Source organism: Coturnix japonica, chromosome 1, assembly GCF_001577835.2.
Source record: "Coturnix japonica isolate 7356 chromosome 1, Coturnix japonica 2.1, whole genome shotgun sequence".
NCBI lineage: Eukaryota > Metazoa > Chordata > Aves > Galliformes > Phasianidae > Coturnix > Coturnix japonica.
Window position 1 is genome coordinate 49,181,200 of NC_029516.1, and position 104,968 is coordinate 49,286,167.

Consider the following 104,968-nt stretch of genomic DNA (forward strand, 5'->3'; position numbering starts at 1 on the left):
AAAACAAGATGGAGAATAAATTCTCCCCCTTTCAGATTTTGTTTGTAACCTTAGACCCAAAACTGTTAGTTTACATATTTTGTTAGCAGCTTAGGAAGGACGTCTATTCAAGCTGGTACTCATTTGTGCATCCTATGCAGCTAAGGGAACAGCAGCAACATGACTGGTGTAGTTGTCTCAGGATCAGCATCCACAGTTCAGCTGTGTGAAGAGGCAGAGGGCACCTCAGGACTTTTGCAGTCAATGTTCTGCATTCTGACTCATGTAGTGTGGTGTATTTCTCTCAGGCACCTGAACATGCACATACTTTCTCCTGACTTCAGTTAAAAAGGTAAATGTGCTTTCCTAAGAAAGGACTCAGGATAGTTTATAGTTCTAAGTGAACTCTTGGTTCATCTGCTGCTTTAGGTCTCTTTAGACCTTGCATCTTATTAAAAAAAATCACCTAAAAATCTGTTCTAAAAATGACTATTTCAAATCCTCTAGGAGGTGTTCTTTCATATCTCCAAGACTGACTAATGAATGCTTTAATAACGTGCTTTAGGGATAGCAAAATGTTTCAGACATTACGAGAAGGCTGCACCATCCTTACATAACACAGCACCACAAATTCAGGCACTATTATTTAAAATATTTATTAGCCTTTCATATTCCACCAGTCTGTAAAACATGTTTTTAACCTCTCTGAATAGGATGTGCCCTGAGGGCAGCTCACGCCCTTGTCCAGCAGAACATTCTTCCTAACAAAGTAAGGGGTTGCTACATCCCTGAAAGGGATGTATGTGCTTCGCTGGATCATGGCTTCATTCCACCACTCCCACATGCCTTGTTCACTATGACTAATAAATGCTTTCAGAACTACTCCTAGCGGATGTTACTGATGAAGTGTTTTCTGCCAAATTAAAACAGGTAGAATACACACAAAAGACTTCCTACAACTGGTTTGCACCTCCTTCTGCCCACTTAGGTTTTAGAGTTACTCCTGTTCACCAAAAAATCTTCCAGATAATAGGCTGGATTTCAATTTATATGAAGTACTTTTTCTCTTCTTTTTCTTGTTCATTCATTGTACTTAGCTAGTTTTAGCCTAGGTATGATATTCATCGACTGCAGTTCTTGGAATAAGAGTTTACAGGCATAAGGTATCCGCAGAGAAGACACGTGACACGATGATTTGCAGTAATGGCACCTATGGAAACAAGTAAAAAGAAAGCCAGAGTTTATGCACAAGCAAAACTTTGCAGAAAAGAGCAGTTGCCACCATCCACCATTTTCACCTGCATCTAAACACTGCCTTTCTTTCCTAGAAGGAGCTGAGTGCTTGAGACGCATTAGCACTTAAGGCAGTCACAACTTCAGGCTCTTAAATCAAACTGAATGAAGTCAGCAAGAGCTCCCTGTTAAACCCGCACTTTTCTTGGACTAGAATCACAGTGCTTAGCAGCTATCAGGACCGACTTCTACTTCTTCATCACTTGCATAACTGCCAACAAATATTCAGCATTACATAATAACAAAAGGTGAACAGAACAAAGTATTTCTGAAACATGACTCATGATTTAGTTTCCATCTTGTAGGTAGCCACAAAAAAGAGGCAGAAAGAATGAATGCTCACATTTAGTTGAGATTTCCCCCCCCCCCCTTATTCACAATGTCACCCTATGCTGCTTCAAACCAATCCACATTCCTATAGATCAGAAAAGGAGCATCTCTCCCCTTAGGTCCCTCTGTAGAAACAGCAAAATCTTCTGCAGAGATGGAGGTCTGGTAAAACTGCTTTAATGCATAGTTTTTGCACTCTTTACTCAATCTGGGAGACAGGTTTTCCTTTTTATTCTGTTTCTTATCTCTGTATTTCCTGATTTTCTTGTATTCTCCATCTTCTGGCTTTAGAGAGTTGATGAAGCCAGGCCTTTGGGAACACAGAGGTCCCAGCACTTCCCTAATGGTCTATCAAAGCTCTCTTTCTGCTTTTATGTTCCATATTTATATTCTCGGCATTATGTCATGACAGTTCCAAGCAGCAAAGTTGCTACACGCTTCTGTGGTACAGAATGAGTCTAAGAACAATCATCTGCAATAAAGCCAGTGCTTTACTCACTTGTTTCTGATATCAGTGACCTTGACCTAGAGCCTGAGGGTGTCACTGCAGCCAGATATAATAAGGCTGGTTCATGTTAAGCAAGATTCTTGGTTATGAAACTCACCATTGTAACTCACCATTAGTCCTTCCACAGTTACTCTTCCCTAACTATGCTGCTTCTCTTTAATGGACATACTTCCCCAAGAGTTTTTTTCTTAAAAACTGACCTCCTTATGCTCTAGAATTGGGGTATTTATTTATTTTTCTCCTCTTGAAACTCATCTAAGCTTTGACAACTAATTGTATAGAAGGTTTAATTACATTTCTCTAGTTTATGATGAGGAATGAGGCTCCAAGTAACTGGTTTGACTTCACCTAGATCTGACTACAGAGAGGTTAGTAGGCTGAGCTAGTTGCTCTCTAGAACACGCTTCTCCGCTGCACCGTTCCACAGGAGAAGCATTAAAATCATAGAATCACAAGGCTGGAAAGGACCTACATCATCTAGTCCAACCGTCCACTACCACAAGCCACTAAACCATATCTCATAGCTCCTCATCCAGATACCTCCTGAACACTGCCTGGGATGGCGACTCCTCCACCTCCCTGGAAGCTCAATGAGTCATGACTTTTCTGTTTAGCAGCTGTCTAGTGTTTGATTACAGCAGCTAGGGGCTGAGGAACCCAGACTACTCACTGCACCATACCTTGAAGCTAGACCCTTCTGGGCCTGTTTTGTATGTGCACAGAGATCATCCAGAAAGGTTACAAGACACAGTGTGCACAAATTGTAAGTTACCATTAAACAGAGGTCATAGAAACTGAAGTATCCAAGAGACCCATTTGATCCTAAGATTGCTGCTACACTGTACGGGAAAAGGCAATAGTGCCAGAACTGGTCTTAAGATTTTAAAATGCCCAGACAAAAAGAGTAACTTCTCATCATCAAAATAGGACCAAATTTCATTCAAGGAATTCAGTGCATAACTGTAACACAGCAAAGCTGAAGGATTTGCACGCAGCTGGTTTTAAGCTTCTACATGTACCTTTTACAGGGACAAATTCTGTCACTGCCACAACAGTGCCCTTCTCTATGAAAAGTACCAGTTCAGGCCCAAACACTGATGCACTGTTACTGTGCTGCAGACAGACATACCCAACTGCTAGTCCTTGTCTGGGAACAGAGCACATCTTCCTGCAGACAATTGTCCTTAATGGCATCCACCAAACAATATGTTTCTACAGGGTTTCTCACAGCAATGTCTGATTAATGCTGGAATCACTGACAAGGACAGTTTGGAAGACGTGAGTTTCTCTTAATGACCGTCTCTTCTGTGATGCTCATTATAGGGCCACTTGCTTTGGCTACTGGTAGGTACAGCATATTACATAGCAGAATCTACCTCTTTTTGATTACTCCTGCACTTCAGACAGCTTTTCACAGAACTCAACTGCAAGAATGTCTTGCTCTGTCTGGGTTTCTTTCAGTTATTTTAAAAATTTATTAAACTTTGTTATGTAATGAATTTCAAAATAGAAATAGAATAGGGTAGCTGTCACTTCTATGTCTATAAACCGAAAACATGCCTCACTTTCTTACATATCACAGAAAAATTACTCCCCAAGAACCAAAGTATAACCCAACATCCTGCCTCTCCCAACTGACACTGATATCCAAGATGCTGCAAGCTTCCAATGCTACTAGGAAACATTTGGAAATGAATCTCTCCTCCTGCCCATGACTCCTCATCTTCCCCAACACATAAGCACTGAAGTAACTTGCAAGTTGAACACACACAGTTGGTATTTTCTTCCCTTAGTCATTGGACTCCTGGCCAAGGGCAAAGTTCTTTCTCACAGAGACACATTTACTTTCTCTGTAACACGTTGATTTATGTACCTTAGAGTTGAGGGCTACCTTGAAAGTAGGAACACATACGAAAGATGCCACTTGCACAGAGTGAGGAAGGGACACCATGACCTACATAAGGCACTGCAGTTAAGACAACTTACCAGCCAGAGTATCCCAGCAAGCCACACTGCCCACAAACATCCACTTCAAAGGCATCACTTGAAATCATCAGTCTTTCCAGTAACAGCATGCTGGCTCCATAACCTATCAGACAATCCCGTTCCATCTCTCCAAGTCGTAAACCACCATCACGGGATCGACCTTCAGTGGGTTGCCTTGGAAATAAATATTAGAAAAATGCAGTAAGTATTTCAGAACACAGGTTCCACCACTTTAGGAATACCTGCTTCCAAACTGCAGGAATGGTATAGTATCATCAGACAACAACATTCTACAAACCGGTGCTGCTCATCTCACAAATGTTATTTACATTGAAGCTTTTCATCTTTGCTCCCGCATTGGCAATGTGATGCAGTTCTGTGAGCAACAACTGAAGTGTCAGGCCATGACTTTACCTCATGGAATGTAGCTGAGCAAGCAAAAACAAAACAGTATCCAAGAAGAAAACTTTAACAACCACATACCTGGATAGCGTTGGTACTGTTGTTTTGCTGAAATCCTGGGGAAAAGGATTTCTAAAAGACTTTAACATCTAATAATTATTTACAAGAAGATAAAAATAAATAAATAAACATATAGGTAATTACCAGACCAAACTGACCTTCCGAAGATGCAAGCTGTGTTTGTTTTTTAGGGGAAGTAGCTCCCTTTACTCTGACCACAGTGGAACTTTAAAACTAATCTGCTTGTAATTCAAATTGCCCTTTTCATTCACGTAACCTTCTATTTTTCCCTGCTGTTGGGAGAATGGATAGAAGCTGTTTACATCCTGATTAAACTCCCGAGCCCCACCCCCCCACTCGGACGATGGCACCATCACTGTTCAGATGCAGCTTTAAAGGCCTAACCCTGTGGGAATGCAGTTTTGTCAAGTGCTTAGAGGCAGATTTAAAAGCAGCTGAGGCCTCCAAAGGCACGGACATTTGCTGCAGCACTGGAAGTGCCTGAGTTTTCTTCTACCAACTGACTTGTACAATAATAGTTAAACTTGGAGGCTGGCTTTCAAGAATTTCACAAGGTGTTGGTCCACAGGATAAAACACCAACAGAGCTTTACGAATGTGTCCCCTCCACCCCCAAATAAAGTCAGAATCCAATTAAGGGAGGATAAAACCACTTGAAGAAATGATGGGGTCTTGATTGCAGCCCTTGAAGACATGCAGGACAAAGATTTTGATGGCAGCTGAAATCCCATTAAAAAAAAAAACCCCACACACATACAAAAATTCAAACTTTAATCTTAAAGTGTTTCACTCCTGTTGAATGTCAAAATTATCTCACTAAAAACAACATAAAAAAATAAAACCCTCCCTTTCGGACAAGTAAGTCTTCTACAGGACTGTAAACTTCAATATTGAGATTGGGCCTCTGAGAAGAGTGTGTCTTTGGCTCCTTAATGCTTATGCCCAGCAGGAGGATGGAGCATCGTGCTCTCCAGAGTGGAACTAACACCAGTTTATCTATTAGAGATTTAGCAAGACTGGGCATCTGCACAACACCACCTATAGAATTAAGTTTTAAATTCTTAGCCACTCATGGGAAAAAGATAATAATAAAGTCTTGCATTTCGTTTAGCAAATACCAACTCAGAAGGTAACATCCTGGTGCTTTTTGATCGTGTTGTCAGAGTGCTGCTTTGCAATTTCACTAAGTCCTGTTTAAATCCAAGCAGTGCTTAGCTTTAGTGAGGTTCGAGGCACTCAAGTCTTCTGCCTCACTTCAGATGGAAATGTAACTCCGTCAGTTAAGGTAAGCTTGATATATAATAAAATGTATTTCAAGATAATGACTGCTAAATTCCATGTTGTTACAAGATTACTTTAAAAGGAAAAAAAACCCCAAATAAACAACCCAAAAATGTTAGAGGCAAACTAATAGGAAGTGCAAAGGATGAAAAATCAATAGTGAATATGAAAGCTGGCAAAGCAGGCTCTCTCAGCAGAGGCAATGGTAATAAGAGCAGTTTAATTAGTTGAGGAGAGAAAAGAAAATTCCTAAAGGACTAGTCAAGAGGCAGCATAAATTGAACATCCACTAGCTTTCCTCAAAGTCAAATAAAGAGCCCTAGCTGCATAGTATGATGTTACCGACTGGAACAAAGGATTCAAAGCAAGGGGTGGGGGAAATCACAGCACATTCATCTTTACATACAAGTATTACCTTGACTTGGGATTTAGGTTTCATTTAAATTCAGTATCTCTAAAAAGCTGAGAAAGCTGGGGGAAACAATATGAAAGCTGATGAAGGGATTTGGGTAAGCTAGGAGCTCTAGTAAAACAACTGTGTGCACCTCTAGCTGAGACAGTAGGTTTTCATTTTTGTATGAAGGGACAACAGTGTGACAGAAAATGGGGCAGACAGCCCAATAATTGGGAATATCATTCCCACTATGCAAATCATTATCCAAATCATCATCCAAATATCTATCCAAAGCATACTGGCAAGGAGCTGCAACACGAAAATTAGGAAGAACAAGTACAGCACAACTATTAATGTGGTTGGTGGAAATGTTGAGAAGTTTTTTGTTTTCTCTCTCACAGTTCAACCTCTATGAAATGTGTGAGCTTCAATTTGTCCCAGAGAAAGCACTAGGTCAGAGAACCAAAACACCTGGGAAGCATGCAGCAAAAAGCAAGAGAGAAAATACTTCTTTACTAAGCAGAGCAGAGACCTACACCTCTGCTCTGTAACAGTGTTTGAAGAGGTGAAAGCGGCACCTGTTAAGAGGACGGAATGGTTAACATGGTGTGTGGGCAGACAGGGCAAGCTGTCTGGCAAGATTTAGCTGATAATCCTCTGTGATGGACAGAGTTAGACTAAAGGATTCCCTAGAAGCCTCCTCAAAACAAAGGCTGTGCCACTAAGACACCTTCTGTGAGATGAGAATGTCAGCAATACAGCACACGAGTGCAAGCGGCCTTAGAGCTGGAACCAAAAAGCTCATCTGCCTCCAGGGAGAAAAGGTGAGTAGCACCAATGAAAGCAGAATGCTGCCTGCTCCACAAAGTTGCAGAGAGTGTAAGCCCACCTCCAGGTGTTTTTATTACATATACTCCAGTGTATATATTCAAAATTTACCCAAGAGGACATCAATACAGTAATCAACCTTTTTGTTGGAAGGAAAACCAAGTTGATTGCTCAGAGCAATCAACACAGCTCCACAGAAACTGAAAACATATTGAAACTGGACAAATAAAAATGGAGATTTATTGTTGTTGTCTTTGTAAACTTTGCAATTTATTAGTGTGAAAGCATGGTTCTCCTGCACAGCATTGTACAAAAGCTGTGGATCACCATGTAAAACTGTAAATTAAGTTTTAGAATTGAATGGAAGTTTTGCAAGGCCAAGTGCAGTGTTGCATGTTATGCTAATGCTGGTTTGTGCTACAGTTGGGCCAGGTCAGTATTAACCTGTTCAGTATCACAGACTGCTGAAATATCTGAATTAATTTCCTCTTTCTAGTCACATCTTATTTTGTAAAAGTACAGTTGTTAAAGGAGAAAAACAGTCCTTCTAAAATGCCTGTGATAGGAACAGTCTGGCATGGAAGGGCCAATCTGTGCCCTGATAATCAGAGGATGGTGCTTTTTAACTAACTCCTAACAGAAGTCTGAGAAGTACTCAGTTTTTATACGGCACAGAGCATACCTGGGTATTCAGAACAACCTCCTACCACAGCACACTGTAGAGCTCTACTCTGTAGAAGTCTCTCAATAGGTAATTACATTTTTTGTCAAGCATCAAGAGGTGAATAAACTGCTTTATACCCATCAGTGAGATGAGCATGTTTCTGAGTGCAGGCCAGGAATTCTGCACCCAGCCTTTAACAGTACCTGGTAAGCACTGCTCTGGGTCCTCGAGCTCTCGCATGCATTTTATCCAACACCATGTGCTTCAGTTTCTGGTAATACACAGGGCCAAAATAGATGTACGCTTCCAAAGGCTCCCTGGGTGAATTAAGAAAAAACACAACATTCACAGTTAGCACATATTTACCTTAAGAGAGACAAGTGTGCCATGGACAAGAAGAATTTAAAACAATCTGGGAATCATGAGTCCTTGAAAAATGTGTTTGGGCTTTCACGCCTCAAAATCCTCCAGAGAACCCCTCTGAACAGAAGAGCAGTACACTGCCAGCACCACGTACTGCTGCATCAAGGGACAAGCAAAGAACAAGCTCCTCAGCTCCTGCCACATGCTGCTCTACCTGTAGCAGGTGGGGGCCTGCTCAGCAGCCATGCCCCCAGCACGACACTCTCCACCCAGACAGACACTGGGTGGATAATAGCAGGAAGGTGGGATGAAGATACATTTTGGAAGGCAGGCATGTGGAGCCACATGGCCTTTTCGTGTTCCTGAACTATCTTGAGTTCTTTGAGCTGTGTGTCTCAGAAGCCAGTCCCATTGGCACAGCATGAAGGTTGCAGATTAGAGTGCAGTGCCAGACTGAATCACTGTGTAAGTGAAAGGAAAAATAAAAGAAAGCAAAATATTCCCAAGAAACAGACACCTGCTTCCAAATCTATATTTTACAGTACTATTAGAATCAATATGAAAATGCTCATCTGATTCTAAGTACATACAAGAACTGCTGCTACAAGAAATCTGAAATTACTTCCGCTCTCTCACAGAAGGAAAACCTTGATTTTAACATTTTTGCCATACAGAAGAACTCAGAAGATGTTCACATCTCCTACAATGGCTGGTCACATTACAGCATTTCCCCCACTCCCCCCAAACAGTGAAACTACACAGCAAATTCTTACCCAGTGATACCAGATGTTACATAGTCCTTCCCTAAGTAGTTATAACCATGGCGAATGAGATCTTCACACACATCCTTCACTTTACTGCCTCCAAAGGCCGTTCCATAGTGAAATCTGCCATCTAGGACCCCAGCCTTCCCAGCCAGGAGTTCAATCAACTTTCCCACCTGCACAAGGAAAAGCAAAGTTAACAGCCTGCTCACCAGTGCATGCTAGAACATACCTGGATCAATCACAGTGTAAGTAAGGCAGACATCTAGTGGGAGGTGCTTATAAGCAGAGGGGGATGGAACTAGAACCTTCACAACACAAACCATTCTATGATGGGCCTGAGATGGCAACCTGTGTTACTGTGTGCAATGGAAACAGTGGGAGAAACCCAAGGAAAACAAGGAGGTATTCCTGTAGTAAGGGGTGAAAAGCAGACAGGGTCTGGGATCCCCTTAAGTACCAGAGTCAGACATTCCCATTTTTTTTTCATCTTGTCCGAAAAGTGAGCACAATCCAGTGTGACCTTCTGCTCTGGGAGACTGCTGCAGAGTTTGACACTCCACAGTGCAGCAGTGGGAACAGGAGGAAGGCAGTTAACAAAGGAAAAACCATCAGAGGTATACAAAGTAATCAGCAGAGGTTCCATATCAAGGTCAGGTTGTGATGTATGTGGTACAGCCCCACAACAAGGCTTGCATGAATTCCATGGAGGTGTGTGCGATATAAGGCCTAGGACTGCTCTTCCTCTCACTGTATGCCCAGCTGGCTTACTGGGTACAGTCACTTGGGAGGGAAAGGCTTCAAATGAAGTACCTGGTTGCTCTGCTAATAGTCTGATGCAGAACAAAGTAACTTCGATTCACAAACAAACTGCTCACATCCCAACTCCTTTTACAGAAGGATGTTCAGATGGTTGAAGGCTCATAAGAGGGCAAGCATGTGGCATGAGGACTGGAGAATGTATATGTATATGCATAACTCCATGAGTTATGTTTTTTTGTCTAATCCACTTCACTTTCTCTATTGCAGGATGCTAGCTCTTCAATGACAACATAGCCACTAACCGTCATACGTGATGGGAAGCCATGAGGGTTCATTATGATATCTGGACAGATCCCTGTATCACAAAATGGCATGTCTTCCTGAGGAACAATCAGTCCACACACTCCTGCAGAAGAGAGAACATTTCAATTCACCAGCAGCAAACCACCAGCGGGGCTGACGCCTCATCATCAGATTTTTTTTCAGTGTTTTTCTCCTCCTCTCTTTCTCATGGATCAACTTTTTACCCAGATTCATTACCATGACCGCTGCTTGGATCTGCAAGCTTGAGGAGAGCCCTTGTGACAGGACTGGCAGCATTAGCATAGCCCTGCATAATGCTCCGCATGACGTGTCAGCTAGCAATTAGGGAAGAAAGCTTTAGATACAGTTTTCAGATGCAACCAGAAGCTTTTGACCATCGGTCTGGAACATCTCAAGTGAAACCTATTTTTTTTAGAGCTGATGCTGTAATTGTCTGGAAAAACAAAAAAAAAGAAGAAGAAATCGGTTCTCTTGCATCACCTCTTGGGATACAAAAAATTACCACTGATTCAGAATCCCTTCATCATGTGCATCTTCACTAAATGCTAAATGAAGTCAGGATTTGATATGAGCTGGGCTCAAATCAGGGGAAAATAACAAAAACCCAACACTTCTTCAGGCAGTGCTCATTTGCTGAGCGAAAACTGCTCCTGCCGAATTACAGGAGGGGTTGTACTTTGTATTTTGTCCACCCCTGGACATACATCGTAACTTTTGGTGTCACCGGGTAGAAAACAAAAGAACAAAACACCAAACCCTAGAATTACTTATGACGCATTAAGCAGAAGCATAAAACCTCACTTAAAAATCTAGCACATATCGCAGCATTTTCCTTTCCACTCTTACAGCTAAGTTCTGCAGGTCAGAACACTGCAGTGAGAAATGACCAAGAGATCTAATGTACAACTTTAGGTGCTAAAAAGCAGCTGCTTAATTCCTCCTTCGAGCCAATACTACTGCTTGAGTAGCCAATTTCTTCCAGAAGCCCTTACAAGTGGAAAAGCCAACCAGCTATCTGAGATGAACGCACCACACTTTGGGAAGGGCCCCACAGTGGATGGGCTCCTGAGGGCTGTGGGTGCTGGACACATCCCCAGGCAGGCAGCACCGGCCGCCAGCATGCAGGGGGATGGCGGCAGTGGCTCAGGAGGGAGCAGCAAGGCAGGGAGAGGTGCACCAACAGTAGTCAAGGGAATGGGAATGGTAAGTATGGGGGGAGGGTGGGGAAGGATGAGAGCGTCTGGGGGGTGGGGATGGCATTTAGTTTTTAACTTCTTGAAATTAATGTTCATTGTTCTGTTATGACAAAGTGGTAACACATCTCTATCCTCCCCACCAAGAAGCAACCACTTGCTGAAAATGAAATAAAAGACCCCAAACCGAAACCCATTCTTTCATGTGAGCACAAAGTTCTTTATCCAACATTTATACACATAAGTACTTCACTACGGGAATATTATGGCACTCGTGTTGTGCTTCATTCCTGTTTGGTTCTAAGAAAGCTTTATGCTACATCTGGAATTCAGGGCACCTGTAAGCCAAAAATTAAATCTTAGCTAACTTAAAATTACTTTAGGCTCTGAAAACCTTTTATATGCCATGCTGGTTCCCATAGCAGACAGCCACTGTATTGTTTGTTTTGTGTGAAAGTGAATGATAAAAGATCCATGAAATCGACACAGAAAGGCAGAACAGCAGAAAGAACTGAGGGCTCTCCATCATAGCGGCTTCTACCCTCCGCTGACTTGCGGAACAATGGGACCTACACACCCAACTGCAGATCTAACACAGCTGTGCATTTCATTAGATGAAGAGCACTAGTGACACAAGTAAATAATTAACTTATTCTGGTCCGCTGGCTGTGGTTATGAGACCAGTCATAGCTGACAGATTTTAATACAAGTTAACACAAAGACAGCATAATGAGCTTAGAAGTTAAAATATTTAGAATACAGCAATGGGAAGCTCGCGAGGCCATTTATAAAGTTTCTGTTATAGCCCAGAAAAAAAAGAAAGAAAGAAAGGGAAAGCTATGAAATCTCAGTTTTGAGCGTCTGTATTTTAAGAAGTTGCTGAGTTTAGGTAGCAGATGTACAGCACACTCATTTGTATTTAGAGAGCAGGCTGGAAAGCAGCTTCTACTTCTCCATGTTTTAAGGAAGTTTATTTTTTTCTATATAGTAAGGAGCTACTTACAAACCTGCAAGGCACCTTCCCGCATACAACACAACTCCTAAAAGCAAGCAGCTGCAACTTGCTCCAAAATGGGAACTCGATTCATTTTGTAGTCCCGCTCTGTTATAGGCTCTTCAGAGATCAGCTAACGCCTGCAGGTCCGCTTTCAGAATTCCTGACTCTGCTTCTCCTTTTCAGCCCCAATTGCTGTACCAGGGTTTGCAGCAGGGCAATGAAATGCCAGTTTTGCATTGCCAGGAAGCAGCAAAAGGGTGACTGAGTGAATTAGAATAATCACTTGAAACTGGCTCATAAAACAGTAAAGGAGAAAAGGCAGAAGCTGGATTTAAAACAGCCTCAAATTCCAAACACTGTCCCGTGCAGCACCTACATTTCACAGCCAAGCTGCTTAGCTGTTCCCTATGCACTATTCATAAACACACTCAAACCCGTACTAAACTTTGCACTTAATACAGGTTTTTAGGATTTCCTGATTGTTACTCATTCAGACATCACAGGAAAACTGCTCCCCAGCTTTCATACTGGACACACAAAATAACTTGGTTTCATTCACCCCCCTCTCCCCAGCACACATTTTCATGTGCTGCACGTGGAATCCGGCAATACGATTTTAGCCTACATGCTGTATTCTTATGGGCCTGAATCTCTTCTCTCCTATAACACTGTGAAGTTCTTGTCTAGGACCAGAATTAAACACTAACAACCAGAAAAGGCAGTAATTGCTTTGCTAGACAAAACAAATGCTGTGCTGTTGTATGTCAGCCAGTAAATGCCAGCCCTCATCAGGCCCAACACCCCCATCTTACACATGGCTGTCTGCATCCCAGCACCCTGTGCCTCCACACAGCCCTACAGGACACAGAGCTCTCCCACCTCTTTGCTCCATTCCTCAATGGGAGATATTCCCATTTCCAGAATCAGAGCCTGCTCTGCAGCCTGCTGACAGCTATGAGGGGCTGGAGGCGGCAGGGTCCCCGCGATGGTATAGGAAAGTTTGTCACCAGTTCTGCCAGGTGCCCTCAGTGCACACATGCCAAATGAAAAAAAAAATAAAAAATCAAATAAGTCAAAACAACCTAATATAGAAAACTAATTGCTAGCAGCAGGAGGGACATTAGCAAGCAAAGGAGATGAAGTGAATGGAAGCAGCAGTAATACCCACTCCTATCAGCGAGACAAAAAGACTTGCATTTACTAAGTTGTCCCTGTTTGTTTATTCTAATGATAGAGCAGCACAAGAGCTCAAACTAACTGAAAAGTGCCCACTTTAGATTTGCCAGATTGGACAGAGTTTGGAAATATCCCAGAGAAAAATGACTACATCACCTAATGAAGAAGAGAGGTACCTACAACACAGTGCAGTATATTGCAGGCAAGGGACCAACTGATAGGCAGTTATGAAACAGCAGAAATGTACATCTGCTTCAGAACTGTGACTGCACACCGCCATGGCTAACTAAGCACAAAACAACTCCAGGAGAGAAAAGTGCTGCATCACACGAGCATTGTTCAATATCAAATCATTCACTGATCTATCGTATCACTTCCTAGATCCCATTTGACATAAGAACAGAATTAAAATTAACAGATAAATAATGCATAAGTAAACTTGATTAGTTTTCTTATTAAAAACATCACTCTAAATGAGAGGAGGTGCTAGAAGACAATACAGTTTGTACACTGCTTTCCCATGAGCTGCTGAATGGTCTGATGTGATAAATTTGCATAGTCTGAAGCACACAAAGAGCTGATTAATTGAAACCCTTACAATGCTTCTGGAAGCAGCTATTGTAAAACAATAACCATAGGAACTTTACAAAATACACATGGCTGAATGAGTCAAGAGCTTAATAAAATGTGTGTTCAGGATACACTATTTGGAAACAGAATTAGAGATTTTTATTCTGCGCCATAAAATGCTAAATCACCCTAATTTCAGAGGTTCAGTTGAGGATTTACTGAAGAGGTCAGAAGGTTACCTGTTTGCTGCTTGAGATAAAAAAATGCCCTGATTTTCTTCTTAAGCAAGCACGCCAAGCAGCAGCATTGTGAAAAATAAACAAACAAAGGCTGTAAGGGAAGTTTTAATGACATTCTGACATCTCCTTTTCTCATACCCAACTTGTGAAGATAAAAATAAGGCATGAACTTCCTACCTTCCCTGATGCCCAATAAACACTAATCATCTCACGTTCCTGCAGTCAATAACAGCAAATTCTTTTTAATACCATTTCAACCATTTAATTCCTATAAACCCGCCAACGTGTTATTAGAGATAACGCACTAAGTCTGATTTGTAACGTGGGAAAATGACATGGGTAATGATTTAAAGCTAGCATCTCAGTTTACACACACTGCTTAAGTGTACTGCAAAAGCACCCACTGAGAGGACAAAGATGAGTTGATCTTAGCTATGAATTCAGGCAAGCACGAGGCAGATGCTCAAACTAGTAAAAATTTTAGAAAGTAAGCAAGGTCAGACTTTGGTATGTAGATGGCATTGTAATGAAGTTTATGTAGTTGACAATGCCGTGAAAGGATTTTGTTTTGACACTAAAGAACACGGTTCATTTAGGAAAACAAAGGCCATCTTTCATGAATTTAAACTCGCTTCCTTGTCTTTAGAGTTGTTTAAGTGCAGATACTTCAGAAAGGTTTAATCCTTTATCTTAGATCTTCAGCTATTAAAAAGCTTCTGTTTGCCAGTTCAAACAATCTCTTGCTTAAATACAGTTTTTCCACTCCTCAGGCATACTGTTCAGTATTGCTGCTTAGTTCTGTGATCTACAGGACCTTTGTTGGAGGTGTTAATCCTTTTTCACATGAGAGACTGAGAAATGTTCTTTCAGAGAAGTGATATATTGCTTTTTTTCACATCAAAGGAGCCCAACTTTTTCCTCATTGTCACTTGTAGCAAAGCAAGAGGAAATCTGGAAATATAATAATTTAGTTTGTATGGAACTCAGATGAAGCTTAACAATCCTTCAGCCTTCTGTGCTTTGGAAAGTGAATTTATTGAAGAATGCAAGATTAAAAAACAAAATAATACACCAAAAAAGTTTCTTAATCCTTCTGAAAAATGTACGATGCGAAACAGTTAAAGCAAAGACCTACAACTTAAGGTAAGTCCTCTCTGGTACACATATATTTATTCCTGAAACAGTAGAAGCTTAAGGACTTTACAAACTAAAGGGACAGCCCTATTCCCAAGATCTAATTGCAACGTCCCGTTTGAAGATGAGTATTGAGACAGCACAAAATACTTGCTGGCACATTTCAGAACACAACGCAATGGCCTGACTTGCCTTCTTCTTGTGTTCTTTGTTGACAAGTCTCAAAAGGAAGGCAAGGGTTTTCCAGGCAGTTTAGAAGAAGTGCACTTATAGCACAGACTTGCATGAAAACAGTGGACAGGCCAGGAATTGGTGACCCTTACCCATACAGTGTTGACATGGGAGAGGACACAAAGAAAGTAGCAAATACAGATGCAGTAGCATAGATCTAAATTATTACAGGGGCCTACCAAATCTACATGCGTATTTAATGAAAGGCTGTTCTGTAACAAAAGGCTAAAGCTGGTTTGCGAGATTTAATCTGTTGTATCCCAGACACTTTCCAATTCTGTTACTCTGCTTCTTTCTGCCACAGTGACAAAGTATACCTTTAGAATACAAATCAATTTGTAATACATGGGAAAAAAATATGAAAAAAGCTTTGTGCAATCTTGTATTTAATACATATTTAATTATTTTAAAACTATGACCACAATATCATGAAATCAAATCTCATCTTCAACAACTCTCACCAGAAAATAAAAATACTGACAATAGAGAAAGGACAGTAATTTGCTTTCCCTCCTTCTTACTAAATTGAGGTACTTGTTTAAATGGCTCTATGATGGGCTTAAAACTAACGCTCACAGATTAAACTTGAAGAGGTAATCAGCTGCATTCAGACAAAGAGAGAACAAATTCAGAGCTAATTAAAAATTCTCTCAATAGAAAATGTTAGATGGCTAGCACTGTAATTTCTGTTTCACAGTTGTGTATATTCTTCTGCTACAACAGATCCTTCTCTGATTTGATGTCAGAGAAAGATGATACTAACGATATTTTTAAACAACTAGCACAGGAGATTTCCCCCTTCCTTTCCAAAGCTTTTGCTGCTTGTAATCTAACATTGACGCCATTATCCAATTCTTCACTGTATGCTGAAATAATGAAACAGTAAATTCCAGTGTTCTCATCAGTATTTATTTCTATGTATCTAATGCATTTATCTTCTCCCCAAGCACACTTCTCCCTTCCAGCACTCTTCCTAACGTTTTTTCTTCTGAAGTACTACAAGACAATAAACTGAAAAGCCTGCTACCAGTAAGGACATACATCCCAGTAGGAAATGAGAAAGAACCAACTAGACAAAGTTCAAGGAAATATGAAGAAATGGGCTTTGCTATAAAAACAATCATAAGCTTAAAGTATTTTATATCTCCTTTGTGTCATAGACTGTAAAATTACTTCAGACAAATTCTACAGGAAATCATGAAACATTGAGAAAGGAATGGATCTGCTGAACTATCCCAACTGCTCAAGTCTTTCTATTTCTCTCTTAAGCCAATGATCTTCCTCCTCCTCAGTTACAAAAACTAACCTACTTAGCTGTCGTGGAAGAACTGGGTTGGATTTTAAAGGGGAAGTCAAGAACGCACGGTTTCTTCTTTACTTTTTTGAAGCCTTCCATAGGTATTTTTAGTACAGCACATACAATGCAGCAAAAGGTCACACTAGATTTCTAAATTTCTGGATTTTCCATGTGCAAAGATGAAAAACTGACTAACAGTCAAAACCAGTCCCATACTGAGACCACAGGGAACAAAACATGTTTGTTTCTACAGTCAGAATGTTTTCAGTCACTCCTTTCATGACGCTCCTCCCATGCACCCCCGACACTTGGAGATTCAGAGAGGATATGTGTGCCCCGGTGGCGCAGTGGTAGGAATGCCGCCTTGCAACACCGGAGGCCCTGGGTTCGAATCCCCTGTGGCGCAAGTGGTAGAAGTGCTGCTCTGCTACACAGGAGGCTCGAATCCCGGGGGTTGGACTCGATGATCTCTAAGGTCCCTTCCAACCCACACGAGACTATGATACTATGATATTCCATGTCATGTTTTACTGCTGTTAATGTCAAAGGGAGTTCATTATATCTTCAACAGATATTCTAACTTTCATTTCACAATTAATATTCAACACTGGAGATTACTATTTCACTGAGCAGCTTCCTAGTAGGAAGCTATTTTACAGCTCTCTGTTTGAAGATCAAGAGGTGCCCCAGATCATAATCCATCTCTTGTCTTTTCTGTTCATTCAGAATTGTTCCTCTCACTCTTTCCTTCAATACCTTTCCTGATTACTCATTGACAAATCTACCTAAAATCAAATTTACACTTAGAAAAACAAAATCCTGTTCTTATTCAAAAAGGACACCTACCCTACTCTCCAGGTTCGTAAGTCAACAGTTTTGTTTGTTGATTCCTCCTCACTTCCAGAAACGTAATTGCCATTTTAGGTAAACTAAACCAATAAGGAATACTTCTTCTACCACTGCAGCCATAAAATATCTGAAACACACACGATGCACGTATGTGGTGGGAATACTCAACACGTATTTATTTTTATTAAATACACATCTCACCTTTCTGCCCATGACGACTGCTAAATTTATCCCCAATTTCTGGGCGCCTCGTTTGCCTCAACAACATTTTGATCAAGAAAGCATCCTCTGCATTTGATGAAATCATTACTTTTTCAATATAAGAGTCAGTTGCACCTTTATAGCTAGGGAAAGAACACAAAACATGAATTTTACATTTACAAACAAAAGAAGTTAAAAACAAGTACCTGTTTATTAAGTTTCTGACTGGAATGAACCCTTAATGGAGCCAGGGTTATAGCTGATGAAGGGAGCTTAAGGAATATTCTGAAGTAATTTAAGAACAAAATGAAGGTATGTCATGTACTGGCATAAAAACAAATCATGGTCAGAACACAGTATGGGATACAGAAAGAGAAGAACTTTGCAGGTATCACCTGAGTTTATATAGCAGGAGACACAGAGCTCAAAAATATAACCTCATTCTGCAGTTTTTTCTATCAGATTTCAATATCTTTTGTAGGAGATTATTTTGTCAGTTGCTCCAGTAGCTGAGATGGTCAAACTATGACACCTAAACTTAAAGCCCTGTGTGCATGTCTCTATCTCTTGATGATTATCTTGTTATACCGCTTCTTTATTAGTATCTTGTGGGAGTAAATCTTCAGCTTCCTGTTGGTAATGAATCACAGAGAAGTGCAGCATGGCTATTTCTGCCATTCCAACCTGGACACCAATTGTTTGCCTTGCTCTCCAGTAATTTACCAATGTGCCAAGGCTACTGCTGACTAAATAGTGGAAAACCCTTAATGCTTCCTAATTTATGTATTTTACCTTGAAGTTTTCATCTCAGAACTCTTCTGATCTTTCAGGACACTAAGGGAAAAAATCTTTTTAGCTGTCCTTTACTATTCATTTGGTGCTTTGGTAAAGGAAATCTGCTTGGAGTGGCCAGAACAAGCTGACCATCAGTCACCATCAGCATCTGAGATAGGAAGGCCTCTATCTTCTGGACTCCCAACTGGCAAAATAAGGGTTGAACAGCAGTCAGTGTTTTCAGAAGAGAGTCTACATGGAGGAGATGCACTCTCACACTGAGCATACATATGTACTCTGCTCTCCCACTCCCTGCTCCCACTGTCATAACTTCTTCCTTGGATTCTCCTGGGAAACAACTCAATGATTCCTCTCTATACACATACTTTCAAAATTGATCCTTGTACAGAGGGGCCTTTCCTCTGTGCTACCTTCCCCAGGTAGAAAGTCAAGATGCAACATACGTTACTGGTACATCTTTGTACTGTGGTTGCTGTGGCACACTGCTTCCTTCCAGAGGCGTCTGGGTCACTGTTGGCATTGATTTGTTCACAAGGACTTGTTTATTTTCTACTTTTTCACCTACATCAAACAGAAAAGAAAATAAACTATACCTGGCTGCCTGTGTTAGAAATACATTTGAAGATATAAAATAAGGTGGTACTGGAAGACAAACTGTAAAGAACAAATCCAGGAAGTAGGTCACATTATATCATTGAATATCACATGGTAAGGAAATCATTAAACCAGCTTTTTTGGTAATCAAAACAGAACAGCTGCATGTTGAGAACACTGTGAGAAGAGCTATCGAATATACCTAAGGTCTAAAGAATATGAAAAGGCATATGAAGTCATTTGCCATAAGGAGAAAGAACAAAACAAAGCACACAATAAATGTTCACGTCTACTTCAGATTCAGTATTCAAATTCAGTAGGTGCCATGACTAAACATGCAGTCTAACATACCAGGAGAGCAGATACCATCAGCATCTAAGATTTCATGGCGCCAGATTGGTTTGCGAGTAGCTGCATCCAACATTGGACCCATCACTTTGTCGAACGTCTGGTTTGTGTAACGCTTCAGTGTACACTTGGCATTCTTGTACACGAGACACCTTCCAAAACCTAAAATGTAACACAAACTATTTTGCTTAGGAGTTCAAAAATTCTTTATAACATGTTAACAGCGCAGCAACAAAAAAGAACATTGAAACACATGCTAAGCTATGAAATGTAATGTATTTTTAACAGTTACATTACTCATCATTGTGAATATGCATACCTGTCATTGCACAAAGGCACCTATTACCTCACAATTTAAAATCAAATCAAGTATGCTGTTATTTTTTATACACAGGACTGCAAACCAATTCTGAAGTTCTGCCAACCCCTCCTATAGCTCTGTACACACACATACACACACACACCGTTTTTCTTATCTTCCGTGGTCCACACAGAGACATGGCATAGGAGGAGATGTCTAAACAGAATGAGAACAGCTCCTCTTCCTTTTGGTGGTTCTAAGGGACCCAAACTTTTACTCATGCTTGTGACTGACAAAAGCCAGGAAAGCATTTAGTGAGTGTTATCATTCCATTTTCTTCCAGTTCCAAGTAGTATGAATTGCATATAACTTATATATACACACACACACATACATACACACGTATAGGAATATAATTACATGAAAATAGAGTTAGCTCGTTTAGATGAGAAGTAGCACCTTTGTATGTTTCTCTCTAGGTGTTCCAACTAGCCACAATACTAAATGCTTCCGTCACACTTAGAGTTACAGACAGCCAAGAGTGGTGCTTTCCAACAATCCTACATTATTTTAGTCCATTTGAAAGATGGCTGTGGCCACATACAATACATCTATATTGTTAGATTATGTCAAGTAACTCCTGACAGGCACCACGGCTCACCCTGTAAATGCTACCAGTCTACCAGAAAAGAAAACATTCACTTTTAAATCATGTCTGTTGTTGTTTCAGAAAAGGAGGCATAAATTAAACGCGTCAGACATTAATGCTAAAGATACATGTCTAGGAATACTATTATTGCTGCCTAGCAACTAGGAGGAAGGGTGCATGGGGGGGAATAAAGTCATGGAAGAAACTGATTTTGGCCACCCAAAACTAAAACCGATTTGATCACACTGCATTACATCTCCTCTCAAGGGAATTTATTGAGGAGAGAGAGAAGAGACACCAAGTTTTCAGGGAACTCTGCTCTATCCCCCAGCAGCATTAACATAAAGCTCTGAGATCTGTGCAGATGGATGACACAGGCTGGAATAGCACAAATACAGATTTCATTTTGTTAGCTCCTATCTGGTGCTTATGTACATTGAAAGACACATGCAATGCACTGATTTTACTTTTCTATTTTTAAAGAAAGAAATTACCTTATCTCAGAATAAATATTGCTTTAGGCAATACTCTTATTTTCCCTCAGAAAACAAGCAATACTACTACTGTGCCCAGCAATACAACAAGGTTGAAGTATGTATTGCTGCACACAGTGGAGAAGTGGAAAAGAATTGGTGGCTCTTACCTCTGTCCAAAGAAGCTTTGTTTAGGACAAGAGCATCTTCAATATCATAACCACTGTAGCTCATGACAGCAACTGTGGCATTTTGTCCGGCAGGCAGTTTCTCAAAATCTATCAGTTCAATTGTTTTTGTTTTTACCATTGGCTTTTGTGGGTAGGCAAGAAGATACATAAGAGTATCTATCCTGTTTCGTTGATTGTATCCAATAGTACCTGTACGTAAAAGAAAAACAGCAGTCTGAACGTCAGTGGCTTTCCTAGAAATAAATATTTCTTAGCAAAAAATTACCAACATGCATAGAAACTAAACTGACAAACTGAGAAATTTCATTGAGTAAGACGAATTCTTCATGAAAAAAAGTAAAAAAAAATAAATAAATCACACAAGAGACTGAAGCAAAACAACTTCATATTATTATACCCGGATAAAGCTCCAAGAGGTTTCTTATTTTATACTTATTTTATACAGAAAGATTTTATTCTTTTTAGGGAAGATCTGAGCATCAAGGCAAAAAGAACAACAAAAGGAATCAAACTACTGTCTTCTGTGACTGAATGCAAATAAGATTCCTTTAAAATCATGGCACTGAATAACAGTACAAGTATTAAGTTTGTTGCTACTGTTGTAATAGCCACAGCAAGTTTAAGAACTGAAACTGTGATCCAAAAATCGTATCAGAACACACAGAAAGACTCCCATTGGGTTCAAGAGGAACTCTAGATTGATCTCTGTGTCTTCTACTTTGTATTTTCTTCCTTTTTCTGGGCAACAATTAGTTTAACAGCAGCCTGTGTTACAGTGTCACAAAGCACAAACAAAGCATACAGTTAGCAGCAGCCAAGACTGATTTACTTTCTGAAATGAGAGACGCCATTGCTAGAAAGACTACAGTAGAAGTTCCCCCACAATATATTTGTCTTTCTACATGAAATTAATTTTAAATTTACAGTTCAGAATTCAACCCTTTGTATAGACCTCCCACAGCTTGAGACTGAAATTTTTGGCCCTGTCCTATCACACTGACAGTGTCTCCTGAAATCTGAGGAAAAAATAATTAACACCCAGCAGGGAAACATAAACTGTTGTGTAGCGGAACAAAAGTTAAGGCAATCGTATGTTATTAGTTTGCTGTACCAGGACTATGCTATGTCTCTAAGCAATTAAGAAATTATAGCCTGAAAAGTTGAAGTACTAAATATTCCGTAGTACATGTGCTAAAGAACTAAGTCTTTCAGAACCTTTCCAATTTCTCCTGCAATTTCAAAGAGTGGCTTTTCTCAAGAAAAGGTCAAAGCAGCCTGACTATAATGAAGACTTCACACGGCCAGCATATAACACAGCTGAACACAAAGCTGCTCTTAGGGCTTTATGTTTTATATGCATATACTTGCAATTTCCAATTGCCTGCATTTAAATAGAATGTCTAGAATACCAATTATCTAAATCCAAGCAGCATCATAAGCAGTTCCAAAGGCCTACTGAGCCAGTACTGCTAGGGTCACTGTTCTGAACCACCACAGGTTCCACAGCTGGGATGTTCTAAGGGATGAGAACAGAAAGACACCTCAACAAATAACATCCAAAACAAATGTCTTATAAATCGTCTTGCATGCCTAGACTTCTCTTGGTTCTAGGAAGCAAATGTGAAGCCACAAGAGCAATGTTCTTCAACACTGGAGACAATTTAGAATGCTTGACAGGCTTTTCTTGCTTCTGAACAGCTGCTTTCCTGTCTTCTTCTTAGAGGAAGAAATAGTTCATCCCAGAACAGTACTTTCTACACACAGCAAGAAGCAAGCTCATGGGGCCTGGAATTACCAACACTGAAGACTCTCCCAGTCATCCCCAAATAAGGCTCAACACCCAAATGTTCTCTTTCTTCTGATACTACCCTACCCTAAGCATAAGACAATGCTTTCGTTTCTACTGCCAAACAAAATGGAATTTCAGGCCACTCTTTTTCTCTGCACCTAGAATGAAAAATCTCCGTGCTTTCAGGATAAGCTGCCTACTGCACAGCTCATCTTAAAGAGTTTTAGACAGGTACATTTCCCTGCTGTTGAGAGAAACACTCTCCTGAGTATGCCAAACCAGCTTTCTCAACTTTCTCTTTTGAAGTGCTTACAATTTCTTTCCTCCTCTGGGATGCTTATACATGCTACACTATGGTTCACTGGTTAGGGATGCTAAGACAGGATGAAGTCTGGTGTGTCAGATCTTAGCTAAATTTGTTCTTTTATACACTAGGAGCAATCTGAGTAACCCCTTATATCTCAGGGTTTACAGACGACACACTCACATATTTCAGGTAATTCAAATTCAAATTGTAGTTATGTCAGAATAACAACGCCTCACGTGTTTCAAAGGTTCAGATAACCCTAACAGAACTGTTACTGCTTATCTCAGACCAGAACTGACATTACTGAGATTCTGAGCCTCAGTAATAACGTATTCAGGTAATTTTTAGAGCTGAATGCTCTAGCATATCAAATAGAAAATGTACATGTATACACTAGTGGTGGATATGCTAGTGGGAAAGAAACGTTAGTAGAGGATGATTCAGGAACAAAGTAAAATGATCAAACACCTGAGGGATGAGATACCATGCAGCGGGACCTAGATAGGCTTGAGCAGTGGGCCCAGGTGAACCTCATGTGGGCTGTATCAAAAGAAGTGCAATCATCAGGGCAAGGGAGGTGATCCTGCCCCTCTGCTCTGCACTGGTGAGGCCTCAGCTGGAGTACTGCATCCAGATGCGGATTCCTCAGTACAAGGGAGACATGGACCTGTTGGAGCACATTCAGTGGAGGGCCACAAAAATGATCCAAGGGATGGAACACGCAGCTAGAATACACATTTATCCAATCTTCTGGTGGATTATTTAAAGCAACATTAAACCTCTGCTCTTTCAGACGTTGGAGCTACAACTGACACCCAAAGCCTTCCTTCCTTGCTCAGACTCATGTTAAACATTTGAGTTGAAACCACCACACACAGCTTTGCAGACTTGTAAAGCTACCCTGGCAGATAGGCCTGTGCAATACAGTGGACTGCTGGCAGGACTACAGGTGTTTTCATTTCTTACATTAGGCTTTTGTGTAACGCTTCTAAGTAACAGAGGTACAGCACATAAAACCGACCCATTTCCTGTAAGCTGAAGTGACTGAAAAGCTGCATTTAAAATTACACCTCTAATCTTAGGCGCCTTTGATCATTTTAAACATTACTGTACCAACACATGGAATTCAAACAGTGCAGATTCTTGTATTTTAGCCCTAAATATTTCTCAGACATTAAGCTTCTATGGTTACTTCTGCACTGAAATGCCAGTCTTCCACTGAGGCCCTCACAGCTGCTCCTGTATTTGCCAGCACAACTTCCCCTCAGTCTCACTGCACAACTCACTGTGCAGTACAGCACATGGTACATTGTCTACGACAAAACAAAGTGATTTCATTTCAACATCATCTCACAGAAATCCGCTTTGCTCACTACACCAAGTACAGCCCCAGAGCTCCAACAAAATGACCCACTCAGAAAGAAAAGTATTTTTCAGTACATTTTACACGGTTGTATTTTAACACCTAACACTTAAGAATACTGGATTGCAGACCTCACTGCAACCGGATGGACACTCTCCTGTTATCTGTGCTTCCACATCTTTCTCTATGTCTGATATTTCTAAAAAAGGGCCAAGGCTGACCAAGTGCACAGGGCCCTCCTATTGAGCAGAGGAATCCCACTGTGCCCCCTATTTTGGACAGACAGAAGTGACACCGTGCACTTGGATGTGAGTCTCCACATGGCAATATGGACCTTGGAGCCAGTCTGCAGTTATGAAATGGGAAAAGAAAGAAGGGTGGAGAACTGCAGAAAAGCTTGGGGTTTGTGGTGCAGCGTCACATTCCCTCATAAGTAAAGTCTGAACTATGGGTAACCTGTTTCTGGATTATCCTTTAGATCTCATTTGATCTACAACTGCATAGAAAAAAAATAGTTTCGATAGCCCCTACATATTGTCACTGAGGGTGTTATTTTAGAAAGCAGTAATTACAGAAAGGTTTGGATGCTCACAGATACTTCAGGCAGAGCAAAATAAAGCTAAGGTCACGTGCCAACATTTAAAATGTACTTTTATCTAGCTGCTTATTCTTAAAGTCAGGTGTTTTGTCATAACAAACTGAAACAAAAGCTTTTTTTTTATTGCTCAAGATATTCAATGGCTTTTGTGTTCCTAGCGTCAGCAGAAACGTCAGAGGATTGTATCCAAGGAGCTAAATGTGCAAGACCTAGGGTCAAAGCAGCTGAATACACCAACCTCAGAAAACACAGACAATGAATTGCAAATGACACTCAAAACAAAACGGGGAAAAAAACCTTCACACAGAAAACTACAAAAGAACTCCACAGATACTGAATTGGCTTTCTGTACACACTGATCCTGCTTAACTGTGTGTGGTAACTAACCAAACCTTCTGAGACTAATAGTCATAAAATAGAGACTCGGGGGTGGGAGGAAAGATAATGGGATGGGGGAGAACTGTAAGATAAAAGATTGCATCGCTCCTCTCTCTTTTTTAGTTTTATTTAAAGTGGATAACACACATCTGCTGCTATTTTCTGCTATTTTAGTGGCTGACCACAACAGTTCAGCACTGGGCAGTTAGGATGTTATTATTTCTGCTGGAGAAGCCTCACTGAAGGTGCAGAGGTTCAGATGCACAGCATGAACAGGAGTGGTGTGCTTTTTTTCTACAGTAACTCAGCTTCCAAGGCACCAACAATACAAGCACACGTACAGCACAAGTCTGAGTGCAGCTGTCTGAACTGCGGCACTGCAGCTCAGACTCTTGATGGCACTCACTCTGGTTTGATCACAGCCTGCATGACTGCAATGCTTTAATGCTACCTTAGCTATGTAAGAAAGGAAGAACACAAACTTACCTTGTGCTAGTTGCTCAACACTGCATATTTCGAAAATAGTTTGGTTTCCCTTTAATGATCAGCTGCCACGTTTGTAAAAAGAATAACTGACTGATCAGAAATTTATTTTATTTCAATCATTTTTCTGGGAAGTCATTCTTACACTGCGTCCTTCATTTAAAAAAGAAAGAAAGAGCCCTAAACTAAACTAAACTGCTAAACTGCTGCTGTGGGAAGTAAGCAAGCAACTCACAGCTCTAGTAATTTGCTCGCTGCATTTCTATAACGTCTTTCAAAAGAAAAGTTACACTGACAACTGCTCAGCTACTGAGCAAAAGTCTCTTCTCTTTGCACTGTCTCTCTTTGTGAGAACACTTTCTTTATGAACTCTTTTTGTCTGGAAACCCATAGTGCATTGCAGCATAAAGAGCAAAGAAAACCTGAGTGCCAACCCTCCTGTTATGTTGAAAACTTCAAAGTCATTATGATGCACCAAAAAAAGGAAAAAAAAATAGCAGTAGTGCCCCTACTTTCTCCAAATGGAATTATTGAGATACAGTCTTTTCTGTTTTTTGTTTTCTTTTATTTTCTCCAACTTCTTAGAAGTAACTTTTCCTTACTTCATCTCAGCAAGGAAGTATTCTCTTTCCTTCCTAGCAAAACTTTAATGTTGAGCAAGACAGAATTTCTCTTTTGTCATTTTCTCTACATTTTCCTCCAAAATATAATATAATAAATATTATATATATATAAATAATACATACATAACATAATATTCCAAATTGGAGTAAAAAACCAATAATCTTACCCATTGCTTGTTTCCCCATGGCACACTGGTAAGTGTTTCGTGGGGACTGGTTGTGGTGAGGATATGGAATCAGACCAGCACAGACACCAAGCAGCGTGAAAGGCTCAATCTCCAAATGTGTTGTATCCCTTAAAAGAAAGGGTACCAATTACAGAAGGCTTGTGAACAGACATATAAATATCCGTTATTTAATTTAGTAGTATCTCATAACTCTTTAATTCAATTTTGCTCAGGAAAATGTAAGTCAGAAAGACCTCAAAATAGGGATTCAATGTGGGATTTTTTTTTTTTAGCTTCTCCTTCCCCCTCTAATTTTAAGTGCTTCCACATGAAATGAATTAAAGGAGAATGAAGTTTCATCAAGGAGAGAAAAAGCCTCTAGGTAACAACAACCTGAAGGAGCTCAGCAAGACAATAAAACATTGGCTTATACAGCAAGTCCCAAAATGCCTTAAGGAATATCATCTCACATAACAAGAGTCCTCTGCATCAAGTTACCGTTTTAGAGATCTAAATACCTACAGGGAATGTGAAGGAAGGAGAAGCAAGACAGATTGAGGCATTAAAGAAAACCCCAAAGGGTAGTTTTAGTTTTTCAAGGTCAGTTGGAAAGAAAACATCTGCTTCCAAACCAGATCCAGTACCATGGATGATACACCATAATAAAGTGCTATTTGAAAAGCTCTGATAATATTTTGTTATCAATTATGTTGCTGAATGGTACAACTGATGAAGAAGGCATGGACAAGGCATACAAATGCTGAGAAATGAGAAAGAACTCCATTCTACCTGGCATGTGCTTAAGAAATTCCATGCTCAATGAAGACAAATCATAGTCTGCACAAGGATGCACATGGAGTGACTGAGGATGGAGTATACAATAAAGCTTGGCTGAAACAGGCCTATTTTTTAAATCAACATAAGCAACCAGGAAACACAGAATTTAAAAATAAAGATAATTAAAACTAAACCTGCCCAAGGCATATCTTTCATGGTTTCTAGAGCATTTCTAAACAGCATGTAGGTATACACATTGCTTCTCCCACAAATCTAAATCCACTGCACTCTGCAAATCTAGTATCTAATATTTGACTTATCTGGGAAGTCTCTTGGAAATTTTTTTGAATTGAAAACATGAATTTGATCACCAAACTTTGAGACCTTGCAAACGAAACAACTGGAAAAATATTTATTATAACAATATTATAAAGATGGCAAAGCACCACAAGCTCAAGAAGGCTGAGGCACAACCTGGTAGTGCATACTGAAGAGAAAGACTAGCAGGAACTTACAGAAACAAAACACAAACCACTGAAAAGTTGAATCTGAAAGAACTGGAAACCCTAAGAAGCAAGCCTAATGAAAACACCTGACAGTCCCATGTACCTGTATAAATCACAAATCTGTTTCAGCAGCCTAAAAATCACATGCTGGCCAGAGGGTAGGCGCTATTTTTTTCACTTGATTAAAGGTATCAATGTTCACTGAAGCCTGCCTTAAGAAAAGACAAATAGTAGAATACCAATTGCAGCCAAGGAATTGTAGAACAGTCTCAAGAGCCAGCAGTTGACTTCAAGCACGGACTGCTCTCCCTTTCTGTGCAACTTTGCAGAACTACTGTCTTCTTAAACAATAAAACAAGAGGTTTAAGAATGTACTGACACAGAAGCTACCAAATTTCTTGAAAGGGTACTAATAAATACATGGATATATAGTGAGATTTTCAGACAGGGTAAAATTCAACAGAAATATTTTTCTATCGAGGTGAACCGTATTTCACCCACAGAAGATGCTAGATCCAAGGATGTCATTCATAACAATCTGAAGTTTAAAAGAGTTCAATTTCTGCAAGTCAAAATACCTCTGCCAGAAATCAAAATAAGAAAGGAAGACAAATTTGTCAGCTTGAAAGTAAGAGTTACAAATGGGTAAGGAAGAAATTGAACACACTAAACAGAAAAAAAACTTAATTGGATTGGAAAAGCAAAGAGAAGATACCGTAACTAAAAGAAGCCTCTATTACAAAAGCAGGAATGTTAATGGGATACTTCACAATAGTGGATTGTATCGGTTGTATTATGAGAACAAGTTGTATCAACATGGTTGCACCATTTGAAATTCAAGATGATCAGCTGGGGGCAGGGGATACTCAGGATATAGGGAATATTATTACTAAAAACAAGGAGCTGATATAGTGCATGCTCAGATACTTATCACCCTACTAATTACAAGGAATTATGCTAAACTCAAAGCAAGTTGACGGACAAGAATCTTCCAAACTTGTGGCAGCTATCTTGGAGTCATTTCTTCACACACCCCATTGGAAGCTCACAGGCTCCTCCTATTTCTGAATAATCAATAATTTCAGATGATATGCTCCCATTAACTTTCCCAGATGGGTCCGCATAGGGTAACTTAAATTCTTCAGCTCTGATACTGTAAGGACATTGTTTAGTTTTAGCACAGAAGACAGTAGTTGTGTGTACTCTTCTTTGCTCATGTATACAGAAGCCAGACAAGAGCATGCAAGAGTAATTTCTTAAAGTGATGAAGTCTTCCAAGGCTTGGGCATGAGCAAAGCAACTCAATTAACAGAGTTAATGTATTTCATCTGGCAAAGGGTACAGACAATTGAAGGTCTCATCCAGCTCCACTGAAATCAACGATGTATTTCTACTGGCATCCAGGAGTGCTTGACAAGGACAGAGCAGTTAGAAAATGCATTTTCTGCATAAACCTACTGATCAAATATTTCATGGAAGTAACTAATATCCTCCTATGTGCAGCCTTAGTTGACAGAATATTGTCAGAGCAACACAGAAGTAGAAAGATATGAGGACTTAAACATTTTAAAGAAATGTTCCTTTAATGTGGGGTTTCAAATCACACTCACAAACTAGAGGGTCCCTTATGGATGCAGAAAAAACACATGCAAAGAAGTAATCAATTTGTCTTTTTAAACAAAAACTACATGCCAGGAATGAGTTTTAACGTATGTTAAAAACACTTTGAATGACACAGACATTTTATTGGGGCCTATTATACATCAGTAAGTCAAATGGAAGGTCCCAATACTTCAGGCATTTAATGTCACCTAGTTGTCTAGTATCCCTCATATATCAAAACAAAGAAACCTTTCCAAAGGACAGCCACGAAATCTTAAGATCATTGTTTAATAAATGGAACAATTTCTTTTCTGGCTTCCTAATGTATAAAACAACTTAAGATGAGCAGATCAATAATTAAAAAAACAAAACTGCCTCCAGAGAAATTAATGACATACCTGTAAGTAAGTATTCTATATTATGGAGAATTAGAAGCTGCAATAGATTTCCCCAAAAAACCCAAAAGGTAAACCACTTTTTGTAACTATCCCACAGATAACTTAGGATGTCTGGAAACTGATACCTTCTATCTGGAGTTGTTTCAATCATTAGCAAGGGAGCAGTGTGAATGTGTAAGAATAACAACATTTTTAACATGCTTGTATTTTGGAGAGTCACCCTATAAATTTTTATGCACCACTGTTTAGTCTGCACGCATACTTACTTATTAATTGTATGTTCATACAGGGCTATGTTGCAGTCATTTTCTTCATTCACATCCAAATACTCAACAAGGCCTTCATGCAAAAAGTCTTCAAAATTCCTGTAGTTAAATCAAAAATTTACATTGGAAGTATGGTCTTTTCTTATGCTTCTGCAAAAATTGAATTACAAAATGCATATACTGAAAGAACGTAACATGTAGAATATAATCTAGAGAATTCATTTGCATTAAACCTCTGAATTCTAAGGACTCAAAGAAAACAGCACCTTTAAAAAATGAATCCCCTTATTTCACTGCTTCACAAAGACTGACTGACCAGTGATACCTGCCCAAACAACAAAGTAAAATATCCTGTACGTACTCATCATCACCATGACGTCAGGAAAGCGTAAGCATAACCTCACAAGGTTTTCTCAATGTTTTGCAAAAGCTTAATTTAAATATGTGTGGTTTGGGATTTTTTTTTGTGCAAATACAGTGTTCTTAAACGTATACATTTAAATTTGAAAGCAGCTTCATACCTAATTCTGAATGTTCCTGTCCTAGGGTGATCAGATTGATATTCTTTTGCAGTGTTTCATTTTCAATCAAGAGAAATATGGAAACCTCCTTGGGACTTCCACTTGAGGGAAGAGGAGGCTCTGAGATATATTTATTCTACATAATCACCAAATTTCATACCACAAAAAAAAAAAAAAAAAAAAAAAGGAAAACAACAAGATAACTACACTTCATTTGACTTTGAAAAGAAAACCTCCAATACACTGATTAATACACATAACTTATATGTGTAAACGTATAGGAGAGCACACTTCTCTTAACAGATAACCAATACTGTGAAATGATGTACTGTCTGAATAATCTCCACACAGTATTTACAAAAAGATGTGAATATTATGAATATAATCTGCTTGAACTGAGTACCTGTAACCCTGAGCCAGTTCTTCCATATGCTTGTTTGTTACTGCAGGTTTTTGCTTCTTTACAATTATATAGGGTCTACAAGTAAAAAGAGAATAAAGGATTAGAATAGCAAATATTTAGGTAACAGTTTGTACTTTCATTACACTGCAGCCATATCACCCTTTTTATAAATCAATACAGCCAAATAAATATAATCAGTAATTATTCAGACCTTGGTTTGAAACACAGGTGTCCTGAACTGGCTCCTTGTCCTTTAAGTAACAAAAAATTGCACCAGGAAAAAAAAAAAAAAAAATCAGATTTGAATTTTGACAAAGAAGCCACCTTTTTTTTTTTCCTCTAAATCTCTACATTAACATTTTCTAACTATCACCTACACATTTTGTCAATGGCTTCATGAGATTTAAACCTTCTTACTCCCCAAACCTAAGAACAACATTAAGTTCTAAGTTTCTAAATTGTTAAATTCTAAGTTTCAGGGACTCCATGCAAAAGATAGTGAACAGTTTGTGCTCAAATGCCAACATGCAGGAATGCATTTTGCTGATACTAACAAAGTGCTGGCATTTACTACTGTTTGCATCACATGAATCCATAAATTTTAACCACACATGGGCTTCTGAAGGCTTCCTTACCGCAAGGAAACCCTGACACAAAGGATGGCATGCGAGAATGAAACATCAAGGGCTGTTGCTATTTGGACAAGTTGCTTTTATAAAGAGCAGCAAATAGCTACAAGATACTTGTGGAGTCCACTCTGAAATCTAAATAACTGTTTGAAGACGAAGGAGCACTTTTAAATAGTTAATAAGGGGATATGAACAATTGCAGGGTGGGGAATGTTACAAAGCAATTTGGCTAATTCCTGGAAATACACATGATTTCACTTCTCACTCTTCAAAAAAAAAAAAAAAAAAAAAGAAAAATAAATAAATAAATAAATGCACATCAAATCAGAATTTTCTCTTTTTCAAACCTGGATTAGTTTAACTGGTAAAGTGATTTCTGTGCTAATGTCTGTGCAGCGCCTGTACCACTGCATGTCTCAAGTGGGTGTGATTAGCTGATATTTACATGTGCTTCTGGGCCTGTACCAGCATTCAGTATGCTCTAAATTTCAATTAACAAATAAAGTGGAATGCCAATTTCAGCTAAAATACACATGTATTTCTTAGGTCATTTTGCTCCCAATCTCTTTTTTATTGATACACCTTGTTAATTAGCCAGCCAATTCCTTTCTGCTTGCCTTTGTGACATGACTGTTATCAAGGCACTCTCTATGCAGTAAGGACTGTAAGCACTCAAGAGATCTTCCTTACAGTTTTAATGAATTCCCTGCCTAGTTAACAGTAAGAAGTGAACTAAACCAAAACTTTGAGAGAGACTTTCCTGCTACTATATCAAATATGCATGAGGAAATTTGCAAAGAGTTTTCATGTTTAAATCTCTACTTCCTTCACCCAGAATACTTAAGTATACAGTGCACAGAACAGCGTTTACTAGACAATTCTGACAGGATGTTTACCTGCACAATCTCCCTCCATCAGAGGAAATGTAGACACATCTGTCAGAAAGATTTGTAGAGATGGAAACAAATTCATTGATATAACCTGCTCGACGCATTATCCGAAATGTGTTGACTAGTTTTTGATGATCGCGTATGACACCAAGGATGTTACCTATTCAGAAAGGGAACAGCAAGTTCATGGTCCACTCTTTGCACATCCAAAACTCTACTTAAAGGGAAAATCAGAGTTGACAGTGTATAGAAGTACATCCCACTTCTTGCAATTAATATGCATATTTAAAATACATATCTAAGTATTCTGATGTATGATGAAGAAAAAAGACTAATACATCTTTTTAAGAGTCATCTAACAAAGTTTATCTTAACTTAGAGAACACAACCTAGTACAGTGTCATATTAAACAGAATCCCGTAAGAAGGAGACACAGCTTGATATAAAGGTAGGAATATGCACCTGAAGAAATATCTGTCCTCTTATGTCACACTCTTAAATTTGAAACAAATCAGACATCCACAAGGGTGCATTCTTTTAGAATTAAAACAAGAAACTAATACATTGATCAGTTTTGCCTCTTTTAGTACCAGATCATCTACATTTTGGAACATACGTGATCTTGCTCCATACTACAAACAGAGCTTCTGAAGGAAGAATCCAATCCTTCTGCTCTGCACTTCCCTTTAGACCATAAAGTGAAACAGAAAGAGTGCATGTGGTTTCACTGAACCTTATCTTTAACATATTGCTAAAGGAAAGCAGAGCTAAGGAATGCAGTTCAGTCAAGTGTTTCTTTCCTGTAACTGAGAAAAGGCAGAACTGAAGAGTAACTGCTGTTTAATTTGAAGGTAAATGGAGAACTTACTCAAGTGACAGACCTTAAATACTAGTCCCTGAAATGGATGCTGTTGACAAAATCATAGTTGCAATTTTTAACATGTCACTATTTTGAAATTTAATATTATAGTAACTGCTGATTAGAATCAGAGAAAGATCAGTTGCAAAAGGAACTTAAGCGTGCAGAAGCAGAGCCCATGTGCTGAATCATTCTTCTAACAAAGGAAAGCAATGCAGCTTCTTTGAAGTCTCATTTTTTATAATCATTCACAAAGCAAATTGCTGCTTAAAAGGTAGTTTTAAAGAGAACGGCATTGCTAAATATTGCAAACAATTAATACAGACTTTGTGTTTTTAAACACAGTCGCATGAATAGATATAAATAAATATACGAAGACTGCAATAAAAACAAATATGTCCTGTGAATGAAGCCACGGATTTACATAATGGAAAGTTATCAATTTAGGAGCATTATTCTTTTTAAAAAATACCTTAAGAAGGTCAACTAATTGGTAAATGAATAGAAAACCAACCAAACAAAAAATCTATAATGGATTGTACATATTTTTGTATGTACTCATGCAAGCATATTTACAAACAGTACTGAAACCCAAAAGAGCTTCAATTTCTCAGCTACACACATCTGTAGAGTTCTGAGGACAACTACACACACAATTAAATGCCATCATTTGACCTGCGTACTCTGCTTAACTCTATCAAAATATTTGCTGATGAAATTACAGGGAAATTCACAGGGAATACAACATCCATGTTTGGCCATGCTCCAAATTTCAGTGTTTCCAAAGAGTAAACTCACAAATGGCAAGAAGTCAGAGTCAGACTGCTGAAGAGTTACATACCATTCAGGAAAACAAGGAACACATTAGGATATGAAAGTTCTTCACCACAGAGCAAGTTCACATCTTCAACTCCAAGATTACTTGCCAGTTTAATGATTGGGCCATCTTCCATATCTGTAGTAATGTGAGTCATCAGGGCAAGGTTTTTAACCAAACCACAAGCCTAAAGTAATAAAAAACAATTTAATCTTTTATCTGTTCACATTAAGCTCGGAAAAGAACTCTAAGACCATACAGTTCAAACGTACACCTACCACCATAACTTCCTCATTAACCATTTCCCTTAATAACACATTTAAATGTTTCTTGAACACCTCCAGGGACAGTGACTGCACCGCCTTCCTGGGCAGCCTGTGCCACTGCAGCACCTCTCTTACTGAGAAGAAATTGTTCCTGATGTCCAACCTGATCCTCCCCTGGTGTAACATAAGGCCATTCCCTTATGCTTCAAACCAAACAGTGCCACCACTGCTCAGGAGGACAGAAATACTAACAGCAACATACAAGACCCTTACCTCTCCTTCAGGAGTGTCCGATGGGCAGAGCATCCCCCACTGAGACGGCTGCAATGATCGAGGACCACTCACTTTCCTTGTCTTTTCAAACTGAGAAGAGATTCTAGTCATCATGCCCAGGGCAGATATATAAGACAAGCGGGACAATACTTGAGTCACACCTTGGCGGTCCATTTTGAATCTCTTCAGAGACCAATTTCCCTGTGGAACACGACAAACATTTAAAAAACAGTGATCAGAGTTTATCTGTGTCTCAATATTACATTCCTGTTTTCAAGATTTAGACTGACCAAGATTAGGAGCTTTGCACAGCCAATACTGCCCATTTCATAGAATCCCAGAATGGCTTGTGTTGGACAGGATCTTAAAGCTCATGCAGTCCAACTCCCCTGCAGTGGGCAGGGTTGCCACTCCCCAGATCGGGTTGCCCAGGGCCCATCTAAACTTGGGTATTTAAATAATACAGCTTTCTAACTACCCATCTGTATATAAGCTACTGGTTATGACACACTTACTAACTAAAGTTGAAACAGAAGAATTGCTCTTTCAGATGATTTTGCTATCACATCTTCAACTACATAAAGACTGATCGTCACACAGGTGCACACAGGTTCAAATTTAACTAAATTAAAATCTTTTCTGACCTTTTTGAGTATGTCAAAAAAAGGAGTTCTTTTTGTGTGTGTGAAATATGCTCTTACAGCAGGTCCCGTTTCAGTTCTGACTTCTTTTGTAATTTATTTTGGTAAGAAACACAGATGTTTATACTGAAGCAATCTGACATCAAAGTCATGTGTTCTTTCTCAAAACCTTTGGGTATTAGAATCCAGAGGAAAAAGACTCAAGCATGTGTCCTATCTTCAAAGAAGGGTGGAAGGTTTTAGGGCTATCCACACCTCTCTAGTGGGTTTACATCAACTAGAAAGCACAAGATTCATGTATATGCCAATAACTTCATGCTTCAAGGTCAAAGTTACTTGTGGTTTCAACCAGAACAGAGTAGTTCAGAGAATGTTCTAGGAAACAATTATGTCTAAAGGGCAAGTAGATATAATAATCTCTACCAATATCTAGCATTTTACTGCAACTTAAGCTAATGTTTCAGCAGGCTATTAAATTTAGATACTACATCTCTTGATTTCAAGACTGCTAGTTCATATATAGAGAGTTCCTGGTACCTGAGTCAGTAGATACGGCACATTTTTGTCCCAGATATTACTATCTGCCCCAATCACAACTCTAGTAGTCAGTCCAAAGGCAATAAAGACCTTGAATGTTTTCCTTAGAACTACCACCTGCTAATCCATGTAACCTTTCGACAACCTCATGTCACCACAGCTAACAAAAAATTTAGTTTGCTTGCTATACTGCACTGAAATCTTTTTGTTTGGTTCCTTTATTTATACATTAACAGCATAATCCCATCTTTTGATTAACAGCAAGAAGACACTATCCATCCCAATTATTCTGTTATTTGCCTATACTGCAGAGACTGTTAAGTAGTCATGAGAACCTCCCTTTTTCCCTTGTTGCAGAAAGGGGGAAGACATAATACCTAACAGCAAAAGACCTTCCTACTTGTTCAAACTTCCCACTCACTCACCGTTTCATAGTTAAAAGATTGGGAGTTAACAGAATATGAATAAAAATACAATAAATCAGTACATAATTATTATATCATCATATAATAATAATGTATATTGAGCAATAGATATTATCATATTATTAGTATGAGTATTCATTCTCATGCTAGAAATCATTGTAACCTGAACTACCATGTAGTTTTACTGCACTGTCCAAATGACTGAAATCTCAGTGACAGAAGAGAAACAGGAGGTAAAACACTGAAGAAATCATGTGGAAAAAATTATTTATGCTTTTGAAGTGTCAAAGTGACTCCTTCAAAGCTGTCTAAAACAACCCATACAGGTCTGGGCAGCTGACAAGACAGAGGACTTCCTACTGAAATCTCCTGTGAAATCAAAGTTCCTTCTTCAATGGCATTGAATGATTTTGTAGACCCTGAAATGTCTGTTAGGTCTGTACTATTTCTGCACACCTACTCTCCTCTGGTATTTCTGGGATGCACAGACTAAGTACCACTGAACACCAGTGTACAGTGGATTCAGCAGTGTTATGAATTCTTCTGCATGCTACTGGCATAATTACAAGTCTGTTGAGTTATTTTGTGCTCTTTGGGACTATCACTGAAGCATTCTGGTGAGACTGGAGATTGTTGTTTCCAAGAACGATGTTTATGGCATTTGCTTAATCTCTTGAATAGTATGCACTGGGCATTGTTCCTGAGAAATGATTTTCAATGCTTAAGAGCAGATGGTGTTTAACTGCTTATGTGACAGTAACAACAACAACAACAAAAAAAAAAAGAGTCCTAAGATAGTGGAAGAAGGAAGACTTTACAATATGCGCTGAATAGTTTGCAGATTTATCTCTGTCAGTCCAAATGGAAAAACTGGCACCAGCTAGAAGAAAGCACAAGCATTTAGAGAAACAAATCTGTCAAATTGTTTTGGGTACGTGCACTGTAGGGATTTAACTACATTTGGGGCACTCATAAAATTAAATAGTGATAAGCTTTAAACACTGGGATTTGTAAGTAACAGACTTGTTACAGGTTGTTTCAAATGCAATTTGTAGAGTTAATTTTATTTACAAGAAATGAAGAAAAACTTCAGTTTCGTACTGGGCAGAAAAGCCCTCTCAAGAGTTCCGAGGATTAAGAACCAAGTTGCACACTGTCTACTGGCAACTAAAATACTTTCACTAATTCAGTTTCTTCAAAATTCATGCATTTCAAAGTCACTTACAAGCTACTAGCTAGATTTCAGGGATTATCTCACAAATTGTTCCTGCAGATACATGAGGTACGAGACAAAGTTCGTAATTACATTTTATTCTTGTCCACTGACATGAAGATATCCACTCTAGTAGGAGGTGGATATGGGCAAAAATCTAGCCAAGCTAAGTAAATAGACTTGATTCCAACCTTTTTACAGCAATATCTCATCTATTAGTTTTCCCAGTTAAGTAGTTCAGTATCATTATCATAACAAAATAAAAACATAACAAAAAAAAAAAAAAATACTCCAAGTTACAAATTGGCTGACACTAAATTTACTTGTACCAGCTACTTCATGTAATTAAAAAAGCGTCGCCCTTCAAAGAGCTCTTTTTTAGCAACTGTCTTTCCTTCACATGTCTTCGTTTCCTGTCATTTTTAAACCATATTTTGGACATACGATACAGCCTCAACTTAAGTAAGAAATAAAAAAACAACACCCATGAACCACATAATAGAGCAGAACACATAAGACAGTGAGTTAGATAAATAATCTATTTTATTTTAAATTAACAAATTTTAAATTTGTTTCTACCCTCCCATCACAAATACTTCAAGAACCACTTCTAAATAAATGGCAAATTAGAAACTGATTTGATAAACAACAAATTTTCAGTGAATTCCAAAAGCCCCATCCATTACTGAACTTGGCAATTTTAGTCAGATTTGACCAAAGACAACAGAGCTATCAGAACAAACTTTACAATGTTTTGGGGCTCAGCAGAGTGGAAAAATGATGCATACTAGAATTAAACCGAAAGTACTTACAGTGGAAATGGCATTGACCATGCCATTGGTGATCTGGTCTTGGCGCATGTGCTTCACCACATCAAACTGAGCTGCACGTTGCTTGGGGATCACCTGGTCAGCAATCTTTTTCAGCTCAGAGTTAAATTTTTTGAACAAATCTTCAAACAGAAGAGAAAGAAGCTGTAAATAGAAAACTACAGGATTAAGATCTGAGAAAAGTGGAAGAACACAGGTGTTCAATATTTCTGCCCTTATACTTCTGGTCAGTTGAAATACAGTGTTTGTTTCTTACATGGTATTATTCACACAAAGTTTTTTTTGCATTATTTAAGTGAAACATGTGACAAACTATTTCAAAACAGAAAGCAAAGTAATAAGAGTCTAAGCCTATCCATCTCTTTTGGGTTTTGCATTGACCTTCACAATATCTTTGCATATCTGCCTATCAGCAGTCAAAGAAAAACCAACCCAACAAAACAAACAGCAATACACCTCTTAAGAAGCATTGCAATTTAAACCAATTTCTTCTTGCATATGTATACTAATAACTTCTCATATTTGAAGTCTCTATAAAAGGAAAACACTCCTAATGTTTGTAGTTTGACTTCTTTTGTTCTCTACTTTGTGTTTAGATTTCTCAGGCTTTCTTTGTGGGCACTAACAGTTTTCTAAAATACTCAAAACGTATCATGCAATGCAGTGCTACGCGTTCATAATTATTAGCAAGCAGTGCAAATTCTAAAGCCTGGCAATCCTGTCCTGGGACTTAATTTTATAGCAGCTCTAAATGTCAGAAGGACTAAAACACAGCAGCTATCAAATGCCAGAAATGGTAGTTCCTAGAGTCCCAGGCACTGAAAGGCAGAAAAAGCTTGGTATTCACAAGCCAAGATGTCCTGGTATCAGTTGTATGATTTAATTCTTGTATGTGAAGAATTAAAATTGAATTAAAACAGTCTCCATCTCAAATAGTCATAACATCTTCTCTTCTAGAAACAAAGAATGCAAACTACTCTTTATTTTATCAATGGCAATCAGATTTCACTTGCTTTTCTCCACCTACATGTCATAACTGGACAGATCAAAGTATTAGATGACACTGCAAAGCAGCTACCTAAATTATAAAGTACCTTTTTCAATAGCATCACATGCATTTAGGTATAAAAAAAATTTACTAGAAACTCACACAGATATATGACTTGGCAATACAAGACTCTCACTGGCTTTCACAAAGATCAGGAGTGGCCTAAGACAGTCTAACTTAAAGACGTAAGGTGTACCAACTGTTCAGTCATTAAATTGTAAAAACTTATATGAAACAGTGATATCATACACTGCATGCTAACCCCTGAGAATATCAGAATCCTACTTCTATTCAGAAGAGAGGGTCTGTAATAAAAACTTTTTTGGGACCTGACCTTGATATAAAGTACTGGGGACCCTCTTCCTTCCTGATCCTTCTAGTACCATTTTACAATACAACATTGCATTGCTACTGTTGATAGAAATCCAGTCACCTGTGACTCACTGCAGTGCCATGGCTTTTTTTAAAGCCAAATTCAACCAGAAAGGAAAAGATCTTCTATGAAGTACTGAATTAGGAAGGACAATCCAATGCCATCTCCAAAAGTCAGATTATGAGGGATGTGTTTCAAATGGAGGGAAAAGGGCAGAACAGTTTTAGGATGTCCAAAAGACTTGTTAAACACAAAAAAGACTGTGTTGAAATCAATCCTGATATACATTTGATCTCAACAGGTTTCTGTGCAGGACATTTAACAAACGCGTCACATAAAAAGACAAAAAAAGACAATAGTTCCATTTTGGATTTCTTGATCTGAAAATCTTTACAAAGTCTCCTAGTTCCACGTGCTGTAGGGATTATAACATCATCCTCCTCCTTTTCTGAACTAATAAAGTAAGCTATACCCCAACTAAACAAACTTGCTAATATTCACCAGTCTGAAAAGTGTTATGCTTTGCTAATTTCACTCATGGACTCTCAGTTTGTAAGAGCTCTGACTATCTGGCAAGGCAGAGTCTCACAAAAACCACATTATTTAGGTCAAGAGTAAGTGATTAAAGAAAAAGGATGGAATGCCAGTGATAATATTCAATGGATTTCATAGTTAGTCCAGGGCCTTTCAGCCTGCTTAAGTCAGGATCACTAAAGAACAAATTATATTTAAGAAAAAAAAAACAACAAAAAAAAATAACCTGACAGCTCATCAACTGATTTTCATTGAAAATCCAAAGAAAAATTAATAAAGAAGTTAAGCTGCTGAAATACAGTTTCACCAATTAGCTTAATGTCAGAGAATTCTAATTAGGCGCCTTGAGATTGCTATTTAACGTTTAAGCCTTTTGAGTGCCAAATTCTCCCTTTCACACAAACTGGTTGCAAAATTAAAGACATTAGGCAGCCTTAATTATATTATCAGAACAGCTGGGATTAGGCAATCTCTGAAGTCAAGGCGGTATTCTTTTGTCACAGGGTAGAAATCCCTTGCTTTCCAGGGTGCCGGATTTTGGTGCTGTTCCATATCTCACCCATACAAAGCAAGCTGCATTAGAAACAAAAGAAAATAAATGAGGACAAAGAACAGAGTAATGCTTAGCAAATAATGAACACATTAAGGAAACAGAAAAGGTAGGTGAAAAGATTAAGCCTGAAATCGGTAGGTTTTGCTAACACCTCAGCTGGCACCTGGCCTACCAAGCCTCTCGTGGCAGAAAGACTAAGAGAAAGCTCTGTAAACCAGCTTGGCTAGTGGATACAACTCTGTTATCTAAAGCTAAAGCACATTTCGTACTCTCTTGTCCCATGGGGTGTGAAATTAGCAGCTATTGTTTTCACACATCTTTATAAACACAATGCCTTTTATGTCTTCACATTGTTTAGACTGCTATGTTTTTCTCCTCACATGGGAATCTTTTCTTTTTTTTCCTTTATTCAAATTATAAATCAACAGGATTTTTATTCCAGGAACATGCTGGCATGAAAAGAGAAAAATAACAGCATCAATACTCCCTCTCTGCTCATTTTATCCGCACAAACTTTAGCTAAACACAAACATTTAGAAACTGACCAAAAAGATTTCTACACTTTTTAAGCAAGTAATCAAATCAACAATATTAAACTGATAACACAGCAGAGAGGAATTCAAGTGTTCAGCTTGAAATGAGCATTTTAAATATCACAAGGGATCCATAACTGATCTTAAGCAAGTGTTACAGCCTCCCCCCTGCGCAGCTCTCCTTGATGTAGAAAAAATATGCACTGCCTTTGTTATGATGATCCTCTACATTTAAGACCCCTTCCCAGTTAATTTAAAACAACTTTGGTTGTTAACATCTGTGAGCAGAAGCCTTTTTTCTTACAGCTTGTAAAAACTTCTTACCTTCTCTATTTTCTGCCTCTAAACTAACAAGAAAAATAACTACTTTTCAATCCAGTGAAATAAGAACAATATGACAGCAGAGCACTAATTACATTCATCTACAACAACAGTGCCAATGCTAAATAAAGTTAAAAAAAAAAACCAACAACGAACCCAACCAATAAATCCATTGTAGTTTGAAATATTTGTCCCACTAGGATATTGCACTTATGTCTTATTATTCTGCTTTGCTACAAGAGCAGAATCCTAATGGACAGTCACATATTAACTTGAAGAAAGAAATTCCTTTCCTATGCGGTTAAGAGTTTTCATTGTTTAATTTGTACTCAGAGCATCATCTTAGTTTTGCTGACAGCTGGGAAGCAAAGTACATTTTTATTCTGAAATGACTGCAAACTGTGCGCACATGCAATCTGCATTTGCGTTCAGACACGTGGATAAGAACAGGGGTGATTGGGAAGGAAAACAGCGATATGAGGCAGTATACACTGTACACATAAATAAAAGCACAGTAAAATGAGAATTCCCATCAGACAGGTACAGAAACGAATAGATACTGTTATTTGTGCTACAACAGAAATCCCAGTGCAAAGGATGTGGGGAGCAGAAATGCAGTTTTCCATGGTAAATTACACATATTTGTTTGGACTTCTGGTGTGTGATCAATAACTACAGATTATATTGACTGCCATAACTCCAACTTAAATTCACAGAGATTAGAACAATGACATCCAATCGTTATCTAAAGAAAACATCCATGTCAAGGTAATTAAGTTGTTCCTTCACCCAAATTCCTACTGCTTAAGAAAAACATGGTGGGCTGATGGTTGGACTAGATGATTTTAATGATCTTTTTCAACCGTAAAGATTTGATGACTTCTTAAACTTCATCTGGCCACCAGCCGTAAGCCATCAGCCTCTTTGTAAAAGAATGGTGCCAATCATGCATCAATTCAGCAAGCAGAGAAATCCACGTACACTACTTTAATCAGTCAGTCAAGTTAACCTACTATTTTCAGAAATTTCAAATAATCCCTCCTAGTTCTGCCTTTAGTAAGCTGAAGATTTTTTCCCACTGGTCATTTTTCTGTCAGAACTAGAAGGCACACAGCTGCACCTAGAAAAGACGGCAAGAGCTTCTGAAGCAAATTGAGTGTTTGTGCTTCCACTCTTGAAGGCTCAAACAGAGCTTACTGCCAGAAATAAGTGTCTAGTAAGGCTTTAAACTGCACACTATTCATGCTACTCTAAAGGCTAGATGGGCAGTTGATAATAAATAAGCAATCACCGGGACTTCTCCAAATTACAGATGGCTCAAGCAGCTGTTCTGCTAGCTGTTGCAGAAGCTGGGTTCTCCACAGTGGCTCAGCCCAGGCTTAATACATAGGTTCTCTCATCACACTGCTTCTGTAAGGGGGAGGATGGAGGTCTTGGCACTAACAAAGGTACAATGGAAGTAGAACTGAAGCAGAATTTACACTGTTTTGCCTTTTCAATTCTTGGAGGGGTAGAAGACAAGTCAGGATACAGTTTCTTAGTCCAAACAACATATCTATGAGTAAATACAGAAAAGCTAATGAAAATAAAATCAGAGGAAAATGCTTCAATTGAGAAAGCAAGGATGTCCCTTATTATGCATCTATTAAAAACAGGTGCTAACAAAACCCAAAAGAGCCTTAGCTCTGAAGTAAAAACCTACCTGCCCTGCCAACTCCAAACGTTTATTTCCATAGTAGTCTCTGTCATCTACTTTATTTTCTCCTTGAGCCAGAATCACTCTGCGCACCATTACTGCTGTATATATGCATTTGGCACGGAAATTGAATTCCTTGACCTGTAATGAAACAAATGAAGAACAAACTGATGTTTCAGGACCAACTCCTTAGTTTTGACTCAGACACCAATTTAAAACACAACGTAATCTGGCTGGACAAAAGGATTACAAAATTATGTTCTGTAGGTGAGAAGGTTCTCTATGAAGTACTGTTATTGCACTCTTTCTATCTGTCGTAGTTTCCATGGAAATAAATAGGAGGCATTACTTTCAGAGCAACCTACATATATTGGCATCACTGGAAAAGATATATGGAAAGCACATCAGAATACAGGCATAAGCTGTATGGATAAGATGCTGAACTAACAGCTGACAGTGTCTGCCCATATGGAACAATGTCCTATGATGATAAATAATTTAATGGCTCAGCATTTCATAAACAGATTATTTTTAACTCAGTTAAAGTATTTTTCTTCAGTTTGAGGATGATTTACTTTATCTCAACAACAAAACAAAGACATTTCTTCCATACCAACAAAGCTCTTCCACACAAATTGTATTGATTTTTCCATATAGAACAGTTTTTCTTTTCACAGTCAAAATCTCGTTAACCTGTGATAAGTATCAGGCTTTTTTATTGCTCATTTTCAAACTCTAGCACGTTGCTCTCACAGAGTTTTGCAGCTGTCTTATTTCATATTCTGATGACCACATAAACCAAATCTGTACTTCTCTCTTGACTGAAATCACACTTTCCAGAAGCCCACCTGTCTTATTCTCAACACTAACCAGGATAAAACTTAAAGCTCTTGCATTATAGAAACATTTCTGTGAAGAAGATGAGAGAGAGATTCATTCATAACTTGTCATTACTGCATCCTGGTCAGCTCCTGTAAGACTATCAGTTCCTGTTTTGTTTTCAAAAGGACCAATGCCAATGCAACCGACAACATTTCTGGCCATCACCTTTTAAAAAGACTGAAAAAATAATACATTCATATTTTCCTTAAGTGAATATTTTCCATTGTGAATATTTTGCATATTTGGTGGTTTTTTGCTTTGCTTTTTTTCTTTTAAATCCCAGCTAGCATCGAAGTTGCTCCTATCCCACTGTGTACTAAAGTAAGGCAAGAGAATAACAGAGGCTGAACACTGACTTAACAGAATATTACCATCTAAAGGACTCTAAAAGCATCTTAAATCTCACATCACTTCTGGGTTTTCTCTCCCTAGCTGTATGATTTTATTAGAAGTCTGCTGAGCTCTAGAACAACACAGCCTGCAGTTCTTTGTGTGACAAGTTTTCAGGTGCTGTATCATTACAGACATACAGACGCCATTACAGAACAAAGAAAGAAATTACCAAATCTCTAATGCCTTAAACTTATGAATAAGGAAAATAACCAACCGGGGTGACGCCCGGGTCCTCACTGCTGTTGTGTGCCCTGGTGGCGCAGTGGCAGGAATGCCGCCTTGCAACACCAGGGCCAGGGGTTCGAATCCCCCCTGTGGCGCAAGTGGTAGAAGTGCCGCTCTGCAGCACAGAGGCTCGAATCACGGGAGTTGGACTCGAAGGGACTAAGGTCCCTTCCAACCCTCACGAGACTATTACTATTACTATTACTCTAAAAATAGCCACACAAATCTACCTCAGGTAAGGAAAACATTACATACAAGAACATGGGTCAGAATAGTTGATGCTAGCAGCTCTCGTGCTTCTTCCATCTTTGTTTTCTTTGGGCCTCCCCACATCCTTTGCCTTCGTACTTTGTTTCCAATGTACTTCAATGCCTGTCAAATGAAGCAATTAACTTCAGTTAATACCAGAGCTGTAACTTATAAAGACATACAGACCTTTGCATTCCGTAATCAGTGCGAACCCACAAGCTACAGACAAGACAAACTTCAAGCAAGGTGGAAAATACTAAATTACATAAACAATGCTAATAAAAAAATCTCAAGAACTGGACATGATTATGATTAAGTGTACATGTTGCCTATCTTACGCTGATGACATCTGGAATTGGAAGTGTTGAAAGATTATGATTGCTACAACAGTGGGGATTGGAGATGTAAGAGAAAAGGTTGTGTAAATGCCAAAGACATCTAGTTTATCTCATCAGACATTTTCATCTCCAGTTCTTTTGTGTACTCACTGAGTTTCATCTAAACATAAACATCTAAACCCCATAAAACAGTGGGGTGCACTCTGAACTTAAGGATGTCACTATTTACCACATGCCTTACAACATAATCCTAGGCTTCTGAAAAAGAAGAATTTATTGACTTTGCTTCCTTTCAGTTAAGCAGTTCACAGCAAAGCATTTTCTGACAGGGCCTGCTGCCTTAAAAGTTCTCTGCTTAAACTATCTGCAAAAAACCAACGTGGACTGCTGACAGAGCAAAGCAGTCAACATCATCATTTTTAGATTTTATGGCTATGAGCAACATGAAAAGATGCACCTGCATCTGTGTAAAAATTTGAGCTTTTTGGCATTCTTCCAGACTAGGAGCAAATGCAGCCATCACGTGTTCCTCTGTGCCAATCATCTGTACAATCTCTTGGTCACTTTCAACACCCATGGCCTGGGAAAAGAAGAAAAGACAGAAACAGAACATGCTTTATGTTTACTCACTGACATTTGCTTATGCTAATTTGGTATTGTCTGCATTACTACTAAGCAAGAGCTAGTTCTTCCCTCAGAAACTGTGCCATCTGGCACTGGCAGTATATATTCTAGCTATGGAAGAACCCAAAATGGAAATCTTGATAAGCAGCAGGAACACACACACACTCTCTTTAGACAGGAGTTAAATTCCACACTTCTTTTAAGGAAAATAAATAACAATCCTACATGTGTAAAACCAAAACCAATTCAGAATCTATAACAAAGGAAGGTGAAATTACTTAAAAGACTACACATGGCCTCTTACCACAAGCAGTTTCACAAATGCCATTGTCTGTGATACAGCACGTTCTATTTGAGAACTATTTTTACCATATACCTCTCCTGCAGCTCTTTGCATTTAGAAGATGACTTCACTACACAGTTCCACTTGAAAGCCATTCTATTATTTTGGTGATCCTTGGACACCTTGTTAGGCTTTATACCGCAGAAAAAGCTTAATAAACTAAGAAAGCGCTTAACAGGTTTAAAAAAATCTCTCTATCAGTAAGTGTTTCAAGGTGGCAGCCAGCAGTGAAGGCCTTTGTGGATTCCAGATGGTGCTAAAGCTCCCTGCCTTCACACATTTGTCTGGAGTTCTGCCATATCAAGAAACAGAATAATCTCACTAAACCTCTTCTGGTTGACTTATAATACGTTTCTCAGAAGTTTGGGAGGAAGTTACGTTTGCATTCATATTGTTCTTCAAACTGCCAGCCACAAAGACCATTGTAAATAATGGCCTATGTAGACTCTGCATTCTGGTTTTCATTAAAAACTGGCAGTGTCCCAAAAAGCTGTATTTTCCTCAAAGATGCACAAATACCTTTCCTTCTTTTTGCCTTCATGGGGTGTTACTTTGCCTAATGTCTACCTAATGCTCTCCCTCTGCAGAACTGCTGCCCCAGTGGTGAAGTACCCAGCTTTTTCTTTTTTCATCTTTCTTTCTTGACATGAAGGTTGAAGTCCCTTTAACTTAGAACATTGTCTCTTCACCTTGTGATTTAATAGAAATTAAAAGCAGCACAAAAATAGCACAACCCATTAAAAGTGTGAGAATGGTTCAGTTTTGATGCAAAGCACAGGTCACTACTGCATTATCTCAGACAAATTTGAGTGCCAAATCAAGACAATTAACTGCACCAGCTAAGAGTGGTTCATCCTAGTTCATTCCCACTAGGCAGTCATACCACTTATCTCAAGGTGCTTCTCAGAACCAGAATCTGTCTGTGTGATATGACAGAATCAATTAAAGCACAGTTAGCCAGAAGTTTTCTCGTTTGTTGTTGTTAGGAAAGCAATGTTGCAAAAGAATCATTTTACAGGAAAGTGGGAGACAGTGAGAAGGGACGTGCTGCAAAGGGATGACTTAGAAAGAGCAGTGACAGGATTAGAAAGGAGATGGCAACAAGCTGATGAAGAGCATGGTTGGAAGGCTAGTAGTCAATGGATGCAATAGAAGTCAAAGCAAACATTAACAATACTCATATTATTCTGGGTTCAAGTGGGATAAAGTGCTCCAAGTAGGGTCAACTGCTTCCTAGGACTGGGGAGGATCCTGTTGCACAAAGTCTGTGTGTGTATGTGTGGATACACACACTCGTACACACGATAAAGTGTGCATGAAAGAGTGAGAGCCCAGTTCTTCCTCCCCCAGCTTGTGTCTTAATGATGATGTCTAGGCGTTTCCATGGCACTTGCCTAGAATGTAGTTCTGCAGTCCATCAGGCTAAATTACAGAATGGAGACAGGCAGATGACTGGATTAAAAAGATGTCAGGGAGGTTCAAGGTTGACATCACAGACAGAATTGGTCTGGAGCTTTCATAATTCAAAAGATACGAGCTATGAAACCGTAGCCATGGGAACTCATAATTCTGTGGGTCCAGCAAGACCACCACTCAGCTGTTCCTCCAGGGTTGCATCTTAACAGCTCCAAGGCTAACACATTCCTTTTTGTTTTAATATGAAACTCGACCTACTGTTTACATCTTTTGCTGCAGGTCTTAGAGCATCTCCTTACAACCTCAAGATAATTCATCCAGCAACTTGTAACATATAATTCAGCTACATATAACTCTCTTCCTTCCCTAGATGGCTTTAGTACAGAACACAACCTTTGTTTACTTCAGCCCTCAGAACCTAACCCAACCAGGCCATACATCCAAACCAAATATAGTCTTTACCTTAAAACAGCTCTAATTCCCTGCAAAAATGGCAGCAGTATCTCACCTGTAACCTGATGTTTTTCAAAACGGGAACAACAAACTTCCTAAATATTGTTCCGATTGAATGTGTATATTAATAAAGCAACCTCATTCAGTAAGCAAGTTACTTTTGTCTAATGCTTTCTACTACGAGGAGTTTGAAAATCTTGGCAGATACATATTTTGGGGGACAAAATTGTTCACTTTATAGAGTCAGCCTCTAATTGAGGATTAGGGAACCCAGTTCCAATCTTTCTGAACTGCTTTCACCTGTGGTAACAGGGCTCTCTGTGTCCCTTCACCAAGTACTCAATCATTGGTTCAGGCTGTGAGTTAGCAATCCCCATACAGCTTCCTTCCTCGTGAAAGGAAAGGTGGGAACAACATTAACAGAATCATGCAATCATTAAGGTTGGAAAAGACCACAAACATCATCCAGTCCAACCATCAACCATATGTTCAGGCTTTGCCATAAAACGTCGTCAAGATGTATCCATGAGTCATGCCTTAGACAGGAAAGTGATCTCAGATTCTACTTAAAACAAGCATTTTTTTGAGTTTTAGACCTCAGCTCTGTTGGTCATTAGTACCTGTAATGCTCTTTACTTCACATCCCTCGCTCTCAGATGAAAACATCTAAGGGATGTTATTACCTCCACTTTGCGGTTGCGGCACAGGCAATCAAAACTTCAGACCTAAGACTGTGTATGCAACTTATCTTCAGCTCTTGCAGATGTACACTGTGATATAATCTCTGTTACAGAAGGAATACTTACTGGTAACAAGTAAGATCCACGCACTGTGCCCTTTCTACCGAAAAGAATCACTCTCTTGGTTTTTCCAACAAACTCCCTGAGCAAATCACTGCTGTGGGTGAGCTGAGGCTACAAGGGATCCTTTGGTTAGTATCTGTCTAATTTCAGGGCTAGAGTCTTTGTAACTTGACTTTTAGTAGTTAAATAAAATAAAGTTATATCCACGTTACCGCAGTGACCAAGAAAAAAAATAAATTAGAAGGTGTTGTCTCCTTAATAATTAATTCAACAGACTACTGGGATTCTTAGTTATTAGCTGGAGAATCAACAGCAGTGGAAGGAAGATGTCTCAAGTTCACATGTTATTAAAAGGAATAGTAAGGAGAATGATGACTCATGAATACATTAAGCACTAGTCAAGAATGGAACAGTCAGAACAGTCAAAAGGGGCGCACCTAATTCCCTGCTGGACCAAACAGACATAAGGCTGTGAAAAGCACTACTGCTGAGAATGCCCAACAACTGCAACCCTTATTTAATAAATAAATTTAAACAAATATGCAACATTTATCTAGAATTTAAAAGATATATAAAGGCAGGTTTATATATATATATATATATGCCTATATATATATATAGGCAAAACTATAGTTTGCATTGTTGGAACGTGATGAAACAGACTGTATAATGCTGCTAAAAAGAAAACAGAAAACCCACAGACCAACCCACCACCTCCTCAGACTTAATAACTCTGAGCAGTTACTTGTGCCTGTGGTCAGGTATTTATCTATACCAGCAGGGCGTGACAAAATGTAATAAAAGTCTGTTAGTGACAGCAGAACCCAGCTGTTTGGTGCTTGAGCAAATGGATTATGGGCTACATTAACACCTTCCTGTAACAGAAAAATTGTGAATTTAATTCTGACATTCTTATGTGCATTTCTCCCCACATTTGGTCTCTCAACCTCTTTCAACACTGGTCACAGAGACCAGATGATCTTCTCTAACCACTTCAAGTGATTAGCATCAACAGTCAGAAGACATTTGCTTCCCACATCTAAAGCCAATTATCTAGGTACTTTCTAGAACCAAACCTAAAGCACTTCCTACAAAGGAGCCGATTCCTACAACTCAGAGCTGTGGTAATACAAAGCCTGTAGCTGCAAACTTCGGCACACGGCATTGCTGGCAGGAACTTTATGGAAGATGTGAGCGAGTGCTGACCTCTGCTGGCAATATATTTCCTCTGGCACTTGTTTGCTATGAAGCACTATAAGTGAGGACAGTAAAAGAGGCACAGAAGATGCTTCTGCTGGCTGGTGAATCCAGAGGGATGGCCCTCAGTTTCCCTCCAGCAGTAGGCATCCTTGAGTGAATCAAAATGAAAGTGAAAAGCAGTGAGGAAAATAAGATAGTTCTGGTGGTTTCACAGGCAATGAGGGCCATAGCATGATACTGTCACCAGCTCAATTGGCAGGCCAAATACTCCATATTCACCCCAGTTCTTGGACTGAATCAAGTCTTTTCATCGGTCCCACCAGGGACCTCTTTAAAACTATCATACCTGTCTACATTCACAGCACTGAAGAGAGCATACCTGAACTAGAGATCCTGAAGGCTGTGAGACTCCATGAGTCTCTTGCCAAGTAATACAAGCCACTCTAGTCATCTTAAAGGATTTAAGACTAGGTCTAAGAACCACAGGGCCTCCCCAAAAGCTACCAGTTGTCTTTATGGTTATGACTGGAAGTTACATATGCCCAGTTCATGGCTATGTCATGTCACTGCATCTAAAATCAAAAGATTTTGAGTACCTCTGCAGTTCATAGGTTCTGGGGAGAACAAAACCAGAAATGGAAATCCTTAACGTAAGTTTGCAACAGAGTTCATTATAAAACATCAAAAAAAAAAAAAAAAAGAAAACCTTTACAACTTTCTGCAACAACATGACTGCAGTCGGAGACTTTACAAAGTAAGAAGGGGTAGCAAGTGTTTGTCTTGGCAGAGCAATGTTCTCCTTACTGAAAACAGCAGTGCTTTTCTTCTTGCACTGGACAACATAGATGACATCCCAGGAGAATAAAAAGCTTTCTTTCTTTTTCTCAGCCATGCCATGTCCCTCCATACATATTAACTTTTGAGAGCTGCAGTCGATCTTTGTTTTTGACTATAGCATGGATATGTATTTTTTCAAACCAAGAGTTGTGTTACCTTAAAGATGATAGCAATAGGAATATCTTCTGACAATGTGTTATGCCTCAGGTAAAATCTTCCTTGTTTCACAACCATGTTTGTTCTGCTCTTCTTCTCATGAGTGGAACTGAAGTTAAAAAACCAAACATATTATGTGGAACATAAAGTTTGCACTGACACTCAAGAATCTTCTACATAAAACTTAGCAACCCTGAGAAATCGTTTAGCTGAATTAGCATCGTGTTTTTCTCCTTGAAAAATTACGTGACAACTGCCAGATCCTATCCTTTAGCTCCAAGATGGCAGGCTATAATCATCTGTGATGTGGAACACCAGTATTCAGCTTATGCATGCAGAAGCCCACACTTTTCAAGACCATCTGTGTATGGGGCTTTATCACCTAATTGATGTAACCAAGCAAGGTCAGTCTGTGCACACATACTGTGGCATTAACAAGATAACAGATTTCCAGTTGTTCTTTTAACCTCATTTAGGAGGGATGTGGGAAGCCTCTGAGAAAAGGTAAAATAGTCCTAACATCAAACAGTGACAATCACCATACTATAGCAGCAGGCAGCTTAAAAACAAAACCAAGGGGCAAAAAAAGATAAATAAAACTCAGCAGAGGAGGAAAGGTTGGATTTAGACTACTTTTAAATTTTCAGTAACTTCTGAAGTTTAAAAACATTTTGTTTCCTTCTCAACTGCCTTTGAAGTTTCAACAACAATTTGATTGAGACAGTCAGACAAAAAGTTGTATCTTATTTCCAATGCAGTGACTTCGTGTTACTTGCTATGAAATGGAAGTCATACATCATCAGTTATAAGGTTCAACTTGTGACATTAAAAACTGAAAGCTGCTTTTCCTACTCTGGGATGAGTATTGAAGCATATGAGCAACTCCTACTCATTTTCATAGGACTGCTATCCTAGTAGATTTTAGGATTGATGTCTAACCATACAAGATGACAGCATTTGATAGCATTAAGCTATTTTAGAAAGAAAACTACACAGCTACTTCAACTACGACAACTAATGTTTAAATGATCATTTTTATCTTCTTCATGTGATTGCAGGCATCTACCATACCTGGTAACAGAAGCGCCCACTGTGCCTTTTCTATCAGCTTCCACAATTATTCTGTTTTTGGATAACTGCTCTTGGATAAGGATGACTTTCTCTACACCTTTAACAATGAAATAGCCACCTATTCAAAAGAAAAGAAAGATTTTGCATATCAGTATCCCTGCACCTTATTCACCTCTTTCAATATGCATTTGAATATAAATTAATAGTAAACAGTGAGTATATAAAGGACAAAACTTTTCTCTTAAAGAAGTAAAGAATGAACTGTCTAAAAGCTATGATTTCTAGGAAAACATTCCATTAGACAAACTGAACTTTTGCTAGGTTCAAATCTAGCCTAAGAATGTGTTTGGGAAGTGGCTGGAGAGAATAAAAGTGGCCAGAGAGAACTCTCAGTCAAGCTTAACACTGTAAAGTTGAAAAAAACAACCACCCTCAAACCTCTAAAGTAACCATGTTTATTTAAGGATGTTATAGAATTGATTTTACATTATTGCCTGCCAGAAGATTATATCACAAAGACATCAAAAGAGAACTGTCCATTTCAGATGCTCATTATCAAATTCAAACAGTAAGTCTTCCATAATTTACTCACTTGCACTCTCAAGCACTCCAGGAAGAAATTTCTTTTGTATTACTTTTAAAAACGTATTTCAATGTTGCAGCTAAGACAACCTAAGGAAGATGCACATAAGCAATGTTTGATTCCTGTCTTAAATTGTAGCTGTCAATTAATGATCCTCCAGCACAGCACAGTTTGTCACTGTGTTCTCCCATCATAAGCAAGCACGATTCACTATGTGCTTCAAAAGCAGTATATTAGAAGTCAAGACCTTGCTTGTTAGAACCCTTCACCTCCTCTCTCCATATTAAAAGTTATCATATAATTCCCTATTCTCACTTCACAGAACATAGTAAATGAGAGTTCCTGCTCTGGAGAATACTATTTTACTCCCCTCTTCCCTGATCCATTTCAATGCCATAAACTAACTCCATTACTATTCCCGTATGATATAAACCTGTACAATGTTACATGCACATCTCAACTTCTTCAAACTTCCAGAGCACCATCTGCAAACACAAACATCCCCTGCTGCTATTTTCAAAAGCCTGACGATTTCTCTTAGTTACAGGTTTACATTTGACAAGTTCCCACAACAACTTCACTGTGGTACTGTTGGTACATACCAACGGGGTATTCATCTGCTCAAAAAGAACTTGAATGGAAATGTACCTGGGTCTAAAGGGCATTCATTAAGTTTCGCAAATTCTGCTGGAGTCTTTCCAGTAAGAACACAATTGGAGCTACGCAGCATGATAGGCATTCTGCAAGAAAATCAAAGTTACAGAAGAGACATGCTTAAGGCACCTGGAACATAAGCAAAATACAAACAACAAGCTTTTCTTTAATCCAGCCTTATTTCACAGACTTAGGACATAGTTTTATTTTTTAATGGAGAATACCTGCTTGTTTGCAGTTTCCTTTACCTATTGCATACACCACAACATAATTACTCAAATTTACATATAAACAAATAACTCAAATTTAGATGTGCTTTTAAAAAATGACTTGGATTAATAAACAGTTAAAATAGCTACAGAAGCACAGGGTTCTAACTGCATTATTGTGTATCATGTTCTATTGACAAATGGGATGGATACTTACTACAGGAATTGCAGATTCTTAAGCACCCACCTTCTATTTCCTGCCAATATTCCAGCTTTGGTACAGTCACATATTAAACAATGTCAGTAACCAGTGACATTGGGTTGCTCTTTAAAAATCGCATCTACAAAAGACATCTTCATTCCCTTTAAATGGAGTTGTGCTGTAACTGCCAGCTATTTTGCTTTTTCATGTATGGTTAAGAGCTTGTCTTTCTCACACACGTTATTATTTCTTTATGAAGTCAAATGTTCTTCACAATATTAATACCCTCAAGTCATTTGATAGTTGATAGAAAAATATCACCAGTAAATGACAGTCATCATTTCTCCAGCACCTTGCCTTGACTCTAATAATAAATAAGTTCTCATCTGGGAGAACCAGAGCTTGCTTTACTCATTTCACCCTCTGCTCCCACAGACTTCTCTATGTTTTTTCTGTATGAAAGACTGAACAAAACACCTTTGGCTACCAAGTAAACACAATTATTTCCATTTTGCAATAAATGTCACTTGCAGCTCTGCTATTCTTTCATATAGTTTCGTCTATTTTTATATCAATACAAACACAGACAACATTCATCTTTATACCAATTCTAATAAATAACCTTCTTTGGAAGGAAACAAATTTCCAAAAACCTTTGCAAAATAAGATTTTATAATGGAACCGATCAACCACATTGTGTACAGCTACTCATCAAGATTTGTGTGTTGTCTCTTAAGAAGGAAGCAAGGTTAACCTGCATTTATTTTGCAGTGCAAACTTTTCTCAACACAGCAGCAAACAAAAACAAGTACCAGAAGTTTGATATCTTACCTGCCAATGGGTAATGCATTGCGGATGATCCTCTGGCTACCTCGGGTATATTCAATGTCCACTGTAATAGGGGCAGAGTAAGTCATGTCTCTCAGGCGGCACTAAAAACAGAACAGTCCTATGGTCAGGTGGCTGAACACTGTCTCAACACACCCCATGTTCTCTCTGTCTCTCTCTTGCTCAAGACTCAATCACTGCGACACCGATCCTTCTGGTCTGCTCTCCTCAGACTTGCTGTATGACTGTTGCTAACTCTTAAGGTATTATTCTGTATCTTCATGTAAGATAAGGTCTACCGCATCTCAAGAACACAACAGAGCAAATGACACAAGGATATTTGTTACCTCATTGCACATTTTATACCTTTGATCTCCAGAACTGCAGATTTATCAGGATCCAGATGGTTGAACTTACGGTTCCATACAGCTTTTCTGTGTACTGATTATGCTTTAGTATAAGGGAATTAAGATAGTACTGTGCATTGAGGATGTATCTGTAGGGAAAAACATGCCTCAAGAATCACTGCAAACTGGCTACCACTTCTCTCCACAATTTCTCTAGTAATAAAATACTGATGTGTACAAGCAAATATAAAACTATGACTTGTAGGAAATGGGATCCCACTGTGCTCCTGGCAACTTTGTTGGATTTAAAAGTAATTGAGAACATATTCATTTCTAATTACTTCAAATTCATCTGTACAAACAGTTGACAAAACTCACAAAAGAACTGTGTGAGAAGGAGAGTTAGATCACTCAGTATTATCTGAGGAAAACAAGGCTTCAGCATTCCTTGTGTGTGCTTTGTCCACATAAAACATACTATAACCCACTGAAAGAAAAAATAAACAATGTCTAGCAATAAGCGTCGGTGAGAAGATTTGAGATACAAGAGTTGATTATTCCAAATTCAGGGTGAATATGCTCCCTGAAGCATTTATTTTGCCTTCATTGTGCTTGTACAATCACCTTGCTTTACAACACAAGACAAGAATTTTGATTACTGCATTCTTAGGCCTGAGTTGTTAGCCACAATTTCTCACGTGCAATTTCATTCACATATGGAGAATCTTTCTCATCTCATTTTGTGCACGTTTAAATGCACTGATTTAATGTTACAACAACCAGCAGAGGGCTTTTTTACAGCAGCTCTCCCAACCACAGAACATCTCTGTGAAAGTCGGAAGTGTACCACATACATTACATGGGGAAAAATATTTTCAACTTCTAACTGCTCAAAGGTTATGTGTTTGCTCTCTATCTGACTTAGACTTAAAAGCTGTAAGAGATGTATTTCCAAAGAAGATTGGGTCTGAAGTGATCTACAGCGTAAAATGTAGCTGCCATGAAACACTGAATACAACACACGTCAGAGCAATAATAGAAGGAAGATTTACTATGCCATGTTTAAATATGAGGCTTCTTTTTACAAGCATGGTAGCATGTGTTGTATCATGAAACAAGGCATGCATGTGCCTGAAGTAAAATCAGATGCAGCAATTATCCAAGGCATTACTAAGGTCAAACAAATAACCCCTCACAGACACAAATATCAGTACCTCATGAGGCGATACAGGTCGTGTCACATTGAAACTTTCTTCCACATCTGGAGTACCCACATAGATGTTGAGGTATCTGTAACACAAAACAACCTCAAAACGAGCCAAATGTCTTTCAGGCAACTTGAAGGAAAAGGAGTTCTACAATAAGTAGAAAATGAATTTGCTTTCATGGGAAAGAAGGTTGATTAACAATTAGCAATGATTCATCCCAAAGTAACCTGCTGTATTTGAACAGTGTTTTAGTTAAAACTTAAGCTGCACATACAAAAACAAACCCACATTACCTTTGCAAGAAGGGAAACAGATTTCCTTCACCTGAAACTGCTAAGTTACAGAAAGATAGTGACATAAGGCACTGTTAACAACAGAGTTAAGTCTACTTATGAGGACTATTCTTTAAGCACCCATGTGTATGTGGTCCAAGTGAGAGGAAAGTATGCAAGAGCTTTGCTCCATTTATGCTCAGGCTGATGCTTGTAAACACTTCACAGTCACTAACAAACTCATGTGACTGTATGCAAGCTATTCTCATTAGGAAAACCAGCCTTATACTTACTTCAAGTACCACATTGGATCAGCGTCACTTGTCACTTTTTCATTGGCTTTCATGATCTTCTTTATCTGAAAAAAAGAAAAGAAGAACTGAACCATTTCTTTTTATCTGACTCCTAACAGCCAGTCCCTTCCCACTAAGAAAACATACCTCCACATTGATAAAATAGTTGAATGAGTCTATGTGCTGCTTCACAAGTCCTTTCACCTGGAAAATACATGTATGCAGCAAATAGCATCAGCTTTAACAACACTGAAATAAGGTAGAGATTGAAATATAAGCATTTATAAGCACTTTTGAACCACTGTTACATTTTTTCAGTGGACAAATATCTTAGAGCTGCCTGGGCAATCTGTCTGGTTCCACACTAAGTCAGTGAGAGCAGACAAGTGGGGTGTCAAGGAAGTCAATAAGGAAGGGAACAGCCACAGAAGGACAGGACAGACTCTCACAATAAATCTGATTTCTAGGTAGGAAGAGAGAGCAGTTGCTCATATGCAGTATCATAAAACCAACAGAACCCTGTTTTCCTGCAAGGATCACACTTACTAGGCTGCCACAAAATAAAGGCTGCAGGGACTGCACGCTGTGCCTTCACCTCATACCAGATTATGAGAGTAACACTGAAATTAAGCAATTTCTGAGCTCAACCAACCTCTGATAGTTGTGAGCAGAGATAACCTTACACTGCAGCCTCTGCAGAACGCAACAAGGACAACTGCAGACTCAACAGCAGCGTCCATAGGGAGTTGATATAAAGACCACGGGGAGGGCCTTGTGGTGCAATGGGAGCCTAAACAACCTGCCGGCACTGCACCACACACACTGTGAAGCACAAAGGGCTCGGGGTGTTCCCGCCCGGGGCGGTGCATCGCACTGACCTTCAGGAACGCGGGTAGGAGCCTCCATTTCTCCTGCAACCAAAACACACAGTGGAAAAGTTGGTTTCCACAAGGTGACCGAACATCTGTGACAGCTGATAAAGGTTTGTGACAGCAGCTGCATTTCGCGTCATTTAGAAAAGAATCAAACACTGCCCAAAGTCAGCTCAGACGAGCAGAAACCCCCCTAAGGGATGACTGGGACCAACTCAGCAGCCACACGTGCTGTGCAGCACCGACCCAGGGCAGCACCCAGACGCCTGCAGGGTTCCCTACTGCCGCAGAACCACCACCCCATGCCCCACGCCGTGCTCCACGCCGTGCTCCACGCCGCTGCCCTCACCTCCACCGTGTTCACGGGGGCCGCCGCCTGCTCCGCCGTCAGGGCGCCCAACTCCGCCGCCAGTTCCTCCATTCCACCCGGACCCGGCGATAAGGGACGTGGTGCCACAATCAAACGCGTCCCCTGCTCCTCCGCACGGAGCACTAACGTTCCGGGCACGGACAGTTCCGAGGCGGCCCGGCCTCGCCCTGCTGAAGGCTTGTTCCGAGCGCTCAAACGTCCCAAACAAGTCATGCCTCGCTTGAATGCCCCGCTCGTTCTTTTCAGATGCCACCCGATGTGCAACAAGTCACTCATCACATGCACAATAGAGACAACGCTTATTTATTTCAGGTTCGCAAACCTGGGTGATGGGTCCACACAGTTTTCTCCTCACACTGATGGGTCAGTACTTTCCATACAACGGCAATGTTGTAGACTCTGTAATTCCATGGCTACACGTGCTCAGGTGAGAGGTCTGCGTATGGGCTAGGGTCTGTGTGACAGGTGGGGGTGATCACCTGTCACCTGGTTGAGAGCAGGCAGCCTAGACAAATAAAGGACAACTAGTGGCTGGGGTCCGCTACAGCCTCCCAAACCAGGGGGAGCTGTTGAGGAGCCTCTCATCTGCCAAATCGCAGGTCCAATGCTAGTGGGGGTAGAGGTCTCCTGCCTCCAGGAAAAGGAATACTGCAAAGGAGACAGGAAACCACTGTGGCTGAGTGCTGGTCAGTGACATCACTGAGCTACAGGCTGAGATGTCACCAAGCGATGCTCCGTGTCAGAGGCACCCTCACTGCTCAGCTTTCAGCACAGGCACAGCCTGGCTCAGTCATTCTCATGCCTGGACTCCTGCTGAGCGCGTGTGCAAGGCGTGGATGCAATAGTAGATGGAAAGACCCTCCGGGTATTGGAATCAGGACCCTTGAGTAACACTTGGTCAGCTCAAGCTTGCGAGCTGTATGCTGTTTTACAGGCACTAAAAAGATTACAGGGAAAAGAGGGCACTATCTATACCGATTCCAATATATGTTTAGCTGGGTAATACATACCTTTGGGAAGATTTGGGAAGAAAGGGGATTGATAAATTCCAAGGAACTTAATACATCAAGAATTAATAAAGCAACTCTTAGTGGCCTACGAAACCAAAAAGATAGCGGTGGTACACCTTAGAGGACACCAACAGGGGACCGATTACAAGACTAGAGGAAATAATGCAGCAGACCTAGAAGCTAAGCAAGCTGCCCTCAGGGAATTGGTCCTGAGGCAGGAGAGGCAGGAAGAATTGACACATGATGAGGCCCCTTCGTTTACACCGAAGGAAGAACAAAAACTGAATCAAATGGGAATAACTAAAAACACAGAAGGGAGGTGGTATTTAGCTGACGGGAGAGAGGTACTGCCTAAGTCAATAGCATCTCAGGTGCTGACCCAGTTGCACGAACGGACCCACTGGGGAAGCCAAGCTTTAATAGATCATTTTGCCACTAAGTACATGTGTATAGGCCTACATAATTTAGCTAGACATATTACTCAAGGATGTATTACGTGCTTAAAGATAAACAGAGCCGTACAAAGAAAACTGCCTATGGGGGGAAGACCCTTGGCCACTAGGCCATTTTCTAGAGTCCAAATTGACTTTACCGAATTTCCTAAAGTAGGAAGATATAAATATGTATTAGTCATAATAGACCACCTCACACATTATGTAGAGGCATTCCCCACAACTAAAGCAACAGCTCAGGTAGTAACAAAAATATTACTCGAACAAATCATCCCTAGGTATGGGGTAACAGAAGTAATAGATCAGATCAAGGACCACACTTTACATCAAGAATCACTAGAAATATAGCTGAAGCCTTGGGAATAAAATGGGAAGAACATACTCCCTGGCACCCACAGAGTTCAGGGCGAGTAGAGAGAATGAATGGGGAACTAAAAAAGCAATTGGCCAAATTAACACTAGAAACTAAGCTCTCATGGATAAATGCATTCCCCTTGCCCTTAAACCTTAGGGCCCAGCCGGGGCTGACATAGAATATCTCCCTTCGAAATGTTATACGGAATGCCATATGATGCGGGAACCCCTAAAGATCACCCGGGGGTGTTAGATAAGAACATTCAAGCTTATATCACGGAATTAATGAAGTATAAACAGGAATTGTGGAAAAAGGGACAATTGACTCAAAGACCCCCTCTGGACATTACCCTCCATCGAATAAAGCCTGGAGATTGGGTTCTGATAAAGACCTGGAGAGAAACCACACTGCAGCCTCGCTGGGAAGGTCCCTATCTGGTATTATTGACTACCAATACTGCCATCAGAACTGCTGAAAAAGGATGGACACATGCTAGTCGTGTTAAGGGTCCAGTACAAAATCACGAATGGAGATCACTAGTCCAGCGGGTGATTTGAAAGTAAAACTGTCACGAAACCCTCCGTCAAGGAAAATGAGAACATGAATTAACAATGATTGTATAAACGTATCAGTATAGATTAAATGTAGAGGGAATATTTTGACTATTGTGAATGCAACTGTTGGGATTGTTTTAGAAAGGTAGTGGACCCACTGGAAAACAGGATACACAAAATTGGTTATTAGCCTTCAGAGTGGCCGTGGAAATTTTAATAGAAGGGGGTAAACCTGGGGGTGAATTTGGATCCTTACCAGCATCACTTAAGTGTATAACCAGTGGGAAAAAGAATAGGGTGCAGTACCCCAAAGACCCACTTAAAAGGGAAGCAAAACCAGCCCCTCCTGAAGAATACTCTTGCTGCCGAGAAGATTATACACCCCATGGCTCGAGGCAACCGAGTCGATGGGCGAGGCAGAGGAGATAAAACATGTGGAGGGGTCTGCTCCATTATGAATGAATCAAAGATTTAGGATCCAGAAGATACCCAAGACTGGAAATAACTCCCCGAACAATTAAAGACTCACTACTGCAGTGGGAAAACTGCCTATCTAAAACTAGCTCAATTGATAATAATATTAAGTCTCATTAATGAGGGTTGGGGCACAGAGTACAGAACAACGAGCCATCTTCACGTCGGTCCTCAGAAGTAGTGTTTACAAAATAGAAGGGGATTGGATTTCCTCCTCTTACAGCAAGGAGGATTATGCGTGGCTCTCAAAGAGCAATGCTGCACTTACGTAGACCAAATGGGGGTAGCAGTAGACACAATGGCTGAATTAAGAAAACAATTGGAACAAAGAAAAGAGCCCAGGAGTCTCAAAGAAGTTGGTATGAGAGTTGGTTTAATGGTTCCTCCTGGTTCACTACATTATTATCCACAATAATGGGACCAGTTATTATGATAATATTAGGTTTGACCTTTGGACCCTGTATTTTAAATAGACTAATCGTTATCGTTAAGAACAGGCTAGAGGCAGCCCACCTAATGGTAATTAGAGAAAGATATGAACCCCTTGATGGGGAACTAGAAGAAGACGTCTTAGAATGGAGTCGACAAGAACTAAAACGGTTTAATGAGCAAAACAAAATAGTACAATAAAAGAAAAGGGGGGACTGTGATAAAATGTTTGCTCATTAAGACCGGGATGTGGTAGCATTGTGGTGGAGTGCTTGTTCATTAGGACCGGGATGTGATGGTGGAATATGGAGGCCACAAGGGTTGCAGAACACTCTAATTTTATGGGTAGATTTGTACTCTGCATAGTTACAGGCAAAGCGCGCCCCGATGGATACAAAGTCACGGAAGGACCAACCAAGGAACGACACACCAAGTGGCACGATCACGACCGACCAATTAAAGGACAATACACTCGGGATGGACCTTACAAAAGAAGTTGCAAGGGACTGGACGGCGCGGCAGTTGGAGGAATGATAATCCCCCTGTCACCCAGCGCTGAATTGCCTTTTTGTTTTACCCGCTACAATTAATAAAAGTTTATAATTGGAACATTATTGGCTCATTGCTTATAAATTGATGACAGTGGAGATGGAGTGAGCATTTGTCTTGGATGTTGGGCTGTGCTTTGGGCACTGCTAGCAGTGGCTCTCAGTGCCCATCCCTACAGCCATCACCTGCATTTCCATGGCCTGCCTGGCTCAGGCAGCTGGAGCCCCACAGGGCACATGCACAGCAGCAAAGGTGAGCTGGATGGCAATGGGGTGAGAGCTGGGACACGAGGAACTTCCAGGGTCAGGTCAACACCCTGAGGGCCCTCTGAGAGCATGGAGCATGGGAATGAACCTTGTCCCAACTCTCCAGGCCTTAGCTTTTCCCAATGTCATTTTTACACAGAATAGAGCTGAGGCACAAAATGTTCTGTAAACAAATAATTTCAACTGGGATCTGAGCAAATCTATGCAGCAAACTGAAGTTTAATGCTCTTCTCTCTCTCCCTTCTTCCTTTACCAATTTCCTACCAGAGGAGGCGAGAGGAATGGTTTAAGTCAATAACCAAAGGCTTCACTTTCACAAACCCTTAGAGCTCCCAGTCTTCACTGCACCTGTCACTGCACTGCCTCCGCCTCCCCCACCTCATCCCAGCACACACACACACTGCACATGTAGAAGAAATACTCCCACAATCTGGCCTTAACCACTGCATTCCATGCTCTGTATTTCAAGCTTTCAAGTAATTTTTTTAGGCCTTGATGTAACCCCATCCTGCTGAGCCTCTTCATTCCCCATAGAGTCTAGCTATAGAAACAGCCAGGTTGAAAAAAACTCTAAGATCACCTAGTCCAGCTGCCAGCCCATCCCCACCATGCCCACTGACCACGTCCCTCAGTGCCACATGCACACGGTTCTGGAACACCTCCAGGGACGGTGACTGCACCACCTCCCTGGGCAGCCTGTGCCACTGCAGCTCCACTCTTTTCTGAGAAGAAATTTGTTCTAATATCCAACCTGAACCTCCCCCAGTATAACTGAAGGCCATTCACTCTCATTCTATCACTGTTACCAGAGAGAAGAAGCCAGCCCCCACACCTCCCTACAACCTCCTTCCAGGTCACTGTAGAGAGCAATAAAGTCTCTTCTGAACCTCTCTTCTTCCAGACAGAACAACTCCAGTTCCCTCAGCCACTCCCTATATGACTTGTGCTCCAGGTCCTTCACAGCTCCATTACCACCCATCTCTGGACATGCTCCAGGGTCTCAGTGTGACCTACAAGTGCACAGACAGCATATTAATTTCATCATGAGCCAGATGTCAAGGACAGCTCTGAATGTGTAGTATCTTTTGTAATATTATCTTTTTCTCTATGCTCCAGCTGAAACTGAAAAGTTACAGAAAAAGAGCCACAACATATTAGCACAGTCCTTTATCTTCAGCATTTAACATGATCCATTACATTTCCAAAAACAATTTGTGTAAGAGACTTTTCAGCACAGTGGTATCACAAACAATTGAAAGCATACAAAAATTGAAAGATTTGTATTTCAACAAAATAAGCTCTTACAGAACGGAGTCTTGTTTCACAAGGAGAGCTTCAGAGTAGAGGCAAGTGCTTTTCAGCCAGGGTAGCGTCAACAGCATGCAGTAACATGACATTAAAGGGATGCAATCCCAATGGTTGAAACGTTAAATAAAAATTAAGATACATTAAACAAGCACTTGAAACACAGGCCATGCTATAAAATGCCCTTTTCAAGTCACCAAAAAACATTTTCTTTAAACAGTAGAATGTATATATTGTAATAAAAGTTCATAGTCACATTAAAAATGTTTTTCCAATACCCATTAAAAAAAAAATCATCTTTTGGCTGAAACCCAAAGCATACATTTCCAAGGGTACAGCAAATCAGAGAGAATTAATTTCCCATAAGTGCTTCTGAAAGAAATTCTGAAATGAATTCTTCTCTCGCTCATTTTGAATTGCACATCAAAGTTCTTTATCTGTTTGAATCAACCTGTTTTAGCTCCTAGCACAATTACTGCATCCTAAAAGTTCATTTCTAAGGTTTTTCAGGCTTCAATAGAAATTCCCTTCAGAATACAAATTCCGTTTTTACAAATGTTTCTTATTACAAAGGATAGAAGTGCACTGCAGCCATTTGTTTTCCAACAAGGCCTTTCAAATAAAGATTTTCATACCATGTGCACGTGGCCAAAGTCCTCAGACACTGAGGAACAACTGACAATAAGTCATTTCCCTTACTAAAGAGAGTACACAATTCCGTAAAAATGGACTACAAAACCACAGTGCTAGTAATGCCCAGTTTTGTTATGATAGACATAGTAATATATACACAGTACATGTGGCACATTAAGCTTTTATGGGCAGCTCTTTGCATCAATAAGAATAGATTGTTGTATAAAATATTAAAAACAAGCTATTGAACTTGTACCACATGGAATTTATATGTATCTGACACTTTAAAAGGACCACTGTATGATAATATATTAAAGGATCATTTTCAAGTAAATTCTGATTTTCATAGACAAGAACACATGTATACTAAGTATTGCAGCAGTATCTATTCCTGGTAATCCGAAATCTGCAAAATAAAACATGTAAACTTACAGAAGTTTACTACCATATCTCCCAGTTCCAATCCTATTCTATTTCTGTATGCAAGATTACTTGCATGCTGTCCTAAATGGGAACCAAGAATTGAGGCTGCATCTGCAGGGATTTTGAGAAAGACAAATCCAGTAACATATAAATCTAAAATGAAGACATACTTCTCTCAGACACCTCATGAGAGCAAACACAATCACATTTCCAAGAATTGCAAGGGGCCTGGTTGTCTACTTTCTGACACAAGAGTAACCAAAGTACGTTTTGAGCATTCTCTCTCTTTACCCAACTGATTACAGAAGGTGAACTGTTGTACTCTGTAAGATCTCTCACAAAGTCAAGGGTTTTTGAGAATAAAGATCAGAAAGCATAACCTTAAAAATACTTAATACCCATTAAGATCAATTTGCATCACATATATTAGAGGTTAGACTTAAGAACTGTATGACGACATCCACTAGACAGGTATCATACAGATATTTGCATTCCCTCCCCATCCCATGCCCGGCATCATGTTTTTGAAGTGTTTCACCTCTCTCAGTTATCATGTGGACAACTACTGAATGATTCTTATTTAAATAATGAACGCTTCTTCTCCAACTTCCATACCAGAACAACTTGTAATACTGGCATTCCTGAACATAACATGGGCTAAGTTTAGTTCCAGTATTTGCAGGAGCACCAGAAGTTGGCCTACTATAAACCTGGATTTGGTTACAAAAAACAGTTATGCTATACTTTTTTTTTTTATTTTCCCTTCAAACTCTTTTCAGAATAATGATTTTTTTTTATTAGACACTGCTGTAAAAAATACAATGTAAGCATAGTGCATTTTATCTACAATTATTCTCTCATCTCAAAATAGCACTGACCTATGTAAATATATATTTTTAAAAATATTATGTTTCAATGGTGGCCAAATGGTAAGTACTTCACCATCTCTTACCCACCACAAATACTAACAACTGTTTGTCTCAAAAGGTGAAATACAAGTGCCACAATCCATTAAGCAGACTTAGTTCATTAAAATATATATGTAATTGAAATTAAATTTCCTCCCAGTGGATTTCAGAAACTATCCAAACACAATTTACAAGACTGCTCTCATTAATAGTCACTGGAGGTCTTAGTGGGGGAGCCAGATCACAATCTATTAATAAAGACCAAAGGTAAAATAAAGGGGCACAGAAATAGTTGGGCTTTTTTTTTTCAGTTGCTGGGTGCTTCTATTTCTGCTTTCCCTATTGCTGCCTCAGGAAAAAGTAGTTTTTTAAGTATGTTTGCATAGAATGGTCCATACACTTGTTTATTAAATTCTACAATGCTTGCAAATTGAGATCCAACAAGTTCCATCTCTGGTTGAATCACAGAAATGCCTCCTGGCAGCGTAGGCATACATTTCCGAAAACTTGGAAGAGCAAGCAAGCTTTTCATGAACAACTGGATCCGTTTATCTGAAACATAACAGCAAGTACACTCAGAACAATGTAAATCCAAAATGAAGACACACTCATTTCCCAAGTGCTCTGTAAATCAGTACATGAAATTCAATAATAGAGATAACTACGCTTTTCTAAGCTCATCTTGCAGAGGGAAGCAATACCAGAAGCCTTTTGCAGCTGGGTCCTGAGAGGCAGACAGAGCATTACCCTGCTGCAATGAAGTACTTTAACTAAAAGGTAGTAGATACTAACTAAAAACCCTCTGGGTTTAAACCGAAAAATAACAGAGACCGAGTATACTTGAAAGCTCTGGCATCTCTAGGCCCGTAGGTGAGCAGCATTTCTTTATTCAGCTAATTCAGTATTTTACTACAGTAAGAAAGTGCTTTAAAAACAGACCACTAATTAAGCTTTCAAACTTACTTCCAGCAAGCTTATCGAACAGCTTCTATATAGACATATACAGTAAGAGAACGATGTATGTTCTTACTAACCAATCAAGGAACTGACGGGGTTATTCTCCTCAACAATACTTGTGATTTGACCCATTAAATTATTCTGCATTTCTGTATTAAGAGTGGGAAGATCTCTTTCAGTAAGAGACTCATTCACTTTGATGCAAATCTGAACCCCAATAGCATTTAGAGCTTCTTTCAAATCAAAAGTTCTGGAAGAAAAAAAAAACAACAAACAGAGAAGCATTAACAAAATTTATAGTTTCTGTAACACTTCCAAGTGAACTTACCGTCTCTTTTCCCCTTCATTTTCAACCTGCCCTCTGCAATGGCAGAACATAGGAATGCCATCAGCTGATTTCTGTGCTTCTACAGATACAAGTTGGCACCCATAAGATAAGGAATTCAATTGGAAAATCATTTTTAGCATGCAGCAATGACTCCAACGTACACTGACCTGGAGCTTACATATTCCTTGGGGCTCGATTCATAGCATTTCATGAGGAAAAAGGAAAATTGAAGTTTTTTTTTGTTTGTTTGGTTTTTTGATACTTTGAGATTGCATCATACTTGCTTGTAGCACAAGCTGTAGCAACATTAGATGCTGGATAACTAAAGCTACCTAAAGTAAACTTGAATCAACTAGCAAAAATGACTCGGGGAATATACTGTTGCAGCCCATCTAGTATTAGAACAGTTCAGTTGGAAAGGATCTACAAACACTAAAGCTCAATTGCCTGCCTGACTTTCGGACTAACTAATACTGAAAGCATTATCTAAATACTTCCTTCTTTTGCCATTCATGATCAACAAATGGTAGCTATAACATTTGAACTGTTTTTCCCTGAGTTTTTAGATCCACTTGGTATTTCCTCTTAAAAAATAAAAAGTACAAAGAGGGATAAACAAGGCCTTACTTCTTGCTCATGCCTTCAAGAAGAGGAAGAGAGATTCTTTTCAGTTGGTTGGCAAAATCAGGCACGTTTACAATTGCAGCACCCACCATATTGTTTGTTATGAGACAAACACAAGCTATGATTTTTAATTGATTCAGCTTTTCTCTCAACTCCTGAAGACGAACTTCATCTGTTATTAGAGTCTAGAAGGAAAACAATAACACCAGTCTAGGAATACGGAGGGAGAAAAGCAGGCAGGACAAATAGGATTTAGTCATGAAACATTAACACTTAAATAAACATTCTGAATATGCAGCAATGCACAAAACAGCATTATGTACAAGTACAAGATGTCAGTCTGTGGTGGAGAAAAAAGATGAGGCTTCCTGTGAACAGAACACTGAAGAAGCCACATCTTCTTTCTCTCCACTGCTGACAATTCAGCCCATGATGTGGAATGCTTCTGAGATCCAGAAGACACTGTAGTGATCAGCATTAGACAAAATGTCCTCTGGGTTCAGTAGTCTTTTGAAAAATGCCATCATCTGTAGTTGATGGGCAGTGATGAACAATTGTGCATGACAAGCATCAGTTCAACCGCCTGAGCGGGTTCTATGAGTCACCTATAATGCTACAGGCAAAAAGCCAGCAGATCATACCAAGAACGTAATTACCACAGCTAAATGTAGTTTAAAATAAATAACTAAGTTTTATTTAAGTTTGAAAGTTCACAATAACCAAATCCCCCCCATTGACAAGATGGGCATTAACATTCAATTGTTTAATAGTAATCTCATACTTCAACAGTCTAGACTGACCAGAAGACACCTGCATGTAGCTCTTACTCAGACCTGGTAGAAGAATGGTAAGAGTAAGGTATTTTCCCTTTATTCTGCTGACTGGGAGCAATAAGAGCACCCCCACATAGTCTGGGAATTCTCTGCCAAGCCACTAAGTATAGCAGCTAAGATGCTTGCTGCAGTTGCTAATTTTATCCCTGACCATTTCACACTGACTTTAAAGTGGCAGAGGTGGGTAATCAGGAGTTGGAAGGAAATACCAGTGATTCTTGAAGCAATAATTTACATGCATAGAGAAACTATGAATATTCACCATAGTGAGCTTCAAGTTCTTAATGATTCTATTATAGAGTAAGAGATTTGCAACCTGATCCCACCAATTCCTGTTTCTGCCATCCTGATTGGGAAAACAAGGTACTACAGACAGATCTCTCTCTCTCTCAAAAAAAAATAATGAATAATAAATAAAAATATGTATACATATATAAAGAAAGCCAAGCACCATCAGTACAAGCCCCAGCTTTTGACCATGGGCATGACTGCTTTTAGGGCAGAGCTGCTAAGCCATGACTGGAGAGAGAAAAACTTCTGAATTTGCCCCATCTTGGTTCAGAAAACAAGACTAGTCAATTTATAAGTTTACTACTCAGAAGATAGAGAGCCACAAGAGAATGTTTCACCTGTTGTCATTAATAGCATGATTACCATATGCATCAATATTTTCATACAGCTAGAAACCTGAAGACACTGGAAAACACTGACCTCTGGAATTGTTTTGTGGTAGTCCCACTGTAATAGTTTCAAGTAGCCATTGTTTAGCACCAGTGTAGGACTAATACTTGATTTAGAACTATGATCAGCACCAGAGGATGAGGATGAATCATTGGAAATGGATGACAATTCATCTTCTATTGATTCCTTTATCCATTCTGTTGTGAGATCCAGAGCACCTAAGCAAAGCAAATTAGCGCAGATTTATTGTATATTTACATCAAAGCAGTAACTTGAGAAAGCAAGCTGAATATATATATTATAAATGACCATCTTTGCTGATCATCTTAATATTCCAACTAGTTTACACAAACCCAGTAAGAAACTCTTGGACCTTACCTGAGATTTTTTAAAAATAAAACCCTTAAAACTCCAAGGACTCCAAAGATTCAAATCATTTTTTTCCCCTCTTTCAGGGAAGCCACTAAGTAGTTGGGTCACAGAATTGGAAAGAAGAGGTGAAAGAATAAACTGTATTAACAGCAAACGAATCCTTTTTAAGTTACTTGGCAGGCTACACTTATAAACACTGCTGGCCATATCAACAGCTTATGGTTCCCATTTTAGAAACCATTACTATAGATGCAAGTTTATTTCTTTCCTTTTAAAAATGTTCTCTTAAAGGCTGCTTTGCAACATTAAGCAAAATCTGTACCAGTGGAACAAGGTTACCTAAGAAACTTCTTTAAAGTTTGCATTAAAAAAAATGTCAAAACTCCTGCCCCTTCTGACTTTTCAGGCACGCTAACTGGTTTTCCCCCATATACTTCAGACTAACAGACTTGCTGGGTAGAAAAGAAGTCTCATCTTTCAATATAAAATACTAGGCTACTGCCTCCTGACAGTAAGAGTCACTGTTTTTCAGATACTATTCAATTAGACAAACTGAAATTTGTCAGAAAACATCCAATTGACAAAAAATGCTTAATAAATCAGTATTTGCTTACTGGAGTTTTTCAACTGAGAGATTCCCTGCCACATCCTTAAATAACCATATATATATTTAAAGGTTTAAATAAAATAGAGCTTCAAGAACACCTACTTGGTGTTTCTTCAAGAATTTCCTGGAATTTTGTTCTTTCATAGTCTACCAAATTACGCCGAAGGTATGGTCTAAGGCTTTGAATTGTGTAATTTGCTACATCCATTTTCATCAGGTCCAGGACATGGAATATTTGCCTGAAAGAAAAGAGAGTTTAAAATAAGACAGCTAGAACAGTCAATTGATTTTAAGCAGCAAATGTGAGGCATGCCTTCATTAGCACTTTAATTCTCATTTTTGTGAAGGATTCTCCTTCCTTGTTATTTAAATCTAACAGTCACAGCTTTTTTTTTTTTTTTTTTTTTTGTCTGAATACTTAAAGGAAGCATGCAGAAAAAAGTTCAAGGAAGAATGAATACACCCTCCGAATTTTGAAAGAATGAACAAGGCTGACACAACTGTCTCAGAAACACATTGCTTCAAGTGGTGTTGCTGTTTAACGTTTAACTACTCAGAGTCAGCAGTTTTAATTCAGGCATTCTACTCATGGCATTAGGATTGACATTACACTCCAGTCACAGAATGTTATAGCAATTGCCTCTTGCCTTTAATGCTCCTGCTGAGCAAGTTTTCTTTCAATTTGAGAATAATTATAAAAATGACACTATTTAAGACCTTCCCCACCATCTTTCACTGCCCACCTCTATGAGATTAGAGATTTCTTTTTCTTCCCCTGTGTAAAAACCACTGAAATACCAACCTCAGTAATTCTACAATATTTTCAGTTGCTTTTAACTGTTTTATATCATTGTCTCTTATTGGAGCACATAATTTTCCCATAGTGTTGATGATATAGTTAGCTAGCCCATGAATATCAACAGCATTGTGTTCTGCCTGCTGCCTTATAAGATCTGTGTCCAGAACTTCACAAATTTGATTTTGAATCCTGTTTGCTCCTGGAGTCAGGAAGGAAAGAAGAATCTAAAGTAGGGGGAAAAAACACGAAAAGCTGATCAATAAAAACCGAAGCACTTTATAAACACATTAAAATAAGATTAGTTTTAGTGTCAAGTGTATTTAGCTGTAACAGGATAGATTAAGACTCGACACAATCTAAGGTAGCAAGAAAAAGGATGCGTAGTCAGCCAGAAACCAACAGAAATGTTAAGCTTTGAGAAGTATTTTGACTTGAAGCTAACCATCCTGCATTGAAAGCTGTCTGGACATGTGCCTATGTGTGGCCACAATCACAATTAATACAGATATCTGATAAATATTCTGTATAGTCATGGCTTCATTTTAAAAGCTGGTAATCAAAACATTGGCTTGGCTATGAATTAATAGAACCTTCAGTGAATTACTAGACTCAGACCTGACGAAGTTATTAGGGAGGGAAAAGAAAGTTACCTCCTTAATTTCCTCAAAGAGCTTGATAGCATGTTCATATTCTGGAGGGTCTTCATTCAGTTCTGATTCCAGGTGATCCCAAAATGCCTTGTGTACTATTTGTTTCACTGTGCCTGCAAAGCTGTGGAAGAAGGCAATTACAGACAAGGACCACTAAATCGCTTTCATTCTTGGTAGCAGTGTTTTAGGGTTAACCCAGTAACTTGCTGGAAACATACAACACATTGCCTAAAACAGTATTTTTCTTGTGTTGACAACATCAGCTCCTAAGACACAATCTATGTCAAGAAGCCTTTCCCAAAACACTGTATTAGAAAGTGCTGCTGATCATTCAAATGCAGTTACAGAGATAGTGCCTTTCCTTTTTCCTTACCATATTCATATTACTTGTCATAACCTTGTGTGCTATGGGCTAAGCTTTCTCAAAAATGCATCCATCATATAAATATCTCTTAAGGGATTTCTGCAATTAAAAACTTGATTGCCTTTCATGTTAATTTTCTCAATAGATGAGGTTTTTAACTTAAAAAGATATCTGTAATCAAGAACATTTTAACCACCTACAATGAGGAAAGTATTTCTCACTTCCTCTGGATCTCCAGATCCTTTTACATCTCCTTTGGTTTATTATTAGAGATAAGAAAGATGAGGATCATCATTAATTTATCATCATGAGACCAAACCGCTACTACAAACAGCTACATAGAATCCCGCTATTTCACCTTCTCTGCAGGACCTGAATTACACAGAACAGACCCATACTCTTTGTTTTCACTATGTGAATTCATGTGACATTAGCTTTTTACCCTCCACATGACGTTTACAGCAGAACATAAGATGCTCTATGTGTATCAATCCAACTGGGTGGCAATACTTGCTCTGAGCAAGACAGCCTTGACAGTGACTCTTGGATTTGTATTAGAAACATCCATAGCCTTTCAAAAGGCTATGTTGTTTGTTTGATTTAATGCTGCAGTATTTCTCCTCTCTTTTCAATCTTGCTCTGTGCAAAATTCATGCCCTTACCTGTTCTGTGGGTGGTCTTCATGTTTTATACAGAAATTTGCATTCACAGCAATTTCATGAGCTAATGTCAAGTTAGATAAATTCCTCGCAGCTGCCATCAGTTCATCAAATGTAACCATCTTGGGAGGACTTGCTGCTGGATCAAACAAAATCAAGACAAAACACTATGGTAGGTAACTGCAATTCAAAGTATTATTAAAAAATTAGCAGCCTTGTACACAAGTAACAAGGCAAGAAATTGTGCTTTTTGCTAATTGGACTCAGTGCTTTAGAAGAAAGAAGCTAGGATTAGCAGACCTTTATATCTTCTTAAAACACTAACTCAGGAAACTCCCAGCTTATCAAGGGTGTGTGTGTGTGTGTGTGTGTTTGTGTGTGTGTATGGGTGGGTAACATCACGTTTTTAAAGTAATTTTATGTTTTTGCATCTTAATGGAGATAGTTTTTTTTCCTTCAAAACAGGACGCCATAGTCTGTCTTATGATAGAACTTCCTGCCAGTAGTTCTATCAGATCCACCAGAAGAAAAGCACAGGCAATAGATACTAGACTTGCACCATAATCTGGAGCATGTGATAATGCTTTTCTTGCCTGCAGAAAAGGTTCTGATGTTACTGATTTAACAAACCCCTACTTAACCATCACAAATGCATCGTAAGTTACAGCCCCTTTCTTAAACAAATATGTATTAAGAACATAAACATTTCTAAAGAATATTTGAAAGCAGGAGTGTTTCTGAGATCCCTGCTTTTAAACTCCAAGTTTTCCCATTTAATATTTATGATTATTGTTCTGTCATTACTATTCTTTAGGAGTCAAGAGCTAATTGCCAATTGCTGCTCTACTAACAGGCCTGTTTTAATGCAAGATTTCACTTATTTGGACACTAACCAGGTATGCACTGTCTGAGAATGCTTACAGATACTAACACTAAGCACATTTTAATTAAGGTTTTATTTATCGATACTCATTCAGGAAACATCTTCCTTGTGCAAATGAGCGTTTAATCCTAAGGTTTACCAGTGAAATACTAAAATCATAGGTTATTTTAGGTAACACTAAGTTAACTTTATGTCATAAAAAGATGTAATTTTGAACAGTGTAAGGGGCAAAGTCAGTTTGGTTGAATGAGCGACTGCCACCAACATCAAGATTTACTTTAGACTGATACCCACAGTGGCACACTTCCCTTACATTTTCTGAAGAAGCCAACATTGACACCCCCCCCCCCCCCCCAAACACAGCTATCAGTCATACTCCACACAAAAAGAGATACGCTGCTCCATGGCCAGGAGAATGCTACACACTTCATTTAATACTCTTATTATACACAGATTCAGACTCCCAGGCTCTAGCCACGACATGCAAGAGACAGAAGACAGGCTATCCTTAAGTGTTGATGTACAGCACAGGTAAGGTTGAAATAGGCTTACAAGCTGGGGAACTGGGTTTGCTTGAAGAATCACTGTTAAAGCTCTGTCTTGAATATTCAGAGTCACTAGAAGAAGCTGTACTTTCAGAGAGGCGAGAAGAATCTGAATCGCTGTTCTGGTCATCGTTGAGAGGCATTGTGCTTCCCTTTAGCTAGTGAAGTAAACAAAATCTGGAAAGACAAACACACTTCCTATGTTTTTTGGTTTTCAAAGCTGAATACAGATTATAGTGTGAAGAAAGAAAAGTAGTTGTCTTCCTTTAAAAGCGCTACAAAAAAGATCTGGCTTGACACATGCAGAATCATGCAGTTATTAATAAACTGTATCAGTCCTGCAATAAGTTTTTGTACTTTTTGCCATTCCATATTTTACCATCTCTAACATAATCAATCTTTAAATTGATTAAAATCAAACAAAAACATCAACAAAAAAAGAAACAAACTGCTGACAGAAACTCCCCCAGATTACTTGCTGACAGAATTTTGGAAGCTCTCAATCTCAAAATATAAAGACATTTATCAGGGTGTTACCATCCCCCACCTTACTTAACCATCAAGTGATATTTAGCAATTAGCTTCCTGCCACAGACTGCACAGAGAGCAATGACTCTCTACTTCTCTCTACATAAGGCACAGCCTCCCAGGCAGATGATCTACAACTGCACAGAACTTGGACAGTTGTGTATTTCAATAGAGATTATTAATAGTTCTAAGTCAGGAAGTAAAAATCTTTTAATCATCGTATTAAAATGAGAAACTGGAAGTCAGTCATAACTACTCCTAGAGGAATTTGGCCTAGATACCATGAGGAGCAGTGCATCGTTAACTAAGGCCACAAAGTACCCTGTAGTAGACTTTGTGAAGAGACACAGACAGCAAGTAACATGACTTCACTTATGATTAAACAGCATCTGCAGGCAAAGGATACTGCACACGGCAACTTCACTGAACTTGGCAAAAGCTACTCTTGGCAGCTAAAGGATGATTGTTGTGTGTAGTTACATGAATCAATGCACTGTGGGGTTGTGATGTAGACAAAAGAGGACAAGGATTATGATCTCTTTATGTTACGGCTTAAGAGTGCTTGATTTCTCGGGTACCAGCTCATGCTGAACAGACCTTTACAACTTGAGTTATTCCACTGATGAATACTTCCCCATTAACTGAGATGATTAATAGTTGTTTGGTGTTTGTTTCCTCCTCCGCCCCCAAGAGGAAAGATGATGTATTTGAGTGCCTTTCTGTTCTATTTTGTGAAGGGGATCACATCAACAAGGACAGCTAACTGTTTATTAACTTACTGGAGAAGTCACTAGGAGACCTTACATCACTGCATAGAAGGTCATAGGTTCAAGGCTTTCAGCTCTAGTTCATGCAATCATAGAATCTGTAGAGTTGGAAGGAACCTCTGAAGGCCATCTAGACCAACTCCCAGAAGCTAACAGGAACACCACAGATAAATCAAGTTGCCCAGGGCTTGATCCAGATAATCCTTGATTCCAGGAACAGATCATCCACCTCAACTCTGTTGCAGTGCCTCACCATCCTCACTGCAGAAGATTTTTCCTTATATGTAACCCGAATCTACCTTCTTTGAGCTTGAAACCGTTTTCCCTTGTCCTGTAACCACAGACCCTGCTAAAGAGTCTGTCCCCTTCTTTCCTGCAGCTCCCTTCTAGATACTGAAAGGTCACTATTATGTCACTTCAGAGCCTCTAATTATGGTACTTAATATTAGAAGTCTTCTAATAAAACAGCAATTTTATCATACCCAACAAAGCTGAAAATATAGATTTATAGTATTGTTTAGGCAAAATAAAGAGTTGCAAGAAAACTTGGCAAGCCAAAAGGCTCAAAGATATTTTTGACGGAAATTATATTTATCTAAGTTACAATTACAAATGAGTCACTTGCTCATGTTATGCAAAAGTAGAACTTCTCTGCTATGATTTGTGTTACACATCTCAAAGCTAAACCTGACTAGAAACTAGCTGTGACAAGTAACCTCACCATAGAATCACACTGCAGGTACCTGATGTGGAACTGCTTGCTTATAGTAGTAACCCTACAGAACCTGCAAAGCATATGTTACTTGCCAATCTATTGCTTCTGCATCAACACAGGACAGAATTCCCTGCCTATAAACATGGCTAAAGCCTCTTCATTCGCATGCAAATAACTAACCTCCAGAAGGTCAATGTTGCATGTGGTCCATGGAAAAACTGATGTGCGTTGTTAGATGTGTACTGGCCCAAGAGGTCTTGTAAATCCCTTGCCTTCACGGTGTGTCTACTGCTTCAGTCTAGATATTAAAAGAACAAGAAAGAGATCAAATAGATATTAAAAAGGAGAAAAAATAAATATCACTAGATTTATACATTATCAAGAACTTCCTCTTAGCTGTACGATAGTTTTTTAGTAACATATTTGAATAGTCAAATATTCAGACTTGCAAAGCATTTCTAGCAGTAAGCAGTACCAAAACACCCACAGAAGCAAGACAGCATTGTCATTTTCTATCACAATCCTATGATCAAGATAACTAAATAGTTAAAGTGGAATTTCTATACACGTTAAGTATTTACATAGTACTCCAAGCAAAGGATCTGTCGGCAACAAATAGTCGCATCTGAAAGAGAACCATGACTTATTTTTGATGCACTGAGAATGTACCTGCTCCTACAATTCATGCTTACAAACATACAAACAGCAGAGAAGCTGTTAAGAGTGTTTAGAAGACTTAAGTCCCAACAAACCAACACAGGATGGCACATAAAAAAAAAACAAACAACAACAACAAAACACTGCAATGCTTGATGTAGTAACTATACTTCTTAGTAGGATGCCTCAAGTGGTGAGGAAGAAAATGGACGTATGTTAAGATTGCTAAACTTGAAGTTTAAAGGATACAGAAGGCAGCAAGCACATCAAACAACAAAGCAAACAAATGAATAGACAAGCAGGATCCAGAAATGCCATCTAGTTTTATGCTACCCAACAGCTAAAGGATAAAGGAAAGAACTTTCACCAAGAACATCAAAATACAAACCAAAAAGGGCTTTTCTAATTAGTTACAACAGAGGATCAAGCTACTTAGTCCATTCTTGGTAACATACACTCCAATAGCTTCTTGTTCAGAAGTTACTAAGGGCCAAGTTCGCAAATAATTTTAAGTATATATTCATACAGTTTCTAAGTAAGAAATATAAGGGCTGCTCTGAAAGAAACACCTCCTGTTATATATTGGCTAACAACACCAGGAGCATATTGGTTGTATAGCAGTAAAGGTCAAAACTTCTCACCAATACTCCATTGCATTTTGCCACGTGACATATAGCAGCAGAGGGGCAGTCTGACAAAGCAGCACCTGACACAGAAGCATGTATGAAGCAAAGGTGTGTCACTGATTTCCTCCAAGCAGAAAATCAGCACCCACTGACATTCATCAATGTTGGCTGAACGTTTACAGAGACAAAACAGCAGATGCAAAAACAATAAGGTGATGGGTGGTAAAATACTGTGGGTCCTCCTCTGGTGCAGAGTATTACAAAGGCAGCATGCAGGCTCTTGTTTATTACTGATGAAAACACATTCAGAATATGTTCAACTAACATGTTCAGAAACAGTGTTTTGTTACTGAGAATGCACTCTGCTCACTGCTGTTATTGTGTTCTTTGTAGCTGTTGTAGTTTCCTTGGAAATAAACAGGAGCATTGCTTTCAGAGTGACCCACATAATTCAAAAAGCCCTCCAGCCTTCCAGGACCTTTTTAACTCCCTGTCCTGAATAAACAACACCATCTTCTAATTTTTAAAGGGTAAGCATTATATATTAGGCTCTTGTTTTAATACACAGATTTATATCCCACCTAGAAAGCTTTAGTCCATTTTTCTATCTGCAAGTTTCCAGCTAACATAACAAGGAATAACCAAACTAGCACATACAGCCCTGCTGCTGAGGCAGCTCTGGATCACTCCATATAGGATGGAAGCACACTGTACAGCAGTGCAGTGGTATGGTATTGCTGTGCCCCAGCACAGACCCCCTTCACCCCACCTGACTGCTGTGGATGTGCCCAAGATCACGAGGTGTGATTAGCTCTCAAGAACTTTTTATTCCCGAGGGCTTCCTTTAGCCATTATCTTAAGAGGGAGGAAAAAAAGCTTGGAAGGCTTTATTTTTCCTTTAGATAACAGCTTCACGGACAGTAATTCCACAGAGCAGCTTTGTTCAGAGCCCTTCATCCGTATGCACTCCTCTCGCAATGTTCTGTCCAGCTGGACCGCTGCACAGGTTTTATCTCGCTCATTCCACTGGGCTGCTGCCCTATCAGCAAGGCGGTATCGGCTCGGGTTTCCCTTCTCGCTGCCTCTGTCAGCCCTCGGCCGCAAAGCACAGGAGCAGAAAAGCGCCTTTGTTGAGTGTTACTGCGGGCAGCTTCGTCTCTCCGCCCGCAGAAATCCCCTTCAGTCCCGAGGACCGAACTCAGTCCTCCACCCCAGACAGCTGGGGGGACCTCAGATCGAAGCCCCTCCTCCCACCGCCGGCTCCACCTCTTCCTCCCCGGCCTGTCTCCTCCCCCGGCCCCATGTTTTTAACAGTTACAGAGTTTGGCACTGCCCGACCAAAACAAACAACGTTACCAAGGACAGGCCCGGGGGGAGAAAAAGAGAAGGGGGAGCCGCTCCGCCAGCCCGGCTGTCCCGATCTCAGCGCCCGTCCCCAGGTGCCCTCGCTACTCGCTGCCGGAACTCCACGGCTCTGCCCGTGAGGGCTGGGGGGGTCCCCCCGACGGGCAGCGGGACGGCTGCGCCCCGCACCACACCACACCGGAGGGCTGCGACCCTCGGAACAGGACTCGCCCCGCAGTCACTTCTCAGCACTGCAGCCCAACCCGCTCACTTACCGCAGACCCGCAGCAGCACCCCCAACTCCCCGCGGTGCTCGCCGGGGCTTTAAACAACCGCCGGGTTTATGTAGCAGCCCGGACTGTGAGTGTCTTCCTCGGGCGCGCCCATCTCTGCCGAGAGGGGTGATATGGGGGGGAAGTAACTCGTTCCTGCCCGCCAGCTGTCAGCTATCCCGAGAGATTTAGGTCAGCTCCTCCTCATGCCCCCAAAAACAGTGTGTGTCCCCTCGGAGTGCCCAGAGCTGATCACTAAGCGAGGAGCAAGAGGCGGTAACAGAGGAAAAACCCTGCTGCACCCCCCCCGTGCGGAATGGGCCCGGCCGGGGGAAGGCCGGCCACAGGGCTGGGTGGTGTTTACGGAAGAGCGGCTTCGACCCGGGCTGACCCCGCCCCATTTGCGGCGATGGGCGCGGCCTCCTCATAGAGCCCTGCCCCCGAGCCGCCCTTAGGGGTTGGGAGGTGTGTGGGTCCCCGAGGAGATCGTAGGGAATGGGGATGAGTGAGCTGGGTCGTGGCAGCACCTCTGGGCGGGTTTGTTTTTTGTTCTTTTTCCTGTCGAGGAAGCTTTAGCTATGCTCCTAGCCCTGATCCCTGCCCTCTCAGTGATGGGGGTGAGACTCCCCCGCCGCCATCTCGACTCTTCCATTGCCCCCCGCCGCCATCTTGGCCTCAGGGCAAGTATGAGGCGTTGAGTCACTTATGACATTGCTAGGCCCGGTTAGCACCTGCTGAGGAACGAACGCAGCGGTGAAGCGCTGTTATTACCGATGCCTTGCTCATCGCTGCATGGCCTTATTACCGGGCAGGCTTACACACCTGACACTGACACTGCTTCCCATCACAGGAGCTGTGTGCTGTCCTTGCCTTACCTCCCAGGAAGCATGGAGGGCAGAATGTTGGCAGTCATTAGCAGCTGCCTCAGGGTTGAAAACGAGCTCTACTGCTTAGGGAAACAGAGCTCCCCTTCCTGTGGACAACAATAGTTGTGACAAGAACCTTGTGAGACAGTTGTTGCATTCTCAAAGACCAGAGACTGCTGCTATAAGTTTTACAAATGCAACCTCTGCTGAATGCGGGGCACAGTTTGCCCTTGCAAGACCTAGGGACCCTGCTCGGGCAGCAGTACTGGCTCCCAGAGAAGCAGAGCACCTGTCAGCCCTGATGCTCCAGTCCAGCCTTTGCCTTTGGAGACATTAAATGAGATTAAGTGCAACAGCCTAATCCGCTTGCTTCCATAAAGAACACAGCATTTTAAATAACTATGTTTGCACTACTTTGTCCTAGTTTTTGCATGACGCATGGCAACAATCATCTTGGAGAAGCTCGTAAAAGCTTTGGAGAAGACTGACAGACTACAGCTGGACTGTTATGTACAGGACTGTTTTCACTCACAAATACGCTATTTATTATGTTTCATCCATTTTGGATAGGAGCGAAGAAAACACAAACTCCAATGTATGCTGTGATGGCTGCTGTTGCCCTTTGTTAATTAACCAGCTGTATCATATTAACTTGCACAAACAGTGCTTGGAACAAGCACTGGGGCTGGTGGCTCAGGGGCCATTTTGTGTGCATTCTGCATGGAACAGCAATTGCAGAAGCTTCTGATGCTCAGACCAGCCTAGACAGGGGAAAGGGATGCCCCACCAAGTAAATTAGCTTCTAGAAGTATTCCTGAAAGGGATGGCTTTAAAACAGTATTTTATTTTATTCACAGCAGTGCCCTTCCCCCAGTTAGCATGCTGGCTGACTGAAAGCCATCTAAAGTACTGAGCTTTCTTTATTGCTCTAGAGAGATACCAAGACAGCAAGGAACCAGATTCGTTCTTCAAGATTCCAGTGTACAGGCCAAGAGTAAGTTAGACTCTGCAGTACTTAACACTTAACCATCCTTTTAGTTTCAGTTCCTTCACTGTCCGGAAAACATGAAGCTATAGTCCACTCTGCTGATCTTGGGGTAAATTATTTATTGTAGAGATTTTCTCCATGGAGAAATGTCACTCATTTCTCATCATCTGTGTCTTCTGCAATGCTAGCCAGGAAAATAATTGCACAGCCTTTACATTTGTTCCAGTCAATTAAGAAGATCAATGCCCATGTCTCATATAGGACATGCAGGCACAATTTAAGTTTGACCGGTGTCTCAGGTTGGCCTTAATTATTGGCCTTTCATTAAAGAACCACTGTTAATGGAAAAATAATTTGTGCTCAGCCTTTGCAGCAAGCTAGCTCTTAACTTTTCAGTAAGACTGGCAGAGACAATAAACCTTACAATTAATGTACTGTTTTATCCTGCCCAAGGCAATGTGGCTACTGAATGATAAGTGCAGCTGCATCTGGCCCTGCAGGTCAGAAATGTCCCAGTGTGTGGATGACTGATGGCTACAGTGGGAGGAGAGGGAAAGGGCAAGGCATGTTGTTGTTTACACCAGGGCTCATGACAACAAAGTTGAGAACATATCTTGAGTTCACAAGATATTTTGCCCTAATCCTAATAACTGAGCCAGGCAGAATGGCTTTACCGATAACAGATGGATGTTAAGACTCTGAGTTGCCTGAGACCATCAGGCCCAGATTTCATAATAGGCTCAAGGGCAAGACAAAAAGTCTGCAAAGCAGGTGTAAAGATGCTCTCTCCACCTGAGCTTCAATTAGGTTTCTGGTATTCCAAGGAAAAGTCAGTCCTGTGAGAAGGAAACAGGACTGCTGCTTTTTCCCACTGAACTATTCAAATTTAATACAGTGGCAAAACAGAATATGAAAACTTCAGAAGGAAAATAGTACGTCAGTAAAACCCTGAACTGTGCTGGGCTACAGCACCTTACTACTTTACCACCACAGCAAATCCTTAGTGAGCACTCCCCTCAGCACCAGTGGTTTCTCTTTCTGTACTACAGGAGAGTTTGACCCCATGTTCTGAATGCTCCTTGTCCATTTCAGTGCAAGCCCAACCACTCCAGCCACCTCTGGCAGGTATGTAAAGCAGCCTCCTGACCCCAAGCTTTTCTCTTGCAAGGAGTTACAGCTTGCATATACGCATAATGAACTTCCATTCAGGGAATGATTCTTGGCAAACAAATGCATTTCAGCATAACACAAAAGCACAAGAAGGAAATAAATCAAATTGGCACCAGTAGTTCAGCAGCCCAGGTACAGAACTGGAAAGAACTTCTTGCTTCCAACATTTTGTTATGTCTTTGAGACACCGAAACTACTTATGAAAGATCTCTGCCCAGAAGCCTGAGTAGAGCTTTGAAGGGTTATATTCATCGATTGACTGTATGCCTTGAACAGAATTGCTCCTCGCTTTCATCCCACACATCTCTTTAATACAGGCAAATAATAACAGATACAGACATGAACACAGACTTCTTCAAGGTTAGCTTTACATAGAGAGATACATATTAAAATGCAGAAGAGCAAGGTCTGAGGGAGTAACCAGCTGCCAAGAGCTTTTCATTGCATTCTTAAAAAGCAAACTGGCAAATCCATTTGAAATCAACACCGGAACTAGTGATGGTTTGATGGTTATTTGCTCTTAGCCCAGCTCTAACTCCATGACTGCCTTATGAACCTCCTGAGAAAACTCAAGGCAGAAGCACTGATAGAAGTCTACCGTGTAAGCCTCTTCCTTAATAGCTGTGCAAGAAAGGAGCAATAAAGAATCAGCTTACTTTGTTCACCATCTGGTGATTAAACGATAAAATAAAAAAGAATCCTTGAGGGTCGATCCTGGTGACCCAGTTACTCAGCAAGTCTATCAGGGAGAAACAAAGAGGCATTAAAAACTGGGTGGCCACATTTCTGTCTGAAGTAAAAGTAAGCATTGGGACAGAGCAGAAGAGAAGACATTTTTGCATGTTTTGCTATTTGGGATTCTCCAATTACAAACTGTCACATCGGATGCTTTGTCACAGCACTGTCCTGAGTCAAGTTACAGAAGTCAGATGCTGTAGCCACCTTTGCCTTGCACTGTGTGTGATCATAGCATCATTAAGGTTGGAAAGACCACTAAGCTCATCTAGTGCAACCATCAGCCCATGCCTGTGACTGCTCTAGGCTGTGTTACTCAGCGTGACAGCTTCTCTTTTCTGGAACACCTCCAGGGACGGTGACTGCACCACCTCCCTGGGCAGCCTGTTCCACTGCAGCACCGCTCTTTCTGAGAAGAAATTCTTCCTAATATCCAACCTGATGTGTGGGCACTTTTATATCACAGGACATCTTTACCTGAAAGGTTACCAACCCCCGTCCCTGCCATGCATCACTGACTAAGGGGGTACACTGAAAGGTCTACGCCCAGAAGATCCTTACATTTTGCAGTGAGCTGGCAGAGCAGTTGGTGCCTATCAGCCAACAGTCCCTATGCCAACTGGTGCCACCAGTGCAAAAGAAATTTTAGAAAGGTCCGATGCTGACGAACTCGAGGTGTGTTTTTGACACACCTACACTTCCTTGCAGCAGGTCTGTCCTATAGCCCGCACAGGGCTTTGGTGCCGCGCGGGTCAGCGCCGCGTTCCCCTCGGGGCTGGGGATGTCCACGCAGCCTGCGCCCCCCGAGTCAGCCCGGTCCCCTGGTCGTGGCGGCGGGCTGCCCCGCGGGGGCCCAGGCCCGGCCCCGCGTGCGTGGCGGTTTCGCGGGGCGGGGCGCGGGCGCTGTCCGGGCCGGCACCCCCGCCCCATCGCACGGCGGCGGCCTCCTTCCCTTCTTCCCTCCCTCGTTCCCTCCCGCCTTCGCTCCTTTCGAGCCTTCTTCGCTCCCGCTCGGCGCACGGGGTCGGCCCCGTCCCGCCATGTCGGCCGCTAAACACCGGGGCCCCAAGGGGGGCAGCCCGCCCGCCGCCGCCAACGAGCGGGGCGCGCAGCCGGGCGGCTCCGAGGAGGCGGCGGCCAAGAAGCCGGCGGCGGCGTCGTCTCACGGCCGGGGCGGCCGGTCCGGGGCGGGGGGCGGAGGGGGCCGCTCCGGAGCCGGCCAGCAGCGCGGCTGGGCGCTGCTGCTGGGCGCCGTCGTGGTGCTGGGCGCCGCGCTGCCCGCCGGCTGGTACGTTCGGCAGCTGCGGGAGGAGGTCGGGCGGAGCGCCCGCGAAAGGGAGGCCTCGGGGCGGCAGCGGCAAGAGCTCGCCGCCACGCTGGACGCCGTGGCGCAGAAGGTAGCGGGGGCGGCGGGCGGGGGGCGAGCGCACCGAGGCGGACGCCGGGCGTGCGGGAAGGGGGTGCGCCTCCGGGCCTCGTCCGTGAAGGATGCTGTCGTGGTGTTGGAGGGGGTGGTCGCGGGGCCTCCCGAGGAGTCCGCCCCGCTGGCCTGCTCGGTGCGAAGCCATTTTATGTAAAACAGCCGGCACGCTGACGTGGTGGTGGGAGAGCGGACCCCGCCGCCGGGATTTCCACGTTCCCTACCATCGCGAAGTTAAAAGGGAGCCTTCTGGACGCGTCCGACGCGCGCCAAGGCCGGTGGTGTCAGTAGTACGGCTGAACGTGGATGTGGACGTGGCAGGAGCTGCTGCGATGCTGCGCTCGGACCCCAGGTCGCCAGTGGAGCTGCAGAGCCGTGCCGCGAGCACTGCTCCAACTACAGAACCTGCCCGGCTCCTGCCGTCTGCAGCCCGGAGAGCAGGGCTGGGATGGCCAGCATCGCAGCCGAGATGTGGAGTGGCTGACAAAGGGTGTGGCTCGAGGGACTCAGAGGAAACACTCCTTCTGAATTTTTTCCCTTGAGCCTTACTGGCCCCGGAGCTAGAGCTTCACAAATGGCACTGCCCGTCTGGATATGTCCCTGGGTGCTTAGGACCTTAATAACATGGTGAACATGAAAGCATATAATCAAATTAAAATATATATCAGGCTTCTGTCTGGGGTGTATTGCAGTGGGTTTGCAGGCAGTGTGTGTAGTTAGGGCCAAGATCAAGGCAGGGGAAATTCCTGTCCCAGCTTAACTACTGGGAGCCGCCTCCTGTGGGTGCCTGGCTCCCTGTGAGCCAGGAACTTGTAGGATCAGCCTTGGCCTTAGCTCTGTCACAAGGAGGGAACTCCTGTGAGATGGGAAAGGGGTGTAAGAGTGCAGGGTTGTTTCAGAAGGAGATTGTAAGCCCATCAAGCTTACAAAAGGGTGCTATTTGCTGTCTGTCTCTGCGTTGTTGCAGATTACCGCAGGTATCTTTTGCATATTCTGTGAGATAGGTATATAGAGTAAGATTATAAAGAGATGCTTTGAAAGAGAACCAAAACTTTGCTTGCTTGTTTGTAACAGATGGCTGAAGTGAGACCCTCTAGTACAGGAGTAAGAGGTGGGGGAAGGAGGTAGCAGAGTATTGGTGTAACCCTCGAAAGCTCTGTGGCTTTGTGCTGCATTTACTGCAGAGTGTACTTGAAGGAGAGGAGCGCAGGCTTTATTTCGGCATTGTACACATGTGTGGGGTCCTGCATTGTACGTAGAGGGTGCTGGGTGGAGCTATCTTTCCTCTTCAGTTTTCTACTGCAGAAAGCTTTTGTCAGGAGTGTTATATAAACTCATCTGCTTTACGCATCAGCAGGAGGAGGAAAAAGGAAATGATGTGGAATTCTAGACTTGAATATAGCAGTTTTCAGAGATACCTCCTCTGCCTGTTTCTGGTGGCTTTTCTCAGGCTGACATGGGAAGGTGGTTAATTAAAAATATAAACTTGCTGGTTTGGCTTTGTCAAAGAAAAATAAATTCCTTCATAAGATGGGAAGAGAACATCAGTGTGCTCTCCCAGATTTCTAAACTCCATCTATAGTGATAGGGAAAACTCTCCATGTGGAAAAAAGTCAGAGTGAATGGCAGTCAGGGTGTAATGAAAGTGAGGCTGGTGAGTCAGGGGAATGGCTCTTGCCCAGCTGCAATATGTGTGGTGGTATTGCCTGCTATTTCCCCCCTCTTTCATTCATTTCTTGTTTCATGTATGAGCATGAGAGAGTAAAAGTGTAAGGAATGTAAAGTTGTTGCAAAAGTTTTTACAGAAGAGAGGGTAAAGGATGTAATCCTTATGGGTGTTCTTCAAACTTCAGGGATCCTTTGGAGCAAGGGCGAATTGCGTGGCTGAAGCCTACAGTCCTCTAACTGTGTGGATTCCCCTTAAAATCTTGGTCCAGGGTTTAGTTTTGCAAAAATACAAACAAAAAACTTATTTTCTTTTTACTAAGTCTATTAAGTGTTTTGAGATGAATTTCTAGGCTCGGAGACTGACTGGGAACTGCTAGAGCCATTCTCAGTTCGAAAGAAAATTTTCTTTCTAATACGTGTATATCTTTCTAATATGTAAATTCCTTTAATTTATAAAATAAAACCTTTCCAGCTGTGTATCTAATCAGTAAACATGGCAGCACATGTGGCATGACTGATTAAATATATACCCTTCAGCCATAGGCATGAGGCAAGGCTGCACGCATTACTCAGCACTTGCCATCCTGCCAAAGCCTTGAGGTATTTTGTTCGTGATAGATTCCTGTTGCAGCCAGTGGGAGTGTTAACTCTACAAACGTGAAAAAAGTGCAACACACACACACACACTTCTCGGCAGCCTTGAGACCAGTATTCTACTTGGCCCCAAAATTAAGTAACACTTTCTTTCCCATTGGTGTGCCTGGCAAATATGAGAGCAGATGAGCTTGATGGCTGCACACCACTTATCCTTTTCCCTGTTGCCGCCATTAGAACAGCAGTAAATATAGTTTTTGTAGTTGAGAAGCTTCATAGCGTGCCTGAGCCAGTGGTAATAACTTTCTATGTTAACCTGAGACAGAAGTCAGTCAGTCCCTTTGACTGCTGTTACAGCTCTGTTCTCAGCCCATGTGCGTACATGCGCCCCCGCTCACTAACAGTGTGTTTGTGTATGCATAATCAGGTGCAACTCATTTAGAACAATGAAACCTTTCTATGTTTTTATGTTAAAAATTAGTTAACAAGAAAAATCGGTCTCCAGGAGCAGCAAATTGTCATGATTAATACTTCAATTTCCCAGCCATTCCCAGCTCTACTTTTCCCTTAGTTTTTCGTGGTTATGCTTTCTTGCCTGCTTTGAAACTTTTTTCATGTTGAGGTACTGACCTCAGGTTTAATATCCTGGCAGAGTGTAATCTCAGCTGTTCTGTATTCAGAAGTGCATGCAAGATAGTGCTTATTCTTTGTTTTGTTTTGCGTTCTCCCTTAGTAAAGACTTGCAGCCCACAGGAATCATATAGAGCAGGAGTGGCTCAGGGGTAGAGCTGCAAACTCTGGAGGTTTGAGCTTGATTTTTTACTGCTGTGAGTTTCCTGGATAATCTGTAGCAGGTCATTGAGGTCAAGGGTCCTCAGTGGAGGGTATGTATATAGATCTGCAAGGCTCTAGATGCTGTATCTATATGCCATAGAGTGATCTCAGGTAGGGAGCATGGGAGGACTACAAAGTGATCATTTAGTATGGTAGCAAGGGCCACCACGATCTTAATAAGGATACTGGTAAGGATAAAGTTGTGTTAACCATCTGGATTTTTGTTTTAGGTGCGTTCCCTTCAAGCCACCTTTGGAGATTTTGAATCCATGATGAAAATTGCTCAGCAGAAGCAGGAGGTAACTGAGAAGGCAGTTAAGCAAGGGGAGAATGAAATTAATCGGATCAGTGATGTGCTTCAGAAGCTGCAAAATGAAATTTTGAAAGACTTGTCTGATGGCATCCACATGGTGAAGGATGCAAGGGAACGAGACTTTACATCACTGGAAAACACAGTGGAAGAGAGACTAACGGAGCTAACCAAGTCTATCAATGATAATATTGCTGTGTTCACTGAAGTCCAGCAAAGGAGCCAAGACGAAATAAAAAATATGAAAGCAAAAGTTGATTCACTAGAAAAAGCAGATGCGTATAAGCATGAAATAAAGGTGCTAAAGGATGCTTTTGGTGAGATGCAAGCATCCCTGAAAACCAAAGCAAAAGACATAGAGACCTTGAAGAATACAATAAACTCCATGGAGTCTGATGTTTATACTGAAGTGAAAGAGTTAGTTAACCTCAAGCAGGAGCATGAGAAATTCAAAGAGGCTGCAGACACAGAACACCTCTCATTAAAAGCTTTACAAGAGAAAGTTCTAAGAGCAGAGGAGTCTATTATGCAGCTCCCTGGTGACATTAAAAGACTTGATGAAGATTTACTGCATATTAAAGCTGAGCTTAGCAAATGGGAAGAAAACGAACTCTTTAGAAAAGCATTAGAAACTTTTGAAAACAACAGCGAAGGACTAGAGTCTCGATTGAGACACATAGAGGAGAGCTTGAAGTCTGTAAGTTCTATTGCTTCTCAGCATGGCGAAAAGTTACAGTCATTCCTTTCTAAGGAGGCAGAATATGACAACAAGCTCAGTACTCTGGAACAAAGCATGAGTGGTCTTCAGGGAATCTCAGACATGGACATAACTTCAGTCTCAGATGTTCTGAAAAATCTCGGTGAATCACAGACCTCGCTGTACAATGATGTAGAGGACCTGAGAAGAAGTATCAGTGACTTGCCATCTTCAGGTGCTCTTGAGGATGTCCAGAAGCAAATTAGTATATTGTTGGATCAGGGAAGTCTTCAGATGGATCAAGCACATTCTCAAGGATATCTCGAAAAATTTAATTCTGTGGAAGGCTCTGTGGATGAATTGAGATCTTCTGTCAGCCAGGTTGATTCTGATTTGAAAATGATCAGAACTGCAGTGGATAGTTTAGTCTCCTACTCTGTGAAAATTGAGAATAATGAGAACAACTTGGAGTCTGTCAAGAGCTCTATAGACGACCTGAGGAATGATCTGGAAAGATTGTTTGTGAAAGTTGAAAAAATACATGAAAAAGTTTAGGCAGCAGTGCTCCTTGTGCATATATTGGATTAAAGAAAATAGCTTTTGTATGCCCAGTTTTTTACTCTTTTTAAAAGCAATTTGATACCTCCAAAGAGAATACTTTAATAATAGAGACAGTTCTGCTTGTTTCCTTTATTTCTCTTTTTGTGTAGTTGTTTGTTTTGGTTTGTTTGTTTTTTTCTGTTTTATTTTGAGAAAACATGAGTTTAATTATGGGTTGAGTTTCTAAGCGCTTCTGTTCTCTGTAAAGTTGTACCACTGCAACTGTAGTGGTGTAACTAAGGCACTACAGCCTCATCAGCATGGGCACATATTTAACGGTATGAAGGTGTTTCACACTATGACATTAGAAATCCCACACCAAGGGACCACAGCTATTCTGGTATGAAAAGTGTACAGCCATATGCACTGAGGATTTGTCTCGTAAACGTGCTTTAAAAAGCAGATGAACAAACCTATCACCCTGTCAAATGGAGAGACCTATCACCCTGACCAGCTTTGAAGCGAGTCACCTATGTCTGTAGTTGTGGCTCAGCCATGGGGTCAGTTTACCAGCTGACAGCTGAGGTAGAGTCCATTTCTTTGTGCCCTGAAATTGTACCATGGAACTAATGGATAAGCTGGACCTCCAGAAAGAAATGTTATGAAGTAGTATTGCTTGGGCATGAGACCTAGGAGAGGTGCTCCACCATATGGCTGGAGAGATTAATTGCTTGTGGGCTTCTGTACCAGCATCTTTTAGCTGCTGGTGCAAAAGACTGGTGCTCAGAAGGAACATTTGCAAAGAAGGTACAGTAATTCTTTGTGTATTTTTGGGCTGTTTTCATGACAAGGCTGTTTCTTTCTCATAGAGACCTAAGACTCCATGATACAGAATCTTCTGTAAAAATGATCGCAGATGAGGAGAGAGGACTGAAATTGCGGCTGTCACGTTCCCTGTATGGCAAGCATGCTAATAATAATAATAATACACTTCACAACACAAAAGGGGGGAAATCAGCATGAAATCAGCAGAATTGCTTCTAAGGTATATACGTTTCCAAGTTTTCACACAGCTAACAGTGTCCTGAACTTGGGGCCAATTCCTTATGACTGATTTCCCCAGGTATCTGCCCAGGGCATCAGTAGTGAAGGATCCTTCCTCTAACTGGTTGAGAGAGAAGACAAGGTATCACAATACTCCAGGTATTTATGTTCATTTCAAAACCACTTTCACACTGAACTTTTTTAGTTTTCTGTGTGTTCAGAAAGGATATCCTCTGTTCCAAGTTTACTTCTGAACTTTATCCGAAGATTTGGTACAGGGTTCTGCACATAGATATCTTGAAAACAGGGACCACCGCTTGCTTGTGTGCGTTGTGCCCACCTCAGCCTGCACTTTGGCTACATTAGGAAAATCATTCCTAGAAATAGCACTTCTCTAAAGTGGTGTGTTTGTAGGAACAGCATGGGTGAAAGGGTGTTCTCTTAGTTAAATAAGATAGCAAGCTGTATCTTGTGTTGTTCACACTGTAAACAGGAAAGAACTGCTGGCGAAGAAAGGGACCCATGGCATTAAGATAACTGTTGTCACTGTTTGAACTGCACTGTTCTGTGTTGACTTCTCAAGTTCTTGAACAACGTTCTTTAGGTTACTGTGAAATGAACTGTATGGCTTGTTTGCAGTATTTTTAATGCATAATAAATGTTTGGAATATTCTTTGCACCTTTCTTTTTTTCTTTTTTTTTTTTTCTGGTTTGCTGCTTACTTAATGTAACGCTTGCCAAGAGGTTCCCAGTGGGTAGATGGAAAGGGCCTGAGGTTTATACTGACCAGAGGACCAGAGCTTTATACTGAGGAGGGGCACAGCCCTTGACTTTCCAGCTTTTACTGGAGGTAGTTTAGCTGCTGTGCTTACAGAGGAACTCTTGAAGATGGATTTTGAGCCTTGTCAGTGCTGCAGTGTTGTCTAGAATGCTCAGGATCTTAGGATGGTAGTTGCAAGGTGAGAAGTATGCGATGAATGCAGTGAATGCATGCGAGGCTGGAAGCATGGCTGGCAGGGTGAGGGATGTGATCCTGCCCCTCAACTCTGTGCTGGTGAGACGTTGCCTGGAATAGTGTGTCCAGGTGTGGAGTCCTCAGTACAGGAGAGACATGGACCTGTTGGAGTCCATCCAGAGGGCCACAGAAATGATCCAGGGGATGGAACACCTCTACCGTGAGGACAGGCTGAGAGAGCTGAGGCTGTTCAGCCCAAAGAAGAGAAGGATCCAGGGAGACCTGAGAGTGGCCTGAGAGAGGGGTCTGTAAGAAGGCAAGGGACAGACTTTTTATCATGATCAGTTGTGAGAAGACAAGGGGAAGCGGTTTTGAACTACAAGGGGGAAGATTTAGATTGCACATAAGGAAGATGATTTTTACAATCAAGTTGGTGAGGCACTGTAGCAGGTTTCTTAGTGAGAAGGTGGATGCCCCATCCATGGAGGTACCTCAGGTCAGGATGGAGAGGCTTTGATCACCCTGATCTAACTGTGGGTGTCCCTGTTCCTTGCAGGGGAGTTGGACTGGATGTTTTTTAACAGTCCTTTCCAAGTCAGATGATCCATGATGTTTCTATTAGTGTTGGCATCATCACGTCCTGAGAGTTACCAAGGTCCACTTCACAGAGATAGATAAGTAATACATGTTATTAGGCTACATATGTGTTCAACAAAACAGGGGAGCACCCAAACCCTTCCTACTAAAGGAGAATCAGCGCAGTCTGTTGACAGGAAGGTATTCGAGACCTTGTAAAGGCTTTGAAAGGTAGTAGGGAGGTAAGGAGGGAGCATAATGACACTTTAAAGCCAGCCACATGGCCAGGCCACATTAGACCTCAGAGGTTAAATGAAAAACAACTAGTTGTGCATCTAGTAACTTTAATTCTGTGGCAGAATGATTTTTGAAATCATTTTTTGAAATGATTTATTTCGCTAAGTAAGGATAATTGTTCATAAATAAAGTGGCTGGAGGCAGGCACAGCTGCAAAGATCCCTTTGCATACCTCAGGTCCAGCTTTTGTATTTGGCTTGACAGGTATTGATCAAATCAGCTACTAACATTTGTCTTTATTTTCAGCTCTTACCTTACAAATGGGGAAGCCATTAGACCCAGGCACTGAGGACTTGGTTCGACTTGAAAGGGCTTACCCGTATTCTGCATGACAGACTGGGTGGAGGTAAACCGGGTGCTGGTGCTTGGACTTCTCCCAGTGTGGATTAGACCACCATCTCAAGTGAAATAACATACAAAAGCAAGAAGAATTGCTGGTGGCATGGATGCATATGTTAGAAGTTTCGTTGAAACACAGATTAGTGGTTTAATCTTTTCACCATTTTATTTGACATAACTCAGCTGGTAGTATAAACAAAGTTGTAGAAAAGTTAAACAACTACAGGAAAAAAAGGCTTACTGAGATGTGTGAACACCAGGACTGCCTAAAAACTTCCAGTGTGGGCCCTCTGCTCAGCACTGCTAAGGATATCCTCTCTCCCTTGCAGAGACTGAGGAAAGGTGTGGCTCAGCAGGAGAGGCTCTGGCAGAGAAAGATAGTGATGATCAGAGGTAAAATGTTTTGTGAAATAAAAGATTCAACAGCTGAGCTCATTTTGACTTGAAAACAGTGGAGGGGCTGAAGGGAGAGAAAGGGAGGAAACAAATAGTACAGTTCTCAAATATGTAAGAAGTACTTAGAGAAGTCTTTTCTGAAGAAAGAAAGGACCTATTTGCTTATTGTGGAGGGGGTGATGTGGGGCTGAAATGCAGCAAGGCAGAGATAAGGACATTGCAGGGGCAGCAGAGAGCTGCAGGGTAACCATTGCTTTTCTGAACCTTCCCAGGTTGCAACTTTAAGGGCTCATGCTGGGTATAGCAGTGGGCAGATGTGCAGTGTTACTCTGCCCCTGTGGTCTGCAGTACTCCCCCCACTGGTACTTATTCTGCCCACTTTGCAAATAACTGGTCCCTGACATATTCGTTGTGCCATCAGTTGTTTTGTTTATAGATGTTTCAGGATGGGAAACCTGTAGTCATTTTGCTTTTAATGTTAACTGGGATATAATATTTAGCACTACAGGATGCTCATCCCTGTTGGTCCTCAAAGTACCCTACGCTGCTGAAATCCTGCCCTTCCTGCATGTATGTTAGCCCTTGCCATTCTCTGCCAGCAGTGAGCTGGTGTTCACAGATATCAGAAGTGCAGGGTCACAATATTTACACAACATATATTTCCAGATCCAGGTAGGAAATGCTCAAAGAGCATGCAAATCCGTCCCTTTTTCAAACAGTCCCTTTGCTCCAATGGTGAGCAGAATTGCTCAAAATAATTCTACCCTGCACACCAAAGCAGTGTATATTTTCTGTTGGCTCACGTAGCAAAACCTCTCCAGAATCTCTTGGTGTGCATCATTTTGCAAGCTCCCAAAATAATCTGTCTTCTCAATAGTTGGAGCTCACTCACGCACCAAGAGAGGGAACTCAGGAATCTGTTTATAAGAGCAGAATTGGATGATTCTGACAGTTATAATGCAAGTGCTAAAACCCAGAGGTATTTGATGTTAATGCAGCATCACGTCTTTAAGCCTGCTAGACCTAAGACAAAGAGATCCCAGAGCTCTGTTTTTTTATGTATGAGAACATATGGAACAGGTGTTCCTTTGGCTGATAAGGAGCTGCAAATGATGCATCCCAAAATCTTTTCCGCGATGACGCTCTCTAGGAGCTCAGCTCAGCATTTTGCCACAAATCTTTTGTCAAGTGATTCCAGTTTCATTCGGAGAGGAATAAAAACCAAAGCAGCGATTTCTCATTTTCCTACATATCCTCTTGAGAAGAAATTAGTGTATGAAATATTTATCAGCCAGTTAACTCCTGCACCCCGCCCTGGTGTCCATCACAGTTGCAGAGGAAGAAGCTGGTTCAAATAAGGCCGGCTTTGTTCCACTCAGAAAGATTTTCCCTTGGCACTCTCTAGATGTAAATATGTCAGATTCCTGTGGATAATCCTTTCCTGTCAATACCGCTTAGATTGCGGTTGGGATGGAGTCCTACAGTGATGAGTAAGGATGGAAAACATAACAAGCACAGAAAGAATCAGGTTTACCTTGAAACTCTCAAATTTTTTTAGTGCTCTGGCTTGTAAACAAGGTTCTAATAATTTTGTGGGTTTTTTTTTTTTTTCCTTTCTCCCTTCTGACCAAAATTCCCATAAATATATATGTGCCAGGAGATACAGAATATAATGTTTAAATGTTATTTGTTCTGCAGTAATAATCTGAAGTTTCAAGCCGTATTAGCTCTTTAAATGTCAGCCACTACAGAGCTGCACATTTATGGAGAGCACTGCAAGAGGTATTATCTAAACAAGTGAATTGACAGCTATTAGTGGCAGGTGAAAAGGAAACAGTGCAGTTCCCAGGATATTTCTCATTTTGGTTTCCCAGCCCTGGAAACCCCAAACGCTCTGCAAAAGGGAGCAGGACCCAGCCTGCAAGTGGTCTTCATAGGAGCCAGAGCTGCGCACTGGGCAGCAGGCTGTATCAGAGCTGTGCAGCCCAAGCTGCCTCACCTGGATGACCTTATTGCTCAAGGTCTGTGAATGGAAAACAGGTCTTCAATGAAGATTTGTAAACCACTCCTTTATAGTTCCTACATACAAATAAGAAACTTAAAAGTTCTGGTGAGGCAAGGGTCCCAAACCAGATCCCTCTGAAGTCAATAGCTACACTTTATTTCCTTCTCTGGTATAAAATTAAGGCCAAAGCACTTTGCCCAAAGCCACACAGAAAATGTGTAATAAACCCAACAATGATTTCCAGTACCTAAAGCTCCAAAAATCCTCTCTTCCCCAACAAGTGTGTCAGAGCAGCTTACCAAAATACCTAATAGTTACCAGAACTTCTCATTCTGAGCAAGGCTTTCCTTTCTGAAGTCTGCTTCTCTGTGCCTGGACACATAAGCAAAAGAAAGTTATCAAAGTATGGAATACAGAGTACTATGATCTCTGGTTTAAACAAATACGGCTTATGCTCTTAGGGAAGCAGACTGGGCCCTAGCGCACATTTACTATTTATGTTCAAAAGATTGCAAACATAAACAGTAGAGATGGTCCAGTGTTCATCATTATGCTCCAGAGTAAACAGCTCACTGAGGGTCAGCCATCCCTGTGCTGTTGTTTCATAGAATCACATAATCATTAAGGTTAGAAAAGACCTCTTAAGACCATCTAGTCCAACTGACCACATCCCTCAGTGCCACATCCACACAATTCTGAACACCTTCAGGGATGGTGACTGCACCACCTCCCTGGGCAGCCTGTTCCAATACCTCACCAGCTGCTGGAGGTGTGAGCAGAACATGCTACACCATTCAGATGTGGGTTCAGAGATCCTATTACTTCTGTTGCACAGAAGACACACTGAGGCATCACAGGTAGTGCCCCCAGTGAATGGAGCCATTGTTACTTGCACCCCAGAGGTTTCAGCCCTCCCCCAACAGACCTGGTTGAGAAGGCTTACTTAGGGACATCTGTCTGCTGGAATGCTCTGGGCACCAAACAGCTCTCTCAGTGGCATATTCATGTAGGATTAAACATGGACTTCAAGCACCCTGCTGTGATCATTCTTGTCTCATCCTCATTCCAGATTTCTAACATATATTCATGTCTAAAGATGGTATTGTTCTTAGCAATTTCATTAAGTATTGTACATTCTTGAGATGGTTTCTGAGAAAGAAAAGAAACTCAGTTCTATCTAACGTGCTTAACACTGAAAAATAAGATATGCAAGAGGAACAAAAGCTTTTCCATTCAGGAAGGAGATATTTGTACAGCTAAAAATAGTCCTTACGAAGCTTTCATGAACATGAGATTGATGGAAGGATAATTAACATTTGCTGGAGTCTGAATCCTTAGAGAGAGGTGATCCTTAACTGAGGTGTTAATAACCTCCTAGACCCTTGAAAAATTCCTCTGTTCTTGAATGCATTCGGTGCTCAAGCAGCATTACAGCATCTCAGAAGCGTGTTGCAGCCTTCCAGTGACTGCAGGCAGGTTGGTGGCAGGACTGGAGAAAGCCCTGACCTCCTCCTCCCTCAGCCATTGGGTATTTGCAGCCACAACAGCTGTACGGTGTAGCAGGGTGACAGCTCACAGCCCATTTGGGTGCAGGGCAGTCTTCTCTGCTCAAGGCAAGGGTAAAATATCTTGAAGCCTTCAAGATGAAGACTACCATATTCTCCCTTCCCTCGCTTTGTGGGGTCTTACTACTCATGCAACATGATCCAAGGCCTGTGGACATTGAGGAATTGTTCTCTGTTGATTTCCACACTTTCAGGAGGTGCAGAATATTGTGAAAAGAAAGAGTGGTGCTGCAGTGGCACAGGCTGCCCAGGGAGGTGGTGCAGTCACCGTCCCTGGAGGTGTTCCAGAGCCGTGTGGATGTGGCACTGAGGGACGTGGTCAGTGGGCATGGTGGGGATGGGCTGGCAGTTGGACCAAGTGATCTTAGAGATCTTTTCTCACCTTAATGATTCTATGATTCTATGAAATGGACAAAGGGGAAAGAATTTAGTGACAAAGCAAAGTTTTCAGGGGCTGAATAGGATGGATATCTACTGCTGTACAGCCTCCAGGCTCACTACTTATTTTCCAGTGTCTGGGGAGCTTTATTATTAGTTTTCCAGAACAAAAAGTCTTCTATTTCTTCAGTCCACCTCTCAGTATGGACAGAGAGTGCTTACAAATGCAGCTGGCAGTAGATAGTGGAACTCCAGTTTATTTCATACATATAATCCTCAGTAGTAGTTTTTTGGTTCAGGACACATGCAAGGATCAAGGACTTTAAGCATTGCAATGAAGTGCTCCAGAAGTGCTGTTGCAGCTGCACTAAGCAGCAAGAGAAATAATGCCTGAACTTTCAGGAATCAGTTCCTATTTACCAAAGTCCACAGAAATCACCAAGGATTGGCTGGAGGTTTGCTTTTTTAGACTTCATTCATTTGTTCATCCGGCTTGAGGGATCACTACTCACATGTAATCTTGCTGTTCTAGTAGAGGTTCTGCAAATAGTTTTGGAAGAGAAATGAGTGTGTTGTGGTAATGCCTAGGGTCCCTGGGCCTTGCAGCACCAGTGTTGACTGCCTGCTGAGCATGTCTGGGTAATGCAGCTCTTATGGATGTGAAGCTGTACCCAAGCATTAAAATTGCAGTCATCTATCCAAGAGTCTCATTGCATTAGCTTTTGTTTAGATCCTAATTTTCCTTTATTTGTCTACATAAAGCTTTTCTGTAAATAGGCTTGCTATTTAGTGCTCATTAGAACAGATATAGTTTAATGCTTTACCTATGAAATTAATTCAGTAACAGAGCCGCTGTTTCAAATTATGGTATAAGGCTAAACCCCTGCTAATGAAAGTATTTAAAGAGAAGCACAACAGTTAAAAAGCTTTTTTTGAGCATTGCTTATTGTTCTTCTCAAGTACTCTCATCTCACAGTAATAAAAAATTTCCCTGATCCTGAAGAGCGATAAGACACATACAAGATCTATGGAGAAGGAACTGGATGTCCTGGTGGGGAACAAGTTGGTCATAAGCCAGCCAGTGGCCATCAGGTTGAGGGAGGTGACCCTCTTGCTCTCCTCTGCCCTGCCTAGGCCACATTTGGAATGCTGTGTCCAGATCAGGGTTTTTTAACCTACTATAGGTACCTGGTATACCAAGGGGTTGAACCAGATGTTCTCTAGAGGTCCTTTTCAACACATAAGACTCCGTGATTCCATGTAATCTTTATATATTACTGGTAGCTCCCCCCATCCCTGCTGCCACTCTGGAGGATGTGTCCCCACCCAGCTCACCTGTGCTGCTGCACGTGCACCTCGTGAGACCCCAGCTGCCTGAACCAGGCAGGCCAGGGGATTCCAGGTGATGGCTGTAGGGATGGGCACTGAGAGCAGCTGCCAGCAGTCCCCAAAGCACAGCCCAACACACAAGCAAAATCCTCGCTCCACCTCCAAGCCGCACACACTCGCTCGGCAGGAGTCCAGGCTCGAGACTTCTTCAGTAAGTAAAGCAGAGCGTGTTGCAGAGAAGGGAAACTCCTGGGGAAAGCCCTGGAGAGCAGTGAGAGACTGAAGAGCAGCAGTTAGCATGTCATCAAAACCAACGGCAGCATTTAAAGTGCAGCTGAAATTCTTTCTGTGCTTTTTGGTTTTAGTCATCACAAGCACATTTCTCTTGCTGGCCGCATTTTGAGTCTCCTTTGCAGTTAGCAAAGAAGAGGTTTGGGTGTGTTGGCAGACATCAGCTTCTACCAGTAAGTTTATTCAATACAGCTGTTGAATCCTGATGTTGTAGAGAATCTTACATTGTCGTATTAAGCACCTCGTAAGGACGTGTAGGATCTGTCTGTTCATTCCCTGCCTCCTCCTGCTCCTTTCATTGGGAATATTTGTTGCAAGCGCTGCACTTCAAGGCAGTTTGCTCAATTCACTCTTTTCAAAACTAAAGAGAGCTTGTTATCCCATCCATGCCTGCTAACATGAGGAGAACAGCACTTTGTTATGATGGGTCTGAAGGTGTAAAACATCAAGAGCAAGGAGTTGTGTGGGAGGCTGCACAGCACATCTGGAGCAGCTGCGTGCAGAGCTGTAGCAGCATGCAAAAGAAGAGCACAGCATCCTTAGGATGGGATGCTGTGCTGAGTGTCCCTAGGATGGGATGTTGTACTGAGGTCTCCAGTCCAACAGCTTCATTTGTGGAGATGTGAGAGGCCTCCCTCATCACCCTGACAGTATGAATGTACTCTAAAGTTATAAAAAAATAAATCCATAATCCATCAAGAATATGTTCTACAGACACATGTTCTACAGAATAGATCTGGTAGTTCCCATCTCTGGGCAGACTGATCTGCTGATCTGCTGTCTGCTGCTGCCCTAAATCCTTTAACACTCTCAGGCTGGGCAGAGTTTCCCATTTGCTGTCCCAGTGATGCATGGAGAGACAGGCTGCTGATAACCAGGCTTTTTGTGCCTCTTGAAGAAATGAATGGGATGCAGAGAGCGGAAGGGGCAGCCACCCACTGAGAGTCAGGCTACCACCAAGAGGCTATCTAGTGCTAATATGAAGAATGACCGGGCATGTGTGGCTTTTGAGGCACAGATTTAAATCCCCTCGGCCAATGGACCTGCTCCAGAGGATCTCTAATCCAGTGGGGCCGAGCTTTGCTTCTGTAATCCTGTTTTTTCCTCTGGGTTTTACAGCCCATAAACTTCCTATTAGTCTCCTTAATGCAAAGCAAAAAGTCTTCACACTAGCACTTGTTGCATCTGTTTTTATAAGACAAGGGACTTCTTGGTTCCACAGAGCATTCAGGAATAGAATGCATTCAGTAGCCACAAAGATTTTCCATTAGCTTTATGTTTCTTTTCCTTACAGAACTCGGGACTATATAGCGTAAATGTGCTGCTTGCCTCTGCTCCTTTGTGATGCAAATCTTTGTTTTTCTCCTTTAAACTTGTTGCCAGATTCTGCCCATGTAAATCCAAACCAAACCCTCTGGCTCTGCCCTCAGACTGCCTACTGGAGCAGAGTGACTGATCGATGCTGGCCCTGGTTAGCATGTATGTATGGCCTCTATGTACCCCCTGCCTCCAGTCTTTGGGCAGTTAGCAAGCAGCACTGATGAATGATTGAAGGATGCAGCCCTTCCCAGCCTGAATGGTGGTGGCTGAGGGAGCACAGTGCCTGTGAAGTGAACAGGGCAGTCCCTAACACCAGCGATGGGCTGTGCAAATGGGGAGAAACATCTCTGCTACAGAGCAGGTGTTAGCTGAGGGCTCTGAGGGCCTGGCTGCCTTCTTGTTGGGCTGAATTATATCTGAAGTAAACGTAGAAAATTAGGGAAACTGCACCTGCAGAAAAATTAGAACAAAGCAGGAAAAGAAACCAGTTATGGCTGTTGTTATCTTGCACCTGTGTTTTAAAAGGAAAAAATACAAATTTCCCGTGACTTACACTGGCATAAATGAATATTATTTCTACCAAAGAGTGTGGGGTTACTCAAGCATAAGCACAGGGAGCAACGAGGTCTCACAAAGAACAAAGCCCCTGGATGAAATCCATTGCTGGTGTACGCAAATGCATTTCACAGTCCTCAAAGGCGCCCTGCCTGTTTGTACCCATGGTGAATTTGGTTCGTTTTCCCCAGAGGCCTTTTTCCATTTTAAATATAGCATGCACGCAGATGGCTGGGGCTACAGCGGGATACACGGCTTTGTATTACAGCAGGCAGCTTGACGTCGGCCTGAGCACAGTGACGTGCTCTGCCATGGTTGCCTTTGGAACTATCAGTGAGCAATATTTCAGCTCCTTGTCACCTTCGGCTTGGGGATGGTTTGCAGACCCTCAGGCATCAAGGCAAGCATGAAAGATTGTTTAATGCTGACAGGATTTCTTATGAGGCCATTTAAGCAATACAATCACATGTATGTACGCGCATACATACAAGGAGGTATTATTATCTATATACACGCTCATATGTATGTTCTCTGCTGCTGGGTATACACGTGCACATACATGTGAAGTTTTTATTGATTACAACAATCTCTTGCAAATCAGACACTGCTGTGTATTTTGACTCCTTTCCCTAGGGTCAATGTAGCTGCATACCCGCTGCTCCCATCAAATGCTGTGGCAGTCATGCATAATATCCTCCTCTGAATATCCCATTTAGCTCTCACAGACTTGCTTATGATGCTCTGCTGCTGCTTCTTGTAGCTTCAAGTAAATATATACACATTAGACTTCCTCAATATCTTGCAACACTGGAGGATATGTCCCACCAGGGCACCTCTGGCAGCTGCTGATCTTGAAATGTGACTGTAAAGCTTTACCTCAGACTGAAAAGGCTGCTTTGAGCTTTACCCATCATGCAAAAATGTGTATTTTTGACAGCATCTGTCTGTCATCAAGAATGCCGGGTCTTACACTGCGTTCCCAAAAGCGCTCCCAGAGTACCAATGCATAAGCATTCAGGTTTTGTTGATCTCTTCATGACTTTTTTGAGTGCAGTGTGCATAATACTATCCTCACTCACAGTCTGTCTGGTATCAGTGATGCTAAGACCAACTCACACCTAGGTCTGCATGCCCAAAGTTACATTTACCTCTAAAAATCCAATAAAGTAATTGGAAAGTGTTCTGGGAAGCACTTCTGGATGATTCTGTGTTGCATTTTTCTACAGCCACTGGGTGGTGCTACAGAAAGGGCTGCTCTGCTTTCCAAAGCCAAGCAGGTTTCTTCTCTCTCTGGACGGTGCTATCCAGAAACATCACATTAGATATAGCGGTGAAGAGAAGCACCCTTCTTCCTTTCACTTCTCCAATGCAAGTATTGCCTTTGCACTGTCCAAGTTGAAATTATAGAAATCTAGCTATCTCATTTCTCCATTAAATTCCAGTTTAAATCATTTCTATCAAGCATTTGATCTACCCATTGCCAATGGGGCTGAATATTGCAGGGGTGCCTCAGGAGAACTCTCCCATCTGAATGTGAACACATTCTATGCCCCCATTTGCTTGCTTTCCCTGATGATCCAGCACCTGCGTTTGTTCTTTGGCAGCGCTGCTCACAGAAAGCTTTTGGATTGCACATGCAAAAAGAGCTCTTGGAGCAGAGGATGCAACTTTGCTTGGCACAAAGTCATCAACAGATGGTCAACAACACCCCTCGTTGTCTGGAAAATCCCGTCACACCCTGTGGGTGTCAGCTGGCACAAGGGCATGAAAGGTAAAAGCCCTCCTTTACATCAAGCAAGGGCAGGAGGGTGATGAGAGGCCCTCAGGCAGTGATTTCTGAAGCTTTGTATCCAGGTCCTAAGGGGGAAAGCCTATGCCTACAGCAAAGCTGACGCATCTGCCCACAGTGGGAAGTGAGCAGAAGCAGGTAGAATTCAGGTGACATCGTGCTGATGGGGGATGAGTGTGCAGGGAGAAAGTCCATCATTTCCAGAGGTTTTGCAGAAGCATCTGTTGATTCCAAGCAGTCGAAGTGGTGTACAAAATCTCTGTAGGCTTCAGTGCCAGAAAAGCCTCCTATACGTGGAGCCCTTATTAGTGCAAGCTGAGGTAAAATGAGAAGGATCCGGCCTTGTTAAAGCAATGGGAAGTATGCAGAGGTCACATTGCTTCTCTTATTAAAATTGGATGCTTTTTTCATCCTGGTAACAGGCCTTTAAGAATGTTCTTTAGAAATAAGTGTCCTATTCCATTAAAAAAAAACCTGTTTCTTTCTTATAACACAATTAATGTCAGCAAAGCATTCTGCAGATCCAAGAAAATTTATTTTTATATAATTCTTGGGAGGCAGGAAAGAGTATTCCAGTTCTGCAGGAGAGATAAGAAGACACAAGCTTAAAAGTGTTTTTAGGCACTGGGCCAAGTTTTCTGATTCACCATGGCTGATGGAGGACAGAGAGGAATCTCTCCACATCTTTATAGACGTGTTTGGGAAGGTAGCTGTTCCCTTCTATCAGCATTTGCTAGAATATCATGTGCTTTGAATTGATGTAGGAGAGCTGATGGCTCTCCATATGTTGCTTTGATTCTTTCTGTAGGATTCTTCCTGTAGGTCTCTTAAGACTTGTGTTGTCTTACAATCATAGAATCATTAAGGTGGGAAAAGATATCTAAGATCATCTAGTCCAGCCACCAGCCCATCCCCACCATGCCCACTGACCACATCCCTCAGTGCCACATCCACACGGCTCTGGAACACCTCCAGGGATGGTGACTGCACCACCTCCCTGGGCAGCCTGTTCCAACACATCACCGCCCTTTCTGAGGAGAATATTTTCCTAATATCCAATCTGAGCCAAACTGTGGCTGTTACCTCTCATCTTGGGGTTGTTCACTGTGACTGTCAGCACCCGAGCTGATGTGTTGGAGAAGAGTGCTGTGTGGAGCAGCTAGCACCGTATAAAAACTGCTAGCATCTCAACAGAGCAAGCACAGCTCTTCCCCATCCTCAGGGCCCAGCCCAGCCCTGTGCCTGCCCTGCTGTACGCTCAGTGGTAGGGATGGTGCTGGAGTCACTGCTGCTGCCCTCTTGGGCACCAAGATGTGGAAGGTGGCATCCCCTGTTTGCTATGGGGATTCTGACATTTGCTTTTCCCTTTATGCTGCCTTAGAAGCATAAAGGATGCACAGGGAGCAATGAAACCTTCTCCCTGTCAATTCCCTAGTCAGCATAATGAAATTTTCATGCACAATGAGTCTTTGATCATGTTTGTCACTTAGCCAATTTGCTATTGATTTAAAAAGCTCTCTCTGCTAGAAAATAGGCATAAAGGACGTGATTTTAAAAATATCTAATGGAAGATTATATTAGATCCTTGGGCATCTATGCACTAACAGAATCATTTTCCATTTAACTGTGCTCTGTTCTTGGCTGCCCAGATTTCTGAGTATGTCCTTTCCTGTGGAAATCATGTTGTATCATTGGTACACATGCTAAAGTTGTGGCACTGTGTTTTCATCTTCGTAATTGTTTACCATAAAATGATTAGGCTGCCATTAATGGCTTCTATTATTTGACCTAATTTTATTTACGAGTCATAGACAACACTCTTCTCCAAAGCCAGGAAGCGTCTGCAGACAAATGAAAAGTAAACAAAATAAAACCAAAGGAAGCTGGCAGCCCCTGAGCCGAGTGTATTTGCTAATTTAGTATTGTCTCGACTTTAACAAAATAATTATCAGTGAAGAAAAAAACACTGACAGAATGGCACCTATGGAGTGTATGAAGCCATGATGCAGGCCCAGTGCTGAATTCCAGTATTTCAGTGGGAATTTTGAGGAATGAAAGGACAGGGAGGTGGTTTCTCAGGGTTCCTAACATGGAGATGATGGTGAGGGGAGCAGTTCTGTGCTGCCATCTGGAACACCCCAAGGAGGAGGAGAGGCTGTGCCTGGGGAAGGCACACGCATTAACAGAAGAGCAATATGTGTTATCAACTAAATACAACAGATGCTGTTCTTTCTGAAGGTATGGTATGCATCCACCATAACACAGCAGACAATATGTTTTAGGTGCTGTGGGGTTGATTTTCAGCAACAGGGCAGGATTTGCTGTCATTATCCCAGTCTTTGGGAAAGCTTGTTTTGATGAATACATCCAAAGGTACTGCCATCCAAAAACCGACTGATGCTACATTTAGCATAACATCTTATGCTTAAGCTTCTTCAGTCTAAAATACATATATACATATATTTGAGAGAGAAAAAGAAATCTATATTCTTGTTGCTCCCCGCATTATTAGAATAGCCTTACCCTTGTGTTTCCAAGAAAACTATTTGTGCATCTAAGAACAGCGTGAAAAGCTCTACAGTCCAGACACAGACCCACAGACCTCAGCATCAGAACAAACTTCCTGTTCAAAACATGCATTTACTTTTCCTCATCACAGGCACAAAGCAACGAACACCACACAGAAGCCACATCTGAAGCTGAAATGCTGTTCCTCATAGGATCTGCCGGGTGGCGATCAGATGGGGCAGGAAATCCCAAAGTCCTGGAGGGATGTATCTGCCCCATCTCATCCATGAGTCATCCAGGACGAAGAGGTCAAAATGGCAAAAGTTCATGGCTTTCCATTATGTTCCTGTACAAATGTCTCTGGGTGAAGGCTCCTATGGTGTGGGCTGGGGATTGGTTGCAGGATGCCCCCAAGTTGGGGAGTGCCTCGGACACATTTTGCTTACTGCTTCCCCCTTCACCACTTCAGCTGCCTCCTGGCCACATGCCTCCACCCTTTTCCGCCACAACCCACAGGCACCGCTGTGGTCTGAGCTCAGGGTTGCAGTACCGACAAGCAAGGCTGAGAGGCTTCACAGCCCTCACTG

The 104,968-nt window shown here is 41.0% G+C and overlaps 3 protein-coding genes, 1 long non-coding RNA gene and 1 other non-coding gene across 9 annotated transcripts; 3 read left to right on the forward strand and 2 right to left on the reverse strand.

Annotated features, from left to right (window-relative positions):
* Positions 1–610: 610 nt before the first annotated feature.
* Positions 611–58,755, reverse strand: POLR3B (RNA polymerase III subunit B). Of its 2 annotated transcripts, XM_015864043.2 has the most exons (28): positions 58,623–58,755; positions 58,280–58,312; positions 57,549–57,605; positions 57,402–57,466; positions 56,843–56,918; positions 55,285–55,385; positions 54,037–54,128; positions 52,806–52,923; positions 51,735–51,843; positions 46,360–46,482; positions 45,571–45,687; positions 43,822–43,956; positions 38,740–38,901; positions 35,112–35,312; positions 34,597–34,759; positions 32,903–33,056; positions 31,378–31,452; positions 30,454–30,552; positions 26,905–27,032; positions 21,176–21,385; positions 19,586–19,744; positions 19,084–19,201; positions 17,846–17,988; positions 9,937–10,040; positions 8,882–9,048; positions 7,949–8,062; positions 4,097–4,270; positions 611–1,189 (listed from the first exon to the last, which is right to left on the reverse strand). In XM_015864043.2, the coding sequence occupies exons 1-28, from the start codon at positions 58,692–58,694 to the stop codon at positions 1,060–1,062; spliced, it is 3,399 nt and encodes a 1,132-aa protein (XP_015719529.1). In that variant the 5' UTR covers positions 58,695–58,755; the 3' UTR covers positions 611–1,059. The 2 variants fall into 2 exon arrangements, with proteins under 2 accessions (XP_015719529.1, XP_015719536.1); XM_015864050.2 differs by lacking the exon at positions 58,280–58,312 and having other exon boundaries at positions 58,623–58,743.
* LOC116652797 lies at positions 45,270–45,405 on the forward strand. The gene has a single exon (XR_004306017.1). It is a non-coding gene; the product is annotated as a U12 minor spliceosomal RNA (small nuclear RNA).
* A 994-nt stretch (positions 58,756–59,749) lies between the features above and the next one.
* Positions 59,750–60,391, forward strand: LOC107314616. Its single transcript, XR_001555524.2, has 2 exons — positions 59,750–60,092; positions 60,216–60,391. It is a non-coding gene; the product is annotated as an uncharacterized LOC107314616 (long non-coding RNA).
* A 3,493-nt stretch (positions 60,392–63,884) lies between these two features.
* TCP11L2 (t-complex 11 like 2) lies at positions 63,885–79,564 on the reverse strand. Of its 4 annotated transcripts, none has more exons than XM_015864092.2 (11): positions 79,216–79,563; positions 76,494–76,611; positions 74,311–74,480; positions 72,879–73,011; positions 71,853–71,973; positions 71,206–71,426; positions 70,506–70,642; positions 69,455–69,642; positions 67,914–68,095; positions 67,036–67,208; positions 63,885–66,553 (listed from the first exon to the last, which is right to left on the reverse strand). In XM_015864092.2, the coding sequence occupies exons 3-11, from the start codon at positions 74,444–74,446 to the stop codon at positions 66,309–66,311; spliced, it is 1,536 nt and encodes a 511-aa protein (XP_015719578.1). In that variant the 5' UTR covers positions 74,447–74,480; positions 76,494–76,611; positions 79,216–79,563; the 3' UTR covers positions 63,885–66,308. The 4 variants fall into 4 exon arrangements, with proteins under 4 accessions (XP_015719578.1, XP_015719564.1, XP_015719572.1 ...); XM_015864078.2 differs by having other exon boundaries at positions 72,879–73,014; XM_015864086.2 differs by lacking the exon at positions 79,216–79,563 and adding an exon at positions 78,366–78,792 and having other exon boundaries at positions 72,879–73,014.
* A 4,305-nt stretch (positions 79,565–83,869) lies between these two features.
* CKAP4 (cytoskeleton associated protein 4) lies at positions 83,870–90,757 on the forward strand. Its single transcript, XM_015864071.2, has 2 exons — positions 83,870–84,368; positions 87,718–90,757. The coding sequence occupies exons 1-2, from the start codon at positions 84,012–84,014 to the stop codon at positions 89,047–89,049; spliced, it is 1,689 nt and encodes a 562-aa protein (XP_015719557.1). The 5' UTR covers positions 83,870–84,011; the 3' UTR covers positions 89,050–90,757.
* Positions 90,758–104,968: the final 14,211 nt, after the last annotated feature.

Bases quoted from the DNA above. Each gene is read 5' to 3' on its own strand.
- CKAP4 (XM_015864071.2), top strand. From the start codon at position 84,012: ATGTCGGCCGCTAAACACCGGGGCCCCAAGGGGGGCAGCCCGCCCGCC. The intron at 84,369-87,717 runs GTAGCGGGGGCG...TTTTTGTTTTAG, and splicing joins TGGACGCCGTGGCGCAGAAG to GTGCGTTCCCTTCAAGCCAC.
- TCP11L2 (XM_015864078.2), bottom strand. From the start codon at position 74,446: ATGCCTCTCAACGATGACCAGAACAGCGATTCAGATTCTTCTCGCCTC. The intron at 71,974-72,878 runs GTAAGGGCATGA...CTTCTTCCACAG, and splicing joins GAAGACCACCCACAGAACAG to CTTTGCAGGCACAGTGAAAC. The intron at 71,427-71,852 runs GTAACTTTCTTT...CCCCTACTTTAG, and splicing joins TCTTTGAGGAAATTAAGGAG to ATTCTTCTTTCCTTCCTGAC.
- POLR3B (XM_015864043.2), bottom strand. From the start codon at position 58,694: ATGGAGGAACTGGCGGCGGAGTTGGGCGCCCTGACGGCGGAGCAGGCG. The intron at 35,313-38,739 runs GTAAGTACTTTC...CGTGTTCCACAG, and splicing joins TGGTCAATGCCATTTCCACT to GGAAATTGGTCTCTGAAGAG. The intron at 9,049-9,936 runs GTTAGTGGCTAT...TTCCTTGTGCAG, and splicing joins GCTTCCCATCACGTATGACG to GTGGGAAAGTTGATTGAACT.